Source organism: Onychomys torridus, chromosome 21 (assembly GCF_903995425.1).
Source record: "Onychomys torridus chromosome 21, mOncTor1.1, whole genome shotgun sequence".
In the NCBI taxonomy this organism is placed as follows: Eukaryota; Metazoa; Chordata; class Mammalia; order Rodentia; family Cricetidae; genus Onychomys; species Onychomys torridus.
The window spans coordinates 1,343,712-1,478,016 of NC_050463.1; the positions used below are offsets into that span (position 1 = coordinate 1,343,712).

The 134,305-nt window shown below is 56.9% G+C and overlaps 9 protein-coding genes and 2 non-coding genes across 23 annotated transcripts in view; 7 read left to right on the forward strand and 4 right to left on the reverse strand.

The window, feature by feature from the left end:
- Positions 1–26,974: 26,974 nt before the first annotated feature.
- On the forward strand, positions 26,975–44,346 carry Pwwp3a (PWWP domain containing 3A, DNA repair factor). Of its 3 annotated transcripts, none has more exons than XM_036170728.1 (14): positions 26,975–27,027; positions 28,638–28,759; positions 29,322–29,407; positions 30,399–30,469; positions 32,405–33,214; positions 34,323–34,427; positions 36,340–36,410; positions 38,541–38,617; positions 39,090–39,150; positions 40,330–40,405; positions 40,686–40,736; positions 41,057–41,493; positions 41,963–42,051; positions 44,050–44,346. In XM_036170728.1, exons 2-14 carry the CDS (start codon positions 28,703–28,705, stop codon positions 44,111–44,113), a joined length of 2,055 nt encoding a protein of 684 aa, XP_036026621.1. In that variant the 5' UTR covers positions 26,975–27,027; positions 28,638–28,702; the 3' UTR covers positions 44,114–44,346. The 3 variants fall into 3 exon arrangements, with proteins under 3 accessions (XP_036026621.1, XP_036026622.1, XP_036026620.1); XM_036170729.1 differs by lacking the exon at positions 26,975–27,027 and adding an exon at positions 27,040–27,131; XM_036170727.1 differs by lacking the exons at positions 26,975–27,027; positions 28,638–28,759; positions 29,322–29,407 and adding an exon at positions 29,421–30,000.
- A 5,105-nt stretch (positions 44,347–49,451) lies between these two features.
- Positions 49,452–49,524, reverse strand: Trnaf-gaa. Its single transcript has one exon. It is a non-coding gene; the product is annotated as a tRNA-Phe (tRNA).
- Positions 49,525–49,628: 104 nt separating this feature from the next.
- Ndufs7 (NADH:ubiquinone oxidoreductase core subunit S7) lies at positions 49,629–59,506 on the forward strand. Its single transcript, XM_036171364.1, has 8 exons — positions 49,629–49,976; positions 53,178–53,214; positions 53,784–53,852; positions 54,109–54,232; positions 57,667–57,846; positions 57,916–57,962; positions 58,692–58,780; positions 59,351–59,506. Exons 1-8 carry the CDS (start codon positions 49,961–49,963, stop codon positions 59,446–59,448), a joined length of 660 nt encoding a protein of 219 aa, XP_036027257.1. The 5' UTR covers positions 49,629–49,960; the 3' UTR covers positions 59,449–59,506.
- Trnan-guu lies at positions 49,646–49,719 on the forward strand. The gene has a single exon. It is a non-coding gene; the product is annotated as a tRNA-Asn (tRNA).
- Positions 59,507–60,292: 786 nt separating the features above from the next.
- Positions 60,293–63,110, reverse strand: Gamt (guanidinoacetate N-methyltransferase). Its single transcript, XM_036170923.1, has 6 exons — positions 62,703–63,110; positions 61,786–61,931; positions 61,621–61,684; positions 61,188–61,255; positions 60,976–61,086; positions 60,293–60,572 (listed from the first exon to the last, which is right to left on the reverse strand). Exons 1-6 carry the CDS (start codon positions 63,034–63,036, stop codon positions 60,432–60,434), a joined length of 864 nt encoding a protein of 287 aa, XP_036026816.1. The 5' UTR covers positions 63,037–63,110; the 3' UTR covers positions 60,293–60,431.
- Positions 63,111–67,556: 4,446 nt separating this feature from the next.
- Positions 67,557–88,111, forward strand: Dazap1 (DAZ associated protein 1). Of its 3 annotated transcripts, none has more exons than XM_036170584.1 (12): positions 67,557–67,743; positions 74,596–74,636; positions 74,974–75,140; positions 75,343–75,408; positions 77,515–77,625; positions 78,277–78,325; positions 81,027–81,109; positions 83,102–83,255; positions 84,103–84,132; positions 84,271–84,411; positions 84,992–85,168; positions 87,257–88,111. In XM_036170584.1, exons 1-12 carry the CDS (start codon positions 67,715–67,717, stop codon positions 87,427–87,429), a joined length of 1,221 nt encoding a protein of 406 aa, XP_036026477.1. In that variant the 5' UTR covers positions 67,557–67,714; the 3' UTR covers positions 87,430–88,111. The 3 variants fall into 3 exon arrangements, with proteins under 3 accessions (XP_036026477.1, XP_036026478.1, XP_036026479.1); XM_036170585.1 differs by having other exon boundaries at positions 77,518–77,625; XM_036170586.1 differs by lacking the exons at positions 67,557–67,743; positions 74,596–74,636; positions 74,974–75,140; positions 75,343–75,408; positions 81,027–81,109 and having other exon boundaries at positions 77,564–77,625.
- Positions 88,112–92,266: 4,155 nt separating this feature from the next.
- Rps15 (ribosomal protein S15) lies at positions 92,267–93,388 on the forward strand. The gene is made up of 4 exons (XM_036170587.1): positions 92,267–92,341; positions 92,502–92,587; positions 92,718–92,952; positions 93,242–93,388. The coding sequence occupies exons 1-4, from the start codon at positions 92,339–92,341 to the stop codon at positions 93,353–93,355; spliced, it is 438 nt and encodes a 145-aa protein (XP_036026480.1). The 5' UTR covers positions 92,267–92,338; the 3' UTR covers positions 93,356–93,388.
- Positions 93,389–94,494: 1,106 nt separating this feature from the next.
- On the forward strand, positions 94,495–118,991 carry Apc2 (APC regulator of WNT signaling pathway 2). Of its 5 annotated transcripts, none has more exons than XM_036170698.1 (15): positions 94,495–94,606; positions 100,287–100,445; positions 100,561–100,651; positions 100,736–100,916; positions 102,487–102,595; positions 102,700–102,816; positions 102,947–103,024; positions 103,171–103,269; positions 103,752–104,139; positions 104,883–104,978; positions 105,535–105,674; positions 105,857–105,934; positions 106,065–106,181; positions 106,573–106,787; positions 111,819–118,991. In XM_036170698.1, the coding sequence occupies exons 1-15, from the start codon at positions 94,553–94,555 to the stop codon at positions 116,830–116,832; spliced, it is 6,936 nt and encodes a 2,311-aa protein (XP_036026591.1). In that variant the 5' UTR covers positions 94,495–94,552; the 3' UTR covers positions 116,833–118,991. The 5 variants fall into 5 exon arrangements, with proteins under 5 accessions (XP_036026591.1, XP_036026592.1, XP_036026593.1 ...); XM_036170699.1 differs by having other exon boundaries at positions 102,703–102,816; XM_036170700.1 differs by lacking the exon at positions 94,495–94,606 and adding an exon at positions 97,499–97,640.
- Positions 118,944–123,966, reverse strand: C21H19orf25 (chromosome 21 C19orf25 homolog). Of its 2 annotated transcripts, XM_036170703.1 has the most exons (3): positions 123,587–123,966; positions 120,272–120,314; positions 118,944–119,255 (listed from the first exon to the last, which is right to left on the reverse strand). In XM_036170703.1, the coding sequence occupies exons 1-3, from the start codon at positions 123,714–123,716 to the stop codon at positions 119,063–119,065; spliced, it is 366 nt and encodes a 121-aa protein (XP_036026596.1). In that variant the 5' UTR covers positions 123,717–123,966; the 3' UTR covers positions 118,944–119,062. The 2 variants fall into 2 exon arrangements, with proteins under 2 accessions (XP_036026596.1, XP_036026597.1); XM_036170704.1 differs by having other exon boundaries at positions 118,944–120,314.
- A 588-nt stretch (positions 123,967–124,554) lies between these two features.
- The window catches only part of Pcsk4 (proprotein convertase subtilisin/kexin type 4), a 9,997-nt gene continuing 246 nt past the window's right edge, over positions 124,555–134,305 (reverse strand). The window contains 16 exon segments of the mRNA XM_036170440.1: positions 124,555–125,074; positions 125,077–125,187; positions 125,313–125,435; positions 126,606–126,730; positions 126,872–127,054; positions 127,345–127,462; positions 127,533–127,636; positions 127,712–127,812; positions 129,577–129,789; positions 129,873–130,045; positions 130,217–130,305; positions 130,406–130,482; positions 130,932–131,060; positions 131,152–131,244; positions 133,786–133,890; positions 134,102–134,305. The exon segment at positions 134,102–134,305 is cut by the window's right edge and continues 246 nt beyond it. Coding sequence (XP_036026333.1) covers positions 124,764–125,074; positions 125,077–125,187; positions 125,313–125,435; positions 126,606–126,730; positions 126,872–127,054; positions 127,345–127,462; positions 127,533–127,636; positions 127,712–127,812; positions 129,577–129,789; positions 129,873–130,045; positions 130,217–130,305; positions 130,406–130,482; positions 130,932–131,060; positions 131,152–131,244; positions 133,786–133,890; positions 134,102–134,305 — 2,259 coding nt within the window. The 3' untranslated portion in view covers positions 124,555–124,763.
- The window catches only part of Reep6 (receptor accessory protein 6), a 14,752-nt gene continuing 6,986 nt past the window's right edge, over positions 126,540–134,305 (forward strand). The window contains exons 1-3 of one of the 4 annotated variants that reach the window (XM_036170442.1): positions 126,540–127,057; positions 127,398–127,624; positions 133,804–134,305. The exon at positions 133,804–134,305 is cut by the window's right edge and continues 919 nt beyond it. The gene's annotated coding sequence lies outside the window, so the exon portion shown is untranslated. Of the gene's footprint in view, positions 127,058–127,338; positions 127,625–133,803 lie in introns of those variants that run through there. The other 3 variants (XM_036170445.1, XM_036170441.1, XM_036170443.1) reach the window with 3 other exon arrangements.

Consider the following 134,305-nt stretch of genomic DNA (forward strand, 5'->3'; position numbering starts at 1 on the left):
AAAAAGCCAGTCAAGGCCATGCAAGTTTACAACCCTGGGGCCTGGGGCGGGACACAGGATCCAAGCGATGCAGATGAACCCTAGGGCAGGCTCCTGCGCCTGCTGTCCGGCCTGGGGCCCGCCCCCACCCCGTGCACCCCACCAGGCCCAGCCCCGCAGTCCCCGGAGCCGAGGTGGCATCGGTATGCTCGTCCTGTGTCTGCGTCTTTTCCACCCAGAGAGAAGCAATCTCTCTCCCGCAGCCCTTTACTGCCGCCTCAGTAGCCACCGTGGGCAGGGGGTGGCGGCGGCGTGGGGACAGCCAGGTTCTAGGTCCCCAGGGACCCTGATGATGCCTCTGGCCCCTCAGTTCTCAATAGAAAGCAACATCCACCTCCTCCCAGCCCCCCAAACGAAAGCCATGCCCGCCTTTCTTCTTTTTTCTTTTCTTTCTTTCCTTTTTTTTTCTCTAGACAAGGTCACACGTAGCCCAGGCTGCCCTTGCTGTGTAGCCCAGGATGACCTTGAACTCCGGATCCTCCTTCCTCCATCTCCTAAGTGCTGGGATGGCAGGTGTGTGCCACACCCAGCATGGTTTTTTGTTTTTATGCAAGTAATTCTCCTTTGTCTAGATTTTTCTTTTCATCTTTGGACCCTCGGCCCTGAGAGTGAGGATTCAGGACTGCCTTAATCCCTGTCTGTCTCTGCCACCGAGAATGCACTTGGTACACTGTGGGCACTCAGTCAATGTCCGTTTACTGACTGAATAAATGTTGTATATATCTATGCAGATAAAGCTACATGATCAAAAAGAAAACAAGCATGTCAAACACATTGCACTGGGGAGGCTGAGGCTGAGGATGGTCAGTTTGGGGTCAGCCTTGGCTATGAAGCAAGAGGAGCCCATTTGGAAAAAAAAAAAAAAAAAGACCTTTGCATGTTAAAATGAATAAATAGCAAGTGTCTCTCATGTCAAGGTCAGAGCCCTCTTTGTATGCACTAAGTGAGCACCAGCTGTGTGCAGATATCACTAGGCTCCTTCTCCATCCTGGTACCTGGCGGGACCTTCCCTTGCCCTGGGATGCAGCTGGGACACTCCGGCCCCTAAGCCAGGCTACAGGGGGACACCTGGACACAGCCGGAGACACCGGGGAACCTTGAGTCACGAGAGATGACACGGAGGGAAATTAGCCAGACACAATTCCCCTGCGTGGCCATGGGGACACCGCAGACCTGAGGGCTTCCACCCGCAGGTCCTCAGCTTCCCCTCAGGGGATGCTAGTCTCAGGTGCTAGTGAGCAGCCACTGAGGGTGGGGGCCTGGCCTGATGGGGCGGAGCCTGGGGCAGGTGCCTGTGGGACTGGACTTCCTGGGAGGGGGCGGAATCTAAGGTCAGATGCAGGATGGGGAGACGCGGCTCGGGAGGGGTTGGGCTGGGGGTTCAGCCATGGGGTCAGAGGGTGGAGCCCCTGCAGGTGTGGGAGCTGCACCCCCAAACGTGGATGGACAGAGTTCTGGGGCTCCCCGACCCAGCCATGCCACAGAGGACTTAGGCAAGTGTTTCTGTTTGTATTGAGGCCGGGGGGGGGGGGGGGGGGGATGGGGAGGGGTGAGGACTCAAGGCTGGGGACCAGGGACTTGGTGAGTCATACACGCTTGGGACCCCTCTGGCTGGGTAGAGTCAGAATCCCTGTCCTGGGCTCCCCCGCCTCTACCCTCTACACTTACTGGCTCACAGACCAGGCCTAGGAGAAGGAGGGACCCCATCTGGGTCCTCTAGGGAGCGCCCACCCAGACTCCCCTAACCCCATCCATGGAAAATGGAGGTCCAGGAGCCCAGGAGGGAAGGTTCAGTTGGCCTTATGGGCAGTGTGGCCCACAGGAGGGAGGCTGGGCAGAGGCGATGGAGAAACTGAGGCCTCTCTTAGGCCCCAGGGGTTGATGGGATAGGACCAGGATCGTCGAGCTGGGTGGAGAGGACTGTGTGCCCTTCCCTGTAATGCTGGTCCCCACTGTCCTTTCTCTGTCTTTGCAGTCGGGGGGCTAAAACTCTACCCCAATCCTGCTCCTACAGTGGACCTAACTCTTGGGGATAAGAGAATCTTCCAGCACACCTTTAATCCCAGCACTCGGGAGGCAGAGACAGGCAGATCTCGAGGCCAGCCTGGTCTACAGGGCTACACAGAGAAATGCTGGCTCAAAAAAACAAAACAAATCAAAATTATGTCTAGTTTCTGATGCTTGTTGGGCTAGCCTCTTCTCCCGAGGAGAGAGATAATTGCTTTTCCTGCTGGGCCTCAGTTTACCTATCTGTACCACAGGCTAGACCTACTTTATAGTTGACCGAGGAAGGGATGGCTCATTCTCTAGGCTCCATGTGGGGACCCTGTTCATGGCTTGTGGGTGGGGTGGGTCCCTGGAGATGCCAGCCAGTGGGGAGCCCAGCTCTCTCCTGGCACCTGAGCTCCTCCAGGCCAGAGCCAGTGTGGGGAGCTCGCTGGATGGGACAGCCTTCAAGGGTACTTCCTCCAGCAGCAATGGGAGCCAGGAGTCACCGTGGGACGGCCAGGGAGTCTGGAGTCTTTAGACAGCCTTCTGGTGGTCCTGGCAGAATTGGGGGTTGTCCCCACCCCTCTGCTCTGACACCACTGCTGAGCTAGAGCGAAGGCAATATCTCCCTCCCTCCCGACCCGTGTCAGTGACAGCTGGGTCCCCACACACTGGGGCGATATTAGTGTCATTTATCACACATGAACAGGCCTGTGGCTCAGCAGCCATATCTGTGGCTATAAGGGGAAACTGAGGAACAGAGATGTGTGACAGCAGAGGCCATACCTTTAGGGACTCGATAAACCTGGCTTCCAGCACCTTCCTTAACTACCCACCATGGGCCAAGGTCTATCCAGCATCTCCTTTTGTTGGTCAGGACGATGGCTGAGAACTCGCAGGGTTCCTCTGTGAGCTGAGTGGCCGGGCCCCCACCCAGGAGTCTAGTGTCTCACGAAATCTGCCCCCTTCAGGAACACTAGCTCAGGGTCTCCAGGGGCATGATGGGTGGACCCAGTTAGTGCTGTCCCTGCCAGCTGGGGGCGGCTGGAGGCGCTGGCCTCCTTTCCCATTGTTCACGCCCCCTTGGAAGGCCAGAGATGGCTGGTAGCAGGCAAGGCCTCTCTCAGATGAGGGAGGCAGCGGGGGACTCCACGGGAGCCAGTGGTGCTGGCTGGCAGATCTTTAAATTAAAATACATATATACACCGGATAAATAACCCGGGCCCATATCCTGGTGACAGGCAGAATTAAGTTGCCTGGTTGGGGACCCGACAGTGAACACTGAGGACAGCAGGAGAGGACAAGAGACGTCACCGCTCTCACGGTCCCCGACCTTCCCTGGTTCTATTCTGCCAACCTTCCCACACACACCCTCCTTCCTCCCTGCTGAGGGAGTGAGATTCGAGGGTTTAGGACCCCAGATTCTGGGTCCCAAGTTCTCCCAGAGGAAGGAGGCGTCAGGCAGATCACCAGCTCTCAGGAGTCAATGCAGTCTGTTCCCTGGCTCGCACAGGCCCAAAGAGGCCCCCAAGGGGCCCCCACACAACTGCGGGGTCCCCAGCCCCAGAGCCCATGGACGGGGCGGAGGGCGGGAGGGTTTTTTCAATTAGGAATCAGCTAATCGCCAGAGAGGCCGCTCTGGGGCCCAGGGAATCTTTTCTGAAAACCCTGTACAATGTTAATGACCTGGACAATCCCGGGATTAGGCCACTGGGAGAGAAACCAAGGTGCGGGGCTGGCTGGGGGATTAGCAGATGGAGGCTGGGGGAGCAGGCCCTTGAAATCTATTTTCTCATTGAAGATTCCAATTTTATAGCTGGGGAAACTGAGGCCCGGAGTGTGGAGGCAGGGGTCCCTCCAAGAGCACCCTCCCCAAGGCTATCAGATCAGGGCTGTTATTCATTAGCTGTCTCTCCCTTGGTTTCTGTAAGGATAGACCCTACCGAGAGCATGGAATCCCAAGGAGCTCTGATCTCAGGGTCCCTGCACCCCAGTGTGTCCACGGGGCCCATCATTGTGTTCAGGTTTCCTGGAAGTTTCCTCCTGATACTGATCGTGTAAAAGATCTCTCACCGTGTGTGTTTACTGGGGTCGGGTGCTGAGTCGGCCAGCTGGAGAAGGATGGCTGTGAGCTTCCTCGGGGTCCCGTGGGAAACATCGCAGAGGGAGAGTGGCTGTGGGATCCTTTTCCTCAGGCCACGCGGATGAGCAGAAGCTGTCTTTCAGAAGGGAGGGGCCGCTGTGCAGAGTGGGTGGGGGGAGCAGGGAGGGAGAAGAAGGGCGTTTTGTGGGGTTTCTCTTTCCTTTTATTTTTTATTTTTGTTGTTTCATTGGGTTTGTTAGAGAGAGGGTCTTTTTGTTGGTTTGTTTTTTGTTTTTTTTTTTTTTTGGAGACAGGGTTTCTCTGTGAAGTTTTGGTTCCTGTGCTGGAACTCACTCTGTAGCCCAGGCTGGCCTCGAACGCACAGAGATCCGCCTGCCTCTGCCTCCCGAGTGCTGGGGTTAAAGGCGTGCGCCACCACCGCCCATCGAGAGAGGGTCTTACGTCACTCAAACTGGCCTCAAACTCACTGTGTAGCTGAGGATGACCTTGAACTCCTGATTCTCCTGCCTCAGCCTCCCAAGTGCTGGGATGACAGGTGTGTTTCCACCCCCTGCTTCTCCTAATATGATCTCTAAATGGCTCTGGCATCTCTCCCAGAATTCTCTGACCTCAAGGTCTCCCTGAGGGAGGGGTGCTCTTTGTCACACACTCTCCTCTCCCCCCGGCTATGAAGTCGCCCACTGTCCCCGGGGGCCCCACCCCACTAGATACATAGGGAATTGGAAGGGGTAGCCCTCTCTGACATTCAGGAGCTGCTTGGTGGACGGCTGGGGAAACTGAGGCCAGCTGATTAGGACTCCATCTCCCCGACTCCTGTGGGGCCTGTGTTCTGGCCTAGGCCCAGACACCTGTGGGAACTGGCAGTCCAGATGCAGAGAAAATGAACAGGGGGTGAGTGATTGCCAGGACTAGGCCTGGACCAGGGTGAGGGTGTCGCAGGTGGGCTCAAGCAGCACCCCACGGGTGACCTCAGTGTCCAGGCCCAGGTGGGCTCTGTGACTCTGTTTCCCTACATCACCACCGTGGTTCTCCAGGCTGTTCCCAGTGCCTGGGGATGGAGAGCGCCTTCAGGGTGTCGGGGGGCTCTGGGCTCCCTACCTCCCCACCCCCAGCTGTCAATCAGGCCCTCCGGGCCCCCTTCAAGTCGTCACGGCCCAGCAGTGGCCCAGGGAGGGATTATTCTGGCCTGTCCAGGGTGGATTCAAGTGGAACAGGCGCTGACGAGCGGAACGCGCCCCCGCGGGCCTGGCTGCCCGCCTTTGTCCACTGGCTGGAACGCCGCCACCTCCCGCCCGAGCCTGGCGCTCGTGGGGTCGCTTAGCTGGGGTCCCCTGTGCGGGGCCACGCCGCCACTCGGCCCTGCCTTGGTTTCCCCTCCTGCACCTGGATGGCCCCCTCGGCCCCTCTTCCCGGGTGCGCGGGCGGGGGACTGTGGGAATGTCCCGGGCGCCCCAGGGCGCACCGACCGTCCCGTCCCTCCGCTCGGCCTTTGTTCAGGAAATTCGCGATGGCAGGGAGAACCGATCCCCTCGCCGCCTGAATGCAGCCGAGGCAAATGCTGTTGACCCCTGACCCTGGCTCCCTAATCCCAGAGTCGAAGCGTCCCACAAGAGGGGTCCCAGGGGATGGTCTGGGGCTCGACCCTCGGCCCAGGCACCGAGGGGAGGCTTCCGGGTCAGGGTCTGCCCCTCGGCCACGTGCCTGGTCACCAGGGCTCGGAGGCCGCCCCGGGAAACTGAGGTACGGAGGACAGCTGGAGCCCACAGAAAGCCTTCCTCTGTGGTCCAGTGCAGAGCCTGCTGCCCGGGGCTGTGTGTCATCCTGGGGACTTCCTGCGTCACACACTGCCGGGGTGACCAGAGAGAGGAGACCCTCCCCACAGTAAGGAAGGGCTTGTCACTCTCCCTTGCCTCCTTTGTTACAGAGTCTGCCACAGCTCCTTCCAGGGACAGCCATGGACTAGCCACAGGGCAGGGGAGGGCTCAGTAGTTAGAGCAAGGGCTGCAGAGGAGCCGGGTTCAGTGCCAGCACCCCCAGGGCACCTCACAACCGCCTGTGACTCCAGCTTCAGGGGACCTGACAGCCCCTTCTGGCCCCCGTGGAAACACACACACACACACACACACACACACACACACACACACACACGAGTTTTAAAAGGCTGGCGGTGGTGGTGCATGCCTTTAACCCCAGCATTCGGAGGCAGAGGCAGGCGGATCTCTGTGTTTGAGGCCAGCCTGGGCTACAGAGTGAGATCCAGGACAGACACCAAAACTATATAGAGAAACCCTGTCTCAAAAATAAATAAATAATTTAAAAACCACAAATAAGGTAGAGGAAAGGGCTCCTGGGGAGCCACAGGGCCATACACACGTATGGAAAATCACTTACATTCTGGAATGAATGAATGAATGAGTGAGTGAATGGCTGAGAGGGGTGTCCTCCCCTCTTCCTGCAGTAGACACCCTGCTCTGTGCCCCTGGGTCCTGGGAGGCTTCTGTTAGCAGCTTCCCCCACCCACCCCACCCCTGCCATGCACACATGAAGCTCTCCTCTACCACAGACAGGCGAGTGCTCGCATGCTCTGGTGCCCCGGTGCTCCCGGGCGGTCTCATGTCTGTTCCACCCTGCCGAGCTGTTCCCCACGATCAATTTCAATTTGGCCTGGTCTCTGCCTTGAAGCTGGACCCTTCCCTGGAGGGCAACAAGGGGGGAGGTGGGTTCACGCTTCTCCACACAGTGGGGGGGGTGTGTCCTGCTGTTGTTGAGACACCCCGGGCCTCAGTTTCCCTGTGTGGGGAAGGAAGGGGGACGGATGGCCCCAGAGCCAGGCTTGCTGTTATTCAGTCTCACAGCTTTAAATTTTTATATTCATTTGTTTATTTCAAGACAGGGTTTCTCTGTGTAGCTGTGTACCTTTCCTGGAACTCACTCTGTAGCCCAGGCTGGCCTCGAACTCACAGAGATCCTCCTGCCTCTGCCTCCCGAGTGCTGGGATTACAGGCGTGCGCCACTGCCCGGCATCCTGTCGTATTTGTTCTGAGCCTGTGATACGCTTGATTTTGTGTAGGGACAAGTGGGAACCACCCTGTGAAAACTAAAGTTCTTAAATTGAAAGAGTGAAGAAAGGTGGCTGAGCAAAGACCCTGAGGCACCTGGGAGGCAGGGGGGAGGCGCCTGCTCACAGAGGGAGGACGGGAGGGCAAGGAGAACATGGCAGGAGAGCAGAGTGTGGTGAGCCTTGGTGGTGATGTTAGTACTCAATATTAGTCAATAGCCAACATCGACCGAGTGCCTATTGTATGCCAACAGCCAGCCTTCTTCATCTGGCTGGGCAGACACAACTCTCTGCTTGTTTATACCCATTTTACAAAGGGGGAAAACTGAGGCCACGGAGGAAGCATGTCCCTGGAGAAGGTCACAGAGCCAGTGGGCCCGTGCCTCAGTTTCCCAGACAAGAGTATGGAAGGAAAGTGGGACAGAGGAGGTGTCCCTTTCTCTCGTGGCTTTATGTGGCCCGCAGCTCCAGCAGCCACTAGGTGGAGCGAAGAGGCCAATGGAGACCCAGCTGTGGTGGTGTCTCTTCTCAAGGAGCTTCCCGAGCACCAGCCCTGCTATCGGCCAGGCCGCTGGGCTCCGGCACTCCAAGGCCCCACCGTGACACCTACCTGACAGCCTGTCAGCCAGAGGGGCCCAGCCGCTGCTGAGCCTAGCATGGCCGGCATCCATGTGGCTGAGCAGGTGTGGATGGGGAAACTGAGGCTGAGCTGAGGACAGGAGAGCCCTGAGTGGAGAGATTGGAATGGAGGGAGCGGCTGGTTCTGCACAGCCTGAGGGGACCAAGGCCATGGTCCTTCCTCAGGCTTCTGTTCGTTCAGGCAGCGTGCATTCGGCACCATGTGCAGGCCCCTCTCCGACACCTGGCCAATGGAAACACGTTTGTTTCTGAGACCTCTTTCCGCCGCAGGGAGCTGTCTATTCTCAGTACATTTGGGAAGAGAGAAAGGCGGAGGAGGACATCAGAAAGGAACCTGGGGTCTCCCGTGTAATTAGCACATGTGTGTGTGTGTGTGTGTGTGTGTGTGTGTGTCCCTCACTAGCACATGGGGCTTTCCTACCACTGTTATCACCTCTGGGATCCCCTGTGTGTAATTAGCACATGGGTTTCCCTTGAATGGACTGACACACTCCTCAGAGATGTCCCCACCCCTGCACCCCTCTAGTGCATCATAGGGTCAAACCCAAGTGCCCCCACCCCCGGCCTTTGCACAGGTGTCTCCTGCTTTGCACAGGTGTCTCCCCCGTGCGTCATCCTATGAGCGCTGGGGCCCAGGGTGGCCATGTCAGGTTCCATCCTGTTCATCCCGAGTCATGTTCCAGAGTGCGGCTGGAATACACGGCATGTGTGTTTGCACACGTGGGGGCCAGAAGACAGCCTTTCAGGTCACCAGGTGTCTCCATGATTCCCCGCCCAGCCTGGGTCAGCGGAGAATTGGTGAAATGATGTCCTCTTCCAGTGGGCCGCTGTCCCCACCCCCAACTCTTCCACCCCCACCCCCCACCCCCCACCCCGCTGTAATAGGATTGCGACTTTTGAAGTTAATAGGAAACGAGAGAAGAGGCCCCCACTTGGAGAATATGGGGTGTACGGACAGATACGGAGGGCTTAGGGGGCTTTTGTGAGCTGGGCTGGGCTCCTTCTAGCCACAGGCTGGCGTGATGAAAGGACCATGAAATCTCTGATGTCAGGACAGCCCCTGCTCGAGACAGGGTCTGACTTTAGGAAAAGAAAGGGGTAAATTGCAGACCGCTTACATGTGTGTGCATCTGTGTGTGACCCAGCAGGGAGTCTCCTCAGAGGAACACTGCCCCGGGCCCCTCCAGGTTCCCAGATCCCCAGTGGAGCACAACCAGGAGCTTGGGGGATTGCTAACAATGATGCCTGGGGCTTCCGTACCGCCCTCCAGAACCAGAACCTCTAGACAGGGCTCCTGTTGGTCAGGGACACAGAACACAGGACAGGAAGGAACATGTGTGTTTGTTCGCTTTAGGGTCAAATGTCTCTTGTTTTCAAAGATTCATCTTAATTTTATCTATTTTTAAACATTTATTATTATATCTACTTATTTATTTATCACCGTATGTTTATATGTGGGGTGGGTGTGGAGGTCAGAGGTTAACTTGAGAAAGTCAGGGATTGAACTCAGGTCGTCAGGCTTGGTGACCAGCCCTGTCACCCACGGAGCATCTCATCAGTCCTTTCAAAAAGATTGTTTTCTGTGTGGGTGGGAGGATTTTGAGACAGGGTTTCTCTATGTAGTCCTGGCTATTCCAGAACTCACTCTGTAGCCCAGGCTGGCCTTGAACTCACAGAGATCCTCCTGCCTCTGCCTCCCAAGTGCTAGGATTAAAGGCGTGCACTACCACTGCCTTGTTTAAAAAGATTTATTTTTGAATTATTTTCTAATTATGTCTAGATGTATATGTCAGGATAGCCCAGAAGAGGAAACCAGATCCCCTGGAACTAGAATTGTGACTGCTGGAAGTGGGTGTTGGGAACCAAACTTGGGTCCTCTGGAAGAGCAGCCAGTGTACTAACCACTAGTTCAAAGATGTGCGCCATCACCCCGCTATCCTCCACTTTATTACTTGTGACATGGTGTCTGTCTCTCACTGAACTCCCACTCTCTGGGTCTCCAGGGCTGGGTCCACTCCCCAGGGCTGGGTCTCCAGGGCTGGGTCCACTCCCTTGGGTGCTAAGGATTCGAACTCAGGCCCTCATGCTTCATGGCAGGCACCACACCCACCCAGCCATCTCCCCAGCCTCTAAGGATGTGTTTTGCTAATGAACTTTAAATTTCTGAGTCATGTTTCAGTCACCAGGGAAGTAGCCTGGACTCCAGAGTCCTAGTCGCCAGCCCTGATCCGGGTGCCAGTGTGGGACGTTCCAACCCCGCGGAGGGACTGAGGCGCACTCAGAGACGGCCTTCTGCTTCCGTGGCCTCACTCTGTTCCCGCTGATGTCTTACTTGGGTCCCTGGATCCAGTCCAGGCCGACCGGCTGACACACGTCCCCACACTTTGGTCCCAGAATTAGCTGTTAGAAATGTCCCCAGCAGCGACTCACGCTCTGGCTTGTCTTTATTTCCCTTCACCCGGAGCTCACAGCCATCCTCTGCCTCAGCCTCCAGAGTGCTGCGATTACATGTGTGGGTCCCCACACCCACTTATCATCTCTCTTTTCTTCATTTAAAAATATATTTGCTTCATTTTTATGTGTGCACATGTGTGCCTGAATGTACATACATGAACCACGTGTGTGCAGGAGCCCGTGTGGATCAGAAGAGGAGGTGAGCCATCTCTCCAGCCCCATTTCTTGTCTGAAGAACCTGAGTTCTCAGGGTCAGTGAATGACTCAGTGGGTAGATGTGCTTGTTGCCAAGCCTGACGACACAAGATCGATTCCTAAACTCACACAATCGGAGGAAAAAACCAAGTTCTGCACATTGTCCCCTGACCCCACACATGCACATGCACACACACAAGTAAACATGGACTTTGTGGTGGCAGTGGCAGCGCACGCCTGTAATCCCAGCACTCCGGAGGCAGAGCCAGGCGGATCTCTGTGAGTTCGAGGCCAGCCTGGTCTACAGAGCAAGATCTAGGACAGTCAGGGCTGCACAGAGAGACCCTGTCTGGAAAAACAAACAACAAAACAGACTAAAGTCGTCTGTCCCTAGAGCTGAAGCCGGGGTGTCCAGCCCAGTCCTGCCTTCCGTCAGTATCAGAGGTGGCCACCACAGACCCGCACCAGTGTCCCTGTCTGTGCTGGGGTCACTTTTCTATCTACCCCTCCCCTTCCAGGGGTCCAGGTCTGAGATGTATGCCTGGATAGGAGGTAGACAGGAGAAACTGATCCTCACAGGTCACCTGCCTGGTCCCCAAGCCCTCCATCCAGCCTCACCGCTCACGTTTCACAGACTGGCAAACTGAGGCGCAGAGTAATCTGGAGGGGACCACAGACCCGGCCTAGATCTGTTCTCTGAACCCCACATTCTCTCCAGGATCCCCCACACAGTGATCAAAGGGCCCAAGGTCCCCATTCAGCCCACCCAGAGCATCTTCCCAAGGGGGTTTGAGACCATCTCCTCCTAAAACCCTCATCTTTAAGCCAGCCGTTGCCTTGGCAACAGTCTGAGGCTGACCTTTGTGCAGGGGAATAAAGGTGACCTCCTCCCCCAGCCCTGTCCCTTCCCACCCCCTCCTCCAGGGTTGAAAGCTGCTGTCTAAACAATGCATTAAGGATTTTGGGCCGCCATGCACGGAGGGAGAATTTCAATCCAATGCCCTGGCATCCACTCCTGAACTTGAAACACCAAATGATGGTGACAACGTGTGTCGTCAGTCAGACGCGCACACACCCTGGGCCTGGGAACCCACAGGCCCTGGGATTCCCGCCCCAGCTTTGTGTCCATGGAGACCACAGCCCCAACCTCAGTTTCTCTAATCTGCTAAGTGGGTCCAGGGCACAGGGATGGCTGGGAGAGAGAGGAAGGTTCCCTGGGGGGAGGGGGCCCCTGCCTCACAGGTGAGGAAGGGACTTAACCAGGTGCAAGGCAGCCACAGTCACCTGCAGCTGTGTGGGATGCAGGGGTGGGGTGGGGGGCACAGCACACTCCTGTCCAGTCCTGCTAAGAGACACAGAGAGAGGCAGATGAGGCCTTGGTGGCTCAGGCCTGTCACCCAGCACTTGGGAGGCTGAGGCAAGAGGATCAGAGTTCAAGGCTGGCCTCTGCTAGAGACCCTGGGGCAGCAGGGAATAGAGGACAAATGGAAAAACAGAAAACAGCCGGTGCCTGAGCTCAGGAAGTTGCAAAGTGAGCTGTCTGTGCATCTGTCCTCTGTCTGTCTTGGAAGACTCTGGCAGTCAGACAGTCCGTAGGAACTGAGAAGGAAGAGAACCAGGCCTCTTGAAGGGTCAGCGTCCAGCAGAGGGAAGCCTGTGCGGAGGCCTGAGGCTGGACCTGCTGTGGGTGGAGCTGGAGTCTGAGCCACCTAGAAGAGCGTCTCCACTATCACCAGGTCGTGTGGAGCCACACAGCGATGTGAGCAGCAGGGACCCGGGGTGAGATGCACCCACTGCCGATTTCTCAGCCCAGCTCTTGAGACCCCTGAGGCCCCTGCTCTGCCCATAGTGAGAAGCTGGGGTCGAGGATTGGGGAACGTCCTTCGATGCTGCCTAGCACCCAGTATGCACAGCTGCTGCCCAGTGATGTGGGTGTCCCCTGACACCACATTTTGGCTCTGCAAAGACTTAACTTTAAGGTGACATTACAGGTCCCGGGGGCAGGGTGCGGATGGTTCTTCTGGAATATCAGTGTCACCCCAGCAGTGCATGCCCAAGACAGTGGGGGCACTCTTAGAGCTGGCCCAATCTGGGCCTGAGCCACACAAGGCCCTCTCTCCGGAGGGCCAGGCTGGGTGGCATCCGGCTGCGAGATGCCGGTGATACCGGGGAAGGGCAGAGTGCTCACCGACCTGGAAACACAAGATGAGCGTCTCCTGGGCCTCAGGTCCTCACCCGGCAGGTGTCAGCACCGCCATGAAGATGGGGTGCAGGTCAATCTCAGGGGAGCATGTCTGTCAGGCCTATGTCTCTTTGCCTTTGTCTGTGTCTCTGTCTGTGTCTGTCCTGACCTCTATGTCTCTCTGTCCCATCATCTCTGTGTCTGTCCCATCTCTGTGTCTGTCCCATCATCTCTGTGTCTGTCTGTCCCATCATCTCTGTGTCTGTCTGTCCCATCTCTGTGTCTGTCCTCTACACTTGCCATGAGACCAAAGCTCCGAGGTCCCCAGGTTTCTGCACCCTCCCCTGGACGGCAATCTCCCTGGGACTGGTGTCTTGTAAGGATTGAATGCACAGAGGACAACGTAAAGGTTTTTAAGAACAGCACCCCAGGCTGGGAGACACAGCACAGGACATGGAATCTTCCTGAGGCCAAGTCACAGTTGTGAGCCACCAGAAGTGGGCCTGTGAGGGTGCTGGGAACCAAACTCTGGGAAAGAAAGAAGTACTCTTAACTGACTGCTGAGCCACCTCTCCAGCCCCAAGACACACCTAAAATAATAAAAATCGGGTGAAGCTGAGATGGTACATGTATGTGCTAATCTCACATCAGCTGACACTTCTTGGACATCATACTTTTTTTCCTGAACATTTGTTCTTTAGGGTTCAATTTTAAAAAATAAAATAAGAAAAAATAAGGTCAAACCAGAAGGTGGTGGTGCATGCCTTTAATCCCAGCACTTGGGAGGCAGAGGCAGGCGGATCTCTGTAAATTTGGGGCCAGGCTGGTCTACAGAGTGAGTTCCAGAATAGACACCAAGACTACACAGAGAAACCCTGTCTCAAAAAAAAAAAAAAAAAAATCAAGAACAAAGCAACAATAACCAAAACCCCATGAAACCGCACAATGTCTCATGTAGTGTAGGTTGCTCTAGAACTCACGACTGGCCAAGGTGGCCCTGATCTTTTTGTCCCCACCATGCCATGATAGGTGTGCACCAGCGTGCCCAGTCCATGCTGTGCTGGAGACGGCCCCCCGGGCTTTGTGTGCGCTAGGTGACTATTTCTCAGCTGTGGCTACAGAGGCCACCCTCGTCCCCTTTCTGGCCTTACAAGCCTGTTGTGAAATGCTCCACATACGTGTGCCCTGGATGCTCGTGATGACCTCTCTGTTGGGGACAGTCCCTATGATGGGGGTCTAAGACACGTGGTGTGACTCTCTGAGACCTTCAGGACAGACCCTGGGACTCCGGAATGCCAACACTCACAGGGCTGCGCTGAGATAACTTGAATTCTCGTTGGACTTGACAGACTCAGAAGTCTGTTGGCATTTGAACTCAGGTATGAATATTGGTCAATTCGAAGTTTTTGGTTTTCCAGGGAGTTGTGATTGTGTTTGTTGGCTTGTTTTCTTTCTGTCCATCACCAGCTGCTTGGTGTGTGTCTTGTGGTTCTGTTTCCTACCTGGGACCTTGTGTCTCTTTTTGCTGACTTTTCCGGTCCAGTTTGAGGGACAGAAACAAGGCATTCTGGGAGTTTTTCTTCCAAGTGTGTTTTAGAGCTGGTAGAAACTCCCAGGTCCCAGACTGACCCTGTCCAGCTTTGGTAAACTCTCCCTCAAGTCCCCATGTGGATGACTGCTGGGGTGCAGTGGCCCCGGGAGCCCCGGGAGCCAGGGAGGGCTGGAGTGGGCCAAGGGGGCACCGGGAAGAGCTCACAAAAGACCCCTTGAGTTTGTCTGTGGATCTGGATTCTCCCCCAGATCAGACTGACAGGGTTGCGGACATCCTTGGACTCTCAGGCTAGGTGCACAATGTCGCCTGTCGACCCGCGTTTTCTGCCAGCCCTGCTCTGCTGCCTTCTGCCTGCCCCTAGGCAGCCATGGAAACTAGAACTGAGCCTCCTCCAGGCAGGCTGTCTTTGTTGGAGTTTTGTGTCCCAGTTGGGAGACAGTTGGGTCTGTTCTTTCTACCCACCCGCCCTGGATAAGGCCAGGGTGACAGCTCCCAGCAGGGCGTAGTCACGCTTGACCCAAGTGTGTCTGACGGCTGAGCAGGAGCAGGGTGTGGTGAGGTCCCTCCTCTGCGAGACTCCCCGCCCTTTCTGTCCCCAAAAGAGGCGGGCCCAGGCCCCATAGCTTCCCGAGCTGTAGCCAGAAGTGGTGCTGTTGTCTGAGACAGTTCCACTATGTACACCAGGCTAGCCTCACTTATCTCCTGCTCTCCTGTGCTGGGGTTAAGAGCATGTGCTACCACATGTGGCCAGTGTGGAGTTTATTACCACCAAATACATAAGGAATCAATGCATGTGTCATAGACATATTAAAATTATGTATTTATGTATTGTGTGTAAGTGAGTGTGCGTCTGTGCTTTTGGAGGCAATAGATGCCTCAGACCCGCTGGAGCTGGAGTTACAGGTGGTTGTGAGCCTGGAGTGCTGGGAACCAAATTCTGACCCTCTGAAAAAACAGCCAGTGTTCTTAACCACTGAGTCATCCCTCATATTATTTTTTGAATATAAAATATATTAGCAGGGCAGTAGTGACACACACTTTTAATCCCAGCACTCGGGAGGCAGAAGCAGGTGGATCTCTGAGTTCGAGGCCAGCCTGGTCTACAGAGTGAGATCCAGGACAGGCAGGGCTGCACAGAGAAACCCTGTCTCAAAATTAAAAAAAAAAAAAAAAATGCATATCTATATTTAAAAAAGAAAAGGCTTACTGCTCACTTGGAGCCCTTTCTGGAAGTTTCCAGGGTTTGTTAGAGCTGTGTGTGGTTCCTAGGCCTACACGGTATTCACTTTCATTTCCACCCTCTGTGGTGTGGACGGCAGGGAACTGTCACTTTCACCCTGCACGTGCAGGCCTAGGCCTCCCTGCTAAAAACCGGTAATGGTTCCGGGGAGCCAGGCTCCATGAATAAAACAAGAGGCCCTTAGCCGGCTGTCCTCTCCCACAGCGAATGCATAATCAGACCGCGGGCCAGGAGATGGATGAGGCTGCTCAGAGGCATCCCAGCAGCGATCAATGATCCATCCATCGCTCATCAGCTAATTGCTGGGGTGCATCAGACTGGTCTGACCCACTCGTGATGGGCGTTATATACCGTTGGTCCTGGGAGGCCTGTCGAGGCCCAGGCTGCTTCCCCTCTGGGGCCCATCTGTCACCCAGCAGAGGCCTGGACCAAGCCAGGCTTGGGGCAGAGATGGGATGCCTGGGCTGTGAAGATGGTGGGACAGCAAGCCCATGATCACCCCCACTGCCTGGATGGGACCTTGGGGGAATCCTGGGCACCTGTCTGGAGTATCCCCTCCAGTCGCCAGGTGTGTGCACCACTGTCATGGCGGGACCTGACAAGCAGTGGCAGGTGTCCCTGATCCTGTTCCAGCTCCGGGGGCCCTGCTGGCCCAGGTAGGGGCTGCTTTTTCTCTGCAATATAACAGACGTTGACAGATGTGTTGAGAAAGGTGTGCTACCATGCACCTTACTTTAATTTAATTTAGTATATACGTGGAGGACAGCTTGTGGGAGTCACATCTCTCCTACCGTGTGGGCCCTAGGACCGAACACAGGCTGCAAGGCTTGGGGCCAAGTACGGTTTTTGACCCACTGAGCGTCTCGCGTCAGCCTGCCCGCCTGCCTCCCCTCCCTTCTTTCTTTTATTCTTCACATTTATCTTGTTGTTTTTTTGTTGCTGGGTCTCCTACAACCCACATTGCCCTTACATCCCCTTTGTGGACCAGGACAACCTTGAACCCAGGATCCTCCCTTCTCCACCTCCAGAGTGCTGGGGGAGCTGCTCTGTTGTGCTCATGGGATTTATAACTCTGGGGTTCTAAGTCAGGTCAGGCCCCGCACAGGCCAGATGGGAAGGAAGGGGCTCTCACCTCCTCGGGAGTTCTGTCAGCTTTTCTCAAAACACCAGGGAACCTGTCCCGTCTCCCCACCCCCAACCCCCTTCCCCAAGGAGAGTCGGACTCAGACCTGTCATTTTCTGGGAAGGAGGAATAGAAATGTTTTCCCAATGAAGTTGGGGTCACCTGGGGGACAGGCATGTGCATGGACTGCCTGGGTTGGGGTGTAATATATCCCCACGACTGCAGAAGAGTCTATGGCTCACCTCCCAGGTCCAGGCCTGTCACTGGCAGGGCCAAGAAGGACGGGGCTGGGGGACAGGGAAGGTTTACAATGCCTTTGTTTTCTTAAATCTGTGTATTTCTGGGCCAGGAGAGATGGCTCAGAGGTTAAGAGCATTGGCTACTCATCCAGAGGTCCTGAGTTCAATTCCCAGCACCCACATGGTGGCTTACAACTGTCTGTAACTCCAGTTCCAGGGGATCTGACACCTTCACAACAATGCACATAAGATAAAGTTAAGTTATTGTTTTTTTTAAATTTTGTCTGTGCATGCCTGGGGTCTTTTTTTGTTTGTTTTGTTTTTCGAGACAGGGTTTCTCTATGTAGCTTTACGCCTTTCCTGGATCTCACTTGGTAGCCCAGGGCCTCAAACTCAGAGATCCGCCTGCCTCTGCCTCCTGAGTGCTGGGATTAAAGGCGTGTGCCACCACCGCCCAGCTGCCTGGGGTCTTTTGAGACCAGAGAGGGCGTTGGATCCCCTAGAACTGGAGTTACAGACTGTTGTGAGTTGCCACATGGGTGCTGGGAACTGAACACTGGTCTTCAGAAAAAAACAACAAATGTTCTTTTTTTTTGTTTGTGTTTCTTTTTTTTTTTCTTTTCTTTTCTTTCTTCTTTTTAGCTTGTTTGTTTGTTTTTCAAGACAGGGTTTCTCTATGTAGCCCTGGCTGTCCTGGAACTTTCTTTGAAGATCAGGCTGTCCTCGAACTCACAGAGATCCACCTGCCTCTGCCTCCTGAGTGCTGGGATTAAAGGCGTGTGCCAGCACCGCCGCCGCCGCTGCCACCACCACCACCACCTGGTTTACAACAAATGTTTTTAACCACTGAGCCAGCTCTCCAGTCCCTATGGTGAAATTTGTATAGGCTTAGCAGCCAGAAATATCTAGAAGGTTCTTGCCTGGGACAGGAGGCCCTCCCTGAACTCATCCCTCTCTTTCCTCCAGGGACAGCCTGTCCTAGAAAGGACCTGGCCCCTGAAGCTCTGCCAGGAATGGACAGTGGCAGTAGAAGCCATCCAGTTTGGGGTCTGCCAAGTCACAGGTGCGGAAAAACCTGTTTAGGAAGCTGGATGTGGCAGCATGCACCTTTAATCCCAGCACTGGGGATGCAGAGGCATGTTGATCCGGATCTCTGTGAGTTCGAGTTCGAGGCCAGCCTGGGCTATGGAGGGAGTTCCAGGACAGTAAGGGCTACACAGAGAAACTCTGTTTAAACAAAAACAAAACAAAACAAAACAAAAGCGTGAGGCTGTCAGAGAGCAAAGCAAAAGAGAATGGGGCAGGAAAGCAAACACAGGGTGTTTGCAAAACATTTACAGCTGTGTTGTACTTGAGAGAGAGAGATCTGCCTGCTCAGGATCTTTGATTTGGGGAGACAGCATATGGAGAAAGGTGCACCCGATTTGCGATTTGCTGAGCTCCGTGGGGGGAGGGCCCCCAACCCCGTATGTTTCGGGGGGGGGGTGTCACACACCAGGGGAGCAGAGGTGGGAGGGGCTGACCCAGCAGATGCCACCCTTGCTGGCACCACTTTGGGGAAACTCAGCTGCTTCTCTTCTCAACACAGAATCCTGCTGAGACCTTCCCTGCCTCTCCAGGTCAGCTGCCTAGCTCAGGGAGGGGCCCTCTGCCCTCACTGGGGATTCTGGGCGGGGCTCCATCTGACCACGCCCCACCATGACCACGCCCCCTGTCCCTCACTGGGGATTCTGGGCGGGGCTCCACCCTGACCACGCCCCAGCCCCTCGCTGGGGATTCTGGGCGGGGCTCCACCCCGACCACGCCCCCAGCCCTCACTGGGGATTCTGGGCGGGGCTCCACCCTGACCACGCCCCCAGCCCCTCTGGGGGGGCGTGGAGGGGGGGGTTCTAGGCAGAGCTCCAAAGATAGTTTAAGACTGCCCTGGGTGGGTTGGGGTTTTAGCTCAGTGGGTTGGGGATTTAGGTCAGTGGTAAAGCACTTGTCTAGCAAGCACAAGGCCCTGTGTTCGGTCCTCAGCTCTGACAAAAAAAAAAAAAAAAGACTGCCCTGGGCAACCTAGTGAAAGGTGAAAGGTTGCCAGAATCAAGAGTAAGAGAGGCAGCCACTTTGGAGGCAAGGCCAGCCTGGTCTGCAAAGTGAGTTCCAGGATGCCAGGACTGTTATACAGAGAAACCCTGTCTCGAAAGACCAAAAAAAGGAGAAAAGAGAGTAAGAGAGGCTTGGTGTGGTGAGCCCTTTTCAAGCCCCGAACAAGGTCTTCACTTACAAAAAAAAAGAAAAGAAAGAAAGATAATATTCTCCTATGCCTAATGTATTTTCTTATAGGATTCAAGCAGGATTTGGGGTGACTGAGAATTTTGGGTTCTCCAAGCTGATGCTGTCATGGAAAGGTCACTTGGAGCTTCTGGGGAAGACAGAGGAGGCCTGGCTAGAAGTGGAGGATGCCTGGAGGGAGCTTCCAACAAACAAGGAGCTGTGAGTGCTGGTGTGGTAGGGACCTTGAAGGAAACAGAGCCGGCAGATGAGGAAGTCTCAGGGAAGAACAAGGCAGCAGGAAAAAAATGAAAAACAAATCCTAGCCGGAGAGGGTTTTTGTGTTTTTTTGAAATGTAAATGACACTCCCAGAATTGCCTAATAGTTAAAATGAAAGACTTAAAAAAAAAATAAATCAAAGGCAAAAGGGATGGAAACTGGATGGGGCCTAATCCTTGACTGTGCTGGGGCGGCTCGGAGGTGCTGCTGGGGCTGGGGACCGGGTTGGGTTCTGCTCTGTGAGAGGACGCTTCCAGAATCACAGAGTCACCGCGGCCTTCAAAGGGAGCCTTGGTGGCCAGGGTCACTTTCTGAGCGTCCATCTCCTCCTCAGCCCTCAGTCCTCTCTGATCCTTCTGGTGCTCAGCTGCAGTGGGGAGGCATTCCATGCTGCGGGAGGATGCATGGTTTGTGGGGGGGGTTTCACAGGCCTTTGTTAGAAACAGCCAAGCCGGGAACACCGGTGCATCGCAAACACATGGTGGGACTGGAGAAAATGGATAATTGTCTGCCTTTTCTGTGCCCACATGCATAGTTTGTTTCCTTTTTTCTTTCTTTCTTTCTTTCCTTCTTTCTTTCTTTCTTTCCTTCTTTTTTTTTCTTCTTCTTTTTTTTTTTTCTTTTTCCAGTCAGGGTTTCTCTGTGTAGCCCTGGCTGTCCTGGAACTCGCTCTGTAGCCCAGGCTGGCCTCGAACTCACAGACCCGCCTGCCTCTGCCTCCCAAGTGCTGAGATTAAAGGTCTGTGCCTCCACCACCTGGCTAATTTGTTTTCTTTTGATACAGGGTAGTGTAGCCAGTCTGGCCTAGAAGTAGCTATTGCCAAGACTGACCTTGAACCTCCCGAATCCTCCTGCCTCCCCCTCCTGAATGCTGAGTTGACAGCCGAACACTCTACCCATCTATCAATGGCTCCTTCCTCATATAATCATGTTCAAGCCCCCTGTTACCACAGCCAGGCCCCAAACTCCCTCATCTGTAGGCTGTTGACGGAAAGCTTACTTTCCTCCTCAGTCCTTCCTCCTCCTGGCCGACGGCTGCCACCTGTGGCTGTCACTTGGACCCCACTGGGTGTTTCTGTCCCCCACTCAGCACTTCAGGATACCTGCTCGGTCCCTTTTATGCAGCAGGTGTCCCCGGGCTGTTCTGTAAGGTCCAGGGGCCAGGGTCAGGTGACCGAGGGTAGACATGCAGTCTTTTTTTTTTTACACACTCAGAAAACGACCACAACAGATAGATGAGCCAGGATCTTCAAGGACAAGCCAGGGCTCTTTGTATAGATTTAATTTATTTATGCTCAGGTGTGGTGGCCACGCCTTTAATCCCAGAGCTAGGGAGGCAGAGGCAGGTGGATCTCTGGGATCACACAGAGGTTCCACCTCTAAGGTGTGCCCCCCTCCCCTGACATTGTAATGGGTTAAATTGTGTCCTCAAAAAGGTGTATTCAAAACTGGGTGTGATGCTACCTGTCTTTAATCCCAGCACTGGGAAACTGAGGCAAGTGAGTTCGAAGCCAGCCTGGTCTACACAGAGAATTCCATGCCAGCCAGGGCCACTTCGTGAGACTCTGTATAGAAAACAAAAAAAAAAAAGAAAGAAAACAAAGAGATATGTGCAGGTTCTAGACAATCCCTTAGAACCTGGAACTTTGTTTTCCTTAAGTTTTTATTACATTTGTGTGTGTGTGTGTGTATGTATGTGGGGGGGGGGCATGTGCATAGCACAACACTCACATGGTGGCCAGAGGACACTCTGCACAAACTGATTTTCTTTTTTCTTTAGGTTTTTGGAGACAGGGTCTTACTAGGTAGCTGTGGCTATAACTTGTTCTGTAGCCCAGGTTGGCCTCAAACTCTGAGATCCTCCTGCCTCTGCCTCCCAGGAGCTGGGAATACAGGCGTGTGGCTGCCCTCCCACTGGGCTGCATCTGGCCTGGCTCCAGAGTGGCACCAGCCCTAACCCGGCTTTTGTTTAGCAGATGCCTTTGTTTCTCTTGTTGTGAGTCTAGTCTCGGTCTCCCAAGGACACAAAGGACTTTGTTCGGGGAAATCCCTGAAAACCATGGTACCTGATGAATGGAGGAATCTGCACTTGACATTGTATTATTGGGAACTTCTTTCAGGTTGTTTTGAACATATGGAAATCAACTGGCTAAACTGTAAATATAGAGAAAAATAAAAATGCCCTGGACAAAGGAAAAGTGTTTCAGTCCTTAAGAGACTGGATCCCCCTGCAGCCATGAACGGCTAAATTCATTCTTAAAGTGCCTCTGAGTTTTCTTTCCCATACATCTGTGCCATGACACCTGGAGACAGGCGTGCACCATGACTACCTGGCTGAAATGGATATTCTTCTTCTGCTAGGCCAGGTCTTCAAATTTGGCTGACCCTGTACCCCCAAACGGTCTCGCCAGTCCTGAGTGTAACTGTATTTTGAAATACCTTTGTATTGGTCAGGGTTCTCTACAGTAACAGGAGTTACAGAATGAGTCAGTCTACATATATAGGAATGGGTTTTATTAGAATAATTTAGAGGCTGTGGTCCAGCTAATCCAACAATGGCTGTGAACGGAAAGCCCAGGAATCCAGCAGTCACTCAGTCCACAAGGCTGGTTGTGACAGGTGGTCTTCAGCATACACCAGAATCCTGAAGAAGGAGGCGCCAATGCCAGTGGAGGAACGGATGTGTTAGCAAGGCGAGGGCTAGCAGGCAAAGAGTGGAACTTTCCTCTTCCAGGTCCTAGACAGGCTTCAAGCAAAAAGCATGGCCCAGATTGGAGGTGGGTTTCCCCAGCTCAAAAGATCTGGATTAGCCAGGCAGTGGTGGCGCCCGCCTTTAATCCCAGCACTCGGGAGACAGAGGCAGGCGGATCTCTGTGAGTTCGAGGCCAGCCTGGTCTACAGAGCAAGTTCCAGGGCAGGCACCAAAACTACACGGAGAAACCCCAAAACAAAAACCAAACAAACCAAAAAGATTAATCTGGGTCCCATGAGACCTTGTCCCAAACAAAACAAAGGCCAAGCTGGGCTCAGCAGATAGAGCCCTCGCCTAGCATGCACAAAGCTCTGGGGTCCATCCGGCTCCATGTACACCAGGCATGGCAGGATGGCTGCCACCAGGGCACTAAAGAGTGGAAGGCAGCAGCAGCGGAATCCACATGAGACCCTCGCCCTCCCCCAAGCCCTGGAGTGTCTCAGGACCTTGTGGGAGACAGGCGTGTGTGACACACCTGTGGGTGTCACCCCTGGGCTGGCTCCGGCAGGGCCCCGAGTCACGTCTGTCTCTGTCTTCTTTCTGAACAGGTCCAGCTCAGAAAAGGTCTCAGCGTCCCCACATCGCAGCCCCAGGGCCCGAGACTGAAGGTCGTGTGACACCCCATCTGTCCCTGGCTCTTGATCTCTGGTCCCCGCCTCTCAGAGCTTTGCAAGCGAGCTGTGTGCCAGGCGCCGCTGTGCTCTCCCGTGGAGGAAGCTGGCTGTGTCTTTGCGGACCCTTTTCATCTCGTGTCCTCCGGGCCTCCCTCAACACCCCCAGGACTAATTAAGGCATTTTCCTAAACAAGCCCGGTTGCATCTCAGAAAATGAATTCTGAAGCCAGCTGGTGAAATTAACTCCCTTCCCTATCTGCTGCTGTCATTGCAGGATGAGTGACACCGGGCACCCGCAGCAGGCCAGCGGCCTGGGAACCAGGAGGCTTCAGACCCGTGATTCCATCTGTGCGGTGAAGCTGGCCAAGGTCGGCAACAAACACCCCTGAGGCTCACCCACCAAGAATGGCCCAGGGTTTTTGTTTTATTTTATTATTTTTTAAAGTTTTGTTTTGAGACAGGGTCTCAATTAGCCCAGGATGGCCTCAAATTTAACTAAATAGCTAAAGATGACCTTGAGCTCAACAGGCATGCTACGGGAAGGTTTTACCCCGAGCCCGGCTGCAGGGAGTGAGTTGGCCCTTTTCCAGGTCATGGTGCTGTGTGACTGGTCCTTGCCCACACATTCCGTCCTCAGGGCGAACCTCCAGGAGTGAGAATTTCTGGCTCTGTGGACTTAATGTGAAGAGGGCGTTTTCCAGACTAAAGCCAAGTGCAGGAGGAACCAGTGTGTGCAGTGCCTCTGTGTCCCAGCCTACTCACACCCCACAGGTGGTTGAGGGGATGCCTTCTCCTGCCTTGGCTGTGTGTGGTGTGTGTGTGTGTGTGTGTGTGTGTGTGTGTGTGTGTGTGCAAGTGTGTGAATGTGTGTATGCACGCGTGTGTATGTGGGTACATGTGAGTGTATGTATGTGCGTGTGCATGTGTGTGAATATGTGTATGTGCACCATGTGCCTGCAGCTGCAGGTGGAGGTCAGAGAGGGCATCGGACCCCTGGAGTCAGAGCTACAGGCGGCTGTTGGCTGCCTGAGGAGCTTGCTGAGGACCAAACTCAGGTCTTTTGCAAGAGCTGTACGCACTATTAACCACAGCCCTGTCCCTTCAGGCCCTCAGCACGCGCTCTCTCTCTGTCTTTCCTGTGCGTGCGTGCGTGTGTGTGTGTGTGTGTGTGTGTGTGTGTGCATACGTGTGTATGTGTGTGTATGCATGCGTGTGCCTCTGGTGTGTGTGTGCGCGTGCGCGCGTGCGCATATGCACATAGAGGCCAGAAGTCAATCTCCGTGTCGACTCTCGTGTTCTCCCACCTCATGTGAAGACGGTCCCCACTCACCGTGGGGCACACCCGTGCTGTGGAGCACACCCGTACCTAGGTCCTTGGTCCCCCAGAGGTGGGTTAGTATGTCGCACACACTGGATTTTTGCATGGGGCCGGGGGATGGAACTCAGGCCCTGTGTTTGCGTAGCTAGCGTGCCTCTCGCTAGCATGCCCCTCCCGAGCTGTCTCCCAGCCTCTCCTCTGTCACTGATGGCAGGTGAGAACATGGCGGTAAGCCATAAACTCAGCCTCAGATGGAGTGCTGCATGCCCATCCAGTGAGCTTCCAACTGTGCACGTCTCCTCTGAACCAGTGTCCTACATCCAAGACCCTGGCTTGGCCATGAAGGGAGCTCACTGGGAACCCAGACTGTGCCCTCCCCCAGGTTAACGAGTTACCCACCTGCACCGCCAGGCACCAGCAGATGTGGGAGATTCAGTTCACAAGGGGCGGGATGGGCACTTGGTGTCATGAGCCTTCAGAGGACCCCAACAAGAAAAGACACAGGAACCTGTTAGCAAGTGAGGTGAAGGTCTATGTTACCCTGTGCCCAGCCCCAGCACTGGAGCTGAATAAGAGCAACTAGTGTGGGTTAACTAGAGACCAAGTTAACTGGTTAACAGATGAATGGTTAACTAAGGACCAAGTTAACTGGTTAACAGATGAATGGTTAACTAGGGACCAACTTAACTGGCTAATGGATGGATAGGTTAACTAGGAACCAAGTTAACTGGTTAATGGATGAATGGATTAACTAGGGACCAAGTTAACTGGTTAATAATGACTGGATCAACTGGCAAATTGGTTAAACCATGAACAGGTTTGTGGTGATATTGTGTTTCCCCAAATCTTGTGCACCCTAATAAACTTATCTGGCGTCAGAGAACAGACAGCCACTAGATACTGAGGCCAGAAAATGGTGGCACACACGCCTTTAATCCTCGCATTCCAGAGGCAGAGATCCGTCTGGGTGCACAGCCACCGCACGGATGGACCAGGGTCCAGGCCCGTCATCTCCTCTGTGGCCAACGAAGCCAGTTCTGTGATGAGAGCAAAACAAAGAAAAACATCCAGACCTCTGTGAGTTCAAGGCCACACTGCAAACAGCCAGGCCTGGTGACCCACGCCTTTAATCCCAGGAAGTGAGGGCAGGAAGCAGAGAGGAATAGAAGGCGTGAGGACCAGGAACTAGAGCTGGTTGAGCTTTCAGGCTTTGAGCAGCAGTTCAGCTGAGATCCATGTGGAGGAGGACTCAGAGGCTTCCAGTCTGAGGAAACAGGATCAGCTGAGGACCTGGCCAGGTGAGGAAGCTGTGGCTTGTTCTGCTTCTCCGATCTTCCAGCGCTCACCCCAGTACCTGGCTCAGGTTTGATTCTATTACTAAGACCTGCTAAGATTCGTGCTACACAGGTTACTAGATGGATGGGTTAATAGCTGGTCAGCTGGTGACTGGGCTAGCTAATCCCTTGCATTACCACATCTGGTTCTCACTGTTTCTGACTTGCTGTCAAATTGTGGACCCATAGAACCAGAGAGAGACCTGCCCCCCACACCACCACTCACTGACACACTGACACACTCACCACTCACACACATCCCCTCCACCACTCACTGACACACTCACCACTCACACACATCCCCTCCACCACCCACTCACACACTCACCCACTGACACACTCACCACTCACACACATCCCCTCCACCACTCACTCACACACTCACCCACGTCTCCAAGCTCATACAGACCAGTCACGCCTGAAGAGCCGGCGGCCCGTGGCACACTCCCGCTTGGCCGGTCTGAGCTTCTGGGCCTGTGGTCCCTGACCTAGTGGAACGTGGGGTGCACAGCCACCGCACGGATGGACCAGGGTCCAGGCCCCGCAGAGCCAGTCCTGTCTTAGACAAAGAAAAACAGGGTGGGAACCCCACCACACCAGGCAGGGCCTGACAACCAGACAGGGACACCGCTCATTCGAGATAACCAGACGCAGAACAGCGCATGAGCAGAGGCCAAGAGCAGGAGACACTTCCGGCGGGACCTGACCTTCAGGTCAGAGACACGGCACCCGTGAGCAGCCTTGGGGACAGAACTTGAGTGAGCGCAGCCTGTAATCCAGCACTGGGAGGCAGAGGCGGGCGGATCTCTGTGAGTTCGAGGCCAGCCTGGGCTACAGAGTGAGATCCAGGACAGCCTGGGCTGCACAGGGAAGCCCTGCCTGGAAAAACCGAATATATATATATCTTCCTATACCAATGACTGCTTGCGGACAATGACTCCTCGCGTGATAGCCTCACTGTGGACGGACAAACCGGAAGCTTCAGCTCTTTAGGAAAGTCCAAGGAGGTCCTGGATGCAGCCCTGCCCCCAGCCGCCGGGGGCACAGGGTCACCCCACATCATGTTTCCACTCCTGCCTTCTGGGGTGGGAACTGGGTCACCTGGAAGGTACTAGGTTCTGTGGGGCGGCATGCCAACGAGCTGGCGAGGCCTTCCTCTTTCCAGCCCCTCCTCTGTCTCCCGACAGCGGCTCACAGGAAAGGGACCTTCCTGCTCCGCCACTCAGACACGACCACAGGCTGGGGACGGGGCAGGCGGGGGCGTGGCCTGCAGCCCGGGGCGTGGCCTGCAGCCCGGGGCGTGGCCTAGCGAGGCCGCCGCCGTCAGTGGGAGGGGCCCAAGCGTAAGCTCGAGCCTCTCATTGGCCAGCAACGGGGTAGGGGGTGGGACTCGGCGCGGGCCGCAAGGTTTACCCCGCCTCGGGCCCAGGGGGAGCCCTCTCGGAGCGCACCACCAGTTGATGGGCAGGAGGGAAGGCGTTTGGGGCGTGGCCTGCGGGTCGGGGGCGTGGCCCGCCAGGGCCCGCGAGGGTCTGAGGGCGGGGCCGGCGCGCAGGTACGCACCTCCTATTGGGCGGGGGCGCGGCGGGGCGGGGCCTGCCTCCCAGCGGCGCCAGGCCCCGCCCCCAGCCCGCGGGGATCTGCGCGGCGGCGGAGGCGGTGAGCGCGCGGTCTTGCGGCGGCGGTTGGCGGGCGGGCTTCCGCCGCTGGGACCGCCGCGGCCTGGTCGCTCAGGCTCGGACTCCGCGTCGGGCGGGCTGGGGGTGGGTGAGCCCGCTGCGGCCTGGGGAGGGCCGGGCGGGGCGCGGGCGGAGAGCCTGGGGAAGGGCGGCGGCTGGGCCGCGTCCGGTTCTGCGCAGGGCCCATGTGCGGCCGAGCGCCGCGGGGGCTGAGAACCTCCAGTTTCCTGCTGCGAGCCCGTATTTCCTTCCCTGAATCCCCTTCTCTGTAGTCTGAGTCCCCGTCCCCCCGAGAGCCCCGTATTTCGGCCTGAGCCCTGTCTTCTGCAGCCTGAACCCCGTATTTCCGGCCTGATCTCTGTCTTCTGCAGCCTGAATCCCGAGTTTTCTGCCTCATCTCCCCCTTTGCAGCCTGGACCCGTGTCCCTGCTGAGATCCCGAATTAACCCAATTCTCCCACCTCTGCAGCGTGAACCCAACATTTCTGACCCCCCTCTCTGCAGCCCGAGCCGCGAATTTCCTGCTTGGTACCCCAACCCTGCAGCCTGAGCCTGTGTCTTTGCTGCGAACTCTGAATTTACTGCACAGACCCCTCTGCAGACTGAACCCCCGTTTCTTCCTTCTGGACTCCCTCTCTGCAGTCCAAACCCAGAATTTCCTGCTGGAACCTTAGCCGCCTTGTGAACCTATCCCCCCAGTCTTTGCAGCTGCGTCCCCTGGAGCTTGACCTCTCACCCTACAGACCCTGAATTTCCCGTTGAACTCCAATTTCTACAGCCTGAATCTTAGTCCCTTATGTGAACCCCATTTTGCTTCCTGTACTGCCCCCATTCTGTGAAACCTGGTCCCTGCTGCAAACCCTCTCTCTGCTGCCTGACTCCTCCCTTGCTATGAACCCCATATTTGCTGCCCAAACCCTCTACTACCTGAGTCTTATCTTTTGTTATTTGAATTCCCATACCTGCTTAGAAGTCTTCATTTGCCTCCTGAAATCCCATCCTTGCCTGAAACCCTCTATTAGCCGTCAGCCCCCCAACTCTGCAGCCCGTACCCCCTCTGGGGACACTGTCTTGCTTCTGTGAACACTTGTACTACATAAACCCTGGTTTCTGTCCCTCTTCTCGTCCCTGGTGTCCTTCCTGCTGCTCTGGTCCCCTCCCCCATCTTTCCATTTCTGTCCACAGGCCTGGCCACCACTGCCAGGGGTGTCATGTCCTGAAGGCCTGCATCTGTCCCTGTCCTTCCAGGGAACGGGGCAGCCGCGTTTATGTGTATGTGTGTGTGTGTGCGCGCGCGCGTGCGCTGCCGTCCCCTTCAGGCCTAAGGCTGGGGGGTGTGAGCTTTGACTGGAGCGCCTGCTGCTGCTGTGGGTCCCCTGGGTGCGACCTTGAACAGGGGTCTGTTGAGTTTTGTTTATGGGAAACAGTGCACTCACTTCCCCATGCCCCAGGACCCTGCACTGACTGACTGACGGCCAGGTTCCCTATCTCCTGGAGGCCGGTGTGGCGTCTGCCCTTGAAGCTCCAGTCTGTGCGAATGTCTCTGAATGCAAGCAGACTCCTTTCTGAACCATCACACATTTTGTTGCAGGGCACCTCTGGCGTCAGACCCTGCAGCACCGTGAGCGTAGCTACTTCTTGCCACAGCTCCGAGTCATGACGGATGCCAAGTATGTCCTCTGCCGATGGGAGAAGCGATTGTGGCCTGCGAAGGTGACAGCTCTTATTCTCTTAATTTGTGGAATTAGAAATGACTTTTGGTGACAATAAAGTCTTTATCAGGCTCTGCTCCCTCTGAGTGGCTCTGGAAGAGAGAGTTGAGCCTGAATGCTTGGCGCCCGGATCTGTTGGCATGTGTCCCGGGGTGCCCTCCACTCCACCGGGTTTTGGTCTGCCACTTAGGAGCCTCTATATCCAGAATTGTCTTTAATTGTTTTTCACACTAAGGAAAAGAAAATAAATAAATAAAAATAACCAGAGCCAGCTATAAAAAGGCACGGAAGGCTGTGACTATGAAGTGTCTAGCGAGGAGCCCCAGACAGGGAGGAAGTGCTGTTTAGGGGTGCTTTCTAACAGTTCAACAGCAAGTGCTGAGCACGTGCCCTAACCTTGGATGGCCATGGGCTCAAGTGCCTCAGTTTCTCTGCCTGAATCAAAGGAGCTCAGATTAGGTGCCTGTTCAGTCCCGTGGCTGGCACCTTGGAAGTGCTTGCCACATGTCTGTTCCTGCACGTTACCATAACAAGATTCTTTTTTTTTCTTTTTTTACACATAGGTTTTGGCCAGAACTGAGACTTCAGTGAAAAATAAGAGAAAAAAAGAATTATTTCTAGATGTTCAGATCCTCTCGCTGAAGGAAAAGTTAAGTGTGTGGTTTTCTTCTTTCTTTCTTTCTTTTTAAATGCTCTCTCCCTGTCTGTCTGCGGCTCTAAAATGGTTCTCACAAAAAGAAGAGAAGCCTGCTTCTGCTGGATTTATTCATCTTTCCACACTAATAGCCTTGTTGAGAGGACAACGGGTTTTATTTGACACCAATTTCAAGTTGAAGGTCTTCCATGAGGCCCAGGGATCTGCAGGGAGAGGGTCTCAAGGGTGAATAAATAGAAATTTTCCCCAGGGAGCCATGCTGTGGTCTCCCTCCCACTGAGGACAGTGTAACTTGTTTCTGCTCCGGCTGTGCCGGGCCCACTGCGCCACTAAGAAAAAAATATTTTTCTACGCCAGAAAGGCAGATGGGTGCAGGACTCCGTTGTCCTGCACCTGGTGACCCTTCATGGGTCATCTGCAAGGACGATGTGGGTGTGGGCCTGCGTACGGTCCCCCGTCACAGTCCTCACTTCTGAAGAGTCCACTGGCTGCCCGTCTCCCGGGTCCCCAGCCCGCTCCTTGCCACCATCTTCAGAGCTGCCACCACTCGAGAGTCCCCAGCTCCCGCTCTCCCTGCGGCAGGGAAGGTAATTGAATACTTGAGTTTAAAAGGAAAGCGCGTCCTTTTAAACTAAAACGCGCCTGCTGGGTTGTAAACAGCTCTCGGTGACATTAGCGGCTACTCGGAAAACCTAACAAAGGAGTTATTTGTGCAGTTGAAAGTCGGATTTGCCTCATGAAAGTCCCAATTTGAATTTATTTTTACTCTTAACTCTAGCCGACCTTTTCTTAAAAGCAGGGGTGGGGGGGTGGGGGTAGAAATGGGAGAAAAAAGGGAGAAAAAAAGCCACATCCACCCTGGTTGGCCGTGCCTGTCACCTCCGTCAGTGTGACTTTGGGTGTGAGCGGAAGGTTGAGCAGGACATCTGGACAGTCAGCTTTGCAGGCGGTGGCACTAACCGGCTCTTTGTTGCTGCCGCCGCAGGATCCAGGTGAAGAGCTCGGCCGTGGAGGAGCTGCAGAAGTCACACATTGAGAACATTGCCGCCTTCCTGGGTAAGGGCTCCAGCCAGGCCACCAAGGTGCTGTGCCACAGCGACACCTCTTCCTTACGGGGAGCCTCACAGAAGGGAAAATGGATTGCTTGCCTTTATTTTTCCTTCCCCCTCTTGAGACAGGGTCTTATGTAGCCCAGGTTGGGCTTGAAATCGCTGTAGAGCAGAGGCTGACCTTGAACCCCCGATCCTCCTGCCTGCAGTCCCCAGTGTTGTGACAGTGCATTCATCTGTGCTAGGGACAGAACCCAGGGCCTCGTGCAGAGTGGGCACCCACTCCCAGCTCGGCACCTGCTTTCCGAGCCCACACCAGAGTCGGCCCTGGTTGCGTATGGTTGTGGCTTTTTGTTTGGGTGGTGCTGGCCTGCGGAACAACCACTGAGCTGCAGTCTCTGCTGTGTGGTTTTTGTATTTGTCTTTGAGGTAGAGTCTCATGCTGCAGCCCAGGCAGGCCTGGAAGTGGTGGCAGTCCTCCTGCCTCAGCCTTTCTAGCGCTGGGATCGCAGGTTCAAGCTGGGGTCCTCCACATACCTTAGCCAAAACCAGACCTACCAGATAGCAAGAGCCATCTTAAAGCCTTGTGATGGGCAAGGAGGATGGGAGAGGCTGCCTGCCCCGCAGGAGCGAAGAGCCACTGTCCCTGAGCACCAGAGGCCATTCTCCAGGGATGGAAATGGCCTTGAAGCTCACAGTCTAAGGACTAAGAAGGTAGTGGGATGGCAGGTCCCAGGCCAGCCTGCTGCAGACTCAGCCTCTGCAGAGGTGAACACTGTGGGGCCAGAGCTCCGTGGTAGGAGCCCTGCTCACATGAAGCCTTGCATTTAGTCTTTGGAACCCCTGCATGCGTACGTAACATACAGACACACATTGAGACAGGCACATGCATCTATGACAGACACACATGACTATGTAACAGACACATGCATGCACGACATACAGACACACACCCATGCATATATAACAGACAGACATGCATAGATAATATACAGAAACAACACATTCATGGATACATAAGACAGACACACATGCATATATAACCTCCAGACAGACATACACAGGTGCATATATAATATGGACATACACATACGTACATAACATACATACAGACAGACATATATGCATGCATACATACATACATAAATGGGCCTGTTTAAAACAATTAAAAAGCCCAGGAGAGCAAGGACAGAGCGGCCAGCTTTCATGCCGCCTCTGCCACCTCCCTGTCACCTGCAGGTACTGTCAGTGAGATGAGTCTGGCTGCGTGTGTGGTAGGACCCCCTTTGTGTGTGTAGGCCTCAGTTCAGCACCCTGCACTTCTTCCTCTTGTGGCTGAGCTAGGCTTCTTCTGCACCCCATTCCAGACCTGGTACTGGCACACTTGGCAAGGGTCCTGGGTGGCGGCAGTCACCACCCAGCAGAGAGGCCCAGGGCAGCTGAAGCAAGGGCTCCGTCTCCTGGAGCCCACAGCCCTGAGGGGCAGCTGCAGGCTATGCTACCACCTTGCTTAGAGAACAAGGATATCCCCAGTGCTGGCTCCAAGTGTTGGCGGCTGCCTGCTTAAGCAGGCACCAAGTATGGGTCTGGTAGACGGAGGCAGTTATCCCCTGCATCCTGGCGAGTGTGAAGCTATCCCCAACATCCCATTCAAATAAACAGTGCAAGACATTCGGACATGTTTATACAGTGTTGTTTTTCAGAACTTGGCGGGAGTTAGTGGTTATCCAGTCAGGCTGAGGTCATTCTGGGTGTGTGCTGTTCTTCAGTCATAGCCCAGAGTGAATGTATAGCCACATCTTGGCTTTGTCCTCTTTTCGGGGGGTGCACATAGCAGAGCAGTGCCGGGCATGGTGTGGTTGCTGTCTGCTGCTGCATGGCTGTAGTGGTGAACCCCAGGCACCCGGGTAGAGCCTTCATTGTAAGATCTTTGTCTCCGCAGCCTCTCAGAATGACGTTCCAGCTACTCCTCTGGAGGAGCTGGCCTACCGACGCTCCCTGCGAGTGGCCCTGGATATCTTGAATGAGAGGACCAGCTGGAGTCCTGAAAGCCGTCTGAGGGAAGATGAGGCCTCACTGTCCCAGAACGAGAAGCCATGCGCTGATGAGGCCTCTTGGGTCCCCAGCGTTCCCTCTCCTTCTTTTTGTGGTGAAGATGTGGCTGCTCGGCGCACACCCAAGAGGAGGTGGGAATGCATACCACAAAGCCTGTCGGGGTTGTGTGCATCTGAAGAGGACCCCAAGACAGACCTCCCAAAGAATGCAACCCCCGGGCCAGCATTGCCTTCCCCCACTGGAGATGGGTCTCAGGACAGTTCTGGGTCACGACTGGACCGTGGACAGGAGGATACAACCAATCAAAGGCAGAGGAATTTGGGAGAGACACCTACCCGGCGCCGCAGAACAGAGTCTCGCTTTTCCAAGGGGGAGAGTTTTTCAGGAAGCGAGGGACAGGCAAGCAGCTCTGTGACCCTGGCTTCTCCTAGGCTACTCTCCCAGGCCTGGGCAGAGGACCCCTGTGCCGGGGTCACAGGCTGCGACCAGCTTGTGCCATCAGACAGCAGCCAGTGGCTCCCGGTCTCTGAGAGAGGCAGAGGACGCACCACAAAGAGGCCCCTCTTGGACGGAGGCCAGAACCCCCCCGCCAGGCAGCCGGGGACTGGAACTGTGGGGGCAGCATCCTCCCCTAGGAGCTGGTGTGGGGAGGCCATGGCGCTGTGCAGTGCTGGTGACTGTGAGAAACCAGAGGAAGGTAACCGGGGCAGGGACACCTGCTGTGGGCTTCTGAGGTGTGCCCTGGGCATGTTTTAACAGTCCCTAAGGCATAGTGACTCTCTCTCCTCGCAGATCTGTCTTTGTGTTTGAGTGGGGGCTCAGGCAGAGTTGGGGTAGCAGTCAGTGACCCCTGAAAAGCACTTCTGTGTTGCTCTTGCTTGTGGGGTGTCAAAAGCACATTCCCAGTAAGTGAGGGGCCCTGCTGAGGGGATTAGGGGCCACCAGAGGTCATTCTGAAACCTGTGGGTGGCTGCAACCAGGGGCTGGTCTCTTGTAAACCTGTCGTGACCCACTGAGCTCTGGCAGGGAGATCAGAAATCAGGTGTGTGGTCTGGTGGCCGGACACAGTGGGATCCTTCACAGGGCCATCCTCTGCCTGGCCACGGGCTACAGGGAGTAGCTGGCCCCTCCACCATGTCTCACCTTGTTGCAGTCACCTTTTGGTTCTGGGGGGCCCATTCTCTGTGTATCCACATGTCAGACAGGGTCGCCACCTGGGGTTCCCACACTTTCTGTTACTGAGTGCCTGCCGCTCTCTGCTTCTCTTCCTGTTTATTTTATTTTTTCAAGATGTACTTGAGTCTGGAGCTCAGAGCTAGAGCATTTGCCTGGCAAGCGTGAGACCCTTTGTTCATCCCTAGCACCAGAATTTAAACAAAATGGAGGGGCCAGCAGGTGGCTCAGCAGGTGAAGACCCTTGCCATCAAGCTTAGTGACCTGAGTTTGATCTCAGGAGCCTACGGGGTGGAAGGAGAGAGCTCATTCCACAGAGTAGTTCTGACCTCCATGTGTGTGCTGGAGTGCACAAACACACATTCACATACCCATGCGTAGACACACATGTACGCACACACAGACCTCATATAAGCATGCATAGACACATATGCACAGACACACACAACATGCATGCATAAACACACACAAGTGCATGTAGAAAATGTTTAAGAAACGCAAACAAAGGTCTGACCACAGGGTGCACCCTTGTTGAACTGTGTACAGGCGGTCTTTGTCGGAGACGGTCCTTTGTCCCCAGCCCCTGGCAGGGTGAGAGGTGGCCATCGATTACTGTCCCCCTTTCTTGGCAGATCTTGTGTCCTCGGAAGAGTCCACAGGGTTCAAGTCCATCCGCCCGCTGCTGGAGGAGGAGGAGGAGGAGGAGGAAGAGCCGCCCCGGATCCTTCTGTATCACGGTAAGAGAGTGCCACACTCAAGAGCGGTGGGTGAGGCCCACCTGCGTGCGCAGCACTCGGGGAAGTGCCCTCATTGTTTGGCGCTGGTGGTGGTTTGCTTTGGTTTTTAGGCAGGGTCTCACCAAGTGCCTCTAAGTGGCCTGGAACATGCTGTGTAGACCAGGCTGGCCTCTAATTCAGTGAGATCCATCCCCCTGCCTCCGCTTCGAGAATGCTGGGATGAAAGGTGTGTACCTCCATACCTGACGTTTCAGTTTTTAGGTTCTGACTGACCCGAGACCTGTCCAGGGCCTCTAATGGTGATTTGAGAGGAGGCGGCCAGCCCCATCCTATCCCTTCTGGGCACACTGAGGAAAGATGTCGGCTCTTATGCGCTCAGTCGGGCAGAACCACCTTTGCCAGTGGTACAGGAGCCCGTGTCTGTCTGTCTGGGGAAGTGCAGTCCTCCCTAAAAGTGCTGCACAGATCGGTGTGCAGATGGGTGTGCAGCCTTAGGACGGGGGAGTTAGGGCTGCTGAGTGCACAGGTACGGCTCAGCCACTGAGGAACCCAGGGCCTCTCCTGAGCCAGGTGCATGCTGGGATGCTGCCCAGATGATGCAGGTCAGGCTGGCGGCTGCAGAACACCAGGGTTCTTAGTGAAGGCCGGCCAGACTCCTTCCCCATCTCACCTCCTGTTTCTTCCTAGTGGGCTGAGTTCCCGCTGAGGACCTAGAATGTTAGAAGGGCCTGGGTGCTGGTGTGAGCTACGCCCCGCAGCTCCTCATGGTTTGGGTCAGTTGTGAAGATCAGGGTGTCCTGGCTGCAGGGGCCTCAGCTTTGTGTCTGTGGATGGCAGGCTTGAGCTGATGGCTTCCTTAACCCACCAGACCGACTCCTGACAATTGCCAGTTCCCAGCCAAGGTCTCTGGCTGAGCCGCCACCTTCTCAGAGCATGTCACCACCACTCCAAGTTCCTGTTGGCCCAGGAGCCCTTTACAGCCTTCAGGTTTCGTGGTGGGAAGCATGGCGGCATCCCCTCCACTTCTTGCTAGATTTCCTGATGCTAAGCTTTGTCTGCCCCAGTCCCTCATCCTGGGGTTCTTGGCAAATAGAAAATGTTAAGTTGTATGCAGAAAGCCAGGCGAAGGCAGAGGGATCCCTGCAAGTTGAAGGTCAGCTCGGGCTCCATAATAAAATCCTGCCTTCGAAGTTAGTAACAAAGCCAGGGCTGCGGCTCTGTGGTGGAGCGCTTATGTGATACTGGCAAAGCCTGGTGTCAGGTCCGTCCTCAGCATCCTCAGCATAAACCAGGCACGCTGCACACCTGTCACCCCAGCACTTGGGAGGCAGAGGCCAGCCTGGGCTACCGAGTTCCAGGCCAGCCTGGTGTACATAGACCCCTGTCTCAAACCACAAGAAAGAATGACTTTTCCTCCTCTGAAAATACTGTGTTTTCTGTATTTTGTGACCTCAGTTTCTCCGATTCCTTGAACTTAGTGTTCCTGGGAGGACAATTTGTTCTGTGAGCCGTGTGATTATATGATCCACATTTTGGTGCAGAGTGCCTAGCATGACCCACACCCGGCATGGATGCCATCATTTAAATGTCTGCTTTGGGAAGGATGTTAGACTTAGCGATGGAGATTTGGGATAGAGCTCATCCACCCTACTGCTGGCTTCATCTCCTGCCACAGGACGTTTGTCACTGGGGACACACACAGTCAGGGCCTCGTGGCCCATAATGGGTGCTCAGACTCTCGGTCTCCGAGCCCTGTGTCCGGCCGAACTGTCTGGGTTTCCTGGTGTTTGAGGTTAGAGTTGGGTTTAAATGATGCCATGATGAACGTGGATTTTTCTTTTTTTTCTGTCTATACTGTACTTGTTTGAGGTGGCTTTGACTCAGCCCCTCTTTTCCTTCCTTTTAACCCTAGAACCACGATCATTTGAAGTAGGAATGCTGGTCTGGCTTAAATACCAAAAATACCCGTTCTGGCCGGCTGTGGTAAGTGTATCTGCACTGCACCCGCTGCTGCGGGTTCCAGGTCCCTCATCTCAGCTCCCGTCTACCCTGCTCAGGCATGTAGTTTGCTGTTAATGCTGCAAGGCTTAGGTGCTGATGGCTTGGACATGACCGGCCTGGTCATGTGATGAAGGCCACTTAACATGGCATTCTAAGTGAGATTCCAGCCACATCACCTCAGGGAAGCCTGTGTGAGCAGTGTTCTCTGCTGGGCTTCGGGAATGGGTGCTTCAAGTCTCCATTCGAGACCCCTGAATTTCGGTCCTGTGATGCTGCGGGCATGATGGCGGGTGCCTGTTAATCTCTGTACACAGAAGGCGGAGGCAGGAGGATCAAAGTTCATGGTCCAGCTACATAAGAATGTTGGAGACCAGCCTGGGACACGTAAGACCTGTCTCAAAAACAAAACAAAATAATAACAACAATAAAAAGATGTCTGAGACCCATGGAGGGTCTGTTGTGTGGCCAGTGAGCTTGCTGTGCCAAGGGCAGCCTAGGAACGTTCATGCACTGGGGCTGCAGCTGTCCTGTGGGGACTCTCCAGGTGGAGGCTCTCCCGCCCTCTCATCTCCTTTGTGCTTGCCCCTGACTCCCCTGTCATGGATGCTGTCCTCACACTTAGCTTATTTTATGGGTTTATGTCTTGTTTTGGAAATCTTTTGTTTTTGTTCTCCGAGACAGGGTTTCTCTGTGTAGTTTTGGTGCTTGTCCTGGATCTCGCTCTGTAGCCCAGGCTGGCCTCGAACTCACAGAGATCCGCCTGGCTCTGCCTCCTGAGTGCTGGGATCAAAGGGTGTGACACCACTGCCTGGTTCTATTTCTTTAAGGGTGGAAGCCAGGACCTGGAACATTCTAGCTCTAGACAGGTGCTGTGCCATCGGGCCACAACCCAAGCCTCAGTTAAATCTCCATCAGATGGTGTGGGTTTTAATTCTGGAATGCTGGCTGTGTGTGATGCTGCAAGCCTGTCATCCCAGCACTTGGTAAATTAAGGCGGAAGAGTATCAAGTTCAAGACCCTGTCCCAAAAGAGGGACGGAGGAGAGAGGCAGAGACAGACAAAATGCCTGAGGTGAAGGCAGCTGGAATCTGAGTGGCTTGCCAAGGGAGCAGCTGGCTGAGGGACTCCGGGTGGCCTGGCCCAGCCCCATCCTGCCGCTTCTGCGGTATCTTTTCTTACAGTTGTCTGTTTCCGATGCTGACAGGTTACTGGTGTGACAGTCTCTGGGCACAGGATTAGGCCTGAGGATTGGCATCTTGGGGGACCGTCTGTACTGCTCGGGAAGGGCTTGCCACTGTCCCTTTCGCATGGCCCCAGGAGAGGGGTCGTGTCAGGTCCACACAGTGGATTCTGGGCTTCCCCTGGTGCCCAGCCTCCGTGAACAGCTTCCGCTCAACCCAGAGCAGAGACTGGGTGTTTGGCAGAGGCACAGGCAGGGACATGGGCTGTCATGCCAGCACCTAGAAGGTCACCTCAACCACATGAAGAGTTCAAGGCCAGGGTGGCTGTGCGGGACTCTTTTCTTTTTTTAAATTTTTCTGAGACAGGGTTTCTCTGTTTAGCCCTGGCTGGCTTGGAACTCACAGAGTGCTGGGATTAAAGTGTGCACTCCCATTGCCCGGCTTACATGCGACCCTAAAGAAACAAAATGGACAGGGTAGGACAGCCTGGTGGTGAGTGCTTCCTGTATTAGCATGAAGGCTGAGTCCAGCTCCTAGAGTGCACTGAAAGGCAGGCTCTGGTGCACCTCCATCCTTTGTGTGGTGGAAGGCAGAGACAGGCGAGTTTGAGAATCTCTGGCTGTTAGTCTGGTGCATGCACTGACAAAGAGACCTTCTCAGGAAAGGTGGACAGCCAGGGCCGTCTGTGGCCTCCACACATGGACCTCTGCACAGATGCACATACATACCAAGATTTCAGAACAAGACCCAGCGGAGAATCGCTGGATTCTGCCCCATAATACCACACACAGATCCCCAGGAAGCAAAGGGGGCCTGAAGCCTGGGTCACACTCCGTGCCAGGCTGGCCAGGCCCAGTCCCAGGAGGGTCTCAGGAGCTGGGGAGCGTCACCTCTGCCCTCGTCATGCTGTGCTATCCCAATTTGTCCACAGGTGAAGAGCGTCCGGCGGAGAGACAGGAAGGCCAGCGTGCTCTTCATTGAGGGTGACATGAACCCCAAGGGCCGAGGGTCAGTGCTCCGATAGGGCCTGGGCAGGGCCGGAGACCTCTGTGGTGGCCCTGAGTAGAGCTGCTGCCTCAGCTGGGTAGCTAGGACAGGCCAACACCACCACCACCACCACCCCCCACCCCACCCCCCACCCCCGTGTCCCGCAAGCCCATCACAGAAGAGGCTCAGCACAATGTGGCTCTTGATTGAACTAGATCTGACCAGTTTGGCTATGGGTCCTCTGCTAGGCCAGCAGCACACACAGCCTCTCCCAGTGGTCTCCGAGGCCCCTCAGGCACCTTCAGAAGGTGACCCTGGACACCTGTGTCTCCGAGGCCCCTCAGGCACCTTCAGAAGGTGACCCTGGACACCTGTGTGCACCCGAGGGTGGCTGGGTGGGGTAGGGAGCTGGGCCCCATGCCACGGAGGTCTGGGTGGGGGGCCTCCTCTGGGATGAGGCTGCCATGCTGACCTTGGCCTCTGTTTTGTCAAGAATCACCGTATCGCTTCGAAGGCTCAAGCATTTTGACTGTAAAGAAAAGCACGCACTGCTGGTAGGTGGCGGCCTGTGCCGTGTGTGTGTGTGTGTGTGTGTGTTTGTGCGCGCGTGCGTGCACATCATTGTGTTGGTATTGTCACCTTTGTTCTGTGTGTTTGTGTGTGCACACGTGCATATGCACGGTTGTGAGGGTGTGCATGTGCTGAGGCACCCTGTGGAGATGGAGGATAGTTTGGGTGTCGGTCTTGCCCCCTGTTTTCCTCTGCTGTGTACCCCAGGCTCACTGGCCCTCGGGCTCTTTGGATTCTGTCTCTCCATCCTGTCTCGCCTGAGAAGTGCGGGACCACGCTGCCCTGCCACGTCCAATTTTCTGTGGTTCTGGGGATTTGAACTTGCCTTCCTGAATGAGCTTTGTCTCTGGCCAGGAACACTTATTTTGTTCTACTTAAAGACCAAAGCGCCAGGGTGTGGGAGGATGCTCTGCACTGAGCAACAGTTGGGTGTCATGGCTCCTGGGAGGTGTGGGCACTGAGACAGTGGTGGGCACTGCTTGCTGTAGATGCACACCAGGCACGTGTCTCATCACTAACATCCATTTAGTAAAGTGTCCCAGGGTGAGGACCCACTTGAAGGGGAAGCATGGTGGTGCGTGCCGTCTCCCCAGCACTGGGGAGAGGAGACAGGCGGTCCTTATGGCTCCCTGAGCAGCCTGTCTAGCTGAGTCAGGCACACTCCGGTTCAGAGAGAGACTGTCTCGGCAGAGGTCGGTCAGCTGAGGATGGTACCCAGCATCCATCTCTGGCCTCCACACATGTGAACATGCACACAAATCTGGGTGTGTGATACAGCATCCCCAAAGTGACTGGGGAAGTTGGAAGGTGACCCACATCCACATGTCAGGTGTGGAGTGCTGGCTAGCAGCTGAGGCAGGAGGATTAGGAGTTCAAGGGCCAGCCTTGGTTACATACAAGGCCTGGACTACATGAGACTGTCTAAAAATGACTAAAAAGGTCAGTCCGGTGGCTCACTGGTGCTTCGCCCAAAGGGACTTGTCTGTCATACCCCCTGACAGAGGGCCAGGCCACAGTGAGTGGTGAGAGCCTGGGCCACACAGCACCTCCCTAAGCCTGGAGCCCAGGAAACCAGGGCTTGTGCCCGGTGGGGGGGGGGGGGGGGTGGGGGTGAGGGAGGTGGGTTGCCACAGCCACCTGGGCCCTGTTGTTGGGTTTTGTAGGACAGAGCCAAGGAGGACTTTGCCCAGGCCATCGGCTGGTGTGTCTCGCTTATCACCGACTACCGAGTGCGGCTGGGTATGTGGGCTGTACCCCAGGAAGTGGGGGGGGATGTGTACCACGCCATTGGCATCTCCTGAGGGCAGGATGGAGGAGCTGAGGTGGATGTGCTCTACACAGCACTGCCTCTATGGGTGACTGACCCCTGGCAGCTTCTTCCTGGGGCAGTGGACAGACTTGCACCCCACAGACCTGCCTCAGGTCAAGCACAGCCTGGAAGGCTCCTGGCCGGGAGTCCTGAGCCACAGGACTGGCAGGGTGCAGGTCTGAGCACGGCCTTTTCTCATGCCCTCCACAGGCTGCGGCTCCTTTGCCGGATCGTTCTTGGAATATTATGCTGCTGATATCAGTACGTATAAGTGTTCTTCTCATGGGGGCTGCCTCTGGTCCTTGAGAGACCATCACTGCTGTCTTTGGTACATGCACTGAGATGCCAGTCTTACCCTGGGCAGAGCTCGGTGACCTCAGCTGCCCTCCTGCCCTGCATCCCTGTCAAGTGGACAGCTGTGTGCCGGGCGAGGGGGGTCTGAGGAATGTTGTCTTCACACTGGGGCATTTAGCTGGAGCACTCGATGGTCCCCAGAATGAGGATTCTCCTCGTGGGCACAAGCGCTCTGGAGGGAGGGAGAGGTGAAGAATCACCAGCTCCCATGGTGTGTCCCCTCACAGGCTACCCCGTGCGCAAGTCCATCCAACAGGACGTCCTGGGGACCAGGTTCCCTCAGCTGGGCAAGGGGGACCCTGAGGAGCCTGTAGGGGACCGCCGGCCAGGACAGTGGCGGCCGTGCAGGAAGGTGCTGCCCGACCGCTCCCGGGCTGCGCGGGACAGAGCCAACCGGAAGCTGGTGGAGTACATTGTGAAGGCCAAGGGCGCAGAGAGCCACCTGCGGGCTGTCCTGTGCAGCCGCAAGCCCTCTCGCTGGCTGAAGACATTCCTGACCTCTGGCCAGTATGTGACCTGCGTGGAGACATACCTGGAGGATGAGGCACAACTGGACGAGGTGGTGGAGTACCTGCAGGACATCTGCCGAGACATGGACGGCGAGGTGCCTGCACGCGGCAGTGGGGACCGCATTCGCTTCATCCTGGACGTGCTGCTGCCTGAGGTGGGTGCCCCATATTCAGCTGCCCCATGCCCCCTGGGCAGGCCCCATACCCCCTGGGCAGGCCCCCATACCCCCTGGGCAGGCCCCATCCCCCCTGGGTGGACCTCCATACCCCCTGGGCAGGCCCCATACCCCCTGGGCGGACCTCCATCCTACCCTGGGTAGGCCCCCATACCCCCTGGGCAAGCCCCATCCCCCCTGGGCGGGCCCCCATGCTTGCTGTGGTCCCCATTGTCTTATTGCTGTGGCTAGGACATGTCCACTTTAATTAGAAAGTAGAACATGGTGGAGCTGTGTCCTAGCTCAGTCCGGCCTCAAACTGGGGTCCTGCCTTGATGTCCCTGGGGGCTGGGCTGACAGGTATACATCACCACCCATGGTTGATGTGATGCTGGGATGGAACCCAGGGCCTCCTGCACTCCAGGCTAGCTCTCTGCCCGCTGAGCCACAGCCCTCCATCTTTCCCCAGGCAATCATCTGCGCCATTTCTGCAGTGGAGTCAGTGGACTACAAGACAGCCGAGCAGAAGTACATCCGTGGTCCGACACTTAGCTACCGGTAGGCCCCCGGATGCTGTGCCGTCTCTAAGCGACCCAGCTGCTCAGCTCCTCCGCAAGGAGGCGTGGTGCTGTGTGTGTCAGCGCACAGGTGCTGGACAGGGGCTGGACGAAGGCCCAGGTCTGCAGGCTGTTCTCTGAGCCAGGCTGGATGCAAGCCAGGACCCTGGGGCAGGGCAACAGCCTCCTCTGTGGTCGCGTGTGCTGCCCAAGACCCCTGTAATCTCCTTGTGTGGGGCGGTGTGGGCTCTGCCCCGCCTGCTCCAGTGCGGCTGGTGGCGGGCACAGAGCTAGATTAAGAGGCAATGTCGCCGTCAGCGGTGCAGCGGGATAAAGATGCCTCTCCTGTCGGCCTGCAGCACTCCTGAGATGTGTGGCCCCAGAGCCTCTAATCCACCTCTGGGCACGCTGCCAGACCTCAGTGGGAGCCAGGCGGGGTGGGCAGTGACATCAGAGGGCTGCAGTGGGGTCTCCATCCAGAGCCACAAGCCAGGCCCTGGCACGTCGGGGCACATCGCCCCTAACGATATGTCAGCATCCCCAGGCGGGCAGTGGGCCACTGGCACAAGCCTCTCCGTGCTCAGAGCAGCCAGGTTAGGCTCCCACTGGCCCGCCTGCCCAGGGAGCGTGTGGTTCCTGTCAGTCTCAAGATTTTGACCCCAGTAGACATTGCCTGTGACTCTGCAGGCTGCGTCCAGTTCCTGGCTGGCAGCAGTTGAGGGCATCATACTTAGTGCTCTCTCCTGGCATTCTCAGCCCATCATTGTGAGGTCCAGGCCAGCCTGGGCTGCCCAGGCTAAGGATGTCTCAGTCAGTCAGGGAAGTGCTGGTGTTGCTCCCAGGGCCTGTGTAAAAACTGGGAGTGGTTGTGTGCCTAGTTCCAGCCCTGGGACAGTGGAGACAGGAGGGCATTCTGGACTCAAGGCTGGCAGCCTAGTTAGCAAGGACCAGGTCCAGTGGGAGGAGGCCCCGTCTCCAAAGCAAAGGTGGAGTAGGAGGGATGAACGCCTGATGCCAGCCTCGGGCCTCCGTGGTGTGTGTGTGTGTGTGTGTGTGTGTGTGTGTGTGTGTCTGCGCACGCGCGTGTGCATGTTGGTGAGCGAGGTCTGCCACTGCAGCCTGTCTTCTGATGCAGTTCTTGAGATGAACTCAAGTCTTTGCTCCTACAAGGCAAGTGCTTAATGCCCAGCCATGCCCCAAAGAACCCTCCTTTTCTTTTTAGATGTGTCTGTTTTTTGAAACTGGATGCTCTGCCTGCTGCATGTGTGTGTGCCTGGTACCTGCAAATGTCAGAAGAGGACATTGGATCCCCTGGGACTGGAGTTTGGGATGTTTGTGAGCCACCACGTGGGTGCTGGGAACTGAGCTTAGGGCCTTGTCAAAATCAGCAAATTGGGGTTGGGGATTTAGCTCAGGGGTAGAGTGCTTGCCTAGCAAGCGCAAGGCCCTGAGTTTGATCCTCAGCTCCACAAAAAAAAAAAAAAAAAAAAAAAAATTTCAGCAAATTGTCCCAACCACTGAGCCATCTCTCCAGCTCCTGCAAAATATTCTTTAGAATAAAGTGTGGACGGGCAGAGTGAGGAGGCAGGTTGCCGTAAGCTCAAGGCAGCCTGGGCTGTGTGAGACTTTGTCCCACGTGGGGCTGCTGCGTCACCGAGCGCTCTTCTAGCTTAGGGGAAGCCCTGGGTTCCATCCCAAGCCCACCTGGGAAAGTTGTGGGGTTTTGTTTTTTTGTTGTTGTTTTCTGAGACACAATTTATCTGTGTAATTCTGGCTGTCCTGGAACTTGCTCTGTGGACCAGAGATCCTCCTGCCTCTACCTCCTGAGTAACGGGATTAAAGGTGTGCGCCACCACTGCCCGGCCCCTCCTTCTTTTCCACGGCCTCTCTTTCTTTAATGCGTAAATGCCCCTGCTCAGCCTGCATTGTAGCGCTTGTCCTAAGACTGCAGATGCTCTCTTGTCCCCGGAGTCTCATGGCCCTCTCTTGTTTCCTGAAGGGAAAAGGAAATCTTTGACAATGAACTCCTGGAGGAGAGGAACCGGCGCCGGCGCTGTCGCTGATGCCCTGGCCTCCACCCCACCAGTAGGGCCTCCACAGCCTGCCAGAGGACTCTGCGGAACGTACTAGAAGCGAGAGGCCCCGAGTGTGCTTTGAACTGGGGTCCTGCACCTTCAGTACTGGGTCCAGGAGATGAGATGTCATTGACACACCAGAATCTTGCTGGCAGCTACAGACAGACGCTTTCTGGAAGTTTCTGTGCGTGTATGCACGTGTATGCTTAATTTTTTTTGTTGTTCTTTTGTTTTTTTTTTAATTATTATTGTTAGTTTTGTTTATAAATGTGGTGATTGAATGCACATGTGTCATGGTCACTGTACAATGTGGCTGGCATGTGTGCTTGGGTCCTGTTACTTAGTATGTCAGCCCTACAGAAGGTTCTGGAAAGACTAATTTGAACATCGGCTCCCAGAGCATCGACGTGTTTCCCTGGTCATGTTTTTCTCATGTCCTCTCTGTAGTTTCTGGAATCTTCTGCCACCCCCGAGTGGTGAGCAGGAGGAGGGGGCCCTTGCAGCAGCGGTTTTTGTAGGTGGGGCGTGTTTGGGAGGAATCCCAGGGAGGACAGGCAGGTCAGCTGCACTCCGCCCCCATGCTCCTTTCCCCACAGAGCCAAGCACTGAGGCCTTGGGAATGGACTCACAGCTGTCTCCAGCATGGCTACCACCCCACCTAGAAACTGCTTCTGGATTGAGGGTGGGTGGGTGATAGCAAGAGAAGGCAGATTCCGGCGTCAGCCGCCACACTGCATAGGTACCAGGCCTCCAGGTGGCTGTGTGAAAGCTGTGCCCATCACGGGTAAGACAGCCACTGCTGGCCGTGAACCGTCCTGAACTGGACTGCTAGCCAGCCAACACAGCCCCACGGGGGGCTCAGCCAGAGGTTCGGTTCCTGGATATGGGACGCACAGATGTCCTCCACACTGGCCACCCCAGAATGAAAGGGACATGGACTCAGTGGGGACCGGTGAGCCTCCACACCTGTCCCTGACAGCACAACAGGATGGTACAGGACAGCTGGGGTTGCTCAGAGACCGGCACAGCAGGGCAGCATTGTCTGCAGAACTCAAAGGCCTCGAAAAGCCCAGGAACCTGGCTCCATCTTTTGTTGAAATCTGGGGTGGGGGAGTGGGTCAGAGGCTGGCTCGGCCTGTCTTGCTGCCCATGGGGACTCCCCAGGAAGGGACACCAGACAGAGCCATCAGTGGGGCTTCTGGGGCCTCTGAGCCGAGTAGCCAAAAGAGACCTGCTGACAGGGACCCGGCTTCCTGTTGGCTTTGGGAAGTGGGCCTGCCCTGGTCTGTGTGCGGCACTGACGGGGAGTGGGGGCCTTTCAGAATGTCGTGTCTCTGAGGTTTTCCCTGGCTGCTCCTGACCACATGGCCTCACTGAACAGACTTGCTCTGTCTCGGAGTCAGCTATGGTGACCTGGCTGAGAAGTGCTGCCCTGTAGGGTGGGCCAGGAGAAAAGAGCACCCTGCCTCTGTCCTGGCTTCCCAACACTGGCAGGCTGGGAGAGAGATACAGCCGGTCATGAGGAAGGGCCTGCAGTGTCCCCGCCCTTCTGGACCTCTTAAAGCCCTGTGTCCTGTGGGTGATGATGGCCTGTGGCTCAGCTTGTCCTGAAGCCACCTTTCCTCCACAGCTGGGGGCTGCCTTAGAGGGACCAGGAAACTAGATATAACTCACTCACCCTACCTTGTCACTGTCCGCATGTTCTCCATGGCTCATAACTACCCTGTGACACCAGATAGGTCATTTTCAGGGCAACCTAGGTCCTATACTGTGATGGGCAGTACCACTGGCCAGTCTACATGCCAGGAATGCTCCAGAAATGGACACATCCTCCTGCTTCTGCCCCAGTGTGCTGGGGTGGTCCTGACGCCTCTCTGCAGGTTGGTATCCTGCAACCCCATCCCTAAGCTCCCTGGTGCCACCTTCTGGTGTTTTCTCACCTCCCATACCACAGGTACCACAAGGCCATGTCATCCTACACCCAGACCCTACACGATGAAGAGACTCAAACCCCTCAAAAAGTGGCCAGCAGATGAAGGCCTGAGTGCGGACCCTGACACTCGGGCACACTGGCGAGTGGACTGTGTGTCGTTGATGCTATGCCATGCTAAGAACATGGGAAGTGTCCCTAAATCCATCTCACCTGTCTGTCTGCATGGCTGCATCCTTCCTCACCTCTTCCTGTCCCATCACACCCCCTTGCTGGCCCACAGCTGTTCATGAAGCCCCAATCTGTCCCCTCACTTCCGTGATTTCCTTGAAGCTCTGGATTCCTGAGCAGTACTCCTTCCCTCTGACCCTGTCCATCTGCCAGGCAACCAGATACACTGACCAGTCCTCAACCAGCCATAGCTACCGGTTATTACCCAGAGCCTGGTCTGGTGACAGGAAGCAGCTTCCCTCACGGTTCCTGCAGATCGGGTCGGGGGCAGCTTGGTCAAGAGAGGCCAGGCATGGAACACACATCCTAAAACTGAAGACTTCTGCAGTAATGAAGCGAACCATTACCCGCACCCTGCCATCAAGCCAGACCCACCCTTCTCTAAAACGTATGGCACTTACTGTGTGTGGGAGGAGATGAGCGGGAGTGGGTCTGTGTGTGCGAACTTGTGCATGAGTGTGTGCGTGTGCTGTGTGTGAGGGAGAGGACACCTCATGGGTGGATCCAGGCTTGGCACTCAGTCAGGCTTGGTGGCCAGGGCCTCTGCTGAGCCGTCTGTGGGGATCTCATTGTTGGCCCAAGTTTGCCTCAAACACGGAGTAGCACAAGGTGGCCTTGAACCCCCAGGAACCCTACATACGCCACTCGGTCTCTCACTTTCTTTTGACAAGTTCTCTACAGCCCTGGCTGTCCTGGATCTGGCTCTGCAGCCCAGGCTGGCCTCAAACTCACTGAGATCCGCCTGCTTCTGCCTCCCGAGTGCTGGGATTAAAGGTGTGCGCCACCACACCCTGCTTGTTTCTTCCTCTTAGAAGCCATCCACTAATGCCATGCTAGGTACCCCATGACCATCTAACCCCAACACAAAAGGCCCACTTCAGATTACAGTCAACATAGGACCGTGGGTGCTGATTCTCCAGTACTTTTGGGGATCCATCATTGACAGGACACCTGGGGAGAGTGAGGGGACCCCTGTAGAGACAGCCTCCAGTTAAGTGGGTCATGCCTATCAGGACACAAGCCGCTGGCACAGAAGGTTTGGGTGTGGCTAGGCAGAACACCTGACTAGCATGCTCTGAGCTCCCGGGCTGGGGGAGCTAACACACAAAGGAAATATTTAAAATACAATATGGCATGTGTCAATTTTTGAGAAGGTTCCATAGGGTGCTGAGAAGAAAGTATTTTCCTGTGTTAGGGTGGAATGTTCCGTAGATATCTATCTAAAATCTTTTTAGATTATGGATTAGCCTATAGAAAAATGTCTGCTGTAAATCAAATAGTGAAGGGGAAGATGAACAGAATCTCACTCACACAACTTAATAAAGCATAGCTCTCTGAACAGATGAAGATAGGTTTCTTCTGTATCCCAGAATCTAATCAATATTTATATGTATAATCCAGCTATTATTTGGCTTAAAGGGGCTTATTGGGAAATGTTATCAATTTTACTATTTTATACAGAGAAAATATTTTACTGTTTAAAATAACCCTGGACTTAGCCAGGCTGTGGTGGCGCGTGCCTGTAATCCCAGTACTTGGGAGTCAGTGAGGCGGATCTCTGTGAGTTCGAGGCCAGCCTGGGCTACAGAGTGAGATCCAGGACAGGCTCAAAGCTACACAGAGAAACCCTGTCGCAAAAAACCAAAAAACCCAAAACAAACAAAAAAAAAACCCTGGACTTTTAAATTATAACCTGTTTTTATGTTCAAAAAATAAAATGTAATATGGCTCAGTTGGCTGTCCTACTTAGGACTCCTCTGAACTACCCTTGTAAGTTTTCTGTAAATCTAAAATTCTAGATGGGGACAGTAGGGTTGAGGCTGGAGGATTTCCATGAAGACCATCCTGGGCTACAGAGTAAAGCTCAGACTCAAAAGCAAAAGAATAAAAAAAACAAAACAAAACAAAAAAAACCCAGAAGATTTTCTCCAGGCCATAGCTCTCTCTCCTGGGCATACCCAGCCTTGTAACACACACACGCACGCACGCACACACACACACCACACACACACACACACACACACACACACACACACACACACACACACACACCCATACCTTTGCCTGCCCCAGAGCTTTCGAGGACAGTCACCGGGTAGGAACTCTGCAATACCTAGTAGGGAATACCTAGTAGGGTGGAGTCTTGGTTCCCCCATTTGGGAACTGGATAGAATTCTGTACACGAGCACACTCTCCTTTTAATTTCGGTTTAGTGTTAAGGTTTATTTATGTTTGGTCATGTGTACTGCATGTGTATGTGGGAATGCCAGGCACAAGACAGTGGTACCCAGGCAGAGGACAACTTTCAGGAGTCAGCTCTCTCCTGCCACCTTGTGGGATCTGGGGATCTAGCTCAGGTGGTCGGGCTTGGCAGCAAAGCGCTTTTTATCCAACAAACCATCGTGCCAACCCTATTTATTATTTTTAGAGACGAGTCTCTTGTAGCTCCAATTGGGCTTGAAATTGCTGTGCAGCCAAGAACAATCTCCCCAATGCTGGAACGACACGTGTGCCACACCATGCCCAGTTTATGGGGTGCTGGGGGTGGAGTCCAGAGCCTCCGCATGAGGGTGGGGAGGTCTCTGTCCACTGACCTTCACCTTCCTAGATTTGACTCACTTTATTTTACTTTATTTTTAAATTTTATTTTGTTTATTTATTTAGTTTTTCGAGACAGGGTTTCGCTGTGTAGCCCTGGCACTAGCCTGTAGACAGAAGCTGGCTCCACACTCCCAGAGGCCTGGCTGTGCCGCCCGGTCTTGGCTGCTTGCGTGCCTGGTGCCTGAAGAGGTCAGAGAGGCATCAGAGCTGCTGGAACCGGAGTTCAAAACAGGAGTCAGTGCTCTTAACTGCTTGCGGAGGCATTTTAAAAAATGTTTTATTGTTCTTGTTGATGTTGTTGTTGTTATTATTATTAATTTTGACTTTTTGACCTCCAGCCCATCTTCCTGCTTCTCAGCAGTGCTGGGATGGCAGGGGTGTACCGTCTCAGCCTGGTATTTCAGGTTTCATGGTGAGTAATGGCGTTAGCTCTACCAATTTAGATTATTATATTGATCTCCAACATCCAAAGTTAATTAAAAAATCAAACGTCGGACTGGAAATATTCAGCTTCAAAACGAAACAAAATTCTCAATAAGATACGTTCCAAGAGTCAAAAGGCTCTGCCGAAACCCGGGATCGAACCAGGGACCTTTAGATCTTCAGTCTAACGCTCTCCCAACTGAGCTATTTCGGCTGCGAGTCAAACGTCGCTCACACCCGGACTCCGCCCCGTGTCGAGTTACTCTGCGCAAGCGCACTACACAGTCTTCCCGTAGCGCCTTGTAGGACTACACCGGGCCTCCTTGAGCCATGTTGTCTCTGTGGCGCAATCGGTTAGCGCGTTCGGCTGTTAACCGAAAGGTTGGTGGTTCGAGCCCACCCAGGGACGCGCTCTTTGGCCTTTTCCTTAGGACAGAAAGTCGTCGAGGCTCTTGCTTTTGTCGCTGTTTCCGGTGTGTCTCAGGAGGCTGCGGGCGCGCACTGAGCGGGCGCGACCGCAGGCAGGCAGTGGGCGCGTCGGAACGACTCTCTCCCCCTTCCGGTTTCCGCTGCTGCCTCTTTGGGCGAAGGACCAGGCCGGAACGCTTTGGCGGACGGACCGCAGAGGTTGTCTGAAGGCCGAGGCCAAGATGGCGGCGCTGGCGGGTGAGTGAGGCCCTGGGCTCGGGCTAGCGGGGTAGTCTTGGGTCCCCAGCGCCGGGTGAGAGACGTGGAGACCCCGGAGGCCTGTAGGCCGCGTGCCGACCCCGGCAAGGTCCGGGCTCCGCCTCGCTTCACCGTGCGCGGTGAGCCGCCCCCCGGTACTGCCGCAGGCCGTGGTCGGGCACACTGAGGCCTGCCTGTCCCCCAGCCTCAGCAGGTGCAGTGCAGGAGCACGGCGGATGGCCCTGACCCCCCGGGCCTTCCTCCTCCACCAGCCCTGGGCAGCCAGGGCCGCTAGCATCGCGGATGTCTCGGTGTCCACGAGGAAGCCTTGGTATCCTCCTCCTTATGTCAGGGCTCAAACGCGGACGCAGTCTGGCATAAGTACCTTATCGGAAGTCGCCTCTCCTGGACTCCTGGAGCCAGGGTTGGCCTCACTGTGTGTACTGAGGACGAACTTGAGGCCTCCACCTCCCCAGGCCTGGGAGGACAGGCCTGCACCAGCATGCCCATTTATGCAGCGCTAAGGAGGGAACCTGGGGCTTGGTACATGCTTGCCAAGGACTCTGCCAACGGAACTCCAGCGCCTGTTTTTGAGACAGGAGCTCATGGGTGGGAGGCTGACCTTGAACTCCCGATCCTCCAGGCTCCACACCCCCAACCCAAGTGCTAGTATGATTGATAGACTTGGACTTTTAGCTTGGTTTTGTGTTTTTTTTTTTTTTTCCCTTTTCCTTCTTTTTTTGGTTTTTGGAGACAGGGTTTCTCTGTGAAAGAGTCCTTACTGTCTTGGATCTCCTTTATAGAGACTAGGCTGGCCTCGAACTCACAGAGATCCGCCTGCCTCTGCCTCCCGAGAGCTGGGATTAAAGGCGTGTGCCACCACGGCCTGGTGGTTTTGTTTTTCTTTAAGACGGGTCTTCCTGTGTGGCCTAGGGTTATATCAATTTCATGATGCTCCTGCCTCAGGCCCAGCTGTTATGTGGACACTATGAAGAGTGGAGGGCGTGGATTTGTGGCATTGACTGTTGCCTCCTCAGTTCACTCAGGGCCGGCTGTGTGATTGCCAGTGAATAGTTAATAGAGCCTATTACAAGTTGCTCTGTTTTGCTACCCACAGTCAGACTTTGAAGAAGCTAATTTTAATTAACACCTTAGGGGCAGCAAAGAGGATGTTTGTGGTAGAACATTGTGAGGTACACCTGTGATCTTAGCCCTGGGGAGGCTGAGGCAGGAAGCTGATGAACCCAGCCTGAGCTAGACACTGAGACCCTGCTTTAAAAGGACACTTGGGGCCGGGCGGTGGTGGCGCACACCTTTAATCCCAGCACTCGAGAGGCAGAGGCAGGTGGATCTCTGTGAGTTCAAGACCAGCCTGCTACAGAGCGAGATCCAGGACAGACTCCAAAACTACTCAGAGAAACTCTGTTTCCAAAAACCAAAAAAGAAAAAAAAGAAAGGACACTTGGGATCCCTGTGAGTTCTAGGCCAGCCAAGGATACATAGTAAGACCCTTAAAAGAAAGGAAGGAAGGTAAAGAAAGGAAGAAAGCAAGCAAGCAGGAAGAAGCAGAGGCCGGGGGATGTGTCCCAGTATTAAAGCACCCACTGAGCATGTTCCAGGCCCATGTTTGATTCCCAGCATAACAGCACAAAAGTCTGCCCCAAGTCAGGCTTGATGGTGCCTGCCTGCAGTTCTAGCTGCTCAGAAGGCTCTCTTGAGGTCAGAGTTCAGAGACAGCCTGGGCAACATAGAGAGATCCTGTGGCAATTAAAACCGAAGCCAGATGCTGGCACCTCCAACCACTTAGTAGGGCATTCACTTTGCTGGGAGTTTATTCAAAGCCTTAAATTTTCATTTGGCGAAACCAAGGCCTGGTGTGTGGCCCTCAGACAGAAAGCCTAGACTGAGCAGACATTTGCGTTTGGTCCAAGCAGTAGGCCACGGTTGTGACCTTGGGACAAAGTCGCCAGTTACGTTGTAGTCAGAGTGAGAGGGCCTGAGCGAGACAAGAGGGATAGCGTGGGAAACAGCTGTCAACCACAGATCCTGTCTTGGAGGCAAGATATTCCCCAAATCGTAGGGGGAGTGGGGGCCCCTCTCTCAGTGCCACCTTTTTATCATGCAGATGAGACCTCCTTTCCCCCTCCAAGACAGGGTCTCACTGCTTAGCCCTGGCTGACTGGAACTTATGCCAGGCTGGTCCTGAACTCACTCAGTGCTGGGATTAAAGGCATGAGCCTCCATGCCCAGCCCCGAATGACAGAAATTTACCCCATATTCCTGGAAGCTGGAGTCCAAGATCAGGGTGTCACAGGGCTAGGGTTTTATGAGCTCACAGATGTCATCTCCCCTGTATCCTCATGAGGTCATTCTTGTATTAATCTCTGTACCCCTCCCTACCCTGGGTGTTTGTTTGTCTTTTATGCTGTTTGGGTTTTTCCAGTGTGTCAGCCAGGCTGTTCTAGGATATGCAATCCCCCTTCTCAGCCTCCAAAGTGCTGAAATGCCATTTGTATGTCTTCAGATCTGGTTCACAGCTGTCCCCTCAAAGCGTATCCAATCCTGCCACCTCAGGGCACATCTTAGTGACCTCTGGAGAGACTCATGCAAACCGTCCCATTCTGAGGCGCTGGGGTGGAAGTGCCAACACATGCCTTTGGGGGATATAAGTCAATGTAGGGTATAGCTTCATCCTGCCCTCAAAACTGCCCCCATGCCTCTCTTCCTGCTTCCAGCTGCTCCTTTACAAAGTGCCCCTGGCTGAGCGGTGGTGGCACCTTTAATCCCAGCCCTCGGGAAGGCCAGCCTGGGCTACAGAGTAAGTTCCAGGAAAGTACACACAGAAACCCTGTCTCAAAAAAACCATAAACAAACAAACAAACAAATAATAGATAGATAGATAGATAGATAGATAGATAGATAGATAGATAGATAAAAAGTGCCCCTGGGTTGCATCCTGTGTGAAGGTGTAGGGCAGGTTATTTAGGAGCAGCTGGGGTCCTGGCATGGGAACAGCGAGGCATGGGAAGTGGAGCTGACTTACTGGGGGGGGGGGGTGGGGAGGCGACCTTCTTATGGCGTCCAAGCCAAGGGTCAGAGGGAAAGTGTGCTGGAGCCCTCCAGGGAAGGGCCAGGACCCTGAACTGGACCCCTGCTGGGGGCTAAACTGTTGGACACAAGACACTATGCTTCTCTCTCTAGCTCCTGGCCTGTTCTGTGTGCGGATCCTGGGCCTACGGTGAGTATGTGGTCTGTCTGCCACAGATCTAACTGGCTAGCGGGGAGCGGCGTGGAGCTGCAAGGCTTGGAGCCAGGAGGGTCCCTCAGTAGTGTTCAGGGGAGGGAGTGCTTGGTGAAGGTTGCCCAGCAGATTCAGTGGGGCTACCTAGGTGTCCCTCCTCACATTGTGTGTGGGGACTGTCTGGGCGGGTGATGACCAAGACAGGACAGCACTGTCCTCAAGCTCAGGGCCCTTAGAGCTCACACACTGCCTGTCCCAGCAAGGAGTTCTGTGCGCCCTTCACGAGGACCTCCACTGGCTGGCTGCCTTGGAATAGGGCTGTGAGGGTCACCAGCCCAGGAGAACTACCAACTGTCCTCTGGGCTTCAAGCACAGCACCTCAGGGCTGTCCTGGCTTGGACATTTGACATCCTGTTGACTAGGTGGTGTTTTCAGAAGCAAAGAGGCTCTGCTTATGTCTGTGGAAGAGCAGGGCAGCCTGCAGATGAGCAGGGCAGCCCGGGTGGGTAGGGGAGGGGGACAGCTGGTGGGCTCTGGTCACCTCTCACTGTTGTTACTGTTTACAGCTCCAGCGTAGATACCGTGGCCCAGGTACGCAGAATCCATCAGAATGTGGCTGCTGAGGGTCCGAGCAGGTAAGCCAGGCTTGGGGAGAGGCTGGGGTGCGTCTTCTAGGGCCTCGACTGACTGCTGCCTGCACCCACCCTGGCCTGTGGTCCTGGCCTCTGGTCTTGCCTCCCTAGTGTGATCCCTGCTCCTTTCTCTGTTGATCAGGTCTGGGGACCCTGTGCCTACCCCGCTCACGGGAAGCTGCTCCAGCTGGGTCCCCGGACAGGACACCAGGGTCACCTGGCTAATTCTCCTCCATATCCACATGCTCTGTCCTTCTAGCACACAGTCTGCATTACCCAAGGCTGGAGCTGGAGCTGTGGTCCCCAAGCCCTCCCACCTTCCCAGAAGCCGGGCAGAGTATGTGGTGGCCAAGCTGGATGACCTCATCAACTGGGCACGCCGGGTAAGTCCCCACCCCCCAATCAGATCTGCAGCATCCTCAGGGCTCTCCTGAGGCTCCTTCCTGAGAGCCTGGCCGCCCCTCCAGCCACCAGTCAGGATGATTAGGCCCTTCAGCAGGCCTTGTGTGTGTGTTTGTCTTTTTTTAGACAGGGTTTCTCTGTGTAGACCAGGCTGGACTCGAACTCACAGAGATCCGCCTGCCTCTGCCTCCTGAGTGCTGGGATTACAGGCGTGTGCCACCACCGCCGGCTGTGTGTCTTTTTAATATCACATCTCATATCTATTTTTGCACGTATGTGCATATGCATGCTTAGGCCCCATAGCAGGCATGAGGAAACCAGAGGACAACTTGCAGGAGTCAGTCCCCTCTTCTACCATGTGGGTCCCAGGGATCGAACTTAGGTTGTCAGGCTTGGTGGCAAATGCCTTTCCTCATTGAGACATCAAACGCTGATAAAAATGCCTTTTTATAGCCGGGCGGTGGTGCCGCACACCTTTAATCCCAGCACTCGGGAGGCAGAAGCAGGCGGATCTCTGTGAGTTTGAGGCCAGCCTGGGCTACCAAGTGAGTTCTAGGAAAGGTGCAAAGCTACACAGGGAAACCCTGTCTTGAAAAACAAAAACAAACAAACAAAAAAGCCTTTTTATTTATTTATTTTTATTGAGACAGGGTCTCTACACAGCCCTGGCTGTCCTGGAACTTACTGTGTAGAACAGGCTGGCCTCAAACAGAGATCTGCCTGCCTCTGCCTCCTGCATGCTGAGATAAAAGCAGCCACCATGCCTGGCTTAAAAATTGCCTTTTAAAATCACAGGGGTGGAGTCTGGGGAGCCATGGGTTCTCAGCAAAGCTCCTGGATGGCCTCCCTCTCCAGGTCTATCCCCAGTGGTCCCTACGTTGTTGTTGGTTGTTTTTACTCTTTGCTCTTTTGGGACCACCACCCAGCTCCCAAATCACACACGGAGGCTTATTCTTTCTTTCATTTTTTATTTTTTTTTATTTTTAAAAAACATTTTAATAATTTCTTTTAAAGAATTGAAATAAAACCACAGAGTCTAGCTTCCTGAAATCAAGGCAGGAAAGAGGAACATCTAGTATAATTTATTCCTAATTATTTTTACCAAGTAAATGGCCTCTCAGGGGACGGGGAACCATCCATTTATTTTACTTTGTAAGACAAGGTCTCTCTTAGCCAGCTTCCCTCCCTCCCTTCCTTCCTTCCTTCCTCCCTCCCTTCCTTCCTCCCTTCCTTCCTTCCTCCCTTCCTTCCTTCCTTCCTTCCTCTATTATCAGCTTGATGCAGTATAAATTCTTTTTTTTTTTTAACATTTATTTATTTGTTATGTACAGTGTTCTGTCTGCACATATTCCTGCAGCCCAGAAGAGGGCACCAGATCTCATTACAGATGGCTGTGAGCCACCATGTGGTGCTGGGAATTGAACTCAGGACCTCTGGAAGAGCAGCCAGTGCTCTAACCTCTGAGCCATCGCTCCAGCCCCACAGTACACATTCTTATCCTAACTGTGAAATGTTTCGTGAGGCTTGCCCAGTGATTGAGTAAAATCAAAGCTTATTATAAGCCACAGTCCTCCTAGGTCCCCCTGCTATGTATTCTCCCTGGTTCCGGGGCTGCAGTCTGATTGTTGTTTGCTTTATATCTAGAATCCACTTATGAGTGAGTACATACCGTGTTTGTCCTTCTTAGCCAGCTTTCCTTAACTTATGTTATCCCGTCTGCCTTTTCCCTCTGGGCTTTTCCTTTTCTTACTTCTGTAATCTTACCTTCACTCTTACTCCGTGGCTGGCTGGGTGGCTGTGGGCTGGGTGGCTGTGTGGTTGTGTGGCTGTGTGGCTGTGGGCTGTGTGGCCGGGTGGCTGTGTGGCTGTGGGCTGTGTGGCTGCGTGGCTGGGCGGCTGTGTGGCTGTGGGCTGTGTGGGTGGGCGGCTGTGTGGCTGTGTGGCTGTGTGGCTGTGGGCTGTGGGCTGTGTGGCTGTGGGCTGTGTGGCCGGGTGGCCTGGTGGCTGGGTGGCTGTGGGCTGTGTGGCTGGGTGGCTGTGTGGCTGTGGGCTGTGGGCTGTGTGGCTGTGTGGCTGTGTGGCTGTGGGCTGTGGGCTGTGTGGCTGTGTGGGTGGGCGGCTGTGTGGCTGTGGGCTGTGTGGCTGTGGGCTGTGTGGCCGGGTGGCCTGGTGGCTGGGTGGCTGTGGGCTGTGTGGCTGTGTGGCTGTGGGCTGTGTGGCTGTGGGCTGGGTGGCTGAGTGGCTGCGTGGCTGGGCGGCTGCGTGGCTGGGCGGCTGCGTGGCTGGGCGGCTGTGTGACTGTGTGGCTGGGTGGGTGGGTGGCTGGGCGGCTGTGTGGCTGTGTGGGTGGGTGGCTGGGTGGCTGTGTGGCTGGGTGGCTGGCTGGGTGGCTGGCTGTGTGGCTGGCTGGCTGTGTGGCTGGGTGGCTGGCTGGGTGGCTGGCTGGCTGCTGGCTGGCTATGTGGCTGGCTGGCTGCTGGCTGGCTATGTGGCTGGCTGGCTGGCTGGGTGGCTGGGTGGCTGGCCTCTAGCATCCTTCTCTTGCTCTTAGATCTTCTCCTCCCAGCTTTCTCCTCGTATTTATTCACTCTGCCTGCCAGCCCCGCCTATCCCTTCTCCTGCCTGGCTATTGGCCATTCAGCTCTTTAGACCATCAGGTGTTTAGACAGGCACAGTCACACAGCTTCACAGAGTTAATCAAACACAACAGAAAAGAATGTAATACACCTTTGCATCATTAAACAAATGTTCCACAGCATCAACAAATCTACACATCTTAAATTAATACTCTGCAACACTACCCCATGTGTCCCTCTGGTGTCTAGTTCACAGTTGCCTGGAGGTGACAGCCCGTGCCTGATAATTGCCTGTGGACGGCATGTCCCTGGGCCTGCCTTGTTCTCCTGTGCTGTGCCTAGGTCTCTAGTGGGCACTGTGCTAGAGCTTGAAGGTGCCAGGACAAGGTGCTCACTATAGGGGCCTAAGGATCTGTTGAAGGTGGGCACATCCAGCCCAGACACCAACTTCACACTCACATCTGGCGGGCCCTGGGGCCACTGCTGGGTCTCCAGTGGTGCAGGTACTGGGCAAGCTGGTCCATGAGGAGCTTAAGCACTAGTGACCAGGGGACACTGAGGGCAGCCAGCTAGTCCCAGGTGATTCCCGAGGGACAGTTGGGCCAATCCAGGGATGCCAATAAGGGGATATTCCTGGTGGCCAGAGCAGCAGCTAGGCCTAGATGCCACCCAGAGCCCTGGGCCTACAGCAGCCATTAGCCTCCTGTGGCTGCCAAGCACTCTAGTGTTCCTGTGCCCACAGGGTGGGGGGGGTGTTGAAGTCCTGCTCGGTGGCATGCTCACTGGTGGAGGACGGTGCCTGGCCACGCAGCTGACTGTCCCCCCCCCCCCCCCAATAGAGCTCCTTGTGGCCGATGACCTTTGGCCTGGCCTGCTGTGCTGTGGAGATGATGCACATGGCGGCTCCACGCTACGACATGGACCGCTTTGGTGTGGTGTTCCGTGCCAGCCCGCGCCAGGCTGATGTGATGATCGTAGCTGGCACACTTACCAACAAGATGGCCCCTGCACTCCGTAAGGTACACCTGGTCCCCTTGGCCCTTCCACTGCCCGGCCGCCTGCAGACACCTGACCTGAGTGTCTTGTAGGTGTACGACCAGATGCCTGAGCCTCGATATGTCGTGTCCATGGGGAGGTGAGTGTGTGCTCGGCTGCCTAGGGGAGTAGGGCCCACCCCAGTGCCCCCCGCTTGACTTGAAGCGCTCCAGGCAGCCCCAGAGCCCCTTCTCTTCTTCCCCATCTCCCACTCCTCAGCTTCTTCAGCAGCTGTGACTTGCTCAGCATGTAATGAATGTGGGCATGGAGCCCACCAGGCAAGCGGCTCTACCATTGTGCTAGAATCCAGCCCAGCCACTTTCTTTGTTGCATTGGAGGGTATGGAGGAACCCCCTTGGAATCCCAGTTGTCTGGGACACTGGATCCAGATAATCCAGTCTTTGAACAAAGGAGACACTGGGTGTGATGGCCAGCTCTCTGGAGGCAAAGGCGGTCAGATCTCTGGGATCGAGGCCAGCTTGAACTACACATTGAATTCCTGCTTCAATCCTGCTTCAGAAGATAGAAAAAGAGGGCCACAGTTTTGTTAGAGATTTACCCAACATGCGGGAACATGGGTTCCATCCCTAGGGCCAGGCAACCTGGGTACGGTGGCACGTGCCTGTTACATTCCAGGTCGTGTGCTGTGTAGGAATTGCAGGCTTTGGTGAGGCCATCTTAGGTCCACAGACAACCCCAGGTCTGTCTGTCAGTGGCACTTGCATCCCACACGTCCCACGGAAGGTTCTGGAAGCCCCTTTCGCCGCACCCTGATGCAGGGTGGGCTGGGCGGGTGGACGTGGTCTCGACTGCCCACTGCTCTCCCCAGCTGTGCCAATGGCGGAGGCTACTACCACTACTCCTACTCGGTTGTGCGGGGCTGCGACCGCATTGTGCCCGTGGACATCTACGTGCCAGGTGAGGCCAGCCGCCCCCCAGCCTGGGCCGCCCCTCCGTCTCCCGGGTCCTGGAGGGCAGAGACAGATGGCATGTGCCTTGTTCTCTCCTGACCCGGGGCACTGGCACGCTGGCCCCTCTGCCGCCCTGAGGGGGTCGAGACTCAGCTGAGCTTCAGGTCCTTTCCTCAAGCCCAGTGTGTCGAAACTGTGTGTCACTTGTCCTGCCCCCAGCGGGCTCTCCGCCAGCAGACTGCTGGGCAGCAGGGGGTGTGCCTCTAGGCTGCAGTCCTAAGATCGCTGGCATTCCGAGGCCTGGAAAATTCAGCTGTCTCCCTGCTCTTGGCCCAAGACTCCTGCCCATCCCCCTGACCCCGTGGTCCTGTTTCTGTAACTGTTCCTGAGGTCCCGTCTGGTCATCCGAGCCGCAACCTAGGCCCTTTTCTATATGGAGCCACAGGCAGCTCAGGAATGGAGTGGGTGTCAGGAGGCCCAGCACAGCAAGGACACTTGTCCCTTCAAAGCCAACCCCAGGGCACCCCAGAGTCCTCCATGTGGGCTGGTGGGGGTCTCAGCTACGTGTGTCCCTCAGGCTGTCCACCCACGGCCGAGGCACTGCTCTACGGCATTCTGCAGCTGCAGCGGAAGATCAAGCGTGAGCAGAAGCTGAAGATCTGGTACCGCAGGTAGAGCCGCCAGGCCGAGCACCAGGCCCAGAACCCCGTGTGAATAAACCCATCCAATCCAGTGTGTGCTCCGTGTGCGCTGTAGCCTCGCGGGCAGTCGGAGGGGTCGGGAGGCTGGTGACCTCTGCCAGCTGTGCAGCTCAGGCCGGTCACCACCCATTTCTGGACAAGTGAGGACAGTGGTCTCCTCTGACACAGCCCTGGCCAGCTGTTTGCCCGGGAGACGGAGACATGGCTTGGTACCCTGGTACCCTCTTGTGTGGACAGACATGCGCCTAGAGTCTGTTTGCGTGACTCGACCTGTGTCCCGCAGATTTCCACTCTGCAGCCGGCATTTCCAGCTCGTAGGCTAGGGTGGCATGCCATGGCAACCCAGGACGTGGGAGGGGAGAGGAGCTTGCCCAGTCCAAGGGGAGTTTCTTGTGGTTTTAGTTTTTGGTTTTTTTTTTTGGTTTGGTTTGGTTTTTCGACACAGGGTTTCTTGGTGTAGTTTTGGTGCCTGTCCTGTAAGTCCTGGCTGTCCTGGAACTCACTCTCTAGACCAGGCTGGCCTTGAACTCACAGAGATGTGCCTGCCTCTGCCTCCCGAGTGCATGCACCACCGCCGCCTGGCGAAGCAAAGATATTTTTAATGGGCAGGAAGGATATAGAATAGATTTTAGGATGTTGATTTCCATTAGAAAAGAAAGGAAGAGGGAGAGATTGGAAACGGACAATGGTTGATTGGCCATGTCTGGGCAAGGGGCACCAGGCACTGGTGATGGACAGACCACATCTGCTGAGGCACAGGCAGGTTGTGAACCAGATGTGTCCCTCCCCCGACCTCCAGCTCACTGCCAAGCCACCAGTCCTCCTATGAGCTTTTATTTTACCCCTGAGCTCTGGGAAGGCAGCAGGGACTGCAGGGAGAGCTGAGGCTGCAGCCCACACTCCAGCCACCAAGGCACTGCAGAGGACACAGGCGCATTCCAGTTCTGGGCCGGTTGCTCAGTGCTTGGTGACCAGGGGTGTGATCATCTGGGGGAAGGCGTAGTAACGGCAGTCTGCCGGCGGCACCAGCGCCATCACCTCTGTGCGGATGTTCTCTCTCCGGAAGCCTGCCTCCTGCAGTGCAGGCACCTGGGTCTCCTGTAGGGAGGCGGCACAGGTCACCCCAGACCACATGGGACAGGACCCAGGTGTGGGTGCGAGGTAACCTTGGATGCTAGTCCCAACAAGCATCCTTGCACAAGCCCGCTGCCAGCCTCAAGCAAGAGAGGCATGGACCCCAGCTGACTCCTGAGCCTATTGGCCAGGAGAGCATCAGTCTCTAAGAACAGTGAGCAGGGCTGTGCCAGCACTGGGGAGCCATGGAAGGCTTGAACAGGCCTCCCTGATTTCAAAAGGGAAAATCGTAACGACTGACCCCCGGGGCCACAGAGTTGAGTGGGGCCCTGTGTCACAGCTCAGCCACAGTCACTCCCAAGGTCACTGCCGGGCCCTGGGGTTGGACTCCCCCCCCCCCCCCCCGTTTGCCATCAGGTGGTCGCACCTCAAACATGGTGGTGATGTCTGTGTACTTGGATTTCATGAGCTCCCCCCAGGACGTGAGGTTGCAATACGTGAGGATGCCCCCTGGCTTCAGCAAGCGGAAAGCGTGGTTCTGCAAAGAGGCCAGTGGACCGGAGTGGGGAGAGGGGCCATGGGAAGAGGGGAAGGTATGCAGATGTCACATGCTCTGCCCACCCCTGGCCCTACACTCACCTTGATGAAGTTGAACTGGTGAGTGTGCCAGGTCTCCTCAGACAGTGGGTATGTGTCATACAGGACCCCTGTAGAGAGAACACACCCTGCCCGTCAGGGCAGACAGCCTTGCCCCACCTCCCCTGACCTGGCCACAGCAGTACTGCTGATCTGTCTTCCTGTGGTCTTTCCCAGTGCACACTGAAGGTGCCCTTGCTGGGGTAGAGGATGGGGGCACATGCGTGGGCAGTCAGGGACAACCTGTAGAGTTCATTCCCTCCTTACACCATGTGCATCCTGGGAATCGAACTCGGGTCCTCATTCTTGGTGGCAAGCCCCACCAGGCTAAAGAGGGTATGGTAGTGCAGTGGTAGACATAGGCTGCCAAGACGCATCTGGAGGCCAGCATACTCCCTGGAGCGTGGCCCCTTTGCTGGCCCACAGAGCCCCTCACCATCAAAGTGGCCATCAGGTAGTGAAGGCGCCACCTCCTCCCACAGGCCTTTCAAGGGAACAACCTTGGAAAGGAAAGGGACAAGAGAGAAGGTTGGGGGGTCACATGGGTCCCTAGAATCGAGCCCTGCCTGGGGTTACTCCCAGGCCTCCACCCCAGTGGTACCTTGTGAGGCTGTCGCAGGGCCCAGTCTTGTAGACGCTGGAAGACCCCGTCATTGCACTCAATAATCCAGTGTTCGTCTATGGGGGCCTGCTGCACCCTGGAGGCCGCAATAGCCATACCAAAGCCCACTTCCAGGACACGACCCCCTAGGAGTGTAAAACACACGGGACAGCTGCCTTGGCTGGGGGAGAGGGATGTGGAGGTGGGGCCTGGCTGCCAGTCACATGCCTCAAGGACAACTGGCCAGCAGGACAGTGTGGGTGGACAGAACAAAGTAACAGAACAGTGTGGGCCTGGACAGCTGCCAATCAGAGTGGCTGGCCTGGGAAGATACGGACAGGCCTGGCCCTAGGGAGCCCTGGACTCTGAGTCCCTGCCCACGCTGTTTGTGCTACGGCCCTTTCCTGTGGAGTTAGCAAGGGCCAAGCCCGGCTCAGAGGCCTGACACCTGCAATCCCCTAGCCGTGTTTCGCTCATCACTGGACTCTAGGGCCCCGTCTGCCCTGTAGAAGGCTGGGGAGCCCCAAACGCCCATGGCCCTCTCTGACCCGACCACAGCGCCTAGGCAGCTGCCTCTGTGCTCAGTTTTCCCAAGCTATTCTTAGCCACAGCCCGGGGAGGCTCCGGACCAGCCCAGCCCCACGCCCCTCCACTCTGTCCCTCAGTTCCACTCGGGGCTGTGGTCGGAAGACCCAGCCTCCAATCCAGCCCCGGGGAGTAGAACTCTCCCTCGAGAGGAAGTTTCAGTCCGGAGCAGGCGCCTCTTGTGTGCGTGCACACTTTGGCAACACTTTCCCTTCCCGGCTAACGTGGCCCCGGGGCAGCCCCACGCCCCAAGCAAGGAAACTGAGGTACGCAGCGCGCACGGGAACTCCTGCGAGCCTGAGCTGCAACCTCGGTTTCCTCGGGCAAGGTACCTCTGGAGGCGGCGGCCGCCGCCAGCGCATGCATGTAGGGGGTCTCCCAGCGCTCCATCACCGGCTTGCCCAAGATCTGCAGGTGCGTGTCGGACGCGTCATAGGCCGCGGGAGCCGCGCGCCACGCGGGGCCGCAATCCTCGCCGGGCGCGAAGAGCGGGCTGGCGGCGGACGAGCTCATGGTGAGGCTCTGCACACCAGGCCGAGAGGACGGGGCAGCCGAGCGGCAGGGCTGCAGGGCGGCAGGGCTGCAGGGCTGCAGGAGGCGGAGTGGGGCGGGGCCTGGGAGCCCAGAGGGAGTCTCGCCAAATGCTGGCCCGGGTGGGCGGAGCATGCTTGCGGGGCGAGGCTTACTGGCTGGGGCGGGGCCTATGTGCGGGGAAGGCGTCCGGCCTAGGGCTGGCGGGGGTGGGGCCACCGGGAGGGGGCGGGGCCCTGCTCTGGGAGGCTAGGTGGAGCGTGCAGGCGCTGCTAAGGGTGGGGGCTGCTGGCCGGAACCAGTAAAGTTGAGTCAAGTTCTGTTAGGGCCGGATCTGTGGACTGGGATGGTCCTGCACTGGTGCGCTGGGGAAGAGTCCAGCCTTTTGCTAAGGATGGGGCCTGTGGGCTGGGACGGTATCCAGTCTTCTATAAGGGATGCTGGCAGGAGCCATCCTGGATGGAGCCTGTGCTAGGGTAGCATCCAGCCTTCGGCTAGGGGCGGGACCAGAACGATGGGGTGGGGTCACCCTTCTGCTAAGTTTGAGGAACAGAACTAAGGAGCAGGGCCGGCGGGCTGAGGGCTACGGATGGGGACAGAGCCATGGGGTAGGTGTTTATGGGTTAGGATAAAAGTCCAGCCTTCTGCTAGTGGCCTAGTCTCCCACGGGTGAGGCGTGGCCTAGCCTGCTCGAAGCTAGGTAGAAGTCCGGGCCTGTCTTTCGGCCGGGAGTGGGGTTGGAAGCAAGGAAGGGGCCTAACAGCTAGGGTGGATGTCTGGGGGTTGGGTGGAGTTCAGCCTTTTACTAAGGACACGGCATGGTGATGGGGCGGGGCCTGTGGGCCTGGGCGGGGCCTAGTTGTCCATCCGTGAAGTGGGAGCCACGGAGGGTGGGCTGTGCTGGCAGGTGCACCGCCGAGGCTTCTGCAGGAGCGGGTCCAGATCCATTAGGCGCCTGGCATTTTGAGCCGGGTCTGACTTTGTGCATTTGCCTGACTGGCTGGCAAGTGTGCTCTATTTACTGTCCAGAGGCCTGTCTGGAGAAGTTGCCAAGCTTGCTGATCGCCTAGCTGCTCCTCCAAGTTTACTTTTTATTTGCATTTATTTGTTTATCTAAAGATAGGAGCTCATGCCTGGCAGTGGTGGCGGGCGCACGCCTTTTGTCCCAGCACTTGGGAGGCAGAGCCAGGAGGATCTGTGAGTTCCAGGCCAGACTGGTTTACAGAGCGAGTTCCAGGACAGCCTCCAAAACTGCACAGAGAAACCCTGTCTTGGAAAAAAAAAAAAAAAAAAAAAAGTCTAGACATGCATTGGCCTGGTGTGGCCCAAGAAGCTAGCCCTTTTTCCTGAAGTAAAACTATTAACCTTCAGCATACGATGCAATGGTAACTGTTGATACCCTCATTTTACAGACGGGGCAAACTGCTAAAAACCAGGAGAGTGGAGACCAGGGCTCCAGGGTTTTAGATTTTCATGTGCATGGGCGTTGTGTCTGTTTGTGTTTGTGCATCCCCTGTGTGCAGTTCCCAGGGAGGCCTGAAGATGGCGCGGGATCCCTTGGAGCTCAGGCCTTTGTAAGCTCCCCTGTATGGCCCTCTGGAAGAGCAGCCAGTGCGCTGAACCATCTCACCATGCCCTGCCTTTGTTTGTTAAACTGCTTGTCAGGTACCTCAGGGTGGCCTTGAACTCCAGGTCCCACTGCTCCACCTCCTCGGTGCCAGAATCACCAGTGTCTGCAGCGCTCGCTCAGAATGGGTCCTGCGCTTTGTGTCTGACGGGAGAGTACTCCCCCCAATGAACTCCAGCTCCACCCCAGCCTCCACACTCTACCGCTCTGAGTGGTTCCTCCTGACGACCTCATGAGGTCTAATTAAAACATAAAATAGGAAGCTTTGTAAAGTAGCCCTCCAGAGGTAAGGGGATCTCTGTGAGTCCAGGCCAACTAGAGCAATGTAGGGGGACTCAACCTACAAACAAAAGCTTTGGCCTGGAGCCAGGTGGGGGTGGGGTGGGGTAGGAGTGATCACCTTTAATGGGGGGCAGAGGCAGGCAGATGTACAGGACAAGATCCAGGACAGCCAGGGCTACACAGAAACCTTGCCTCTAAAAACCAAAAAACCCAAATCGAAAAACCTTTGGCCTGACCAGAAAGTGGCTCCTACCTCACTCCATCTTTATGGTCTGAGCTGCTGTGCCCACCGGAAGTGAATTGTTGTTTGATTGTTTGGTTTTGTTTATTGACACAGTACCTCACTGTGCAGACCGGGTCTCAGGTCACCCTCAGATCAGGCTGTCCTTGAACTCACAGAGATCTGCCTGTCCCCCCGCCCCATGGTTCTGGGGTCGTGGAATGCTCTGAAAAAAGAAGACACATGGGGTTGGGGATTTCGCTCAGTGTTAGAATGCTTGCTTAGCAAGTGCAAGGCCCTGGGTTCGATCCTCAGCTCTGGAAAAAAAAAAAAAGACACACGTTCTTTTGATTTTGTGGGGTTTTTGTTGTTGTTATTTATGTTGTTTTTAATTTGAGATTGTGTCCTGGTCTGTAGCCCTGGCTGACCTGGAACTCCCGATGTTGCCTTAGCCTCCTGAGTGTTGGGATGACAGGTGTGCACCCTACATCCAGATAGAGTTCTATTTATCTGTTTGTTTGTTTCAAGGCAGGGTTTCTTTTTGTAGCCCAGGCTGTCCTTGAACTCAAGAGATCCGCCTGCCTCTGCCTGCTGAGTGCTGGGATTAAAGGCGTGCACCACTACCCGGCTAGCTTCAAATGTTTTAATGTTGGCCTATGAGCATTTGGAGGCAACTTTGTGCACAGGGATGGCTGGCAGGGGGGCAAGATAACAAGACAATCTGGCTGGGTAGTGATGGTGCAGCCTTTAGTCCCAGCACTTGGGAGGCAGAGGCAGGTGCATCTCTGTGAGTTCGAGGCCAGCCTGGGCTACAGAGTGAGCTCCAGGAGAGGCACCAAAACTACACAGAGAAACCCTGTCTCAAACAAACAAAGAAAAAACAAAAAAGACAATCTACCTGTGTGGAATTGTGAAGAATTGATAAGGATATATGGGTAGGGCAGGCATGTCTTTAGTCTTAGTCAGAGGCAGGGGCAGGTAGATCTGTGAGTTTCAAACTAGCCAGAGCTACTTAGTTAAACCTTGTCTTAAACAAAAACAGAAAACAGGTGTGGTAGCACACACCTTTGATCCCACTCAGGAGACAAAGACAGGCCGATCACTCCGAGTTCAGGCCAGCCTGGTCTACAGAGCGAGTGCCAGGACAGACAGGGAGGGCTACACAGAGGAACCCTATTTCAGAAAGGTAGGGGGGAGGCAATCTCTGGATTGTAAGATCAACAACGACAGCCAACTACCCCTCCCCACAGACTCACCTTGCACCACAATTGTAGGGTCTGTTCTCCCTGCACTTTGCATCCCCCACAAAGAGTCAGGCCTTCCCTGAAAGCTGTTACTCTGTTTTGTCGCCCAAGAGAAGCTTCATGACACTGGAGAATACCGTCCCTGAGAGAACTGCCACCTGGGGCCGCTCTGCTCTTCTCGTGCCTGGCTTGCTTCCCATCTGGGTCCTTATGAGGTGCCATCATCTGCTCCACCAACAGCGCCTTGGGCCTTGTGAGGTGTTTATTGTTTGTTTTGTTTTTGTTGTTGTTGTTTGAGAATGTCTCACGTAGCCCAGGCTAGCCTCGGGCTCACTATGCAGCTGAGGATGACCTTGAATTCCCGGGTCTTTCCAACCTCCCCAGTGCCAGAAAGGCAGGCTCGCACTGCCGTGCCCGGTTTCTGTGGTGCTGGGGATGGAACCCAGGCCTTGGTCAGTCTGGACAGACGCTCGACAGGCTGAACCATCACCTTGTTTTATTTGTTTACTGAATTATTGTGGTGTTGTTATTATATACCCTTTTGAGACAGTCGCACTTTGTATTCCTGGCTGCTTTTTCTTCTCATTATTATTGTACGTCTTTTTGGGATAGGGACTGGAACTTGCTTTGGGAGAGAGAGAGACAGATTATCCTAATGAGAGCACAGCGGACAACAGGCAGCAGTTTGTCTTTGTGAGTGGTGCTGCAGGACATCGATGTTTTCTCATAGCCAGTGAACTTGGTTAACTTTTCCTTTGACCCCAATCGGGCCTGCGCTGAATGACCTTGGACAGGTGGGTCAGCCTCTGCGACCCTCTGCATCATCTTCTGGGAAAAGGGAACCGCGGGAGGTGACACATTCCTGGACGCGAACGTGCAGCCCGTGTTCTGCACCGGGCCCTGCGGCGCGGCCACGGACTTTATCCCTCGCAGGCCCCCATGCAAGACTGAGATTCGCGAGTGGAGAAAGGGGAACCCGCATCTGCGCCTGCGCGCGCCATGCACGCCCCGGGGCGCCCGGCGCCGCACGCACGCACGCACGCACGCGCACGCACGCACGTGGCTGGCTCCCTCCGCGCGCCTTCTGCAGGCCAGAGAACGCGGAGGACCACATTTCCCAGAAGGCTTAGACTCGGCGGGGCGGAAGCGCGTTGCTCGGCTGGCCGCGTTGCGCCGGCGCAGAGCCCTGCGTTTCCCCCGCGTCAGGCCGGCACGCACGCGCGGCGCGCCCCTGGCTCCGCCCCCGGAGGCCCCGTGCGGGAGCGCGCCCGGGCGTGCGCAGGGCGGCGGCGCGGCGGCGCGGGGACGCGCGGCGACCGTTGGCGCGGAGGGAGGAGGTTCAGCGCCGCCGCCGTTGCGCAGATCCGGGCCGCGGCCGCGGGGAGGGACGAGCGGTGACCTTCCGGAGGAGCGGGGCGCAGCGGGCCGGGACGGGGCGCCATGAACAGCGCGGGCGCCGACGAGATCGGGTGAGGCCCCGGGGCCGCGCCGGGCGGGAGCGAGGGAGGCCGGGGAGCGGGCCGGCCGGGCGGGCCGGGACTGAGGCGGGCGGGCGCCGCTCGGCAGCCCGGGGTAACCGAAGGGGCCCCAGGTGGCGACCACGGGCCCGAGGCACGCCGGGGGACCCCGCAGCGTGCCTCCCCGCACGAAGGACCCTGAAACGGGAGTCGCCGCGCCGCGGACTCGGAAGTGCAGCCCTGGAGTCCGGAAAGCACTGTAGGCTCATCGGGGATGCTCAGAGACTCCCGCAGGCGGGCTTGGGTGCACCGAGACTACAGAGGCGGGCCAGGGTGCCTGGGAGCCCCAAACATTACATTGTCGAAGCTGAGGGGCCGCCAAAGAATGGATGATAGACCAGGGAGACCCCACGGGAGGACTCGGGCGTGGGGAAGCCTGGAAGGTAGATCACAGGTCAGGGAGCCCCCAGATAGGTTAAGGATGCCGAGAGACCCCACAGGATAGGTAAGAGGTCAGAGAGGAGCCCTCCATAAATTAGGTTCCAAAGGATAGATTACAAGTCAGGGAGACCCCGTGGTCTCAGGCATACATTAGGGCGCTGGGGATACCTGCGTAGAACTGCAGTGAGGAGGACCACAAAGAGTAGTAGGTCAGGATGTTTAGGGGCTTCCTGAGTGGAGCTCAGGGGGTCAAGCAGCCTCCGATGATAATTTTGGAAGTTGTGGGAACCTCCAATGAGAGTTGAGGGACTAGGGAGGCCATCCCATGATACTTCATGGGACCTAAGTGGAGTGTGAGTGTCAGGGAGACCCCCCTCAGATAAAATGCAGGGCGTTTGGGGCACCAAAGAGTAGATTAGTGGTCAGGGATACCCCAAAAGATAAATCAGGGTGCCAAGAGACCCTACACAGGAGCTAGGGCCCAAGAGGGCCAGGTGGATGGGTGCCAGGGGGGACGGGACTGAGGAACTCTCCCAAAGGATAGATTAGGGTGTAGGAGACCCCATAAGTTGATACCAAAGGATAGATCAAGGTGCTGAGGGAACCCCAAAAGGGAGCCTTGGTGCTATGGGAGACCACAAGCCATAATTGTGGGTAACGGGAGATCATAGAGGTTAGCTCAGGAGACTAGGGGGAACCTCCAGCGGGAGTCACAAGTTAAGGAGAGCCCAGTGGATTGTTGGGGAACCCCAAAGGATAGCTAAGGAACTAGGATGACCCGAGAGGCTAATTCAGGATGCTGGGGGACCCCAAAAGACAGCTGGCCAAACTGGGGAATACCGAAATGGACACCGTGAGTCAGGGAGGCCTAGAAGAATAGGTAAGTCAAGGAAAAGTTATTTTTTATTCTGTAAGTTTGTATTTGTTGTTGTTTGTTCATAGGATAATTGAGAGCTCAGGGGTCATGGAGATACCAAAAGAGAGCTCCATGGCTTGAGGTTCCATAGTGGAGCTCAAGGGGGAGAAGGGGGCTACCAAATTATAACTTGGGGGGCCAGGGGAATTCCAAAGAATAAGTTAAAGTGTAGGGAGACCCCCAAGGGGGATCTAAGACCAGAGACTCAAGGATAGTGCACATGGGGGAGGGAGCTGTGGGACCCCAAAGGGATTCTCCAGTGGGTTAGGGAACACATAAGAGGGGAGACTCTAGCCAGTCGGTGGTGGCGCATGCCTGTAATCCCAGCACACGGGGAGGCAGAGGCAGGTGGATCTCTGTGAGTTCGAGGCCAGCCTGGGCTACAGAGTGAGTTCCAGGACAGGACAGCCAGGGCTACACAGAAAACCCTGTCTCGAAAAACCAAAAAAAAAAAAAAAAAAAAAGGGAGACTCTAAACAATAGTTCAGGGGTCTGGGAAACCTGACAGGAACCCAGAAGCCAGGAAGACCTCCCCAAACCAAGAACTTGGGGTGCTGGGGAAGTATGAAGGGGAGCTTGAGATCTGGGGGGCTTGGTGGTATAGGGACTCTCAAATAGGAGCCTGGGGGTCAGGGAAGCCCCAAACAATAGCTCAGAGTCCAGGGGCCTCTGTGCATAGTGCTAGGAGATCCACAAACAAGATGGAAGGGTTGGGGACCATCAGAGGAAGTGTTTTGGGCTCTGAAACCTGAGTTGGGAGTCAGGGAGCTCATCAGGAGTCTGAGGACTAGGGAGCCCCAGGCAGGGGCTTTGGTGAACTCCGTGACATCAGCCAGAGCTTGAGTCTCTAGACAAACCTGCAGTTGTAAAGGGACCTGGTCTGGGAGCCTGGGGTCCCTTGGAACCCAGAGTGGGACAGCTTGGGTCTCCCCAGTAGGCTTTAAATGCCATTCCCAAACTGCTTTGTGACTTATTTTCTGGCCCAGGGTCTCTTAAGTGGCATCCTGAGGCTCCCCCTGCAGGTACAGGGACTTGGCAGTTGGCGCACATGGCCAGGCATGATATGGGTTCATTTTCCTACCCACAGCTTATGCCACCAGGGTTGGGAGACAGTGAGGCTCCCACACTGTACTTGGGGTGCTCTGGTCCCTCTCAGTCTTCCCTGCCCTGCATCGTGGTTCCTTAGCAGATTTCTCTGCTTCATAGGAAGAGTCTGGCTACCCTCAGGCAGGCTTCCTGGGATGGTGGGTGAACTGCCTAATGCCCTTGGTGTGTTGAGTGTGCCTGGCACAGAGGACGTGGATGTAGTGGGCAAGGGGTGTGCTCCCTGTGAGTCTGTACCGGGGTAAGAGCACCTTGCTGAAGGAAGGGGCTGTTGCACTTACGCCCCAGCATGAACTTGAGGACTTTGCTGGTGCCTGTGCAGGTGGTGGGCCTGTGGCATCCTCACTCATAGCTTGGGGTCTGAAGGGCCACTGTGGACCTGGGAGGCAGGTCAGAAGTTGCTGCTCCATCCTCTGTTGCAGCCTTCCCTGGGACGACACAGACCTCCAGGATGTTGAGTGATGTGCCAGACCCTACTGCACCACTGCATCCTCCCACACTCACTGGGCAGGAGTGTGTGTCTAGACTGGATGAGCCCAAGAACCTACCCAGAGGGCGAGTTTTGTGATTGGTTTTGGTTTTGAGACAGGATCTCACTATGTAGCTCTGGAGGTCGTGGAGTGCATTATTATAGACCAGGCTGGTCTTGAACCTACAGAGATGGACCTGCCTCTGCCTCCTGAGTGCCCCAGATTAAAGGTGTGCCCTTTAATTAAAGTTGTGCCTATCCTTTGTTTACAAAAGTTTATTTTTTGTTTAATACTGGGTACCTACCCTTGGGCCTGGCTCTGTGAAGAGCTAGATTCTAAAGTTGCAAATCACAGTCTCCAAGTGTATCTGTTGCTTTCTGAGAAAGTATAGCAGCTGTGCATCAGCAGTGGGGCATTCAGGGTCCCTGTTAGAGCGCCTTGCTTCTGGAGCTGTCTTAGATGTGTGGTGGGTCCTTCTGTAGTTTTCTCTGTAGACCAGCCACAGTCCTGGGTTCATTGGCCTGTTCAGCCAAGGCAGGTAGTCACCTATAGGTGGGCGTCCAACCCAGCTGGCCTCAAACTCAGAGATCCTCTTGCCTCTGCCACCTGAGTGAGTGTTGTGATTGCATGTGAAGGCATGCACCACCACGCCCAGCCTGTATTTCTTTTAAAATTGTGTGTGTGCGCACATGTGTGCATGCATGTGCTTTCCAAGTTGTCATGCTTGATGGCAAATGCCTTGCTGAGACATGCGGTTGGCTCAGGTGGATGGGTTCTCTGGAGGGAGTGTAGAAATGGGTGTTGCATCCTGAGTCTGTGGTTTTGTATTGTGTTTGGCAGCCGATGCAGGAGGGCCGTGTGGCCTACTTGCTGGAGCTGTCAAGTGTCCTGGTGGAGGCCGTGCCATGTTAGAGGCTCCTGCAGTCCTCTTGGATGGCCCAGGTCACTCTGCCCTTCGGCTCCCATCCACAGTGACAGATCTGTGGGACAGGCTGGTGGGGAAGATCTGTCTGACAGCCGGTGTATACTGGCTGCTGTCAGCATCCTGGGCATCCTGGAGGCAAGGACTTCACAGGAAACCTGGGTCTAGGCTGCGCTGGCTGTCTCCTGTGTGTGGAGGCTGGGCACCTCAGATCAGGTGAGCTGCTTCTTGCTGCACCGCTGGCAGAAGGCGGAATGCAGTGGCAGGCCTGTGAGAGGAAGGGCCAAGCTCACTGGTCATGCGTGTCCCACCTAGAGGCCCCCACTGCTTAGTGTCCCTGTCCTGGGAAACCAGCTGCCTGGCCCTGAGCCGGGGAGGACAGCCCTTAGACCTCACTGCAGGGACAGGTCATTGGAGGGTGTGGAGGAGGCAGGGAACCTGCTGGGGTGATCTCGCATCCATCTGGGAGTACTCAGTGAAGATGAATGCCCCCCTCTGCCCTGAGGGGGCTTCTTGGGGTGGTGTTTTGTGGGAGGTGTCCTGGGCCTCCATGATGCTGAGCAGTGGTCCAAGATGCCCTAGGTTCAGCAGAGGCTAGTTTGAGAGCAGCAGTTGGGGGGCTCTGCTGTCACTCCTATTGCAAGCTGTGGCTGGGCTGCATCTGCCCAGGGCCTTTGCTCCCTGGCTACAGGCCAGGCTGCAGGTGTTCTGTTGTGAGTACTTTGCTGTGACCCGGGCTGTGGGTTTGAGCTGGCTCCCCAAAGGCTCTTGAGGACGCGTCCCTTTTCAGACACTGAGTCTCAGGGTCACCAATTTGAGTGGCTTTGGGGAAGGAATGGTGTGAGCAGACACGGGATCAGAGCATGGGTGTCTGTAACATTACTGTTTGTTTTAGGGGTGCCGTTGTCGGGGTTGGGGTTGTGGTTTGGACCATGTGACAGGTGCATGCATACTAAAGACTGGGAGGGAGGGCCACCAGTAGAAGTTAGTAGTCACATTCTCATGTCCCTTCTGTTTGATGACGTGACCTTGGAGGTGAGGTGGGGAGTCAGCCTGGGGATGGGCAGCAGGGCCTGTGCCTGACCGTGCACAGGATGTAGGGTGCGGGCTGCCCAACCATGGAAGTATGCCCTGAGTCCACCAGCTCCCCCTGGAGGCACCTTGATCAGTGCTGTTGACCATAGTCTGCCTGGCAGAGCTGAGGATGGCCTTCCCTAGCCTTTAATCTGCCCCTTGGCTTCCCCTTCTCTCCACACCCAGCCTGGCTTGTAGTAGCTGCTTCCCATGGGCTCCAGGGGCTGGCCAGCAGGCCCTCCCAAGGCTCTGGCTTTCCTTCCTTTCTCTTCCTTGCTTGAGTAGTTGTTCCTCACCCCAGGCTTAGAGATCAGGTCCAGCCACAGAGAAAGCTGCGCCCTGGAACCTTCTAGAACCGTTGTGAGCATGTGCCTGTGTCACTTGATGGGCTCTTGTGAGCCAGGTGTAAAGTGTGCACAGGCCTGCTTTCCTCAGACACAGCGGAAACGACAGCCGCACCAACACAGGCTCCTCTGGACAGCTGCAGCACGTGAACTGTAGGGTGTGGATGTGCTGCCTGAAGTCAGGAGCAGACGGGCACCTCATCCCCACTCTAGGTGCCATCTGCGGTTCAGCTATGCTGGTGATGTGGCTTGTCCCCTCCCTCTTAACTTGCCTGTCTTTAATCCCAGCACCTGGGAGGCAGAGGCAGGCGGATCTACAGAGTGAGTTTCAGGTCAGCCTGGGTTATACAGAGAAACCCTGTCTTGAAAATCCACAAAAGAAAAAAATCCTTGTCTGGCCTCCAGCTTTTGATCCTTCTGCCACAGCCTCCTGTGCTGGGCTTGCTTTGTGTGCCACCACGCCTGGCACCTTCCCAGTACCTGTGTCTGAAATTGCACTGGGGGTGGGGAGGTGGGGGGAGCCTGGACCCACCTGACCGGTTCCTCTTCCTGGCCCAGTGGCCTCCGGCTTTGTTAGGAGGACTTGCTGGCAGCGGTTGGTGTTGTCAGAGAGCTGAACTTGCTCTGTTTTGGTTTCAGTGGGCATACCTTGCCTTCCCAGGCTGTGGCCTGAGGAGACACGTGGTTTATGTTAATGAGGCCGGGCCTGAGCCACCTGCAAGATTGCCCAGCCTGGATCCCTTGCACAGATTTGGTTCCAGGAGGACAGTGGGCTAGCAGCCTTGCCCTTAGCCCTGCCTGGCAGACCAGGCAGGCCCCTCTTCCACACTGTGAAGCAAGGGGCCTGTGTGGCCATGCGTGCTTTTCCATGGCTGGCCCCTCTGCTACAGGACTTTGCTGTGAAGGGTGCTTGGGCCACTTGAGGGCTCTCATGTCTCTGGTTTCTAGTCTGGCATGGTGCAGTTGGCTGCCCATGGGTGGCAAGGGGCACAGGGGAGGAGGACAGGGTGTCTGGTGTCTCCTGCAAGGGAGCAGATTTCTTAGGTCTGCGGATGATGGAGGTGCTGGCTCTGTGGACCCTTCTTGCTCAGGGACTTGCCCTAGGGTCAGCAGACAGAGCTCCAGGGGGAGGGATCGAATGACTCCCGAGTCCCTGACGCTTCAGGTGAGGCCCAGGGGCCATCTGATATACCACTTGCCTTCACGCTGGGTGCAGCTAGCCTTGGAAACTGTGCTGTGTGTGCATAGGCCCAGGTGTGTCAGGGAGACTTTGTCACAACTGTTGTCTTAGTGGCTCACGGGGCCGCGTCCTAACATCAGTCCTTCTCTGGTCCTCTGGCTGAGCGTCTGCAGAAGCTGCCTGCAGGCTCTGGCCTGTTGCCGTGGCTCTTTTCCTGGGAGTGTGACTCTGACAAGGCCGTCTCTCTATGGCAGCAAGGCTGTTTCTCCTGTCTGCCCTAGTGCAGATGCCAGATGTCCTTCGCTGAGCTCTGTGCCCCACAGGTTGACTGAGCACATTCCTCTTCCTGTGGACTGGTGTGGGTGGGACACCCCTAAAAGGATCAGCTGACCCTGAGCCTCCCTTCTCTGCAGGAAGCTCTTCGTGGGTGGCCTGGACTGGAGCACCACTCAAGGTAGGAGCTGTGGCATCCAGCCGTGGACCTGATGGTGTCCCTCAGCAGAGCTTGCTCTAGTCAGCATGCCTGGGTGGTGGTGTCCTGCCTCTCCAGCCCTGCTCTCCTGTCCCCTGCAGTTAGTCCACACCCTTGTAGCACAAGGAAGGATGGCTGGCACGTGAGATTCCCTGTGCTTCTCCTTGCACCCTGTGCCCTCTCCCCGGCAGTGAGCTGCAAAGGCGTGTGTGTGTGTGTGTGTGTGTGTGTGTGTGTGTGTGTGTGTGTGTGTATGTTCCTATGTGCTGAGACTATGCCTAAGCTAGGGACGTGTGCTTTTGTTCCCACCTCTGAGCAGAGACTCTGCGCAGCTACTTTTCCCAGTATGGCGAGGTTGTGGATTGTGTCATCATGAAAGATAAAACCACCAACCAGTCTCGAGGCTTTGGATTTGTCAAGTTTAAAGACCCCAATTGTGTGGGGACAGTGCTGGCCAGCAGACCACACACCCTGGATGGCCGGAATGTAAGTGATTTCATGCATCTTTGCCCACGTGTCTGAATTAGTTGGCTGTCGGGTTCAGGCTACTGAAGATGGGTGTATTAGAGGGTGGAGCCTTGAGGCCACAAGCCCTGGGATATGTTGGGTGCTTGCAACATTGGCCAGTGCAATGCCCTTTGCAGAGGGAATGGGTTTTTGCTCACTTCTGGCTTGACATTTCCTGCAGATCGACCCGAAGCCATGCACACCTCGGGGGATGCAGCCAGAGCGAACACGACCCAAGGAAGGCTGGGTAAGGCTGGCCTGGGCTGGGCTAGGCTGGGTGCTTCAGTCCTGCTGGAGGGTGGTGGGTAGTTACCATTACTCCCTCTCTGTTCACTGACACAAAGGAAATAGAGCCATGGAAAGCCAAGTCCCTTCATCTTGGGCTGGGTGCAGATTCTCACTGGTCCTGCTTAGGAGGCCGGGGCGGCTCATGCCTTAGCAGCAGGAGCCTGCCGCCTGTGCTCACTTGGCTCCGCACCTCAGCATTCACCGCCTGGCAGCAGACTGCCTTCACTTCCACATGGACCTGCTCAGCAGCCAGGGAGTCTGTGCTCACATGAAGGGCACCTGGGGCCTTTGCAAGTGGCTCATTTGCTTTGTGAGATGGTCTAACTCAGCTTCTCAAGTGCTGAGATTTAAGGTGTGAGCTGCCAATCCCCAGTTACTTTCCAAATTTATTGGTATTTTTTTTTGTGTGAGGGTATTTTCTTTGCATGTATGTCTATGCACTGCTTGAGTGCCTGATGCCCAAGGAGGCCAGAGAGGGTGTCAGATTCCCTGGAACTGGAGTTTCGACAGTTGTGAATCACCATGTGGGTGCTCAGGATCAAACCCAGGTCCTCTGGAAGAGCAGCCAATGCTCTTAACCACTCAGCCATCTCTCCAGCACTTTCCTGTTAAGGCATTCCCTCTGGCAGGTGGGCGTTTGGACCCAGGCCAGCAAGCTAATGACTGTTGACAGCCCCACCCCCTTTTCCTTTTAAGAAAATCATTTTTCAAAAAAGTTGTAAACCTAGCTGCCTTAGAGCTGGGCTACAGCTTGTCACACAGAGTCCTCAGCAGGGGTGTCCCTGCTATGGACACCATGGGACTGGCTGCCTCGGACTTCTGGGGTTTTACTTTAGAGGTTGCACTCTGGACTCCTCAGTGGGTCAGCCTGGTGTGGCACACTGCTCACATGAGCTCCTTACATGGCTGAGCCCACTGTCATTAGCACAGTGATATGCTCCCCTGAAGTCTAGTCTGTCATGTAGCCCAGGCTGGCCTGGAACCCAGGATCCTCCTGCTTTGGCCTCCGGATGCTAGGCTTACAGCTCAGTTTAGTCTCTTAACCCAAAGTGGTTAGGACCATGGGGACTGTGATGTCCTCGAGCATGGGGCCATGGAGATTGTGCGGCGGTCCTCTTAAATGGGACCATAGGCAGGAGGGTGGGAGGCTTATGTCCTCCATGGCTGCTCCAAGCTTTCCTGAGTCCCTGTGTCCCCAGGTTCTCACCGCCAGCTGGTAGCTCCAGGACCTTCTCAAGCCCTGGAATAAAAAAAGATCATTTTCATCTATTGTCTCCCCCCCCCCCCCAACTTCTTTTTTTGTTTCCCTGTGCAGCCCTGGCTGTCCTGGATCTCACTCTGTAGACCAGGCTGGCCTCGAACTCAGAGATCCGCCTACCTCTGCCTCCCAAGTGCTGGGATTAAAGGCGTGCGCCACCACTGTCTGGCTATTTGTTTTTGAGACAGGGTACTTTTATAGCCCTGGTTGGCCTGGAACTCGCAGGGATCCCCCTGCTTCAGACATTGCAGGGTTGTTGCAGGATTGGAGTTTTCTTGTGGTTGGTTTTACTGGTTCTGATTTTTTAATTACATGTGTTTGTTTTGTGCCTGTGGACATGTATGTAGACATCAGAGGACGGCTTGGAGGTGTCTCTCTCCTTTTACTCTGCTCCAAGGCAGAGTGTGACATGGGGCCTGTCTCCTGTGTCCCCAGAGCAGTGATGCAGTTTTGGCATGTGCTCTGGCTTCAGCTGTAGGTGGATGGGAAGCACACACACACCGTTAGTCCTAGTATCTGGGGAGCAGAGGCAGGTGGATCTCTTGATTTTTAAAGTCAGCCTGGTCTATACATAGAGCTTCAGCAGACCAGGACTGCCTGGGGAGACCCTGCCTCCAAAAGAGCCAAGCAAAAGCTGGGCCAGAGCCAGTGGTCTGCACCTGGTGTCCCAGCCTTGGAGAGCCGGAGGGAGGCCAGCCTGGGCTATGCAGAGACCGCCTCAGAAGGACAAAGCTACGGAAAGGGTTGGGGGGGGGGGCGCTGTGGGGGAGGAGCCGCCAAAAGTCACTGACCCCTCCTCCTCGACAGCAGAAAGGACCCAGGAGCGACAGCAGCAAATCCAACAAGATCTTTGTGGGGGGCATTCCCCACAACTGCGGCGAGACGGAGCTCAGGGAGTACTTCAAGAAGTTCGGAGTGGTGAGCTCTGCGCGCCGCCGCCGTGGCCATTCCTGGGCACATCCCCTGCCATGCCCCACACCGAGTCTCCTCGTCAGTGTTGCCTGGGGCTTTGGGAAGAGCAGGCCAGTGGGCAGTGGGCAGCTAGCTGTGGCTGGGAGGCATGCTGCTTTGTGGTGACCAGGCAGCTGGCCCTAGGGAGACCAGGTCCTCTGAACCCTGTGCCTGCCACCTGGACCACCTGGGTTTATCCCACATGGGGTTCTGGTGCGGGAACCACTGGTGTGGAATCCACTCCCAGAGACTGGAGCTCCTCATGGCTTCTTGTGTGGCCTTTCCTCTGGAACAGGCTGAGCCCTCTGCTCACTGGGTTTTTGAGCTGCTGTGTGAGGCAAACAAGATAGCAGAGGCCTGAATCGCCAGGCATTGCACTGGGGTGTGACCAGGCATGGCAGTACCCAGGTGACCCTGAGGATGCTCATCACTTTGGGGTGGTGGTATGTCCATCAGACAGAGCAGAGCACAGGCCAGGGGGAGACAGTCTGGCGTCTCCCAGACCTCGTCCCTCATGGGATGTGCAGCCAGGATCACAATTGTCTCTTATTTGGCTGGGGCCCTGGGACCTGGACGGGGGCTGAGAGGCTCTGTGCCTCATCCACCCTTTGTCCACAGGTCACCGAGGTGGTCATGATCTATGACGCAGAGAAGCAGCGGCCTCGAGGTAAGGACTGAACCCGTTCGCCCTGACCCGTGTCCTCCCTCAGATGGCAAACTATCTCACCCTAGACAGGCCAGGGTCGGGTGCTGCACAGCCAGTGCCATCGGGCGTGTGCCGAGACAGACTTCACGCCTCCCCCTCCTCACACATCGCTCTCACCTCCCTGGGGGGGGCTTTAACCACTCAACACGAATAGCAACACATCTTCTGGTTTTTTGTTTTTGTTTTTGTTTTGTTTTTTTTAAAGATTTTATTTATTATATACACAGAAGAGAGCGCCAGACCTCATTACAGATGGTTGTGAGCCACCATGTGGGTGCTGGGAATTGAACTCAGGACCTCTGGAAGAGCAGTCAGTGCTCTTAACCTCTGAGCCATCTCTCCAGTCCATGTCTTCTGGTTTTAAAGGTCTTCTAGAACACAGGCTTGGAAGCCCTTGTGCCAACTGCCGTCTGTGATTGACCACTGCTGGCTGCAGCCAGGTCAAGCAGTGCCCCAGACTCGTCCCACACTGGCCAGGGGGCAGGTGACACCCTTGCTCTCCAGCCCCTCTTTTCTTTGTGTGGCTGCTCATCACCCACATTTCTGCTTCCTTGTCCATTTTGGGCCAGAGCGCTCCATGCTACAGGACCTTCTCCTCACCCCCCAGCCCTTGCTACCTTCACACTGTCATCTGTCCCTCGGCCCACACAGCCTTCACCTACATGTCCCCCACCAAAGACCCTTCGCAGGTGCCCATGGCACGCCACCACTTGGGAGCATAGTTTGCCATTTGAGCCTCCTCCATCCGTTCAGGACGCACTGCTCACTCGTGTGGTTTAGCCGTTAAGTCTTAGTCTTAATTTACGGTAGACATACATGCTTAGTGACGTACGTAGTGTTGTAGGATACGGTACCGTTAAGTAAGCTGCTCTCTCTGTGATTGTCTGTGATTAACGATGTCTCTCTAGATCTCTCTCCAGGTGCTAAGTTAAGTCACACAGGTACAGGCCCGCCCGCAGTCAGAGGACGGAGCGGCTTTGCTCCCGTGGGGTGTAAACGAAGTTTCAGTGTGTTTGTCCCGCTGCTGCCTCTGACACAGCCTTGTAGACAGCCTGCCCCGGCTCCTCCCCCACGACCCACGGCCTCTTGCACTGTGCCTGGACCCAGCCAGCCCGGTGGCTTCAGACACTCCCGCCGTTTGAGAGAATGTCAACTTTTCACATGTCTTCATCACTATGTTGTGTTCCAAATGCCGCCTCTGAGTTTGCGAAGCCTCGGTGTGCGGGACTGAGGGCAGCTCCTAAGTCTCCTGCCCACGGCTGGCACAGCTGCCGCCGCCCTCCTGCCGCCCTCACCTGGCCCGGCCAGACCCAGCTGGTGTTGCTGGCCTGTGCTGGAGGGGCAGCAGGAGCTGGGCCAAGAGCTTTGGGGCTGGCATGTGTCCCCCGGGGGCTTGGAAGTGTCCCAGTGGGTGGCAGACAGCAGTGGTTGGGTCAGCAGCCCCTTACAGCCCCTCTTGTCTTCTTGGCTTTGCTGGCTCCTCAAGGGTCTCGGTGGGTCTCAGTGTTCCTTCTCCTTCCTGCTCCATGTCTGCTGACGTGAGACAGCAGGCCATCTTGTCCCTCAGACCTCTTGGTCCCCAGGCACCCTGTCTGCAGTCTCCTGCTCTCCTCCCTCTGTCCCTGGTCTCGTCTCTTCAGCCTCCAGCTTCTCTAGACTTCAGCCTTACCGTTCCATCTGGCTCCCTCCCTTCGTGCCTTGACACGGTCTGCACAGGACAGCAGGAGCCCTAGCCACACCTGCCCTCCTCCCCGTCTCTCCTCTGGTCCCTCGGCCGCATTTTCTTCCTGCTTCCATCTCTTGCCTCCCACATCCTCTTAGGGTTATTGCCCTGTTTCAGCTGCCACGTCCCATCTCCATAGCTGTGGTCTTGTCCCAGGCTGTTCCTGTCCCAGGTCGCTCACTCTTGTGCCTCTGCTGGGGAGTCCTCTGATCCCTCGGCATTTCTATCTTGACCCTCCCTCACTCTCTGGGCCAGAGTGCCAAAGCCCTGCCCCTCCTGCCCTAGCCGGGTGGCCGCGCCTGCCCCCCAGACCAACCAAACTTCGTTTATACTGCCACTTTCTTGTGTTTGGGAAATGCTAAATTTTTTTTCCTTTGAAATTTTTTTTCTTTTTCTTTTATTTTTCTTTTTTTTTTAATGACACCATGCCTCTTGCTGTTGCTGCTGACAGCAGAATTTGACCTGCTGGAACCCGTTGTGGCCTGTATCTTTGTGTATTACCTGTATTTACCTGTATCATATGTGCATAGAAGAGTAGGACTGTTAGGCATAGGACTCCGCGGCTTAGCCAACAGCGTTGGGTAAGCCTGGCGAGGCGCGACAGGAACTGCACTCGGTACCGCCTAGAACAGCGGGGGCTGCTGTGAGCACTAGCTGCGAAGCCAATTGCAAACCGCGGGGGAGAAGCTGGGTTTCAGAAAAGCCAGAGCACACCACATGTCCCCACTGCCTCCCAGGCACCCTGATTCCCCATGACCACACTGAGCCCGGAGAAGTGTGAAAGTCACCATTGTCCCCAGCCCTGTGTGGGCCACAGCCCCTCTGCACACAGGCCTTGTCTGAAACCCAGCTCAAGCCCGTGGTCGCCCTGATACTGTTCATCATCCTGTTTTGTGTCACACGCCCTGCTACCTTGATTCACTCTTGGTCGTTGGCTAGGTTTTGGATTTATTACTTTCGAGGACGAACAATCAGTGGACCAGGCTGTCAACATGCATTTTCACGACATCATGGGCAAAAAAGTGTGTAGTTGTAGTTTTATTTTACCTTAAGACCAAGCCGAGCCGCGGGCAACGAGGGGTTTCACTGGAAAGTGGGGACTCCCCAGCAGGACACTGGGCACTGCCCCTGAGTGGGGGGGTGGGATAGGGGGCGGGGCCCCGGGAGGTGGGCAGCCTTCAGTGAGACCCTAGGGTTGCCTCAGGCTCGGTTTCCACGACCACTCCTTCAGATGTGGCCCAGCCCCTTGTGTAACAGTGACCTTAACGTGATGAGCAGGGGCCTCCACAGGCCGAGGTCCAGCTCCAAACTGAGCACTGAAACATCCTGAAGGATTGGTTTTCTGTCGGGTCACTTACTGTGAAACTCCGGGACCAGCCACATGCTCTGATAGCACTTAACCACGTGCAGTCAAGTGACCTTTGGTGTTCCGTCTCCATACTGTGTTGTGCCAGAGTGGGCAGGGCGGGTCCGGGGCCTCCCGAGATCCCAGGCCTCAGTCTCTAGAGCCGCATGCGCAGGTTTCCCATCCAGCCCTCGTGAAGGCCACTCCTACACCTTAGCATGCATGACTGCCCTGGCTATGTCAGGGCCCAGCTCTGAGACTAGATTACCTGCCACTCCTGTGGCTGCCTGTGCTGGACCCAAGTACAGAGGGACAGGGGCATCTCTTGCTCTGGGACCGTGCAGCGGCCCAGGCTGTGGCCTACAGGCTCATCCTGTCATCCTGGACAGACCCCCTGAGATGGGACAGCCTTGTTCTGACCCCCCTGAGCCTGAGTGGTTGAAGCCAGCATGCAGACTGGAGGGGACAGCAGCTGCCAGCAGTCGAAAGGGCTGTCTGGAGGTGTGTGTCAAAGGTCCTGTGACAGAGTTTAGAGAAAGCTAAGAGGGGGTTGTGCAGTACCACCCCATCCCCAGGTCCCCTCCCTCAGAGTCCCCAGCCTGCCCATTGCTGGCCTTTACTGGTCACTGCAGCCTCTGGGGACTCTAGGTCCCAGAGCTGGGCCTGCATGGTGTTTAGACCCCCGACTGAGAAGCTGCAGCCCAAGTTCCTCCAGTCTTGGGTACACACTGCTCTGTAAACAGGACAAGTCCCCAGGGGCCGCAGCAAGGGCTCCTTAACTCCCAGCTCTGATCCTGCTTCCACACTGCCCCAGCTTACAACATCTGCCCACCCAGTTCCCACTGCCAGGGTCGCCTTTGGGTGCTGGAGGGGGTGGGGGTGGGACTGTGCTGAGTGCTACTTCCTGCCTCAGGGCCTACCAGAGTCTGTGTTCTGGGCCTACCGCTGGTGACAGGCAGCCCTGTGAAGAGAGTGTGGTCCCCTTGCCTCCTGGCTAAGTAGGTCAGACACCAGCTTCTGTTAGGGTCCCTGTCTGCTGTCCCCTGCTAAGCCAGGACTGGGCTGCTGCCAAACACAGTATGAAGGTTGCTTACTGATCCCAATGTCCATTTATTGCATGTTTGTTGACTTTTTGTTAGCTGTACTGTAAGGCTCTTACATCCATCCCCTCTGACATTCCTGAGTTAACTGAGGTTCTTTAAGCATTAGCCTGGGGAAGGTAAGTCTTTATCTTCCACTAGACATTTGAAATAATTGAATCAAAGCCAGCGTGTTTCTCAGGTATGCAGGGGGGCGGCGGGTGGGAGGAGACTGCCTCCTTAGCGGGCTACCCCTCGTGTCCCACCTGGCTGTCCCCCGCTGCTTGCAGTGGGGGACACAGGGCGTCTTCCAGATGCATCCGCTGTACCTGAGAAACATTTTTATACAGAGAAATTAAAGAGCAAACTTTTTTTTCTTTTTCTTTCTTTTTTCTTTTTTTTTTTTCTTTTTTTTTCTTTTTTCTTTTTTTTTTTTTTTTTAAGAAAGAAAACTACTGGCCTAAGTAAGCTTTATATTAAGTACTCACTTTAAGTCGTAAGGCGTTAAGTGTAGTCATAAGTCACCACGGGTGTCTGAAGGGCAGGGGCACCACGGTGGCTTCTCCCTAAAGTGCACTTGGTTTGTTTAGGTGGAGGTGAAACGGGCTGAGCCTCGGGACAGCAAAACCCAAGCACCAGGACAGCCAGGGGCCAGCCAGTGGGGCAGCCGTGTGGCACCCAGCGCAGCCAATGGCTGGGCAGGCCAGCCCCCACCCACATGGCAGCAAGGATATGGCCCACAAGGTAAGGCTGGGGCCCACTGAGGCACGGACCGTGCTAGGGTATCCTGGAGGTGGTGGCGGCCTCTCTGTCCCAAAGGGTGGGGCAAGCCCCACTGCGGAATCGCCTGCCTGGGAGCCCAGGCTGCAGGAAGGCTCAAGGGCCCTTGAGTTGGCCTTTGAGGACCATGTGATGTCATTTTGGCCAAGTGTGTCACTACTTCTGTCCAGTTCCTAGCAGGCAGTAATAAACACAGGAGCTTGCCAGTGGCTGCCTGACAGACCCAAGTCTACAGAGGGCCCTTCTATTTTCTGGAATTTTCCTGTTTGACTCAGTGCTGGAGGTGAACTCAGGGCACATGCTAAGTTGATGCCTGCTGCTGACACCATGGCCAGCAGACAGTTCCCTTCTTGAACTCTCCAGCTCTCCTGCCTCTGTCTCAAAAAGGGCCAGGAAGGCAGGCTTCCACTGCTAGGGGTGGGCTTCATCCAGGAGACTCTGGCTGACTTGGAGCTGGTTCTGCAAGAATTGGGTCACTGTGTCTGGGCCCCGTCTGTGGTGTGTTCCTTGTTGCTCTTACAAGAGCACCTGATGGAAGGGTTTGCTCTGGTTCACAGTTGGGCACAGACCGTCCTGGCAGAGCAGGCACGGCAGGGGCCAGTACCTGGCCTGTGCTGTAAGCAGCAGAGAGCCATGAAGCCGATGCTTGCCCTTCTCCCTTTTCCTTGGGTTGGGACCCCAGCCCTAGAGACCCTCCCCCTCAGCTAGCCCTCTGGAGAAACTGGTGCACACGCCTGGGAGTTTCTGGGCAACACTAAGAGAAGTCGCTTTGGCAGGCTAACTGGCACCTTCTCTTCTGTTTTCTGTCTAGGAATGTGGGTGCCAGCAGGACAGGCCATTGGTGAGTCAGGTGCACACCGCAGGCCTGTCGTACTGTGTGCACTGGGGTGCTGGTGCAGGGAGGAGACCGTGGATCTGACGGGGTCTGGGCTGTGCCAGGCTGCCCTGCCCACCCTCACCTACCTACTCTTTGTTGCAGGTGGCTATGGCCCACCCCCTGCTGGCAGAGGAGCCCCGCCCCCGCCCCCACCCTTCACCTCCTACATTGTATCCACACCACCTGGAGGCTTCCCCCCGCCACAGGGCTTCCCACAGGGCTATGGCGCCCCACCTCAATTCAGTGAGTGCTACCCCAGCATGCCAGTGACAGGGTTGAGAGTGGCCACGCTCTACACTTGTCCTCCAGGGCTGGCCGAGTTCATGGGGGGTTCTTGTGCTGTGTGCAGGGTGGGCCAGTGGTGTCTAGGGACAAGGCAGGCAGTCAGTGTGTGCTAGAACTCTAGAAAGGAGCTGAGCCAGGGCATCCCTGTCATGCCTGGCGGACACTTATAATGAGACCTGCAGCCCACACTGCCCAAGGCAGGACAGTTGGGACCAGCTCACCTGACTAGCCTGACCTGGACACACAGCCAGCCCAGGTGACCTACCTGAGCAGGCTGACGGTGTGCTTGGTGGTGGGGTAGAGGCCAGGGCCTCTTGGAGCTAGACGGGCATTCAGCAAGGAGCTGCACCCTGGCTTCTAAAGTTTTGACCTGGGATTCCTAGGTTGCGCACATTACTGTACTCTAGTCTGGCTCTGTCTGGGCTGAGCCCCGAGCCCACTGAGGTGTCTGATAGAACTTTCTTGGTGGCCACTCTGACCCATGCTCAGCTCTGTTCCTGGTACTGGCTGTTCACGCCTTTTTCTCCTGTCGCTGCAGGTTTTGGCTATGGGCCTCCGCCCCCACCTCCTGATCAGTTTGCCCCTCCAGGGGTGCCTCCTCCACCTGCTACCCCAGGGGCTGCCCCACTGGCCTTTCCGCCACCTCCGTCTCAGGCTGCCCCCGACATGAGCAAACCCCCAACAGCCCAGCCGGACTTCCCCTATGGTCAGTATGGTAAGTGGCTGTGGCCGGCTGCTCCCAGGATGGACAGGAGCAGGAGAGCTCACCGGGCTGCCTTTGGGGTGCTCTGCTCCATTTTCCGTCCTTGTGGGGCTGTGGGCTCCCAGAGGTCCTGTTGAGCCCTTGGTCAGAGTTACCCTAGGCTCCACCTCTGCAGGTGTCTTCTGGGGAGTCCCTCTCTGGTACAGCCGTAGGCTAGGACACGGTTGCTGTGTGAGGCAGCTGTAGGGGAGAGTGTCTGCTGGTGCTCCTGTGGAGCCCAGTGCCAAGGCCAGCCTTGGTCAGGTGGGTGATCGACGTGGCAGGGAGCGGCCAGGCTCTGCACCGCCAGCTTCTTTCCTGTGGAAGGCCGCTTTCCTGGCTCCACCCTGTCGCAGGCGCCCTCAGCCTACCAGGGTTCTGTGCTGTACATGGTAGAGGACTTCCGCCCTGTGTTCGAATCCACACTCTTACACATACTAGGCATGTGTCCCTTGGGTGACAGCCTGAGCCTTAACGTTTGATTGTGTGTGTACATGTATTTACGGCATGTGTGTACCTGTATTTACTGTGTGTGTGCACATGTATTTACTGTGTGTGCACGCATGTATTTGTGTGTGTGTGCACGCATGTATTTATGTGTGTGCTCGTGTATTTACTGTGTGTGTGCATGTATTTACTGTGTGTGTGCTCATGTATTTACTACGGCGTGTGTGGCAGTGGGGCTACTTTGGAGTTGGTTCTCGGGTCACGGGTCTAGGCAGGAAGCACCTCACCAGCAGTCTTCCCCCTTTTTGAGACAGTCTGACATTGACCACACTGTAGCACAGGTCGGCCTTGAACGCAAATGAGTCCATCCTGCTTCACCTTCCAAAGGGCTTTGAGTTCTGTCTCACCAAACCCAGGTTTGTTTTGTTGTGGTTGGTTTTGTTTTGTTTTTGAGATAGGGCTCAACTATGTAGCCCTAGCTGGCCTTGAACTCAGAGCCTGCCTCCCAAGAGCTGGAATTTAAAGTGTGTACCTCTGCATCTGGCTCCTGTTTTTTCAGAAGGAAATCTTTGTTTAGTTTTTGTTTTTGTTTTTGTTTTTTTAAGACGAATTCTTTGGTGCCTGTCCTGGAACTCACTCTGTAGACCAGGCTGGCCTCGAACTCACAGAGATCCGCCTGCCTCTGCCTCCAGAGTGTGTCACCACCACCCAGCAGGGGAATTCTTTTTAAAAATTCTTTTCTTTGATGTGTACTTGGAGTTTATGTGCACCACATGCATGCAAGAGCTCTCTGAGGCCAGAAGGAGGCATCATATCCTCTGAAAACTGGAATTGTAGGCAGTTGTGGCCGTGTGGGTGCTGGGAACTGAACCCACCTAGATCCTCCGAAAGAGCACCCAGGCTCTTGTGGTGGATTGACTTCCCCAGCCCCATTTCCTACAAGAATAGAATGTGCTTGGATCGCATTCACACAGCCTGATGACCTGAAGTGGATATCTGAACACTGCGAGACCTGCCGTGTGTGGCCACAGGCTATGTCTATGTGCCTGGTGTAGCACTCTGAGCCAAGTCTCCCTGGGTCTAGGGACATGTGCGTCAGGCTTTGGGTTGCTTTCACTTGCCTGTTGTGGATAGGTGTGGCCTTCTCCCTACTCCCCTCTGCTCTGGGTAACTGACCTCAACCACTCAAGCTGGAACCTGTGGAGCCTGGGTCTACCGTGTGCTGGCGCTCTGGATGGGATGGCCTGCACAGGGGCTTCTTCGCACACTAGCTGGGCAGGCAGGGAATGGTGTCATCCTCTTCACAAAGCTGCTCCCGTGACAGATTGGCAGCATCTTGTTGAGAGACACGGAGCTTGGCTGAAAGGACTATATTGGGAAGTTAGGCTGGACCCCAAGTGTGTTGTTCCACGCAGTCAGCTCAGGTTGTGCCTGCTCTGCGGCACTGAGCGAGCACCCTTGAGCGCCCCAGTTCCAACGACGTGTGGAGTGCACCGGGGCTGGGTGATAGATCCCCGCAGACCCGGGCTTGACCTTGCAGCCCTTCTCCCCGGGACAGAGCCAGGCAGGGGTGCTCTGCCCTATCTGAGCTAAGCAGTCTCTCTCTCCCTGCAGGTTACGGGCAGGACTTGAGCGGCTTCGGCCAGGGCTTCTCGGACCCCAGCCAGCAGCCACCTTCCTACGGGGGCCCCTCAGTGCCGGGCTCGGGGGGTCCCCCCGCTGGGGGCAGTGGTTTCGGACGCGGGCAGAACCACAATGTGCAGGGCTTCCATCCCTACCGGCGCTAGCCAGGGGGATGGCGCGGGGCAGGGTTCGGGACTGGTGAACTCGTGACAATCACAGTCGGGACAAAACAAAGGACCACTCGACGGGGGGGCAGCGGAGGCCGCGTCTGGACTGAGGTTTAAATAGATTTCTTTTCTCTGACCCATCAGCACAATAAAAACACGTCACTGGTTCAACAACAGGGTTTAAAAAACGCCTTCAGCTTTAATTCAGAATTTCAGGTTTCTTTTTCTTCTTTTTTCTTTTTTTTCCTTTATTGAGATTATTTTCCTGAGCCTTTTGTTTTACCGTATATTGTAAACTTTTATGTTAAAGAAAAATATACATTTACAAATTGTGAGATTTTTAAGAGAAATTTTCTACAATGTATACTGGCTTATTTTTTAATTTAAAGCAGGGTTCGGGTGCGGGAAAGCGGGGGCCCTGGCTCCCGCCGGCGCGGGCTGGGGCGTGGGCAGAGACTACTGCGTGCATTTGGTTTTTTTGTTCATTCCTTGCTTTGAGCGGCTCGTGTGGCTGTGGGTGCCACAGGGCCCCTGGCCCAGGTGGCAGTGCTGACGTCACAGGTGGCCTGGGCCCCACACCGGTGGCAGGCAAGGCCTTGCTGGAGGCCCCTCAGCAGGGCTCAGGTTCCCATTGACCAGTTTGACCCGGTTTGAATAAAGCAGCGTGTTTGGATCAGAACCTGAGTGGTGTCTACTGTGTCTGTGACTCTGGCTTGTTTCCTTCTGTGCTTCCGGTGTGCTTTGGAGGGCCCATGGCTGCCAGTTGGCAGGACCTGTCCTCATTAAAGCAAAGTGGGGGGTGCTGGCCCGACCCCTCAGGATGTAGGAGATGGGGCTGGCCACATGGAGTCCCTCCCATTTTTGGCTTTGAAGTGACATCCACCACATGTATATCTAATACTTTACCTTTATTTTTGTGTGGAGAGGTCAAAGGACATGTTAGAGCTTGCTTGACTCTTCCAGCCTGTGAGAAGTCTCTTGACCTCTGAACCTTTTGGGTTTTTTTGTTAGTTTGTTTGTTTTCTTCTTTGGTTTTTCGAGACAGGGTTTCTCTGTGTAGCTTTGAGCCTGTCCTGGATCTCCCTCTGTAGACCAGGCTGGCCTCGAACTCAGAGACCCGCCTGGCTCTGCCTCCCGAGTGCTGGGATTAAAGGTGTGTGTCACCAGTGCCTGGTCCCTCTGAACCTTTTTACTGGCCCTAAATTTATCTACTTAATGTGTAGAGGTATCAGTCAGCCTGTCTGCACTGTGTGTATACAATGTAGTCCCCACATGGCCTGGGACTGGAGTTAACAGACATCTGAGAGCCACCTTGTGGGTGCTGAGAATTGAACCCAGGTCCTCTGGAAGAGCAGCAGATGCTCTTACCCTGAACCATCTCTCCACACCCTTATAAATACATCTTTTAAAAAAAATGTCCAGGCACGGAGGGTCACATCTTTAATTCTAGCACTTGTAAGGCAGAAAAAAGTAGGAGGGTCTCTTAAGAGTTCAAAGCCGGCCTGGTCTACATTGTGTGAGACCCTGTCAAAAGGAAATAGATAAGGCTATAGAGAAGGTTCGTCAGTCAAGAATACTTGTTCCTCTTGTAGAGGGACCCAGGTTCAATTCCCAGCACCCACATGGGTAGCTCACAACTATCTGTAACTCTAGCTCCAGGGAATCTGTTGCCTTTTGGCCCCTGTGGGTGGGTACCACACGCAGAGATGTGCATGCAGACAAAACACAAGATTAAAATAAAATCCGGCAGTGGTGATGCACGCTTTTAATCCCAGCACTCAGGTGGTTCTGTGAGTTCCAGGACAGCCATGGCTACACAGAGAAACCCTGTCTAAAACAAAAACAAAAATCTGTGTCCATGGCTCAGTTAATAGAGCACTTTCCTTCAGGAGTTCAGGGTCATCCTTGGCCATGCAAGTTTGAAACCTGCCTGGACTACATAAGACTATGTCAAAAACAAAAAACAAAACCCCGAAATATTAACTGTCAGTTCCTGTCTGAGAAAGCAAGTGGAGAGCTTTAGCACAGCTCGGGAGAGGCCAGCGCCCTCTAGGGCAGACTGCTCAGCACAGTGCACACAGCTGGATGGAACATGTGTTGACCACACACAGGCACCTGTGGCTAAATGGGGCCATGCCTGGGGGAGGCTCCCACTCAGGGAAGCAGACAAGCAAAGCGCTGAATGCGAGGTCAGCCTGGTCTACCTAGAGAGACCCTGTCCAAAAGAAGGTGGGGGTTGAGGCATCTGGAGAACTCAAGTATCTTAACTTCAGCTCCATGGGATCTAAGGTCCCTGCCCCAGGGCCACCATTTCCTGTGCATTAGCCCATGTGCAGGCATACACATCGCTGTACGTAACTAAAGTAATTAAGTCTGGGTAAGACCTTGTCACAACACAGTCAAGCAGAGGTCATGCGTGGTTCAGGGACTCCATGCCAGCCACTCTTCTGAGTGCCACTGTCCCAGACATTGACCGAAGGTCATATCAGGCTTGGCAGCAGACTCCGTCCACTGAGCCATCTCCCCACCTACTTCTTCCTGTTTTAGATAGGGTCTCTCTAGCTCAGGCTGGCCTCAAACCTGGTGTGTGCTGAGAATGGCCTTTAACTTGTGATAATCCTGCCTCCGCCCCAGAGTGCCTGCACAACAGGTTTGGGCCTCCACGCCCAGCTACAAAAGGGGGGACTCTGTTTCTTGAAGGATGCCCCTCAGTCAGCCACAATGGCCTGTGCCTTTAATACCGGCATGCAGAAGGCAGACTGATCTACGTGAGTTCTGGGACAGCCAGGGCTACACAGAGAAACCCTGTCTTTAAGTGGGGGGACTCCCTCACTACATACTAGCAGGCTTCAAACTCAGGATCCTCCTGTGTCAGCCTCCTGGGATGATGGGGCTGCCCCCGACGTGCCTCAGGTGCACACTATTTGACAGTGAGCATCACTGTAGTTAGGTTCAGTAGGCAGGGGGCAGGGTCTTGGCCTCCCTGACAACTCCCCATAGACTGGCTTATTGGGTGGCTGCAACTAGGCCTGGAGTGAGGCCAACATCCCGTGTCCCACCCACTGGGGACACGGAAGCAGGAGGCTCTCCTGGGCCCAGGGGTTTGAAGGCAGTCTGTGGGGCACAGTGAGACAGGACAGGACAGAGAGGTGGCTCAGCCAGTGGTTAAGAGCACTGGCTGCTCTTCCAAGGGACCTGGGTTCAATTCCCAGCACCCACATGGCAGCTCACAACTGTAACTCCAGTTCAAGGAGATCTGACACTTATACAGACATATGTGCAAGTAAGACAGCAGCATACATGAGATAAATCAGTCACTGAAAAGAAAATGAAAAAAAAAAGCACTGGCTGCCCTACCAGAAGCCTGCTTCTGTAGCAGGAATCTTAAAAGTTCTTAGTAATAAAATCAAATCTGAGGCCAGGTATTGGGGTGAGCGCTGGAAGATCAGAGAAGCAGAACAAGCCACAGCTTCCTCACCTTGCCAGTTCCTCAGCTGGTCCTGTTTCCTCAGACTGGAAGCCTCTGAGTCCTCATCCGAATGGATCTCAGTTGAACTGCTGCTCAAAGCCTGAATGCTTAACCAGCCAAAATGTTGCTAGTTTCTGGTCTTCGCGCCTTATATATCTTTCTGCTTTCTGCAGTCACTCCCTGGGATTAAAGGCTGGATTTCTGGGATTAAAGGCGTGTGTCACCAAGCCTGGCTGTTTCTAATGTGGCCTTGAACTCAGAGATCCAGAGGGATTTCCGTCTCTGAAATGCTAGGATTAAAGGCGTGTGCTACCACTGCCTATCTTCATGTTTAATATTGTGGCCGTCCTGTTCTCTGACCCCAGATAAGTTTATTAGCCTGCACAATATTTTTGGGAACACAATATCACATGGTTCACTTCTCAGCATGAACTAGCAGCTCAGTTCTATGTAACCCCAATCCCAGGGAATATGCCCACCCCAGCATTAGGCACATACACGGTACATAAAGAAAACATGCAGGCAAAACACAAATAAAATAATAAATACGTCTGGTTTTTTGTTTTAATGGTTTCTCTGTGTAGCCCTGGCTGTAGATCAGTCTGCCTTCTGCATGCCGGTATTAAAGGCACAGGCCATTGTGGCTGACTGAGGGGCATCCTTCAAGAAACAGAGTCCCCCCTTTTGTAGCTGGGCGTGGAGGCCCAAACCTGTTGTGCAGGCACTCTGGGGCGGAGGCAGGATTATCACAAGTTAAAGGCCATTCTCAGCACACACCAGGTTTGAGGCCAGCCTGAGCTAGAGAGACCCTATCTAAAACAGAAAGAAGTAGGTGGGGAGATGGCTCAGTGGGCGGAGTCTGCTGCCAAGCCTGATGACCCGCGGTCAATGCCCGGGACTTACATGGTGGAAGCAGAGAACTAACTGACCTGCACTCTGGAGATGGCAGGTTCGCACACACCACACAAGAAAAACAAGCAAAAGCCGGGCGGCGGCGGCGCACGCCTTTAATCCCAGCGCCGGGAGGCAGAGGCAGGCGGGTTTGTGAGTTCGAGGCCAGCCTGGGCTACAGAGCGAGATCCAGGACAGCCGGGGCGGCACAGAGAATCCCTGTCTCAAAAAACCAAAACAAACAAATACATGAAAATACACATTAAATCAGGCAAGAGGCGGGAGGATTGCTGCGAGTTCGAGGTCCCGGGACTCCTTGAGACGGGGAGAGACGGACACAGACAACAGGGAGAGGGAGAGGCGCTCCACCCCAGAACAAAAACCCCACCGAGGCAGGCGGGCTGCGCGCCGCCCTCCGCACAGCAGGGGGCGCCAGCAAGATTCGGGAAACCGGAAGCGCGCGCGGCCGGGGGCGTGGCCTCCCGGCGGAGCTCGCGATAACTGCGCAGGCGCCGCCAGCGCTCCCTTTTCCGAGCCGCCGCCAAGATGGTGAGTGGAGGTCTCGGCGCGCTGCGGGCTGCATCGGCCGCCATCCGCGCGGGGACGGGGGCGCGGGGCTCGGGGGCGGGCGCGGGGCGCGGGGCCGGGCGCGGGAGGGGCGGCTGCGGGCGGACGCGGGCCCCGCTGACCCCGGCCCGCGCCCGTGCAGGCTGAAGTGGAGCAGAAGAAGAAGCGGACCTTCCGCAAGTTCACCTACCGCGGCGTGGACCTGGACCAGCTGCTGGACATGTCCTAGTAAGGGCCGCGGGCTCCGCCTCGCTGTGCGCGCGTGGACCGGGCCGGGGGGGGGGGGAGCCGCCGGGGGGGGCCGCCTCGGACCCGCGCCCGGACCCGCGTGCGCAGCCGCGCTCTCCTGTCCCCGCAGCGAGCAGCTGATGCAGCTCTACAGCGCCCGGCAGAGGCGACGCCTGAACCGCGGCCTGCGGCGCAAGCAGCACTCGCTGCTGAAGCGCCTGCGGAAGGCCAAGAAGGAGGCGCCGCCCATGGAGAAGCCCGAGGTGGTGAAGACGCACCTGCGCGACATGATCATCCTGCCCGAGATGGTGGGCAGCATGGTGGGCGTGTACAACGGCAAGACCTTCAACCAGGTGGAGATCAAGGTGAGTGCGGCCTGCGGCGTGGGCGGGACGGGTCTGGGCGCGGGCGGCTGCCCCCGGCCCTGCGCACCCCGGCCCTGCGCACCCCCACCCTGCTCACCCCCACCCCGGCCCTGCGCACCCCGGCCCTGCGCACCCCCACCCCGGCCCTGCGCACCCCGGCCCTGCGCACCCCGGCCCTGCGCACCCCGGCCCTGCGCACCCCCACCCCCGCCCTGCGCACCCCGGCCCTGCCCACCCCGGCCCTGCGCACCCCCGCCCTGCTCACCCCGCCTCTGCTCCCCACCCACAGCCCGAGATGATCGGCCACTACCTGGGCGAGTTCTCCATCACCTACAAGCCCGTGAAGCACGGCCGGCCGGGCATCGGCGCCACCCACTCCTCCCGGTTCATCCCCCTCAAGTAGCTGTGCCAATAAAGACTCGTGTTTGGTTCCCGGGTTCCGCCTCCTCCTGCGGGTCTGGGCAAGTGGGTCCACGGGTAGACTGGGCGACCCCGAGCTGAGTGCCGGGAGGTCTGCTCACCGGGGGGCTGGGCCAGGGTTCTGACACGTGGAGGGACGTTTGCCCAGGCTAGCCCCTCCCAAGTCTAGCTTTCTCTGGTGGGAGATCTGGGTTGTGTGTCCTGCACTGAGGGAGACTGGGATCGCCTGGAACTTGAGGCGCCGTGGGTGCTGGATACTGAGCCTGGGTCCTCAGCAAGAGCAGCCGATGCTTCCTCCCCCAGCACCAGACCGGGGACACCCCCCGAGGCCGCAGTACAGAGGGTGGGTCGGCAGCGTGTATGGGGCCATGTTAGAACACGGAAGGACGCCGGGCGGTGGTGGCGCACGCCCGTAATCCCAGGCAGAGGCAGGCGCATCTCTGAGTTCGGGGCCAGCCTGGGCTACAGAGTTCCAGGAAAGGCGCAAAGCTACACAGGGAAGCCCTGTCTGGGAAAACCAACAACAAAAATAGAAGGGAAGAAATGGGCAAAGATGAAATTAAGGCCCCTGGTCCTAGTCAACACCAAAGCCTCCCAGGAAGTGTCCGCGGTGGCTTCTCCGCCCATCTTCACACCTGTTCCCAAGCCGGCTGCCCCACCTCCCCCTGCACAGACTGCGGCCTTTCCCAGTTCAGTCCCCTCTCCGGGGTCGCCTGCTCCCACGCTGCCTTCTGTTCAGAGCCCAGCGTTGGCCTGGGTTACCTCTCCGGCACCTGGCGGCCCTGCCCCAGCCTCCCGAGTCCCGCCCTACATGACTTCGGTTGTTTTGGGCTTTTCTGAGACGAGGTCTCTGTAGCCCAGGCTGGCCTCGACCTCCGATCTCCTGCCTCTTCCAGAGCGCTGGGATCCACGCGTGTGCCGCACACACGGGTCCAGAGCAGCTTACGCACTCGGTCGGCCCCCTGCGTCCGTCCCCCTGGCCGGCCCGTGCGCCGCGGGGTGGCGCGCCTCCCCACGCTCAGCGCCCCTAGGCCCATCAGACGTCCCCGTCTTACACTCCATCCTCAGTCTCGGGTCACCCCTCCCCAGAGGGACGGCCCCTCCCGGTCTGCGCAGGCGCAACCCCCCCCCACCCCCCGCGCCGAGGGCGGGGCCCGCGCTGTCCAGCGGCCGCGGCTCCATGGGGCTCTTGGGGCTGCTGACCCTCCTGCACTCGGCCTTCTTCGGGGAGCAGGTAGGGTGCCGGGTCCCGGGTCCCGGGCGGGGCGAGGGGCGGCACCGGGCGGGGTCGGATGGGAGCGGCGGCCCGGGGACAGCGTCCACGCCCAGGCTGCAGCAGGCGGACCTGGTGGGTCGGGGGTCTTCCACAGTTGCTCTGGAGACGGTTGCCTAGGAAACCGCCTGGGCACGGGCTTGGGGCTGGACTCCCTCCCCTGTGCTGCAGCGACCCCTCCCCCGCCCTGCGCAGGCGCAGGCCTTCCTCGCGGGAGCATCCCTCCGCTGGAGACCCTCACTCTCCTCTGACCCCTCTGGACACGGGCGGCTGGGGGCTGCAGCTGGGGTGCACCGAGCCCGGGGTCCAGACAGCGCAGAAAGCGGGGCCCGACCACGCCCTGCACCTTGCTAGGCCTCAGTTTCCCTGTGGACACTACGGGGCTAGGGCCCACCCACTCGGTGTCCACTAACTGACGTTCCTGAGGTTGCAGTTCCGCCAATGTAAGGGGAAACTGAGGCCGCGGCACCACTAAGCTGCCCAAGGTCACATGACTGAGCCAAAGAGGAGCTTACGTGCTGGGGGTGGGGTCTCGGGAGGGGCTGCGCCTTCTGCCTGCTCTGCTCCCCTCTGGGGAAACTGAGGCCCGTTGGTGTCCTCCATCCCCTGCTGTTTCCTCCCACTTAGGGCCGTGCCCAAATGGTGGGCAGCCTGTGGTCATGCGGCGGCCTCTGGGCCCACTCCACACCCAGGGCAGTCCACTTGGGGGTGTGGGCTGGCGGGACGCCAAGAGGACAGCGGCAGCCATCAGACTCTGGAGGTCCAGTGACCTCCGCAGTGTCACCGATAGAGGTCCCAGGGTGCATTGCGCCCACTGGGCAGCCCGGAGTACCCCGGAGCTGGGCACAGTGCGGAGCTGCAGGGTTTCCCACGGCACTTGGAGGTCAGGCCTCGGGTACTTGGGGATGGGGTTGGATTCCAGAGGCGCCTATGACTTCAGAGTGCCTGGTGACATGAGGTTCAAGTCCGCCTGCTGCATGCAGGGAGAGGACGGAGTGAGGAAATGTCCTAAAGGTCAGGGCTAAGGGCATCCTGCCTAGGGGTCCTCACAGCCCTCCCAGGAGAGAAGAGAGGAGGAGCCAGCCTCCCCAGAGGCCTGGCTGGGGCCCACGTGTGAACTGAAGCCGTGTGTTTCCTGGCCCAAGCCTCAGATTCTCCGTATGGGAGTGGCCAGTCCCCCACCCCCACCCCCAGCAGCCCTTGCCTGAGAGGACCTGGCAAACTGGTGTTCGGGACCAAACAGAGTAGAGGGGACTTATTCTATAAGGACTGCCAGCCGAGCTGGGCACCAAGGCCGGAGACATTCAGTCCCAAGGTCACCCAAAGGCTCTCTGTTCTGTACCTGCCCACCCCAGCTCCAGCCCGCCCTGCTCAAGTCTGAGCCCACCTATGAGGACCGTCACAGATGTCCCGGCCTTGGCGGTTTGCTCTGGCCGAGCCCCACAGACCCCCACTCCAGTGCTGCACCCACCACCCGCCATGCCAGGATCAAGCCCCACTTGTTTCTTGGTGCACATTCCCCTCCGGGCCCTGAAGCTGCCTGGTGCACCATCCCGCTTCACCCCTTTTATTGTTGAGACAAGGTCTCTCACCTTAGCACAGGCTGGCCTCAAAGGCCGTGCAATCTTCCTGCCTCAGCCCCAGTGCTGGGATGACAGACGTGAAGAACAGCCTCCCCCATCTCCAGCAAGAGCCTCTCGGCCACTTCCTTCCCAGCAGCAGGGACTGCTGTGTCTAGCTCCGGATGCCACGTTCAGCCAGCTGGAGGCAGCCGCAGGTCCCTGATGAGCCTTAGGGTCCCGGGTGCCCTTGATTGTTACTACCTCAAAATACTGGAGGGTGAGGGGTTCCTCTGGCTGGCCTGGTATCTCCTCTGATTCCTTCACCCCCACAGAGGGCAGGAGTCCCATGGTTTTTCTGGGTCCCCATATGGAAAAGACCACAGTGGGCCACATAGCCACCTCTCCCAGCACTGACAACCTTTATGTCCTGTGAGTGCGCTGGCAGCCAGGGGAGCTGTTCAGAAACCGTAGACCTGGGCTGTGTGTATGTGTGCATGCTCACACATGATGCAGGTGCAGGAAATCGCTGGAGGTGTGGGATCCCCTGGAACTGGTTTTCCGGGCAGTTGTGAGCCACCCAGACCTGGATATTGGGAATTGAACTTGTGCTCGTAGGAAGAGCAATATGCACTGTTAACTGCTGAGCCATCTCTCCAGCCCCAGGCTGTGCAGGCTAAACGCCCAGGGGCATCCCTTTGGGCATTCAGGGAGTCAGAGATAGAGAGAGAAACAGGGACAGAGAGACATGGATAGGAACTGTCACAGGAAATGACAGGCCCTAGCCCTGATGCTCTGCCAGGTGATGGGCTGGTGGAGAAAGATGGGGTTCCAACCTTTCCCCCAGAGTGCCTGCCCACCTCCCAACCTTCCAAGTCTCGGGTCACTGAGTACTTCAGGGTACTCCGGTTTTGCTTGTCCCAAGTCCCTGCTGTCTTGACACCTCCTTACCTAGCGAGTGGGTTGAGTGGACCCTCTCCCCCAGGGTTTTGCTGTAATATTTATCGATCTGATACTGTGCATGGGGTTTTGGTTTCACGGCGCCCCTTCTCTCTTGGTAAGGGGTTTGCTAATCCTAGTGCCCCCACCCCATCAGCCCCTGAGCCCCAGAGGAAGCCCGACACCCGGCGGTCAGCCCGGATCCCCGCCCCGGGTTGCTATTGGCTGTTGCCATGGCATCAGCTCGTCTTCCCGCGCCGCCATTGGCTCAAGCGCCTGCATCCCGCATCCTCCCCCGCTCGCTTGCGGTGGTCTCGCCCAGCGGCAGGAACCGCAGCGCCACCTGGCCAGGCCGGGATCGGGCTTTGTCCCTCCGGAACACCCCCTTTTGCCCGTGCTGCTGAGACCCCAGGAGACCTAGACACCCCAGGTCTGGGTTGCAGGCCTAGCCAAGAGGAGGAAGGAGGCCCTGGGCCTCACAGCTAGCCCAGATGCAAGTAAGCATGCGTCTTCCCCTGGGCGGAGGGCAGAGGCGCGCCCTGCCGCGCCCTGTCAGTGCGGACTCAGTCGCAGAATAGGAGCTGAGGGGACACAGTCTGGATGAGGAAGGCATCTGAGTCGCTACGGCTGGTCCCGCACACACGCGCGCACTCACACACACTCACGGGCTCCAACACTCAGATCCTTAGGAGGATACGTAAGGGATGCAGGAGAGTCGGAGAGCAGGATGCTGTGCGTCCCTGGTCTGTTTCTTTTCCTCTCTGTAAAGGGGTTGGGGTGACAGGAATTCAGAGACGAGCTCCCCGTGCCCCGTGTTGTACCTCCCTCCCTCCACACCTGTGTCTCCCCTTCGGAATGACTCTCAGTGGCCGTCATCTGCCAAGGGGCCTCTTGATGGAGTCTTGGCATTAGAGGCAGGCGGGAGGCGATGTCTATAGGGTTACGTAGGGTGTGGGGCCACAGGAGTCAGGGACGGTGGCTTCATGTGCAAACCTGGGGACAAGAGCAGCTTCACTACCAGGGAATCCGCGTGTGCGCTTAGAGGGGGTCAGGTTTATCCCGAGGGCACTGGGGAGCCATGGGAAGTCTCTGAGCACTTCCAGGATGGAATCCAACTGTGAGCTTTCTAATTCCTTTGGAGGGGAGTGTGTCTTCAGTACACAGGGGGGGGGGGGCTGGTATGGAGGCCTTGGGGTAAGGCTGGGATGGATTCAGAGGCCAGCTTGAAGGGCTGGTAGCTCTGTGGAGTCAAGGATGGACCACAGACGTCCAAATGGGTGGGCAAGGGGGCTGTGTTCCTGCTGAGTCTCATCTCCTCCGGCTGGGCACAGCATGGTGCCTTACGCTTGAACCTGGGTCAGATTAGAAATGAGCCTTGCTCCTTGGGTAGAATTAGCGTCAAGGTGAAGCCACTTCTGCCTTGGGACCTCCCATCAGCCCTTCGGGGCATCCAGGGGCTGATCTTCCCCTCTTCAGATGAATGCATACAGGCACGGAGAGAGCTCGGTCTGTCTTGTTTGTTTTTAGTGTTTGATCTTTTGAGACAGTCTTACGTAGCCCAGGCTAGCTATGAACTCAATATGTAGCCTAAGATAGCCTTGAGTCCTGTTTTGTTTGTTTGTTTGAGACAGGGTTTCTTTGTGTAGACCAGGCTGTCCTGGATCTCACTCTGTAGCCCAGGCTGGCCTCGAACTCACAGAGATCCACCTGCTTCTGCCTCCGGAGTGCTGGGATTACAGGCGTGTGCCACCACCGCCCGGCCGCCTTGAATTCTTGATCCTCCTGCCTCCTCCTCAGTGTTGGGATGGCAGGTGTGCGCCGCCATGCCCAGTTACCTACCTGAACTGCTGAGTATCCCCGCAGTAAGGGTCGGGGTTCTGGTTACACCTGTCTTCCTCCCACTCTGGCTCCCCCACCCCCAGCCCTGGACCTCAGTTTCGCGCTCCTGGGAACAACTGAGATTTAGGTCTGTTTTAGGAAGAAGCCAGAAGGCATGGCTAGGCCCCAGCAGGTCCTCCTGGAGGGTGGGATAACGGGGGGGGGGGGGGAGAGACTGAGTCCCTTGGACAGTCACTGGCTCTCTCCACCCCTGCCCTGGGTGACATCAGAGAAGGAGGAAAGGAAGAGCATCCGATTGTGTGTGTTCAGGTGTGTGGGGAGGCAGAGGGCAGGTGGCGCCTGGGCAGGGTGGGGGTGTGGTTGATTTGGGATGGAGCAAGGCTGGCAAGGAGAGGGGGCTCCTGAGGAGGAGGAGGAGGCAGAAGGGACGAGATGCTATTGGTGCGTCTCAGACAAAGGCGGAGGGAGGGGGCTCTCGAGGATGGACGGGAACAAAGGCAGGAGGGGGATCGTGGGGGGTTCAGGATGGCTGTGGAGGGAGAGCCAAGCTGAGGGGGGAGGCACCGGCCAGCTGGACAGAGGGAGGAGGCTGGACAGAGGGAAAAGGCCAGCAGGATCACAAAGAGCTGGGCTGTGACCCGGCTGAGGGTGAACAGAGCCACGGGGACCCTTTCATGAACGGAGGGAGGTGGGGCTCCCGGGCCAGGACTCAAAGCCTTGGGACGACCTTGGTGAGTTGGGATTTCTCCCCCCATCCTCCCTGTCTCCTGCCCACAGCTCCCCTAGCCAGGGCTCCTTGGCCTTCACAGTGTTCTGGGCGAGCTCATGACCCCTCCTTGCCCGGCACTCTGCCAACCTGGGCAATCTGTGCTTTGGTGGGGGATCGGTCCCATCTGTCTGTCTGTCTATCTGTCTGTCAGCTTCTCCTATGTCAGTCTGAGCCTGGTAGCTTCCAGGTGGCTCATCCACCTGCTGACTTGGACTGGCAGGGTGACAGATGTCTGTGTGCCCCTCTGTCTGGCTGTCAGTGCAGGTGTCCACGAGTCTGTCTGTCTGTCCACCCATCAGTTAGCCTTGTATGCACCAAGTAGCCCTCTGAGGGCTTCCAGCTTCAATTCCCCCCCCCCCCCCCGTCTCTATGTCTGTCTGTCTCCAAATGCTGGCTCCTGGGTGACTGGTTCACACCAGACAGCCATTCCTGCCCAGCACGCACACCGAGGTGGGTGAGGGGAGTGGGCTCGGCCCGGCCTCTCTGAAGGGGCGCCAGGGACCAGCTCCCATCCTTGTGACCCCTTTGGCCCCAGGCACTGCAGGAGTTGAAGATGGCCAGCTCCATGGCTTCATACGAGCAGCTGGTGAGGCAGGTGGAGGCCTTGAAGGCCGAGAACACACACTTAAGGCAGGAACTGAGGGATAACTCCAGCCACCTCTCCAAGCTGGAGACAGAGACTTCGGGCATGAAGGTGACGTCTGCATGGCTGGCATGGGTCAAAAGCACTGACGCCTTGGGAGGGCTGAGAGAGGGACCCGTGGCACCCCGGGTAGCCATGATGGCCACAGCTCCATTCATGCCCGCAGGAGGTTCTGAAACACCTTCAGGGCAAACTGGAGCAGGAGGCGCGGGTCCTGGTGTCTTCCGGGCAGACCGAAGTGTTAGAGCAACTGAAGGGTGAGTGGCCTGGGGACTGCCCCACGCCAGCGGGGACACAGCAGGCGCAGCCGCTGACCGTCACCCGTGCGCCCCTCTCCCCAGCTCTTCAGACTGACATCAGTAGTCTCTACAACCTAAAGTTCCAGCCCCCAGCCCTGGGCCCGGAGCCTGCCGCCCGGACCCCAGAGGGAAGCCCAGTGCATGGCGCTGGCCCGTCCAAGGACAGTTTCGGGGAGCTGAGCCGGGCCACCATCCGCCTGCTGGAAGAACTGGACCAGGAGAGGTGAGAGGGCGTGGGAAAGGGCCCGCCCCCAGGGACCTCTGCCCTGTGATTGGCTCACTGGCGTGCGGCCCCGCCCCTCACCAGTCACACCCACCCAGGCTCTTCCACGCCCATCTGCACTGCATCCCTGTGGGGCTGACCCCAGCGGGAGGACAGAGGATATGGGGACGGTCCCTGCAAGGGGAAAGGCTCCTGGGAGACGGTCCCCGCACCCCTGAGTCGGAGACTTACAGGCGTCTCAAGGGACAGAGCCGAATCCAAAGTCAGGGCTCAGATCAGGCCTAACGCCAGAGATCCTCAAGGGGGCCTTTGTTGATGGAAGGACAGAAGCCCAAAACTTCTGGGCCCGGGGCCAGTGGAGGGGGCAGCGCCGGAGACGCAGCTCGGCCCGTCTGGGTTGCATGAGGTCAGTCAGATGGGCAGTCGACAAGCAGCTCGACCTTACGTCCGCCCTGCTGAGACTTCCCTGCCTCAGACCTCTGCTCCAGGAATGGGATAGAGTTCTGTTGATTGCCTTTTTTTTTTCTTGTTGGCTCCCCAACCACATTTATGTCTTTGGGGAGCACGTGTGTGGTAGTCAGGGCACACCAGGAGATCCGCGGGGGCAGACTTGAATGGCCAGGCGTGGTGACAAACGCCTTACCCACCTAGCTAGCTCGCCAGCCTCTTTAAATAAACATTTTAAAGAAAGGTGTCTTAGCATATAGTCCAGGCTGGTCACGATCCCTTGGGCTCAGCCTCCTCAGTGCTGGGTCACAGTCCTGAAGAGGGGCTTCCGAGCCTGACAGCTAGTGTGTGGGCTGGAGGAGGTGAGCGGATGTGGGAGGCCTTCCTAGATTTACCTTTGCTTTCTTTCTTTCTTTCCTGTCTATCTGTCTGTCTATCTATCTACCTATCTATCTATCAATAGACTGAGACAGGGTTTCTCTCTGTAGCCCTGGCTGTCCCAGAACTCCCTCTGTAGAGCAGGCTGGCCTCGAACTCACAGAGACCCGCCTGCCTCTGCCTCCCGAGTGCTGGGATTACAGGTGTGCGCCACCATGCCTGGTGTATTTTATCTACTTTAAGAGGAGGCTCTCAGGTGGCCCTCAGCTTTGTTATGTAGCCAAGACTAAGATCCCCGACCCTCCCAAAGTGCTGAGATGGCGTGCACACAGTCCCATGGCGTCACTGGTTTACAATTTTTCACATTACACTTAAATTTACTTGTAATGTGCTTGAGTGTGTGTAGGTCGGAAGGTAACCTGCATAGATCCCTTTCTCTCCTACCATGCGGGTTCTGGGGAAGGAACTCTGGGGTCATCAGACTTGGCCACAAGTGCGTTTCCCTGCTGAGTCATCTCCCTGAACCCTTGTTTGAGAAAGGGTCACACTTTGTGGTCAAGGCCGACCTCAAACTCGACTATTTTCCTGCGTCAGCTTCCCAGGGGACTATTTTCCTGCTGTTTCCCCTTCCAATTAGCCCCCCACACACTTATTTCCTTCCAGTGCCCTCCTCACAGCTGGGAGCAGGGGTGGGGGGTCTCTGCGAATGCCACCTATAAGGAGGCCCCCCGCACCCCTCCCGCAGATGCTTCCTACTGAGCGAGATCGAGAAAGAGGAGAAGGAGAAGCTGTGGTATTACTCTCAGCTGCAGGGCCTGTCCAAGCGCTTGGATGAGCTGCCACACGTTGACACGGTGAGCTCCCGGGGTGCACCCTGCGAATTTGCGGGGGAACGGGCTGTGTGTGGCAGGAAGGCCGGTCCGGGCCGCGCCTCACCACAGCCGGTGCCCCCTCCCAGCAGTTCTCGATGCAGATGGATCTGATCCGGCAGCAGCTGGAGTTCGAGGCCCAGCACATCCGCTCGCTGATGGAGGAGCGCTTTGGCACCTCGGACGAGATGGTGCAGCGCGCGCAGGTACGGGCGTGGAGGGCGGGCAAAGCAGAGAATTAGGGGGTGGAGCCAGGGGTGGGAGGGGTCAAGGAAGGGAGGAGGAGTCAGTCGGGGGCGGGGTCAGCCGAGCAAGCATGCTTTCTGTGGTCTCCAGATCCGAGCTTCGCGCCTGGAGCAGATTGACAAGGAGCTGTTGGAGGCCCAGGACCGGGTGCAGCAGACAGAGCCCCAGGTACCAGGACAAGCGGAGCTAGGGCGGAAGCGGGTGATGACAGACTTCTGTCAACTCAGTGACGGTCCCCTATCCTGTGCCCGGGAAGGGTCTGCAGCCTGTGGGCGGTGCAGACTGGACCCCCAAGCCTCATGCTCTCCCTGCAGGCTCTGCTGGCGGTGAAGCCCGTGGCAGTGGAGGAGGAGCAGGAGCCGGAAGTTCCCACGAACCCCGAGGATGGCACCCCTCAGCCCGGCAACAGCAAGGTGAGAAGGGCAAGTCCGAGGATGGGCCGCCAGTGACGTAGGGTGAGGGTCCCCGGGCAACCCGGACTGATGGAGAGGCACCCTGGACAGAGGCTGCCTGTGAGGTGAGAGGTCTTTGTTCTGAGACAGTCCCGCTGCGGAGCCCTGGCCGGCCTGGGACTGCGTAGACGAGGCTGGTTTCCAAGGCAAGCATCCGCCTGCCTCTGCCTCCTGCTTGCTGGGGTTACAGTCCCTACTCAGTGTAGGGGCCTTGGGCGGCGGTCACGCTCTGGTGCAATGAGGAGGTCAGAGGCTTGCGAGAGCCGGCTCTCTCCTTCCATCGGTGGTGCCGGAAAGGGAACCTAGGTGGTCGGTGCCATGGCCCCTTTACCTGAGCCGGGTTACCGCCCTCCGGCCACTTCTTGAGGGGGGATTGCCAGTGTGGCCCAGTCCCCACCCTTAACCTGCGATCGCCCTGTAGCTCGCGCTGTGTCCCCCTGCAGGTGGAGGTGGTCTTCTGGCTCCTGTCCATGTTGGCGACACGCGACCAGGAAGATACAGCGCGCACGCTGCTGGCCATGTCCAGCTCTCCCGAGAGCTGCGTAGCCATGCGCCGCTCGGGCTGTCTGCCGCTGTTGCTCCAGATCCTTCACGGCGCCGAGGCCGGGGCTGGGGGGCGTGCGGGGACCCCTGGGGCCCCTGGGGCCAAAGATGCGCGCATGCGCGCCAACGCGGCCCTGCACAACATCGTCTTCTCCCAGCCGGATCAGGGCCTGGCGCGCAAGGAGATGCGTGTGCTGCACGTGCTGGAGCAGATCCGCGCCTACTGTGAGACCTGCTGGGACTGGCTGCAGGCGCGCGACAGCGGGACCGAGGGTGCTGCAGGAGGCGGTGAGTGCGAAGCGCCTGCGAGCCTGCTCCACCTGACCACGCCCCCAGCCCTCACTGGGGATTCTAGGCGGGGCTCCACCTGACCACGCCCCCAGCCCCTCACTGGGGATTCTGGGCGGGGCTCCACCCTGACCGCGCCCCAGCCCTCACTGGGGATTCTGGGCGGGGCCCCACCCTGACCACGCCCCCAGCCCCTCACTGGGGATTCTGGGCGGGGCTCCACCCTGACCACGCCCCCAGCCCCTCACTGGGGATTCTGGGCGGGGCTCCATCCTGACCACGCCCCCAGCCCTCCACTGGGGACTCTGGGCGGGGCTCCACTCTGACCACGCCCCCAGCCCCTCTGGGGGATTCTGGGCGGGGCTCCACCCTGACCACGCCCCCAGCCATCACTGGGGATTCTGGGCGGGGCTCCACCCTGACCACGCCCCCAGCCCGCACTGGGGACTCTGGGCGGGGCTCCACCTGACCACGCCCCCAGCCATCACTGGGGATTCTGGGCGGGGCTCCACCCTGACCACGCCCCCAGCCCTCACTGGGGACTCTGGGCGGGGCTGCACCTGACCACGCCCCCAACCCGCCTTTCCTATGAGGCGAAGTCTGGCTAACTCTTCCCTGCTGGCCTTGAATCTGTGACCCCCTGCCTTGGCTTGTGGGCGCTGCCGGCACGGCCAGCTCTGCTGCCTGAGACGTTAGTACAGGAGGCCGTTTCTCAAAGTGTGCGACCTCCCCCCTGCCCACAGCCCCTGTCCCCATCGAGCCGCAGATCTGCCAGGCTACCTGTGCCGTGATGAAGCTGTCCTTTGATGAGGAATACCGCCGGGCTATGAACGAACTGGGTGAGCCCCGCCCCTGCCCACCCCGTCCCTTCCTGGGCCTGACAGTGACCCCTCCAGAGGCCGGTACAGAGGGTGGGTTGGCAGCGTGTTTGGGGGGCCATGTTAGAACAGGGAAGGAAGCGGGGCAGTGGTGGCGCACGACTGTGATCCCAGCACTCGGGAGGCCGAGGCAGGTGGATCTCTGTGAGTTCGAGGCCAGCCTGGGCTACAGAGTGAGATCCAGGACAGGCGCAAAGCTACACAGAGAAACCCTGTCTCGAAAAACCAAACCAGGGACTGGAGCAATGGCTCAGTGGTTAAGAGCACTGACTGCTCTTCCAGAGGTCCTGAGTTCAATTCCCAGCACCACATGGTGGCTCACAACCATCTGTAATGAGACCTGGTGCCCTCTTCTGGCCTGCTGGGATACATGCTGTATCTTAAAATCTTAAAAAAAAAAAGAAAGAAAGAAAGAAGAAGAAAAACCAAACCCAAGAACTGGGAAAGTGGGTAGAATGTGATAGACGGGGCTAGCCCTGGCCTCCCCGTCACCTGCCTCCCCTTCCCGCTCATACAGGGGGGCTGCAGGCTGTGGCGGAGCTACTGCAAGTGGATTACGAGATGCACAAAATGACCCGGGACCCGCTCAACCTCGCCCTGCGCCGATACGCTGGCATGACCCTCACCAACCTCACCTTTGGAGATGTTGCCAACAAGGTTCGCGGGGTGGGAAGAGGACGGGTGGGGCTCGGGGACGATCGCGAGGTCCCGAGAGGTAGGGTGGTCACTTCGGGCGCGCCCAGGGGTCGTGCAGGCAGGCGATGGGGCGGAGGGAGAGAAAGGGCAGGCGTGCCCTCTTCGCTGCGGTGACAGCAGCTGCTCCGTGCCAACCCCAACAGGCCACCCTGTGTGCGCGCCGAGGCTGCATGGAAGCCATCGTGGCCCAGCTGGCCTCTGAGAGCGAGGAGCTGCATCAGGTACCAGGCAGGGCCGGGGTAGCTTCTTCCTCCGGGCTGGGGTGACCCCATGACCCCAGGGTCACGGGGGGAGGGAGGGGTGATGCCTTTGACCCTGGGTCCACTGTGGCTGCCCCTCCTCCCTCGCCAGGTCGTGTCCAGTATCCTGCGGAATCTGTCCTGGCGGGCTGACATCAGCAGCAAGAAGGTGCTGAGGGAAGTCGGGAGCATGACCGCCCTCATGGAGTGCGTGCTGCGGGCCTCCAAGGTGAGCCACAGGCTCGGGGTGGGGCGACGCCGGGGCGGGGCTCCGCCAGACCACGCCCCCGGCCCTCACTGGGGATTCTGGGCGGGGCTCCACCCTGACCACGCCCCCAGCCCCTCACTGGGGATTCTATACAGGGGTTCTACCACAGAGCTACTTTTGTAGCTTTAAAAAAAAATATATATGTATATATATTATATTACAGATATTCCAGGCTGTCCTGGAACTTGCAATCCTCCTGCCTCAGCCTCCAGAGTGCAGAATGAGAGGCCTGTACCACCAGGCTGGGCTGCTGATCTTGTGGGAAATCTCTGTGGCTACCTGTGTGGCCACAGTGGAGGGGCCATGAGTGGCCACAGCCCCTCACGCTGACCATCCTTCTCCACCATCCCAGGAGTCCACCCTGAAGAGCGTGCTCAGTGCTCTGTGGAACCTGTCTGCACACAGCACAGAGAACAAAGCAGCCATTTGCCAGGTAGACGGTGCACTGGGGTTCCTGGTGAGCACCCTCACCTATCGCTGCCAAGGGAACTCCCTGGCGGTCATCGAGAGTGGTGGCGGGATCCTGCGCAATGTGTCAAGCCTCATCGCCACCCGAGAGGACTACAGGTCAGCCTTCACTCTGATTTGCCCGGCTTTGGGCGGGCCGGGGCCAGGGCACGGCGGGGCTACAGCAGGCAGCACACAGTGTCTTAGGGCTCTACGCTGTGAGAGACACCACGAGAGGGTTTATTTGACCTACACGTTCTGATCACTGTCCATCCTAGAGGGAGGCCAGGGCAGGGTGTCGGGGCAGGAGCAGAGGCAGGAACATGGAGGGTGCTGCTTATGGCATGCAGCACCACTAGCCCAGGGGTGGACCGCCCACAATGGCTGGGGTCCTCCGGCATCATCACTCATCTGGAAAATGCCTCACAGACATCCCCACAGCCAGTGATGGGGGCTGTGTCCTTCTCACCCCGGCTGTAAAGCAGACAATAATAGGTCCAGCCGACATTGTTTGCTCCCGGGGTCCGTGGAGGAGTCTACCAACCAGCTGAGGATTCTGCTCTGAGGGATGTTCAGTGGACCTAAGCACACCGAGTTCTTTAGTGCATTTCTTCTATGATTCTGTCTGCACAGCTTTCTCTTCTGCTCTCTTCCTTAGCTCCTCCCGGTCCTCCTGCCCTCGGTCCTCCTGCTCTCAGTCCTCCTGCTCTCGGTCCTCCTGCTCTCGGTCCTCCTGCTCTCGGTCCTCCTGCTCTCGGTCCTCCTGCTCTCTTACTTAGCTCCTCTCAGTCCTCCTGCTCCCCAGTCCTCCTGCTCTCAGTCCTCCTGCTCTCAGTCCTCCTGCTCTCGATCCTCCTGCTCTCAGTCCTCCTGCTCTCGGTCCTCCTGCTCTCAGTCCTCCTGCTCTCAGTCCTCCTGCTCTCTTACTTAGCTCCTCTCAGTCCTCCTGCTCTCAGTCCTCCTGCTCTCAGTCCTCCTGCTCTCAGTCCTCCTGCTCTCAGTCCTCCTGCTCTCTTACTTAGCTCCTCTCAGTCCTCCTGCTCTCAGTCCTCCTGCTCTCTTACTTAGCTCCTCTCAGTCCTCCTGCTCTCAGTCCTCCTGCTCCCGGTCCTCCTGCTCTCAGTCCTCCTGCTCCCAGTCCTCCTGCTCTCTTACTTAGCTCCTCTCAGTCCTCCTGCTCTCAGTCCTCCTGCTCTCGGTCCTCCTGCTCTCGGTCCTCCTGCTCTCAGTCCTCCTGCTCTCAGTCCTCCTGCTCTCAGTCCTCCTGCTCTCAGTCCTCCTGCTCTCTTACTTAGCTCCTCTCAGTCCTCCTGCTCTCGGTCCTCCTGCTCTCGGTCCTCCTGCTCCCGGTCCTCCTGCTCTCTTACTTAGCTCCTCTCAGTCCTCCTGCTCTCAGTCCTCCTGCTCTCGGTCCTCCTGCTCTCAGTCCTCCTGCTCTCAGTCCTCCTGCTCTCTTACTTAGCTCCTCTCGGTCCTCCCGCTCTCGGTCCTCCCGCTCTCGGTCCTCCTGCTCTCGGTCCTCCTGCTCTCAGTCCTCCTGCTCTCGGTCCCTTCTGTTCTCTCATGTCTACCTAGCTCTTTCCATCTCTGTCCTCATCTTTGTTCTTCTCGGTCAATCCTCCCAGTGCTCTCCGAGAACCAGTCTATACACCCACACAGTAATTCTTTGGTAAAGCGATGCGAGGCTTGACGTTTCCAGGGTCTCGGAGAGAGGCGATAAGGATCCACACATAAAGCAATTAATTGTCAGCTCCCAATTACAACCCCAAAGGGGAATGACTAAAGGGGAGTTCTCGGGTAGGGTCAACTAAAGGCTAAGATCAACTAGGGAATTTATGAGCTCGAACTATAACCCAGAATTGGCTAGTTAAATGTTAGGGGTCAGTAAGTCACAAGAACTTTAGTAAACTGTCTTTGGCACTGCTTTTCCCGCTCATGCTCCGCTCATCCTGGCTGTGGCTGCTTTCTGGTAGGGAGGGGGACATATGCTCAGTGGCTAAGCAACCTCTGTCAGAGCGCGTAGTACTTGGTTAGTAAAAACACTTTCTTTCTTTTTCTTTTTTTGTTTTTCGAGACAGGGTTTCTCTCTGTAGCTTTGAGCCTGTCTTGGAACTCGCTCTGTAGCCCAGGCTGGCCTCGAACTCACAGAGGTCTGCCTGGCTCTGCCTCCTGAGTGCTGGGATTAAAGGCATGTGCTACCACTGCCCCAGCAGTAAAAGCACGTTCACTCAGAATAATTGCTGAGGAGAAAATCTAGGAATAGCATCTGGCTGAGGAGGAATTAAAACTTAATTTGCACAAGAAAGAAGCTTGGCACCTATCATCTGTCTGGTCTTGTCAGAAATCTTGGGTCAGTGGGAAGTAACTGCCTTAATTCTGTATCTAACAAATGGCTAAAACATCATCCCAGGAATGTGAGCAGGAAATCTCTTAAGTTAGGGTCTGTGAAGGTAAGGGGTTGAGGATTTAATTGCTAGTGGTTCTTTTCTCTATCTGTGAGTGAGATGAGCTAAAGTTTATCTGCATTTGTGCTTGGATAAAAAGGTATCTTTGCTGAAATACTTTTGTTTGGAGAATGGCCCTGGCCAGATATTATGTTACTGAAAAATAAACAGAGCTGGGGACAGTTATCCCATTACCCTAAATGTGTAGGGAAAGTTGTGCCCAAGGTTGGAATGCAATCGTGAGATTACATGTACACATAACATGGAGATGCACGGTAAATGGGGAGAATCATGGCTGTTATTGCACAAGAAGTTTACAACAAGAGACAGCCAGTTCACTCAAAAGGCAGTAATTCCATAACACCTTACTTGATGGTTTCCACTAACAGAACCCTTAGTTCTGATAGGTTGACCTTCTGAACCCTATTGTCACTGCTGTATACTCTCAGGGACCTTCGCTGCCAGCGGCTCTCAATATGGCTGTGTCCAGGTCTGTATCCAGTTGACCAAAGTAGATTAAAAAAAAAAAAAAACAAAACAAAAAAAAACAGCACAAGAAAGTTACATGGGAGGGCCAGGCAGTGGTCCCAGCACCAGGGAGGTAGAGGCAGGCAGATCTGTGAGTTCAAGGCCATCTGTGAGTTCAAGGCCATCCTGAGCTATAGCACTAGTTCCAGGAAAACCAAAAAAAGGTGCATGAGGGATACTTATCCTAGATTGCTGTTCCCCTCACTGAGACAGGGTTTCTCTGTGTAGCCTTGGCTGTCTTGGAACTCACTCTGTAGCCCAGGCTGGCCTTGAACTCAGAGATCCGCCTGCTTCTGCCTCCCGAGTGCTGGGACTAAAGGCGTGGTCACCACCCAGCCCTAGACTGCTTAAGTTAAACAGGTATTGTTGGTGCTGGAGAAATAACTCAGGGTTAGACCACAGGGCTGCTCCGGCAGAGGACCTGAGTTCGGTTCCCAGCACCCACATGGAGGCTCACAAACATTTGTAACTGCAGTTCCAGGGAATCCTGTGCCCCCTTCTTGCCTCTGTGGGCACCAGGCACACGTGGTGCACAGACACACAGGCAAAACACTTTTATACGTAGAATAAAATAAACCATGTTGTTAAATAATGTTCATAATAAGGTGGACGTGACAAGGCATGCTTCTCAACCCAGCACCTGGGAAGCATAGGCACTCTGCAAGTTTCAGGCCAGCCAGGGCAATCAAGTGAGATCTTCTAAAACAGAGCGGGAGGGGGGGGAGGGAGAGGGAGAGAGAGAGAGAAAGGAGGAAAGAGAGAGAAAGGAGAAAGGGCAGGTGGGTGGGATGGGGTTCTGAGAACCTGGGTTGAGTTCCCAGCATCAGGTTGGGCAGCTCACAACCACCTGTAACTCCAGTTCCAGGGCCCTCTGGCATTGGTGGGAACTGTACACGCACGTGGTGCACAGACATACATACAGGCAAAACACACTTACACATGTGATAAAATAATTAGCCAGGCGGCAGCGATGGTACACACTTTTAATTCTGTCACTCAGGAGACAGAGGCAGGCAGATCTCTGTGAGTTTGTGGCCAGCCTGCTCTACAGAGCGAGTTCCAGGGCAGCCAGGGCTATACAGAGAAAACCTGTCTCAAACACCAAGGATATATAAATAAAATAAAAATTAAGTTTTAAAAATAAACACACGGGCCAGGCGGTGGTGGCTCAGGCCTTTAATCCCAGCACTCCGGAGGCAGAGCCAGGCGGGTCTCTGTGAGTTCGAGGCCAGCTTGGGCTACAGAGCGAGATCCAGGAAAGGCGCAAAGCTACACAGAGAAACTCTGTCTCGAAAAACCAAAAAAATAAAATAAATAGATAGATAGATAGATAGATAGATAGATAGATGGATAAACATGCTAAATAAATAGCCCAAGTGTGGTGGTACAGGGCACACACTGTGACCCTGGCACAGGAAGCTAAATGCAAGGCCAGCGTCAGCTAGCAATTGAGTTTAAAGTCAGCCCCGGTAATAAGAAAAAAAAAAAAAAGAAAGAAAGTCAGCCCCGGCTTCCTCCGAGCCTTCCTCAAAACAAAACGCAAAGAAAAACCAAACAACTGCAGCAGACCGTGCAGCTCGGGTGGGCATGCTTATGCGGTAGCCATTTCATTTTTTCTCAAATTCTAACCTAAAGGATGGCACGCGCCAAATCTAGAGGTTCTATTCTGCTGGTGGGCGTGACAAGCGGGGATGTGGCCAAGTCTTGCTGTACTAGCAAGCTGGGAGTAACTAGGCTATGCTGGCAATAGACGTAGACATGGCTGAGCAGGGGGAGTGGGCATGGCTGGGGCGCAGCAGGCAGCGGGAGTGGGCCTGGCTGGGGCACAGCAGGCAGGGGGAGTGGGCATGGCTGGGGCACAGCAGGCAGGGGGTGTGGGCCTGGACGGCAGGCAGGGTGGTTGTAGCAGGCCGAGGGGTGTAGCAAGGCAGAATTGGGGTGGACCTGGCTTGGCTAAGGCTCAGCAAGGTAGAAGTGGGTGTTGAGGAGCTGGGAGTGTGGGTGGCCAGGGGTGGGCATGGCTGAGCTGGGGGCTGTGCTGGGGACCTTGGGGTGGAACGCTCCTCTAGTGGGTGTGGCTTGGCTTGCAGCCTGCGCTGATTGGCAGTGTGGTGTGGATGGTGGGCCCCACGGGGCGGGGCATCCAAGCCCACCTTCCTTCCTCTCTGGGCTCCCCCAGGCAGGTGCTCCGTGACCACAACTGCCTGCAAACGCTGCTGCAGCACCTCACGTCCCACAGCCTGACCATTGTGAGCAACGCCTGCGGCACGCTCTGGAACCTGTCCGCCCGCAGCCCCCGGGACCAGGAACTGCTGTGGGACCTAGGGGCTGTGGGCATGCTGCGTAACCTCGTCCACTCCAAACACAAGATGATCGCCATGGGTAGTGCCGCAGCCCTACGGAACCTGCTGGCCCACCGACCCGCCAAGTACCAGGCAGCGGCCACGGCCATCTCCCCGGGCACCTGCGTGCCCAGCCTGTACGTCCGAAAGCAGAGGGCTCTGGAAGCTGAGTTGGACACCCGGCGCCTGGCGCATGCGCTCGGCCACCTGGAGAAGCAGGGTCTGCCTGAGGCAGAGGGCACTTCAAAGAAGCCCCTGCCGCCCCTCCGCCACCTAGACGGGCTGGTGCAGGACTATGCCTCTGACTCTGGCTGCTTTGACGATGATGACGCACCATCCCTGGCTGCTGCAGCCACCACAGCTGAGCCTGCCAGCCCGGCAGTACTGTCTATGTTCCTTGGCGGTCCCTTTCTTCAGGGCCAGGCACTGGCCCGCACCCAGCCTGCCCGCCAGGGTGGCCTAGAACCCGAGAAGGAGGCTGGCGGGGAGGCAGCTGTGGCTGCCAAAGCTAAAGCCAAGCTGGCGTTGGCCGTAGCTCGGATCGACCGACTGGTGGAGGACATCTCTGCCCTGCACACCTCCTCAGATGACAGCTTCAGTCTCAGCTCGGGGGACCCCGGGCAGGAGGCACCAAGGGAGGGTCGTGCCCAGTCCTGCTCTCCCTGCCGGGGCACTGAGGGTGGGCGGCGTGAGGCCAGCAGCCGGGCACACCCTCTGCTGAGGCTCAAGGCAGCCCACACCAGCCTCTCCAACGACAGCCTGAACAGTGGTAGCACAAGTGACGGCTATTGTCCCCGGGAACACATGCAGCCCTGCCCGCTGGCTGCATTGGCAGAGCACCGTGACGACCCTTTGCGCGGGCAGACTCGGCCCAGCCGGCTGGACCTGGACCTGCCCAGCCGGGCTGAACTGCCTGCCCGGGACACGGCAGCCGCCGATGCCCGCGTGCGTACCATCAAGCTATCCCCAACCTATCAGCATGTGCCACTGCTCGATGGTGCCACTGGGGCGGGTGTCAGACCCCTCGCTGGACCCGGGGCCTCCCCAGGGGCTCGGAAACAGGCATGGATACCTGCAGATAGCCTGAGCAAAGTCCCCGAGAAACTGGTGTCCTCCCCGCTGCCTGCGGCTAGCAAGGTGCTGCAGAAACTGGTGGCCCAAGAGGGGCCGATGTCCCTGTCCCGGTGCAGCTCACTGTCGTCTCTGTCTTCCACTGGCCATGCTGGCCCTAGCCAGGCTGAAAACCTCGACGACAGTGATTCGTCCCTGGAGGGGCTGGAGGAGGCTGGCCCCGGGGAGGCGGAGCTGGACGGGGCGTGGCGAGCGTCTGGGTCCACCTCTTTGCCGGTGTCCATCCCAGCCCCCCACCGGGGCCGCAGTAGAGGTCTGGGGGTGGAGGATGCAACACCGTCTAGTTCATCTGAGAACTGCATCCAGGAGACGCCCTTGGTCCTGAGCCGCTGTAGTTCTGTGAGCTCTCTGGGCAGCTTTGAGAGCCGCTCCATTGCCAGCTCCATCCCCAGTGACCCGTGCAGTGGGCTGGGCAGTGGCACAGTGAGTCCCAGTGAGCTGCCCGACAGCCCCGGGCAGACGATGCCCCCGAGCCGCAGCAAGACGCCGCCAGCGCCCCCCGGCCAGCCTGAGACCAGCCAGTTCAGCCTGCAGTGGGAGAGCTACGTGAAGCGCTTCCTCGACATCGCAGATTGTCGGGAGCGGTGCCAGCCGCCCTCCGAGCTGGACGCGGGCAGCGTGCGATTCACAGTGGAGAAGCCGGATGAGAACTTCTCCTGCGCCTCCAGCCTCAGCGCGCTGGCCCTGCACGAGCTCTACGTTCAGCAGGATGTGGAGCTGCGCCTGAGGCCCCCAGCCTGCCCAGAACGCGCAGGCGGTGGCGGGGGACACCGTCGGAGGGATGAGGCCGCCGGCCGCCTGGATGGCGCAGCGCCGCCGGCCGGTTCTAGGGCTCGGTCAGCAGCTGATAAAGAACTGGAGGTGCTGCGTGAATGTCTGGGGGCAGCCATGCCCGCCCGGCTCCGCAAGGTGGTCTCTGCATTGGTGCCTGGCCGCCGAGCACTGCCGGTCCCCGTGTACATGTTAGTGCCCGCCCCGGCTCCGGACGATGACTCTGGCACCGACTCTGCGGAGGGCACGCCTGTCAACTTCTCCAGTGCTGCATCGCTCAGTGATGAGACCTTACAGGGACCCTCCAGGGACAAGCCGGGAGGGCCGGGAGAAAGGCAGAAACCCACAGGCCGAGCTGCCCCTGCCAGGCAGACCCGTGGGCACCGACCCAAGGCAGCTAGCGCTGGTAAGAGTGCAGAGCACACCCGGGGGGCCGGTAGGAACCGGGCTGGACTGGAATTACCCCTTAGCCGGCCCCAGAGTGCTCGATCCAACAGGGATGGCGCGTGCCAGCCCCGGCCCCGAGGAGACGGGGCTCTGCAGTCGCTATGCCTCACAACGCCCACGGAGGAAGCCGTGTATTGCTTCTATGACTCTGAGGAGGAGCCGCCAGCCACCGCACCACCACCCCGGCTGCCGTCTGCCATCCCACGGGCTCTTAAGCGTGAGAAACCTACAGGAAGGAAGGAGATCCCATCCAGGGCGTCACAGACTGCCACACCAACCGTGAGGGCCCAGCCCAGACTGATCGTGGATGAGACCCCACCCTGCTATTCTTCGGCTAGCTCCCTGAGCGAGCCCGAGGCCCCTGCACAGCCAGCCAGCCACCACCGAGGCCGGGAGCAGGCAACCTGCAAGGACCCAGGCCCCGGCAGTAAACAGGACAGCTCTCCAAGCCCGAGAGCAGAGGAGGAACTACTGCAGAGGTGTATCAGCCTAGCTCTGCCCAGGCGCAGGACCCAGGTTCCTGGATCACGGCGTCGCAAGACCAGAGCTGCCCGGGCCGACACGCGGCCCACAGAGGTACCCCGGAAATGCCGTGAGGAGGTGCCTGGCTCTGATCCAGCCTCCGACTTAGACAGTGTTGAGTGGCAGGCCATCCAAGAGGGTGCGAACTCCATCGTCACTTGGCTGCACCAGGCGGCAGCCAAGGCTAGCCTGGAGGCATCTTCTGAGTCCGAGTCCCTCTTGTCTCTGGTGTCCGGGCTGTCCACAGGCTCCACTTCACAGCCCTCCAAACCCAGGAAAGCACGAAAGTCTGGGGCTGAGGCTGGGGGTGTCTGGCGTCCAGAGAAACGGGGTGTAACTTCCACCAAGATCAGTGGGAGTCCACGGTTTCCTAGTGGCCCCGAGAAGGCAAAGGGTACCCAGAAAATGGTGGCAGGGCAGCCAGCCATGCTCCGGGGACGGACAGTTATCTACACAGCCAGCCCAGCCTCCCGGGCTCAGTCCAAAGGAGTTTCTGGCACTTGTACCACACCTAAGAAGATGGGGACATCTGGTACTACTCGGCCAGAAACTGCCACCAAAACCCTCAGCCCTGGGCAACAGCGTTCACGGAGCCTCCACCGGCCAGGTAAGATCTCGGAGCTAGCAGCCTTCAGTCATCCGCCCAGGAGTGCAACCCCTCCAGCCCGCCTTGCCAAGACTCCATCCTCAAGCTCCTCACAAACTTCGCCAGCGTCCCAGCCCCTGCCTAGGAGGTCCCCTCTGGCCACTCCAACTGCTGGGCCTCTGCCTGGCCCTGGAGGGTCCCCGGTGCCCAAGTCACCAGCCCGGGCCCTTCTGGCTAAGCAACACAAGACCCAGAAGTCACCAGTGCGGATCCCGTTCATGCAAAGGCCAGCCAAGAGAGGGCCACCACCACTGGCCAGACCGTCCCCAGAGTCTGGACCCAGGGGCAGAGCTGGGACTGAGGGGGTTGCCGGGGTGCGTGGTGGCCGCCTGGGCCTAGTGCGTATGGCATCAGCCCGCTCCAGTGGCAGTGAGTCCTCGGACCGCTCAGGCTTCCGCAGGCAGCTGACCTTCATCAAGGAATCCCCGGGTCTCCTGCGTCGCCGCAGGTCGGAGCTGTCCTCTGCGGACTCCACGGCCTCCACCTCCCAGGCCGCTTCGCCCCACCGTGGACGGCCTGCACTCCCTGCTGTCTTCCTCTGTTCCTCTCGCTGTGATGAGTTGCGAGCGTCTCCACGGCAGCCCCTGGCGCCACCGAGGTCCCCACAGGCCAAGCCAGGCCTTGCTCCACGAGCGCCCAGGCGCACCAGCTCCGAGAGCCCCTGTCGCCTGCCCGTGCGGGCACCTCCGGGGCGGCCAGAGACAGTCAAGCGGTACGCGTCGCTGCCACACATCAGCGTAGCACGCAGGCCAGACAGTGCCGTCTCTGTGCCCACCACCCATGCTAATACCACTCGCCGGGGAAGTGATGGAGAGACCAGGCCACTGCCCAGGGTGGCTGCGCCAGGCACCACCTGGCGTCGTATCAAAGATGAAGATGTCCCCCACATCCTGCGTAGCACGCTGCCTGCCACTGCTCTGCCTCTCAGGGGTCCATCACCCGAGGACAGCCCTGCTGGGACTCCACAACGCAAGACCAGTGACGCAGTGGTACAGACAGAGGATGTGGCCACCTCTAAGACCAACTCCAGCACATCACCCAGCCTGGAGAGCAGGGACCCCCCACAGGCCCCGGCCAGCGGCCCCGCTGGTCCACTGGGCAGCGATGTGGATGGGCCAGACCTCACCAAGCCACCTGCCTCGATGCCCTTCACCCATGAGGGCCTGAGTGTCGTCATGGGGGGCTTTCCCACCAGCAGGCATGGCTCCCCCAGCAGGGCTGCACGGGTTCCTCCCTTCAACTACGTACCCAGCCCTATGGCGGTGGCCGCGGCCACCAGTGACTCTGCAGTGGAGAAAGGCCCTGTCACCTCTCCAGCCAGCCTCCTGGAGTAGTGGGTGCAGGCCAGCCTTCTGGAACATTCTCTCTGCCCTGAGGCCCAGTCTGGCTGCCCTCGGGGCTTGCTCTCCAGATGCTCCAAGTAGGCACATCTGTGCCCTCGGAGCTCTTCAGCTCACATCTCCACACCTCAGAGCCAACCCTTGCTTCTGTGCCTGGGGCTCGAGGGAACCGGCTACAGACAAGGCCCCAGGGCACACACTGCGCCATTTTCTGAGTTTGGCCTGGGAAGGGGTGGAGAGCCAAGCTCTGAGGGACACTGTAGGTCCATGCAGGATCTGCCCTGGGCTGCACCCAGTGGGAGGGTGGGCATGGTCTCTAGGGAGGTGACTGAGCTCGCCTCTGAGGTGGGGACAGGCTGTGGGGAGGGTGGGCAGGCTTTGGCAGCTGGGGCTGCCTCAGCCTCAGCCCTACACCACAAAGCCTGTAATTTGTGCCGGGCTAATTGGTTAATGAGGACTCTGCCAGGCGCGTTTGCTTTCTCAGAGGCAGCCGAGGAGCGCTTTGTAAGGGGTGTAGCCAAGCCGCTCACTGAGCGTTCATCATGGCCGCCTTAGCAGAGATGCTGGGGAGCCGCTGACTCTGTGTCCCTTCACTATCGCGTAGGAGGGGCTCTAGTTCCGAGGACAGGCTGGCTGCCAGCTGGACAGGCTCTAGGAGCTGAGGAAGGGCGAGCAGGCCTAGGCATCCCTGGGGAGGCAGGAGGAGGCAGGTCCATCTGTGGAGCCTGGTCCTTCCCAGGGTATTGTGTTTATGATGCAGCAGGAGGTGTTGGGATGTGAGATGCTCCGGCTCACCCACAGCCTGGAATCAGTGTGGGAAGCCTGGGGCTGCCGTGGAGGCCGGGGATCAAGATGGAGAGTTTGATCAAGACCCAAGGTAGGGGGGCCTTGAGGACCCGGGTCTTGGGTCTCAGCTTAGTGTGTCTTCCTGCAGAGAGAGCCAACAACCTCTCTCCTGTGGGACCCCAGCTGCTCTCTGCAGGGGAACTGTAACCACGTCCACCTGCAGGAGTTGTTCCCAGAGGACACTGTCCCTCGAGCTGGCCTCAAGTCCCTGCTCTGAGAGGAGGAAGGTGTTTTTGAGAACAAGGTGGGAGACCCCAGAAAGGCCTTCAGGTGTCACTGCCCCTCCCCACCGGCCCTTTTTAAGGCAGGGGAGCCGACAGATCCACGATTGCCCTCATGCGTGCGCACACTCACAACGAGGGGGTACCTCCAGGGCTGGCCCTACATCCATCCAGTGCTTTGAAGCCCCACAGCAGGAATGCCGGGTGCCACCTGCTCAACCCAGGACCTTGCCTGCTGCACAGGAATCTGCCAGCGTCCCAAGGGCACGCTGGCCTGAGGGAGACAAGCAAGGCGGCTCTGGGACCCCAGCTCACATCCACCACATACCCCGGACGCCCCCACTCCCCGTGGTGGGGACGTGGCAGTAGACAGATGTCCAGCTGGGGCTGGAGAGGTGAACCTCATCTTCTACAGACTGAACCTGTAAACCACGCACTGTGAGACCCCAGGTGGCACATGTGCTGCTCTGTGCCTCAGTTTCCCCACGTGGGCCGTGGGAGGACTGAGTGCAGCAATAGCAGGTCTGGACCGTGGCACCAGCCCAGAAGGGCTACCACTCTTCGCTGCCTCCCCCTGCCCTGTCTGTCAGCCTTGGGCCCAGCAGCCATGTTTACCTTCTCCACCTCACACAGTGGGGGACACAAGCCGCAAGCAACTTCCAGGCCAGGGTGGGTAAGGGCTGGCGTGGGACAGTGGCTTCTGGGAGGGTAACCAAAGCCAGGGGGCAGTCTGCCTCTGGAGCGTCCTCAGAGACGGAAGAGGAGGGGTCCTCTGTCTTCCAGGGTGGCCATGGCTACGGGCGCCCTGAGCTGGAACCAGTGGTCCGCTGCAGACTAACCACTGGGTGCCTGAACAGGGCGGCACGCCCACCAGTTACCTCACCTCCCCACCCGTCTGTGGCACTGTCTTGCTCATACCTGGTTGGTCTGTCCCCTGCCGCTGCCCCATCTCTGTCCCGTCCGTCCTACAGGGTGAACATTTCTGTACATACTGACCCCCCCCAACCCCATGTAGACACACCCAGCAGGACACCCGGCTTCTGGTTCTTATTCACATCTTTAATAAAATGAGCTGAGTCGCTCTGGGGCTGCCCAAGGCTTTCATCTTCAACATGGGCTTTGGAGTGGGGAGGTTGTTCCAGAACCTCCTCCTGGAGCTAGTCCAACCCCACGAGGCACTGGTGCACGGAACGCCCCCTGCCGACTGAACACTGCACCAGGTCCACACATGCTAGAGCCGAGGTTGATTCAGGGTCAGCCGAGCCACGCCTGGCCATTTGCTCTAGGACACCAGCCGGACAAGTGCCCGTGGGGACCCGGAAACCCGGAATAAACAGGTTTCTGTGACTCCTAGGAATGGGGAATGGCAGGAATAAGGTGACCACAAGCCAAGGCCATTTCTGGCAGAGTCCCAGCCAGCTTGGGATGTGAGAAGGCATGTGGGGTGGCCGAACCCTAGGGCGCGAAGGGGCTGGCATGGACTTGGGCCCCAGTGATCCAGTGTCCATCTATGGGGAGGTCTGAGCTCTAGAATCAAACTCTGATGTTCCAGAAATAAAGCCTGCCCACCCCAGAGCGGTGCGGCTTCAGCAAGAGGGTCAACCGGACCCCAGGTCCAGAAGGGGCAACGCCCACCACACAGGAGTCCTATAGGAGCCCAGCTGCGCTTGCATGATGTGGGGACCTGCAGAGACCTGCACTGTCCCCCCTTTGGCTCCTCCAGTACCCCTGGACTTCTCAGAGTGAAAACCCTCTTGCTGAGTTCCTCCAGCCCTAGGGAGATGGGACCAGAGAGCAGGCAAGGCCAGGCTCTAGGAAGGGGGTAGTCAGCCCATCTTCTCAACTGAGATGACACTGGACATACAGGTTCTGGCCTGCTGCGGAGGTTGGGGATGGAGACCCTAGCTGCCCAGGGCGACATGGGGCAGGACGTGGGACCAGGGCACAGTGGCTGAGGGCTGGTCACTGTGGGGCAGGCCGGCTCTGAGCCCCCATCTCCAGCCAAGTCCTAGATGCAATCCAGGCCGGTGCCCCCATGAATGAGGAGGTGGTCACGTCTCTAATCCACCCCAAGTTAGAGGCCACCAAGGATGGAAGAGGGAACAAAGACCCAAAGCCTGCCGAGTGAGCCACTGGGACCCCCTCAGTCCGGTGCTGGGGCAGCAGATGTTGACCCAGAGCCTCTGGTTGTCAGCCAGATGCCTCGGCTCTAGGAGGTGGCTGAGGTCACCTGGCTAACATCCTGTTCAAGCCTCTGACCAGCCTGCCGAAGTTCCTCGAACTTCTGCCTCAGTGTGTCCCCCGCCTGCTGCAGCCTCTCGTTCATGGCCACATAGGCACGGCTCTGCTGGTAGATCTGCTCGTACCTGGCCTCAGGGTCCTCGGTCCTTGGGGAAGGATCTGGGGGGTCTGGAGAGGAGAAACTGCGTCACCACCCACAGGCCAGCAAGCCTTAACTTCACATCCAGAGGTTACATAGTGAACTGGAGGCTGGGCTACACGAGACCTGTGTAAGCCCTAGAAGACAGTCACAGTTACAGGCCTGAAAACCCCCGGGATCCGGGGGTCGCTGAAGGTCGGACCCCTCCAGCCAGCCTGGCCTTGCTGCCCCACCCAGAAATGCCTGGTTTCCTGGATTCTGGGGCAGGACTCGCAGAAAGCGGCCCCTGCACGCACCACTTCCCCAGATTTCCAGGTAGGAGCCGCTGGCGTGGCTTTTTTCTCTTCCCCTTTGAGACGAGGTCTTGAACTCACAGCAACCCTCCCTCCTTCCCGCACTCTTGCGTTGGTTGAAGTCACCGGTGCTGTGGATATCTCTCTGTACAAATAAAATGCTGTTTGGCCAGTGGCTAGGCAGGAAGTATAGGCAGTACAAGAGAGAAGAGGATTCTGGGAAGTAGGAGACTGGAGAGAGATACCGCCAGCCGCCGCCATGAAAAGCAACATGTAAAGACACTGGTAAGCCACAAGCCATGTGGCAAAGTATAGACTAACAGAAATGGGTTAATTTAAGATAGAAGAAGCAGATAACAAGAAGCCTGCCCCAGCCATACAGTTTCTAAACAATGTAAGTTTCTGTGTGCTTTCTTGGTTGGGTCTGAGCAACTGTGGGACTGGCGGGTAAGAGAGATTTGTCCTGACTGGGCCAGACAGAAAAACTCTAACTACAAATGGCGCTCAACGTGTTGGCAAGAGTTTCCACCTAAAACCTGAGAAAAAAGATTCTAAGACGGAGCTAAAAACAGCTTTCTAATTGTCTCTCTCAAGTTAGCGGCAGCCTGCCGGTTTGAGCTACTATGGCGGGTTCCTGGCGTGTGCGTCTGACCTGCAGTGTGGCGGGAATGAGGAGTCTACAAGCGGCACTTTACTCTGCTGCGTGGTGGATTTAACCTTTGCTAGTTTAAAAAAAGAAAAAAAAGTTTCTGGGCTATGTACTGCTTTGATAGAACTGCTTCTAGACCCAGAGCTGGCGGTAAACTGTACCACCACCATGTTGGGAAGCTGAGGTGGGCGGAGCCAGCAGCCACAGCGGCGTTTCAGTCTTACAAAGATGGATATTACACAGAGAATCTGGTTTGTCTTGTCTTTGGGATTTTTAACCACAGAAAAAGATTTGATCATAAAAGCTGTTGAGTTAAACAAATATGTAAATTTTAAAGGTACCTTGACTTTGAAATTTGGATATAAGGACATGTTGCTTTGGAAAGGAGTCTCTGCTTTTGTTTCCACAGAAAGCCAGAGGCTGTGGATTTGTTCCAGATTAAGATACATCAGGTTTGATCAGCCAAGACCACCTGAAAGGTCTCCGATGACACCATGGCCCAGATGATCCAACATCCAGAAGGGTTTAAAGGCAACTGGCTCAGAGGTTTATCCTCATGGACTACTCCATAATCCTAAAATTTTCTTTGTGTCCCCATAAGATGCAGCGCCCCCCTCCAGCAGGAAGTAGTAGGAGAAACTACGTCCACATTCCCAAAATTATCAAGCTGGCTTTGGAGATGGAATTGGCTCACTCCTTCTCTAAACCCAGACATATTGCTAAAAGAAAAGGTTAAGAGATTCTTGTGTCCCAAATCAGAAGAGCCCTCTGGTGTGGGACAGAGAGAAACCAATATTTTTCTTTAAAGTAGATTGATTATAAATGTGATCTCTTTCTAAAGAAGAAAAGGGGATATGATATAGATATAATAGGAAGAAAGGGTAGATTAAGGAACTTACTTCTAAAGAGCAACAACTCATTTAAAATGTTTTACATTGGTATAGACTTTAGTCTATTGATACAAACTTAAAGTAAATTTTGTTATACTGTGTGTATATTTCTACTTGTGTTTAAGGTAATTATGTTTATATAGCTCATTTAAAATTGTAATGGATAATTAAAAATAGATTAATAACTGTTCATCTATGACAATCATACTCAGCCATGTTAGTTAAGTCTTCTAGGTATACAAGAGATATTTCAGATAGATAGGTAATCTTCAAATACTTCAAAGACCTACAGAATATGGCATTTAAAACACTTTTAAAATTTAGACTTTCTGGACAGTGAGACATGTCTGCTCCTGGCAGCACCGTTTTACTTCAGAGAGGAGGATGGGCATTGAAGACACTTCATATCTTATCTTCACCTTGGCAAAAATAGCCATTTGGGCAAGAAACTGTTCTTGCCTGGACTGCTTGATTGACTGGACATGCAGGACCCATAGAAAGGTGACCACTGAACTTTGTTTGACAAAATGGTCCTTCAGGTTCCTGCTTCGCAGAGGAAACTGCCAGACATTCTACAGGACACTGAGAGAAGTGACTAAGAGACTCTAGCCCTGTGGGCTAAAGAAAAATGCCCCAACTTTACAAAGGAACATTAGGTGACTGTCCAGGCTGCCAGCTGTCTCTGTCTACTCTTGCAAGACTCCTGAAAAATGTTTACATCCTTCTCCCGGTTCTCAGGTAATATGATCCTTCTGAGGTCTTTGATGTGGTTGAAGACTAGATAGTTATAATTTCCTCAGTTATGATACAAGATAAGTTAGATATAAAACCTTAGACTCACAAATATAAGATAGATAGGATATCTTCTTTAATATTGTAACTGTAATTCTTGCTAGATAATTGTTTTGTTATATGTAATTGTACTATGTAAAAGTTAAAACCTTCCTTAAAAAAAAAAAAAGAAAAGGGGAAGTGCTGTGGATATCTCTCTGTACAAATAAAATGCTGTTTGGCCAGTGGCTAGGCAGGAAGTATAGGCGGTACAAGAGAGAAGAGGATTCTGGGAAGTAGGAGACTGGAGAGAGATACCGCCAGCCGCCGCCATGAAAAGCAACATGTAAAGACACTGGTAAGCCACAAGCCATGTGGCAAAGTATAGACTAACAGAAATGGGTTAATTTAAGATAGAAGAAGCAGATAACAAGAAGCCTGCCCCAGCCATACAGTTTCTAAACAATGTAAGTTTCTGTGTGCTTTCTTGGTTGGGTTTGAGCAACTGTGGGACTGGCGGGTAAGAGAGATTTGTCCTGACTGGGCCAGACAGAAAAATTCTAACTACACACCGGCCCCTCAGCTTTGCTTCTGATGGCCCCACTTGACAGACAGGGCCGGCGACAGCAAAGACCCGTCCGCGGGGCCGGGCTGCAAGCACCAGGACCGCCGACCCGGCAGGTTCCGCATGCTCCTACCTTCCGGCGCCAGGGCGGTGAAAACAGGGTCGTGTGCGGGCGCGCCTCGCACGTCCTCCAGGATCTGCTCCACCGTGGGAGGCGCAGGGCGCGTGGGCAGCACCACGCGCTTCTTGCCCCTGGCGCTCATCTTGCAGGCGAGGAGCGCGCGAACGGCAGGGCCCTCCCGCTTGTCTTCCCACCCCGCGGGCTCCTACGCACTCGCTACTGCCCTGCGCCGGGGCCCATTCCCCGCCTCGCCTTCCCTTCTCCCGGGCTCTCCGTCTGGCTCAAACTCGGCCTCAGTTTGCCCCGAAAAACCCCTACAGCCTATCTCGGGTCCAAGAATCTGTGCGGCCGCCACCACTTCCGCTTCCGGTTTGAGCATTGCCCCGTCGTGCACTTCCGGTCCGCTCCAGCTTAGCTCCTCGCGAAACTCCTCCCCCGTCTTAAAGAGCCCTAGTCCTAGACGTTCCTCGGCGCCGTCCACAGGGATGCACGGGAATCTCCGCCTCCTGACCACAGCCGCAGGAGGGACGAGGGATGGGCGTGAGTCCGAGTTCCCCTGGCTGGGCAGCAGCTGGCAGTCGGTGTCCAACTACAGCCAGGTCCGCAGTGGGCGCTCAATAAATGCTCGATGGTGCCCATCCACAGGGCAACATGTTCCAGGAGCCCGGTTCCCTCGTCCTGGGCGGTGGCGCACGCCTTTAACCCCAGCACGCGGAGGCAGAGGCGGGAGGATCTCTGTGAGTTCGAGGCCAGCCTGGGCCACAGAGCGAGTTCCAGGCCAGCCAGGGCTGCACAGAGAATCTCGAAAAACCAACAACAACAGAAGAAAGGGGGAAAGAGCTAGCTAGCGTCCTGTTCGTGGCTGTGTGGTAGTTCTGTACGGATGGGCGGTACTTTGGCCCAGGCACCCTCCTCCTGCCCAGGTCCCTTTATGGCTCCTCAGCCCTCCGGGGGCCCCTGCCCTGAAGGACACCACAGACTGGACATCCATTTAACTTTTATTTACCAACTATGAGGTCAGACACAGGGCAGGGGAGGGGCAGATGGTCGGTGGCTGTGGTCTGACCTCTGCCCACTGCACCCTGTGTCCTGCTCCAAAACGAGTAAGAAGACACCTCTTCCACCGGGAGCAGCCGTGGCCCACGCAGTGGCCTCCCGATGACTGCCAGGGCCTTCTGGGGGCAGGGACCTATTCCAGCCCGGGAGCGGGGCCTTGGGGTACTGCCCTTCTGTCCTTTGAGTCAGGCATCTCTGGCTCCCCAGCCTTCAGGGTCTCGGGCATGGGGTGTCTAGCCTGGGGTGGGTGGGCCTTCCTCAAGCCGAGAGGGGTCTCCTGAAGGCTCTGGCCAGCTGGGCCAGCACCACGGCCCGGGACTGGTAGCCGGGGTGGCCACCGGAGATGGCAGGCCTTGGAGGAGCCCTGGAGCTCATCCAGCACTAGGGACGGGGGACAGGCAGTGTAGTCGCTGGTCAAGCTGCCCCAGCAGGTGTAACAGGAAGGTGACAGCTGGCCTGTCCCTCGGTCACTGGCTGCTCTGTGTGGCTGTGGAGCCGCCGCTGCCGGCTGGAGAGGAGGCAGAGCCAGGCCAGGACGGCGGAGGGAACATGACTTTCTGTACAGGGACAGAATGGAAATGGGGTGAGGCTGCCGCCGGAGGGGACAGCCGGGGCCCGCCCACCCATCCCGGGCCGCTGCGCCTCCTCCCCCGACAAGTGACCATGCGCTGCGGCCACTCACCCTGGCGCAGCCCCTCTGTGTCCCTCTGCACACACGCGCGGCTGGTCACCTGGGGGCTCTGGGGCCGCGCTGTCATGTCCTCGGCCGTCCCGTACAGCAGCAGCGTGTAGTAGAACAGAGTTCCTGGGCAGGGGTCGTGGTGGGCACCGAGGGGGGCAGGCTGTCGGTGGCCTGCCAGGCTCTGTAGCCAACCTCAGTGGCTCCCACCCAGGGCCCCATATCAACTGAGCCTGGCTGCTACACACCTACTGTGTGCTAATGGCTGGAGGCCCCACTCCCTCAGGACAGTTGCACCTACTGTGTGCTAGTGGCCAGACCTCATCATATCCCTCAGATGGTTAGTACCTTAATATTCACCACTGGTCAGACCACCCCCATGATTCTCCCAGGTTGTTGCACACCTACTGTGTACCAGTGGCCAGACTCCCCTCCCTTCCTCAGGTGATTGCACCTGCTGCGTGCCACTGTGCTCAGACCGCCCCCCATCCACTTCCTTCAGGTAACCTTACACCTACTATGTATGCACCAATGGCCAGATCCCCACTTCCGCCATGGCACTACACCTACTGTGTTCCAGTGGTCAGATCCTCCCTCCCCCATGTTTCCCCATAACGGTGCACCTACTGTGCACCAGTGGCTGGGACCCAACCTTCCTCCAGGTAAAAACACCTACTGTGTGCTAAAGTAACTGTTGCATGGTCTCTCCAAGAAATCCCCTGGGACCCTCTGTGGTTGTGAGTCAACTACAACAGGGAGGGTCCCCAGCCCTGCATCCCTGCAGCCGCAGCCCTGCATCCCAGCATCCCTGCATCCCGCAGCCCTGCATCCTGCAGCCCACAGCCCTGCATCCCGCAGCCCACAGCCCTGCAGCCCAGCATCCCTGCATCCCAGCATCCCAGCATCCCTGCATCCCGCAGCCCACAGCCCTGCATCCCGCAGCCCTGCAGCCCACAACTCTGCAGCCCAGCAGCCCTGCATCCCGCAGCCCACAGCCCTGCAGCCGGCAGTCCACAGCCCTGCAGCCGCAGCCCTGCATCCTGGCATCCCTGCATTCCACAGCCCTGCATCCCAGCATCCCTGCATCCCGCAGCCCTGAATCCCAGCATCCCTGCATCCTGCAGCCCACAGCTCTGCATCCCGCAGCCCTGCAGCCCTGCAGCCCACAGCCCTGCATCCCAGCATCCCTGTATCCCGCAGCCCTGCATCCCGCAGCCCTGCATCCTGCATCCCGCAGCCCTGCAGCCCACAGCCCTGCATCCCAGCATCCCTGTATCCCGCAGCCAGCTCCCTCACCTGTGTTAAAGTAGTACCCCTTGTTCTCCAGGCCCAGGGTCCACAGGCCCTGCGGGTCCTCGTCCCAGTAGTGGGTGGACATGAAGATCCAGTTGTTGTAGCCTTGGCCGCTGATATCCAGGGGTCTGTGGCCGGCGGGGGACACGGGGGACACAGGACAGGCGGCGTTGCACGCTCTCCTCTCAGTCCCGCCCGCTGGGGCGCCACCTGCAGGCGGCTAGGCAGGGCTCCCCTCGCCCACAGGGCCACTTGGGCGGCTCTCACACCTGATGGCCACCAGCGTGGAGCGCGTGCCCATGGGGCTGGTGAGGGAGATCTCCAGGTCCCCGCGGCGGCTGTAGGCGAGTGACAGCTGCACCTGCACGTGCTCCAGCGAGCGGATGAGGCGGCGCGAGCCGTAAGAGCACGCAGACACGTTCTTCGACACCAGCATCCGGGGCAGGATGGAGCTGGTAAGGCGAGGACGGGCCTGTGGGCCTGCCGCGGGCCGAGGGGCGCCGGGAGGCGGGTCTGGGGGTCCAAGGGCCTGAGGGCACTCTCCTTCCTCAGATGGGCAAACTGGGGCTTCGGGGCATCTTCCCTGCCTTGGACTAGGATGGGGAGGTAGGGGAGGCTGCAACAACCTGCCGGGTGGAGCCCTGGACCTGCCTCCGGGGTGTGGGCGGGGCCTCCCTCCAGTGGGCGTGACGGGCCCTCCCCGGCGGGGCGGGCGGGGCGGGCGGGGCGGGGCCTCCCTCACGTGGGGGTGTGCACCACCCGAATGACACATTTCTTCTGCGGCTGCGTGGGCAGCCACACGCGAGCCAGGTCCACCAGGAGCCCCGCGTCCAGCAGCCCGTAGCCGTAGTGGTGGCTCACTGCAGGGAGGGTAGCCGTCACGCGCCCTGCGGGCGCGGCACCCCGGCCCCCTGCCTGGCCCCGCCGCACCTTGGCGCCCCACGCCGTTGATCCTCCAGTCCTCCGCCTGCAGCTGCGCCGGCCTGGACGCGCGGACCACCAGGTGCTGTAGGTCCCTCCAGGTCAGGAGCGGGCTGGGGGGGCGAGGGCGGGTGAGCCGGGCGCCGCCCGTGGGGGCGGGGAGGTGGGCGGGGCCCCAGGTCACCTACTTGGCCTCCAGAGCCAGGGCGATCATGCCGGCGGCCAGAGGGGCGGAGGCCGAGGTGCCCGTGTGCTTGTCCGTGCACTGGTGGTGCAGGTCCGTGGTGACCTGGGGACAGAGGGATCTTGAGCCCAGTGCGCGGCCCAGATGAGGACTTGTTTGCAAGGGGCTAGGGACTAAGTCCACAGAGTGCTGGAGACTGAGCTCACAAGGTACTAAAAGCCCCAGGCCTGGTGATGCAGGCGTTCAGTCCAGCACTCGTGGGGCGGAGGCAGGCGTAGCTGTGACTTCCAGGCCAGCCTGGGCTACATGGGGAATACTAACAACAATTACTAAGGGCTGAGGTCTAAAACTGCTAAGGACTAGGTTCCAAAGCCTCTAGGACTGAGTTCAAAATGATACACGGCCCTACATCTGAAAAGTACCAAGACCAGGCCCAGCAGTGGGGGCGGCGGTGGCGCACGCCTGTAATCCCAGCACTCGGGAGGCAGAGGCAGGCGGATCTCTGTGAGTTCGAGGCCAGCCTGGGCTACAGAGCGAGATCCAGGACAGGCGCAAAGATACAGAGAAACCCTGTCTCGAAAAAACAACAACAAAAAAAAGTGCCAAGAAAGGCTGAGACTCGGAGCCCTGGTACTTGGCCCTGCGGGGGACAGACGTGCTGAGACACCAGGCTTCAGCCTCAAGAGAGAAGTAGGCAGGGGCCGGGGCCCATGTGTCTCGTGTGGGTGAGAGACCTGGGGGCCGGTAGCCGTGTGTGCGTGTGTGTGTGTGCGTGTGTGTGTGTGCGTGTGTGTGTGTGCATGTGCGTGTGTGTGCATGTGCGTGTGTGTGTGCATGTGTGTGTGTGCATGTGCGTGTGTGTGCGTGTGTGTGCATGTGCGTGTGTGTGCATGTGCGTGTGTGTGCGTGTGTGTGTGCATGTGCGTGTGCGTGTGTGTGTGCATGTGCATGCGTGTGTGTGTGCATGTGTGTGTGCATGTGCGTGTGTGTGTGCGTGTGTGTGTGCATGTGCGTGTGTGTGCGTGTGTGCATGTGCGTGTGTGTGTGTGCATGTGCGTGTGTGTGTGCATGTGTGTGTATGTGTGTGGTGTGTGTGTGCATGTGCGTGTGTGTGTGTGCATGTGCGTGTGTGTGTGCATGTGCGTGTGTGTGTGCGCGTGTGTGTGCGTGTGCGTGTGTGCATGTGCGTGTGCATGTGTGTGTGTGTGTGTGGTGTGTGTGTGCATGTGCGTGTGTGTGTGTGCATGTGCGTGTGTGTGTGCATGTGCGTGTGTGTGTGCATGTGTGTGTGTGTGCGTGTGTGTGTGTGTGCATGTGCATGTGTGTGTGTGTGTGTGGTGTGTGTGTGAGGGGACCCCAGAGCCAGCCCCAGCAGGAGGTCTGCAGGTAGCTGGGACAGGTCGCCGGCATTGCGGGGATCTTGCCCAGGAGGCAGAGGGGAGCTGACAAGTGGCCCATATGGTTGCATCTAGTTTTGGAGGAGGGTCGGAGGGGCTGCGCGCCCGGCGGGGGCAGGAGGGGGCGGGGCCTGCGGGCGGGCGGGGCGGGGCCTGCGGTCTGGAGGGCGGGGGCCTGAGGCCGGGCCGGGCCGGGGCCTGCGGGCGGGCGGGGCGGGGCCTGCGGTCTGGAGGGCGGGGCCTGCGGGCGGGGCGGGGCCTGAGGCCGGGCGGGGCGGGGCCTGAGGCCGGGCGGGGCGGGGCCTGCGGTCTGGAGGGCGGGGCCTGAGGCCGGGGCGGGGCCTGAGGCAGGGCGGGGCCTGCGGCCGGGCGGGGCGGGGCCTGAGGCCGGGCGGGGCGGGGCCTGCGGTCTGGAGGGCGGGGCCTGCGGGCGGGCGGGGCGGGGCCTGCGGGCGGGCTGGCAGGTGCTCACGATCTGGGGGTCGGTGGCCACTCCGCTGCTGAAGGTGGTGGTGAAGGTGGAGGCGCAGGCCTCGCTGTACCAGGGCACGCGGCCCTGCCGCGTGGTGCTGCCCACGGAGAGCGTGTGGATGCTGTTGGTGTAGCCGTCACAGTTGCAGTTGTCGTAGTGGAGGCCACCGTTTCCCGAGGCCCAGATGAAGAGTGTGCCCAGCCCTTGGCGGCCCTGGGTGGGGTGACCCGGAGCAGTCAGCCCTCCAGCCTCAGGCCCCGGCCCCTCCGCCCAGGGTGCGCTCGCTCCCTGCGCACCTTGGTCACGCCACGCCTGAAGGCCTCCCGAGTCAGTATGCCCGGTCCATCCACCGTGCGACCGTCATCCTCGGGCCCCCAGCTGGCGCTATAGATGTGTATGTGTTGCGGCTGCAGGCTGAGGGACTGTGCCTCCACGATGTCTGTGATGGTTCCATCCAACATGCGCACGCCTGCGCGGGTGGGCGTGGGCCTTGCACCAGCACCAACACTGGTCGCCCTGCTGGGCCACCTCCCCGCCACCGCCCAGGGTGGGAACCGGAAGGGGCGGGAGTAGTGTCCTCCATCGGTCAGGCTTATCCCGTCGTCGTCGTCCCCTCCACCCCCGGCATGGGATTCTGTACCTCCAATTCTGGCATTGAAGGCCACACCAGCGCCACAGAAGCCGTTGTTAGCTGTGGCAGACACCTCCCCAGCGCAGCGGGTCCCATGCCTGTTTCCGGGCAAGGAGGAAAGCAGCCAGCCATGTGTCACAGCCCACCTCGACATGGCATTTCTGCAGGCCGGGGGTGGTACCGCGGCACCTAGCTCACCGGTTCTCATCGCTGGGTGTGTAGCGAGGCTGGGGATCTGGGTCATAGTCATTGAAGTCATAGCTGGCCAGAGGGTCCTGGAAGGCAAGCAGGGAAAGAGAGACGGGAATGAGGGGATGGATCCGGGGACCTGCCCTGTTGTCTGGATCCCGGGAGGACTCACATAAGATTTATTTATTTAGCTGGGCAGCGGTAGCTCACGCCTTTAGTCCCAGCACTCGGGAGGCAGAGGCAGGCAGATCTCTGTGAGTTCGAGACCAGCCTGGGCTACAGAGTGAGTTCCAGGACAGCCAGGGCTGCACAGAGAAACCCTGTCTTGAAAAACCAAAAATAAAAAAGATTTTATTTATTTATTATGTATACAGTGTTCTGTCTGCATGCATCCCTGCAGGCCAGAAGAGGGCACCAGATCTCATTACAGATGGCTGTGAGCCACCATGTGGGTGCTGGGGATTGAACTCAGGACCTCTGGAAGAGCAGTCAGTGCTCTTAACCACTGAGCCATCTCTCCAGCCGAAGGACTCACATAATTAGCCCAGAGGTCCGGGTGGTCTTTCTCAATGCCGTCATCCAGGATGGAGACCACCACTCCCCGGCCGGTCAGTCCCTGGTTCCAAACCTTCAGGATATTGAGATCTGGCTGTATCTCATTGTTCTATGGCAGACACAGAGGAGCCTAGGATCAGTGGTGCTCAGGCTGGTGCCCTCTCCTGCCCCACCCCTCGCAGTCCAGCCCAAGTGCTCACCATGTACCATTGCTTGGAAAACCAGGGGTCTGTGGGCACCACCAGGGAGCGCTTCACCCGACGCCTCAAAGTCTGTTGCTCAAACCACTGTACCTGCAGAGAGACGGTGTGTGTGTGTGTGTGTGTGTGTGTGTGCTGGACCAGCCACGACCTCCAGGGGTGTGGGAATGTAGGCAGGAGGGCTATGGAACCCCATGGAGGTCCTTCTGAAGAGATAGGAATGTTAGCTTGGACTGCTCTTTGGGTCCCCCACGATCCTGGGGCTGTGTTCTCAGAGACCACTGAGGCCTGGGGATGCATGGGTGACGCTGCTGGGGATGAGCGTGGCTCTCTGGTCCCAGCCCTACTCCATTCTCCTTCTTCTAGACCCTTCTCGCTGGCTCCCTCCACAGCACTAGATTTTTCGTTTGAGACACTGTGTAGCCCTGGCTGGCCTGGAACTCGCTGTGTAGACTAAGCTGGCTGCCTTTGGGATGCTGGGGTCAAAAGTGTGTGCCCCAGTCCCAGCCCGGCAGCGCTTTGAACACCTACCACTCCAACACTCTTTCTGGGTCAGGACACCCCTGGTCCCACGTCACACAACTTCCACCACCTCCATGTGGCTCCTCTTCCCTCTTGTTTTATAAGTGTATTCTTTGTCTCTGTCTCTGTCTCTCTGGTGTGTGTGTGTGTGTGCGTGTGTGTGTGTGTACGCGCACCATGGCATATGTGGAGGCTGAAGGATAACTAGCGGGACTGGAGAGATGGCTCGTTGATTAAGAGCGCTGGCCGCTCTTGCAGGGGGCTGGGGGTCCATTCCCAGGATCTACATGGCGGCTCACAACCACCAGAGACAAATCCCAAGTAGATCTCGTGCCCTCTTCTGACCTCCTCGGGCACCTGTGTGCATGTGGTGCATGTACAGGACAAACACTAATGTCAGTCAAAAGAAATACAGATTAAAAAAATATTTGCGGGCTGGAGCGATGGCTCAGAGGTTAAGAGCACTGACTGCTCTTCCAGAGGATCCTGAGTTCAATTCCCAGCAACCACATGGTGGCTCACAGCCATCTGTAATGAGATCTGGCACGCAGGCAGAACACTGTGTACATAATACACAATAAATAAATCTTTTAAAAAATGCTTGCATCTTTAAAAAAGTAACCGTGGAAGTCAGTTTTCTCTTTCCACCATGTAGATCCTGGGAACTGAGCTCAGCCAGCTGGGCAGCCGGCATCTTTACCCTCTGAGCCATCTCGCTGGCTCTCTATTCCGTTTTCTGTTTTTTTAATTATTTCAATTTATTTCAAGTGCATTGTGTGAGGGCGTCTGGTCCCTGGAACTGGAGTTACAGACAGTCATGTGCTGTCATGTGGGCGCTGGGAATTGAACCCCAGCCCTCTGGAAGAGCAGTCAGTGCGCTTAACCACTGAGCCCTCTCTCCAGTGTCTGGCTCTCTATTTCTACCTCTGTTTTCTGAGATAAGGGCCATGTAGCTGATGACGAGCGTGTGCCCTCCTGCCTGGTTTAAGCTGACTGCATGGACCCCAGGACTGCCTGCTTGCTGAGCCCTAGGCCCATCACCTCCCCCTTGGTCCAACATCACCACACCTATTGCCCCAATGGCCTTCAGCAGTCAGCCGCCCCTCACTCAGCTACAGCTAGCAACCAGGAAAGAGCTCATGCGTTCTCTGTCACCCCAGGACCTTTATATGTGCTGTTCTGTCAAAACCAGCTCAAGTGCCTTCTCCTTACACCTCCATCTTAGTCTCCTGGGTAACCTGGCTTGATCTGTCCGTCTGCCCGTTGTCTCATCTCACCTCTTGTTCTCTCCACACTTTCTCCCCGCCCCCCATTGGTCTTTCCCCTTTCCACAGGGTTTGGCTCTGAAGACAGTCCCTGTGGTGGTTTGGATGACTCTTCTATTGGAATGCTTGGTGCCCAGTTGGTTTAGGAAGGACTAGAAGCTGTGGCCTTGTTGGCGAAGCGTGGCACTGGGAGGTGGGTGGAAGGCTTTGAGGTCACTCTCCAGTTAGGGCTCTTTGCTTCCTCCTTGTGGATAAGGATGTCAGCTCACAGCCACTGCCCCAGTGTGCCAGTCTGCTTGCCTGCTGCCATGCCCCCGCCATGGTGTTCACGGACTCACCCTCTGACGCTGTACGCTCCAATAAACTCTTCCTTCTATAAGCTGCCTCGACCGTTTTTTGACACAGCAGTAACTAAGACAGTTCCTGACGCTGAAGGTGAGCGCCTCTGCAGTGCATCTGTCACTCCCTATGGCTCACTCTACCACAACCCCATGCCGTCTAAGAGCTGTTCCCAGGGGAGGACTGGCCTACTGTGGATGTACTTAGCTCCCGATTCAGCTGCACACTGGTTCCAGGTTCTCGCCTTGGGCACAGTTTTCCAGTGTGTCGAAATGGACCACTTCCCTTCCCTACATCTTAGGGCTTGGAGCGGGAAAGGAGCAGCGCAGGAGGACCTCCATCCTTGAGAGCCGGGCAGGGCCCATCCGTGAGAGCCCCCAGTGCCTGGTGTGGTAGATGCCATGCTCATTCATGACTTCCCCAAGCAGGCCCCGCTTCACAAACCTACAGGCCACTCAGAACAAGAATGACAGAGGTGTCCTTGGATGGCAGCCATGGGCTCACTCACCTTGGGCTCTTTCTTCAGGCGCAGACGGTGGCCCCAGTGCGGGGTCAGGGACTGCTTGGCCACACCCCGGTGCCGCAGATGGAAATACTGGTCGTCAGGGAAGATCTGGAAGTGTGATGGACCGGGGCACCGGCTGGGACCTTGCTCCTCTGACAGAGTCCCCAAGGATGGAGTGAGGCCGCGGGTCCCGAACTGAACTGGAGGGCACGCGTGGAGGGCAGACGCGACCTTCCCATCTCAGGGACCCTCCCACCTGGCCAGGTCTGCGGTCGTCCGGGCCCCCACCCCATGGCCCCTCCATCCGGGTCCCACCCACCTGTCCCAGGTTGACGAAGCCAAATTTACGTGCCAGGCGCTCAGCCTCCTGGTAACCTTTGGTCACCCGCACGGCCCAGCTGCTGACGTAGATGGGGGCCCGGGCTGAGGCCCACCCCACAGCCGGGAGGGCCAAAGCCAAAGCCAGACCCAGCCACAGCGCAGTCGGGGAGGGCCGCATCGCGGGGGGCGGGGCGGGGGGCGG

Bases quoted from the DNA above. Each gene is read 5' to 3' on its own strand.
- Gamt (XM_036170923.1), bottom strand. From the start codon at position 63,036: ATGCTCCGCCCACCCGGGCCAGCATTTGGCGAGACTCCCTCTGGGCTC. The intron at 61,685-61,785 runs GTACCACTGGGG...TTCCTTTCCAAG, and splicing joins CCCTGCGACAGCCTCACAAG to GTTGTTCCCTTGAAAGGCCT. The intron at 61,256-61,620 runs GTGAGGGGCTCT...TTCTCTCTACAG, and splicing joins ACCTGATGGCCACTTTGATG to GGGTCCTGTATGACACATAC.
- Pwwp3a (XM_036170727.1), top strand. From the start codon at position 29,840: ATGTGGGTGTGGGCCTGCGTACGGTCCCCCGTCACAGTCCTCACTTCT. The intron at 34,428-36,339 runs GTAAGAGAGTGC...TTTTAACCCTAG, and splicing joins CCGGATCCTTCTGTATCACG to AACCACGATCATTTGAAGTA. The intron at 36,411-38,540 runs GTAAGTGTATCT...ATTTGTCCACAG, and splicing joins ACCCGTTCTGGCCGGCTGTG to GTGAAGAGCGTCCGGCGGAG.
- Rps15 (XM_036170587.1), top strand. The intron at 92,588-92,717 runs GTAAGGGCCGCG...CTGTCCCCGCAG, and splicing joins CAGCTGCTGGACATGTCCTA to CGAGCAGCTGATGCAGCTCT. The intron at 92,953-93,241 runs GTGAGTGCGGCC...CCCCACCCACAG, and splicing joins TCAACCAGGTGGAGATCAAG to CCCGAGATGATCGGCCACTA.
- C21H19orf25 (XM_036170703.1), bottom strand. From the start codon at position 123,716: ATGAGCGCCAGGGGCAAGAAGCGCGTGGTGCTGCCCACGCGCCCTGCG. The intron at 120,315-123,586 runs GTAGGAGCATGC...TCTCCTCTCCAG, and splicing joins CACCGCCCTGGCGCCGGAAG to ACCCCCCAGATCCTTCCCCA. The intron at 119,256-120,271 runs GTACGAGCAGAT...CCCCATTCCTAG, and splicing joins ACCGAGGACCCTGAGGCCAG to GAGTCACAGAAACCTGTTTA.
- Apc2 (XM_036170701.1), top strand. From the start codon at position 99,657: ATGAACGGAGGGAGGTGGGGCTCCCGGGCCAGGACTCAAAGCCTTGGG. The intron at 99,714-100,286 runs GTGAGTTGGGAT...CTTTGGCCCCAG, and splicing joins AAAGCCTTGGGACGACCTTG to GCACTGCAGGAGTTGAAGAT. The intron at 103,025-103,170 runs GTACCAGGACAA...CTCTCCCTGCAG, and splicing joins TGCAGCAGACAGAGCCCCAG to GCTCTGCTGGCGGTGAAGCC.
- Ndufs7 (XM_036171364.1), top strand. The intron at 57,847-57,915 runs GTACACCTGGTC...AGTGTCTTGTAG, and splicing joins TGGCCCCTGCACTCCGTAAG to GTGTACGACCAGATGCCTGA. The intron at 58,781-59,350 runs GTGAGGCCAGCC...TGTGTCCCTCAG, and splicing joins CGTGGACATCTACGTGCCAG to GCTGTCCACCCACGGCCGAG.
- Dazap1 (XM_036170584.1), top strand. From the start codon at position 67,715: ATGAACAGCGCGGGCGCCGACGAGATCGG. The intron at 75,409-77,514 runs GTAAGGCTGGCC...CCTCCTCGACAG, and splicing joins CACGACCCAAGGAAGGCTGG to CAGAAAGGACCCAGGAGCGA. The intron at 83,256-84,102 runs GTAAGGCTGGGG...TTTTCTGTCTAG, and splicing joins GCAAGGATATGGCCCACAAG to GAATGTGGGTGCCAGCAGGA.